The sequence below is a fragment of the Polyodon spathula genome, chromosome 1 (genome assembly GCF_017654505.1).
Source record: "Polyodon spathula isolate WHYD16114869_AA chromosome 1, ASM1765450v1, whole genome shotgun sequence".
NCBI classification, from domain to species: Eukaryota; Metazoa; Chordata; class Actinopteri; order Acipenseriformes; family Polyodontidae; genus Polyodon; species Polyodon spathula.
Genome location: NC_054534.1, coordinates 76,340,436 through 76,462,716, shown reverse-complemented (window position 1 = coordinate 76,462,716; position 122,281 = coordinate 76,340,436). Strand labels below are relative to the sequence as shown.

Genomic DNA, 122,281 nt, shown 5'->3' with positions numbered 1-122,281 from the left:
ATTCTATATAGTCTAGAAAATATTAGTTTCCATTCTACATGACTTATGTCTGAAAATACACGAACCAGGCAATACAAGGAAAACATCTATTTTGAATGGTCTTGGAAAATTATCTTTATGTAATAAGCCTTCATATAAGAGACCGAAACTATAAGTTTAAATGACCTACCGCCCCATGTTCTATCTATACGTGTAACATTCCCATTTATGTACACGTTTGATAATCACAAAATTGTGTTACATAGACTAATAAAGCAATTATTTAATAAAGGCTAATTTAATATTTAACTTAATAATTCTTAGATAATAATTCTCCTAGAACACATGCGCCACATTTCAAAACAAATTATAAATGAGCTTACGAGGATGGGATGAGACGTAAAACCTATTTGTAGTGACTGACGAAGCAGTTGCCGATGCATATTCATCCCCTAGTCTCTGTAAGTCTCTTTGGATAAAAGCGTCTTCTATGATTTATTAATCAGCCCAAACAACAACAAAAAGAAAGCATTACAACACGGCTAGTTTACAGATAATGCTAGAAGAAGTAAAAATTAATAAGAACATTTTAGATTTGCAAAATTCACAACCTTGTAACGTTTTCTTCAAACAAGATATAAGGGAATGAAATTACAAATAAAACAATTGGACAGGCTATGCCAGCTTGATTAAGTAGGGTAAGAAACGTTATATAGAATCCATACTTCTATCGCATATTCTGCTCCTGATGTCGTACTAGCGTGATACAATATATCGGTTTATAAAACGTGTTGTTATATAATAACGGGACCCAGATCTCCTAAATCTTCATTGCTACAAATCATCATGCCTAACTTAAGTTAAAAGGACTTGAACTTTGGTGAATTTTAGGTTGCTGACAGTTCATATATGTGTGTTACGTGAAAGAAAACAGAAAAAGACATAAATATTTCAATCAAAACAGGTAAGGACCAAATGTAGAGGGGACCTTGAACAACTAACTACAAAGATTGCATTGATTTGACTGATACAGACCAGCATCTGAAAACAAGCCAGTGCTCTTAGTTGAAGTGTTTGGGTCTATTGTGTTATCACGGCTTCTGTTAGGACCTTTCCTCTGGTTCTCTTTCTAACAGCTACCCCAGTTTTTCTCTTCTTTTTCTCACTCAAGTTGTCCCTTCGCCCCTCCCTCAGCTCTCATCTAATGAAGCGTAAAGCAAGCAGGCTCCCGTGCGCGTGGCTAGTGGGGTTCGTAGCGCACCGGTCACTTTCATTGGCTGGCGGCGCCTCGCGACCCCATTCATTAATAAATTAGCGGCACGCTCCAACAGAGCGCGAGCTACCAATCACAAAACAAAACGGATTTGGGCTTTAAAACTTTTTATACTGATAACATAGGGGGGAGGGGGAGAAAAGTTAAAGAAAAGAAATGAGTGAAGAATAGCCATGGGGACAAGCCTCTGTGGTAGATTTGATTGTTTTAAGGAGGGTATATAAGGGGAGTTAAGAGAGTCGTGTGCCAGACACACAGCCACCGAGCTGTAAGCAGCGCAAGCAGCTCGCTTCACAGGAGTATTGGGGCGCGTGCCAATAGTACTGCTAAAAAAAAAAAAAAAAAAAAAGCATCTTTCTGACAACATACTGTCACCTGGACTACAAGCTCTCTGGAACCACGTTTTCTTTAGACACGTTCTGCAAGTTTATCGACATCACGTCTTTACTTTCTGCAAAAGCTATCAAGCTCAACTGCAAAGTAAGTTTAGATATTTCAACATTTTACCAAGCTCTTAACTAACAGTTTGAAATTCACAATGCCATTCCAAACGTGGAATGTTTTACATGCTGTAAATATTCTATATATTCTCTAAAATAGACCCTTAGCAATAGAAATCTAACGAGTTTCTTCTCTCTTTTTGTTAGTATGTTTCCTAAAGCCGACAGCTTCGAGTATGAGGAGCAGGGTATGATGCTCGAATCTCCGGCCCCATCATCGCCGGATAGAGACTCCCTCGGTCAGTCAGAAGAGGACATGGAGATGTCTCCGACGCAAAAGCCAAGCAGCCCTGACTGCAAACGCAGGTCCAGGGGCAGAAGCACCAAGACCATCAAGAATCCAGAGGTCTTGCAGAAGGTTAAGAAAGGCAGAAGACAAAAGGCGAACAACAGAGAGAAGAACAGGATGCACAACCTCAACTCTGCACTGGACACCCTGAGACAGATCCTGCCTTGCTTCCCCGATGATGCCAAGCTTACCAAAATCGAAACCCTGCGTGTCGCCCACAACTACATCTGGGCCCTCACAGAGACCCTCCGGCTGGGCGACTCCTTCAGCGGGGTGGCTGACTGCATCTTCATGGGGAAGGGCTTGCAAGATCCAAGTCTGACGACCCCCAGCTCGGGGATATCCTCCGATATCCCATCCCCGTGGAGCTGCAGCAGCTCACCTTCTTCCTCATACACCTCTGCTTTATCCCCCGCCAGCTCAGACATTGGCAGCAGCTGCAGTTGGCGATCCAAAAACCAGAGCTACGCTGGAACCCAATTACAAAACGAATTTAGTTAAAAATAGATACTTTATACACCAGAAGTACAGTTTTTTTTTTTTTTTTTTTTTTTTTTTTTTTTTATATATATAATAATAATAATAATAATAATAATAATAATAATAATATATCGTGCAAGAGCATTTAAGAGTACTTGACGAACGTGATATTTGACCGAAATACTGTTATTGTTTTTATACGATTCTCTATGACGGACTAGATAACGTTAATATTTTTAAATTACACCGATTTGTGTTTGGTTCTCTGAAAAACGTATTGTGTTATCTGTGGGGTCGGAAGGTTTACTATAACGTGTATTTTTCTGGGTAAAAATATATATTTTTACTTTGAATGCTGTATACTTTAATGCTTGACATCCCTTGCCTTTTCCATGTGTTAGCTACAGCAGTAGGCTGTGGGATTTTGAACTGTCAAATCAAACTTTTTTTTTTTTTTTTAGTGATGTGCACTTTGTTCGGTTTCCCAGCACCCCACAATGCCCTTTATTCCATCACTTTCAGTTTCACTTACTATTTTTCATTTCACCATCTGTCTTACATGATTTATAAGAAAAAAAAGGTATTCTGCTAGATAGGCCTATCCAGGTTAGGAGTCATTGTATAATCTGTGGACTTAATACAAGCGTGGAAATGTAGTCTAAACGCTCTATCAAAGGCAAAACGCTGAAGGAAAATAGAAAAAAAATCGGGCAGGAGGATTGCTTCATGAATCATGCATTATTTATCTTGACCCTCAGGGTGATGTGAAATTACTGTTCTTTATTGGGACTAAAAATGAATCTCAAAATGCAACATAGAGCATTAAAGCAACCAGCAACACCCGAGTTCACTTTTATTTATTATAATGGAAATGTTTCGTGGGAAAAATATATATCTATATTTTGTATATTTCACAGAGTTTTATTCTAGTATGTAATTTACATTTTTTTAAATAAAACGAAAACTGTCCTTGAAAGGCTTTTTCGAATTTATTAATAAAAAGATATACTTTTCATAAAATGTTGTTGCCTCGCTTCCTTAAAAGAACAACACTTGTGTGTTATCTCTGACACTTGGTCCCACACACCTAAAATATCAACACAGTCCAACACCTTCGAATGTGGTGCATTTTCTGAATATTTGAACAGCCAGCCTATGAAAGATACCCCCCTCGCCACGTGAAAAAATGCACGATTGACGCTTCTGCAATATTTATGACATGCAAATAGGTTTAGGCAGTGTATTATAAATATTTGGTATTTGTTACCATTTCTGTGATTGACATCAGCAAAACAATCCCAAAAAAATAGATTTAGGACAACTTGATTTGTTGCAGGTTACTGTTGATAAGTTTTACCCACTTTAATTTCAAGATGTCACATGAATAGAAACGTTTGTAGCTTTTAAAAAAAAATTCTATAAAAATAAGGTGCATAATAAACACTATAATTGCGTGATAATATATAATAAAATTAGGGGGACTCTTGTCTGCTTGTCTGTGAGTTTGAGTGAGTGAGCGTGAAAGAGCATTACATCGGCTTGTCACGAGACCTATCTGGTATTAACAAGTGCAAAGTTTTCCGAGCATGACAAATCCCGAGCCAGAACCAGTGCAGAAGCACGCGAATACTAAAAGAAAAACAGAAAAACTATAAACAGTTGTTACAACCGAACCATAATTACGTTTAGTAAATTGGTTGTGCTTCAAAACTGTTGAGATTATTTAGTGTTTTTTGACCAATAGGCTATGAAAATGCTAAAGGCACGAGAGTGATTTAGTAATTTTGTCACCCACATGCCCACAATAGATTTAAGCATTGTAATGTGTTCTTTGTTATCGGCATAGAAATACTTTCTCCGAGAAACCACTTTCTTGAACTGCATTAAGCAATAACCCTACCCTTTTTTTATTTCCCCCAAGAAGAATTGGATTTGGAAGTTTAATTTAAATAATTAAATCAAGCTATAGTACCATGCATCTTCCAAATAGGATCCGATCCACGGAGCGTGAAAGCAAACTCCAAATCCTTAGTAATAAAATAAAATGTGTGAAAATGGAATTAATGAAATTAGGTTAGCCCAGTAAAATGTACAGGGATCCCAGCCTCGGGCAAGCTCTACTTGCTAGAGAGCTATTGTTTTGCAACCAAGCAGAGGGGTTATTATGTGTTAAATAATTCTTTTAAAAAAGAGGTATTTGCATAATCACTTCTTTGATGTGTCCAACAATCTAATGCTGTGTCAAAAATCAGCCATTGGTTGGAAGCCGTATACCAAGTGCTTTAACCCATGCCACTCCAATACCCTTTTTAATGATTAAACACATTATCAGAATAACAAAGGGATTACGTTGCTGTCCTTTTTTAAACGTATACTTTAACAACGCACGTGTGTACATTAATATAAAAATAATCTGCCAAAAGACACTGACTAATAAATCTTAATTATCAGTCAGTGACAGATTCAATTATTCTTAACTCTCATTTTGTTGTGATAGAAAAGAGCTGTTTACGTTTATGCTGGTCCCTACCATTGTTAAAACTGGACTTTACATTCTACAGTATTGCACTTCTGGTGTCATTTGGTTTATTCATTCAACTCATTGCACTTCTGGTGTAATTTGGTCAACTCGTTCTTCAAATCTAAAGGACCATATTCAAAACATGACATCCTATAAGTATAACCTTTTGGTATAGGAAGCTGTTCAAGTCCCTCCATGGAAATCCACGTTTGTGGAGAGTATTTTGTTCTCATAAGGCTCTTGTAATTTAGTTATAAACATATGCTTTGTCTTAAGAAATTATCATACTAGATTGTTTTTGCCTGCTGGTCTTATTATTAAATTAAAGTAAGCAAGCATAATTTACATTGACTTACCTAATACAACCATCTGACAAATATAAGGGACTGTGGCAAAGTGGTTGCTGATAGTGAACAGGTGCAAGGGTGTTACAGTGCAGGAATAATCACAGGCTGACCATTATAATAGTTATAGAAAAAGGGATGCTTTATTTTGTAATTCCCGGTCTGATGACCTCAAACAATAATCCCAGGCAATACACAGCAATATGTATTGCAGTGTTTAATAATAATGGGTTGCAGTCCCAAATAATAAACACAGTTAGCACTGTATAAAATATAATACAGTATATTACGTATATATACGATCACCAGATCTGGGTACGTGCTGTAGTGCTCGTGGTGCATGATTACAGGGTATCTTTAGTGACTGTAGTGCAGTGTTGATCTGGGTTTTTGTGCTGGCCCAAGGCGATAGCTCCAGTTTAGGGTTTCACCGTCTAGTGATAACAAACACGGACAGTTATTAGACTGACACGAACAAACAAACAAAACACTCACAAATATTTTTCAGTACGCGTTCCCTGCGTCTCACATAGTCCTTCCAGTTTCTAACATAAGCCAAGTGAAGGAAAAGATTTACTATTCTCCGTCCCCTTTATGCTATCACGCATGATCCCTTGGTAAACGATTGCAGCTGTCTCTATTGTCTGCAGCTGCTACATCGTTTACCTTACGGGTCAACATGTTCCTGCACTGGAGTCTCGCCTTCCAGGCTCACCGACTTCTGGACCCCGGAAATGAACTGTCAGACCAGCCCGTCCAAAGACTTCCCCTCTTGATACTTTGCGCCCTCACAGGTCGGGAGGGAGATTTTCAACCAGAACTCATTATATTTCTGTTACAGTGACAGAACATTATTATTATGATACCTGCATATACCCATTTAATTGTTTTAATGACTTGGAAACACCATATTGCGCTGGTTTACAATCTAGGGAAATTATGCCAGTTACCGGCATCGGTGTGAAAACAGCCTCAGAAATTACTAGTTTTAAACCCTTTGACAGCTGTTGCACAGCCAGCCCGGAAGATTCCACTGCGCATGGCTCTCCTCAGTCTGGCAAAAGGCTCTCTTTTGCACCTGGAACTGCGCAGGTTCTGGCTATGGGTCTGGCTCCTAAAAGGGACAGCTGGCTAGCCCTAGTGCTATCAGATGTGGTTGTAGGTACGTTGCAGAGTGCTAGGGCAGACTGTATGTCCTTGTATACCTATAAATGGAGGTATTTCCAGGCTGGGTGTCTGGCTAGAAGCCATGAGCCCATATCTTGCCCTATGCCAGTAATCTTACAGTTTCTACAAGAATTGCTTGATGCTGGTAGGTCACCTTCCACTTTGAAGGTGTATTTAGCAGCTATCTCTGCTTGCCATGCCCACGTAGATTCAATGTCTCCGGGCGTGCATTTTTTGGCTACCCGTTTTCTTAAAGATGCTCGACAATTACTCCCTCCCAGGAGGACTGTTCTCCCTGAATGGAGCTTTAATATTGTACCAGAGGCTCTCACGAAGGCCCCGTTTGAGGCCATACACTCCATAGAGCTGAAGTACCTCTTCATGAAGACAGACTTCCACGTGGCTTTCACCTCCGCTAAGCAGGTCAGTGAGCTGCAGGCGCTGTCTGTGCACAGTTCTCTGGGGCTTGTCCTTCATGTCACATGACACAAAAAATCCTTTTCTCTTGAGAATTAACTACTACTATACTCAGCAGTGATGTTAGCAGACCTTTCTAATGTTCAGATACTACTGTATTTTAGATTTATTCACAAAAAAAAGACTCATATAGAAGAAATGTACTTTGTCCTGGTGTACTCCACTGTTTCCTCTGCTCCACGATTGTTCCAAGGCTCCAACAGACTCTTCCTGACTGTGCAGTGTCTGGCTCGCGGCTCAACGCAAAGCTGTCCATTTAAATAGTCGAAAATATACATGGCATATTGCAAACGGCAAGGACAAAAGTAATGCAAACACAGAATCACTGGAAAGAAACAAGAAACTTAAATGTAATGATCCAATTTCCATAGCAGCATTCACAATAAAACTTAAATTCTTAGTTGCCAAAAGGTCATTTGTCCTTTTTAACATATTTATGTTAATGCATTGTGCATTGTATTCTGATATATAAAGCCTCATTTACCTTTAAGCCTCCAGGGCTCTCAGGGTTTTACTGCTTTGGCTGTGCATGGATATTTTCTGCATTTGCCATTTAAAATTAAAACATGTAAGCATACCATATGATACCCATAATCCTTATTAAAAAGTACATGCACCGAAATGCTAATACTTTATGAATACAACCAACTGTGTCCAAAATACACTCCATACAGTACAATAACACACAATAGAAGTGTATTTTGGACACAGTTGGTGTATTTAAGAACAGGCAGTGCTCTAACATTTCTAAAGAAAACAAGGGTTCCTGTGCTCTGGTAATGATATGGGACAATACAGCTACTGGTATAAAATACAATTTTCAGTGATACAAACATTAGATTACTATCATGAATTGCGATCATGCCGTAAAAGGGAGGGGGGGCCCCATCGAAACTGCAGAGAGTAAGTGGCCCTGGTAGTGTTAATAACCGAGGTGTCCGTGGTGCACGATCGCCAATAACCAAGTGGGCCTGATAGAATGGGCCTTGGACCTGTGGCAGCAAATCCTTAATACTTCTGACTGGTAGAGCTGCTTGTGAGCAGGGTGCTGATAATTGTGCCGACCTCCGCATTGTGCACCATGAAAACGGTTCTGCACATTAGTTCTATCAATGGCTGCAGTAGCCTGAATCTGCTTTTGGGGCTGAGGATGGCTATTTTGCCAGTGCTTTGCTGGCTTATGGGCTAGGAGCTTCTACTTGGGGAGAAGGCATGCCAGCTCCTTGGAAGACTCATGTGCTTGGTGAGAGCACTTTAGCATCTTATCCACTGTCGGCCCAAACACATGTCCTAGTGTTACAGGTGCTTCCAGTAACAACACCTTGTCCCTGTCAGGTACTCGAGCCTGAGCAAGCCAGAGCTGCCTTCTTGCTGCCACCAATGTCAGGCATTGTGCAGGAGCATGGCTGCCATTGTACTCAGACAACTAGAGCATGTGGTTGTTGACCAGGCTCATCAACAGTCCAAAGCACCTTTGACCATTGTTCCATAGTCCAATTTCTGTGTTATTGTAACCTTTAACCTTTTAGTGTAGTTCCCCTTTCTTAACAGAGGTATTCCGAGTGACATTGGTACTGATGATATGATGGACAATAACACCTATGCCTTCTGCCAGTTCTGTTGTCAATTCAACGCTTGTCTTCGTTCTATTCCTTATGGATATTATCTTCAAGTATTGCTCATTCTTGTTAGACAGCTTTTTGGGTCTTCAGGTGCAGGGTTGGTCAATTACAGATGATGTTTCACTGTACTTGTTGATTATGCTTTGGATACCACACCTTGAAAATTGCGTGATGAAAGTGTATATATTTATTTATTTATTTTTTTATTTGGCATTTATTATACCACCTTTAACCAAGGCACTTTACAAGTTTTAAGAATTTTGTACAAACTGAAAAAATGGGTGAAGAAAGAGGGTAAGAATATTGGGGTAGGGCAAGGAGATTAATAGCTATATGAAAGCAAAGGCCAGAGGCTAGGTCAGGGTCGGGCAGGCAAGGTCATAGCAGGAGGTCGGGGGCCAGCAGTAAGGGTAGGATGGGCTAGGGAAGAAAGATGAGTTTTAAGGGAGGAGCGGAAACTGCGTAAAATGGGTGACTGTTTTATGTTTTGTGGGAGTTTATTCCAATGAAAGGGAGCAAGAAGAGAGAAGGAATGAACATGAGATTTATATTATACATGATCTTTATATATATATTTACCCCCCATAAATAGGGGGGGAATGAAATGGTGGGGCGGGGTGGTGGAGATGAGGGGGAGGGGAAAAAAAGGATTTCAGTTTTTGATGGGTTGATGAGGAGGTAGCGTCACGCCATCCAGGATTGGGGGATTCACTGGAGCTGTCCGAATATATACGCCAGAGCCAGTACCTAGGGTCCCCCTGTACTTTAAAAAAAGGGGGATGAAATCTGGATGTCATCACAAAGTAATGGTGAGGGAAGTTCAATGTGGAAATGAAGGGACCATTTGTTGCCTTAATTAGCCTGGAATAATAGGCATATATATATATACTATATATATCTATATATCTATATAATAATATATAAATAATATATATATATTTAAATTTCATTTATCTACACATCCTACCCCACTACTTATAAGTGAAAAAAAATTCCAGAAATTAGGAGAAAATTAAAAACTGAAAGTTTGGTTGGATAAGTGTCCACCCCCCTTGTAATAGCAATCCTAAATTAGATCAGGTGTAACCAATCGCCTTCAAAATCACACACCTGAGTTAAATTGTAGCGATTCATGTGATTTTAGGATAAATTCAGCAGTTCATGTAGATTCCTTCTGCTGGGTAGTGCATTTCAAAGCAAAGACTCAACCATGCGCACCAAGGTGCTTTCAAAAGAACTCCTGGACAAAGTTGTTTAAAGGTACAGATCAGGGGATGGGTATAAAAAAATATCAAAGGCCTTGAATATCCCTTGGAGCACGGTCAAGACGATTATTAAGAAGGGGAAGGTGTATGGCACCACCAAGACCCTGCCTAAATCAGGCTGTCCCTCCAAACTGGATGATCGAGCAAGAAGGAGACTGATCAGAGAGGCTACCAAGAGGCCAATGGCTACTTTGCAAGAGCTACAGGCTTTTATGGCCAAGACTGGTCAAAGTGTGCATGTGATAACAATATCCCAAGCACGCCACAAACCTGGCCTGTATGGTAGGGTGGCAAGAAGGAAGCCATTACTTAAGAAAACCCACCTTGAATCCAGTTTAAAGTACTGTATTCAAAAAAACACTCAGGAGATTCTGTAGCCATGTGGCAAAACATTTTGTGGTCTGATGAAACTAAAATGGGAATTTTTGGCATAAATGCAAAGCGTTATGTTTGGCGCAAACACAATACAGCACATCACCCAAAGAACACCATCCCTACTGTGAAGCATGGCGGTGGGAGCATTATGTTATGGGGATATTTCTGTCGGGACTGAGGCACTTGTCAAGATAGAAGGGAAAATGAATGGAGCAAAGTGCAGAGAAGTCCTTGAGGAAAACCTGCTTCCCTCTGCAAGAAAGCTGAAACTGGGACGGAAGTTCATCTTTCAGCATGACAACGACCCAAAGCACACAGCCAAAGCTACACTGGAGTGGCTAAGGAACAAAAAGGTAAATGTCCTTGAGTGGCCCAGTCAGAGCCCCAACTTAAATCCAACTGGAAATATGTGGCATGACTTGAAGATTGCTGTTCATCAATGCTCCCCACGGTACTCGATAGAGCTTGAACAGTTTTGTAAAGAAGAATGGTCAAATATTGCCAAATCTAGGTGTGCAAAGTTGGTAGAAACCTACCCCAACAGACTGACAGCTGTAACTGCTGGCAAAGGTGCTTCCACCAAGTATTAACTCAGGGGGGTGGAGACTTATCCAATAAGTGGAAAAAAATCCTCATTTAAATGCATGAAACTATGAAACAATATAGACACAACAAAATATGAAAAAAGTTCAAGGTGGTTTATACTTTCTATAGGCACTGTATATATTCTTTTTTTTAAACACTTTGTTAAAACAAACAATAAACGAAAACGCAAACGCCTATACTTCCTCTGTACCAAAGCAAATGCAACAGAAATTTGGACGATTGGCTACGATGTGGGCTTTTATGGAGGAAGTTATGTCAGCTTTGGTGCTGAAAAGGACTACATCAAAGAGATCAGTTTGTTTTCTCCTGACCAAGAAACTTGGAGAACTGGAGTTCACTCTGTGTGGAGTTAATCAGACGAGGTAAGAAAGTTAATTATTGCTTGCAGTAAGTAACCATGGCTATACTGGGCTCCCTTTTTAATAGCCCCCTGCATACTGCGAGCTCCTTCATTAATTTTACTCACTGAATTTACTGCTAATAGCCATCAAGCTTAAAGTGACATCTGTGCTATTGAGGAAGCAAGGCAAGAGCCAGAAAAGGAGGACTCTGTTTACAGTCAAAACTAATTAAAATGATGGCTTAGCCCTACAACATATATCGTTATGTTAACTGTGTTGGAATACAAATCAGTGGATTATGACTATTTATTAAAATGCAGACATCAAAATATATTCAGCAATTGTTTTACTAAATAGGAAATAAATCCCATTTCATTATAATTTATTATAACCCGCCCAAAATAGTACTAATTTTATATCATGAGAGTAGGTTACCAATTTGTACATGTTTGATTGGATTTTAGAAACTAAAAACACCACCACTTTTTAAAAAAACGTTTTGATTTCCCTCTGGGTTCACCATAATAAAGACAGTGTATTCTTTTAAAAAGTTTTTAAATGAAGCATAGTTTATCTCTTATAGGAACAACACAAAATGTGTTTAGGAAGGACCGGATTATTAACTGAGAAGAACTTCAACCCACAACTGTAAACAACGCAATCTATCATCTTTAAAATGGAAACCGTGTTTACATGGTGGATGCTGTATCTATGAAAACTGTACTTTTCAGTATGAAGAATCCAATGTGCCTATGTGTGCTAATAGTTATTGTTCCTGGTCACTTTGAGATATAGATGAACAAAGCTGCAGTGACAGCTGAAAGTTTGTATTGGTGTCTAAACTTGGCCTTTGCTCGCCTTGCAGATGGACTCTAGGATGTAGTGCAGGATTTTACTGAACAATATCTGTTTGAGTGCCTCACTGGCGTCTCACTCATCAGTCTTAACAATGCACCCGCGGCAGAAGGAGAAAAAACAAATCACAATCTGCCTTGCTTACTCTTTAGGAGAAAAAAAAAAGTAGTGTTTTCTTTTGTTAACCATACAGATAGCTTGTGCTTTGCTCCATTGTGATTATTGATGTTATTTGGCATGTGCTTCATGTTTCTATTTTGTGAACTAGGTAAATTGTGCCTTATAGATATAGGCACCATTTAGCATGCAGGTCTAAATTGGTAATATTTGTATATCTTTATATCTTTGCTAATCTTCATGTTAAAAGACCTATTTCTTTCAGTAACAGAGGTGTAGAAAAACACAGTCTGCTATATAACCATATGTACAATGTAGATACCACTATTCAAATCAATTAAGTAGATCTGTCTCGCATAATAATAATAATAATAATAATAATAATAATAATAATAACAATAATAATAACACTATGCAACACAATTTTTGTTCCTGGGTAGTAAGTGTTATTTCCTAATTGCTTATGCCTCAAAAGTATAGAAAATGGCTATTATTCCCCACAAACTTTGCTTTTGTGACCAGGACAGTGATATTTTGAAATTTACCTATTTCCAATGAGAAAAAGGGCGAATTTGTGTCTTTTCATTCACATAAAGTCAGAAAAAAACAACATATGAATCCAAATTAACATGTATTTATACTAAAGTAATACAAAAATGACTACAAAAGATTTAGAAGTGAGTAGTTTTTCGAGATTTATGATTATACTGTAAATCACTTTCACAAATCAGCCCCCAAATGTAGTCTCCCATCATGTTCTCGTTGTACTGTCCTTGGTAGCGGCGTTCAAAGTCCAGTATATCCTGGTGGAAGCGCTCGCCTTGCTCCTCCGAGTACGCTCCCATGTTCTCCTTGAATTTATCAAGATGAGCATCAAGGATATGGACTTTGAGGGACATCCTACAGCCCATTGTGCCGTAGTTCTTCACCAGAGTCTCAACCAGCTCCACATAGTTTTCGGCCTTGTGATTGCCCAGGAAGCCCCGAACCACTGCGACAAAGCTGTTCCAAGCTGCTTTCTCCTTACTAGTGAGCTTCTTGGGGAATTCATTGCACTCCAGGATCTTCTTTATCTGTGGTCCGACGAAGACACCGGCTTTGACCTTTGCCTCAGACAGCTTAGGGAAGAAGTCTTGAAGGTACTTGAAGGTTGCCGACTCCTTATCTAGAGCTCTGACAAATTGTTTCATAAGGCCCAATTTGATGTGCAGTGGTGGCATCAGCACCTTCCGGGGGTCCACCAGTGGCTCCCACTTGACGTTGTTCCTCCCCACAAAGAACTCGGTCCGCTGTGGCCAGTCCCGCCTGTGGTAGTGCACCTTGGTGTCCCTGCTGTCCCAAAGGCAAAGATAGCAGGCAAACTTGGTAAAACCGCTTTGGAGACCCATCAGGAATGCCACCATTGTAGCCTCTTGATGCCATCTCAGAAAAATGCAGATATGTATCCACTTAGGCAGCTGGAACTAAACTGAACTGGTGAGCTTAAGGCCCCTGTATTTATACTACTACTTATATTACTGGAAAGTTCTAGAAGTTACTCCAAGTTTACTCAGCACTGAATCTATCTGGAATGTTCTGGAAAATAGGTAAATTTCAAAATATCACTGTCCTGGTCACAAAAGCAAAGTTTGTGGGGAATAATAGCCATTTTCTATACTTTTGAGGCATAAGCAATTAGGAAATAACACTTACTACCCAGGAACCAAAAAAAAAAAAAAAAATGTTACACAGTGTAATAATTCACGATAGTTGCTATTTCAAGGCCTTTTCGTCTAACCCTGCTGAAATATCATCAACTCTTGCATTAACCTTAAGTTTGAGAATGTAGTGCTGGTTTTTGAAATATGAACAAATTACACAACTTGCAAGAAATAAACAACATAAAATATTATCAATACCAATACACAACTTCAAGTGCTTGATTCAGTAAAAAGGTATAACAAAGTGTTCTTATTTTAAATGAAAAGTGTGTTATATACAAACCACTTTCCAGTTCTGGATACTCAGTTTTGGTGTAATTTTATGCCATGCTAATCATTAGGAATTTAAAGTCTCTATTTTCAATATTACCTGGAAGTTAAACAAGATGGCCAGTGCTTACAGCTTTTAGACATCAGCGTTCTAAATTGTTAATATGGTAGCCACCAGCGGATTCATCTCTTTCTCCACCCACTAAAGCAACTTGTTTCCATGAGGGCAACTATGACACATTGAACAGTGCACGAATAGCAAAATACACTATACATCTTGCATTATGTGGTAAGAAATCAAAGGCATTTCCAATTCTATTAGGTAAATGCTATGTGGCCAGTGGCTAGGTTCAAAACACAGACTTCACAGATTGCAGACAACACATTTTCAAGTGAGATGAAGAGTTGATGTAGCTTATTTATTGTACAGAGACCTCTTTAGGATGCCAGTCATTACAGTCATCTTACATTAGGAAAAATGTGTCAAAGTGTACGATAATCAGTCAATAATTACATACTTTATATACAACATTTGGAAAAGAGGACAGTGTATAGGAGAAGCATGTTTTATTTGTTTTATTTTAATAGTGTGTTTATGAACAGGAAAAGCTCACAAGATGTCAGTATTACTTGAAAGGAAGACAATAATATACATCAATTCTGGGAAAGCATGCAGATTACCATTTTCTGTAAACTTATATTATGTAATATGGATCAGTATGTCTCAGTACAGCAGCCACATACTGTATTCTACCTGCTCTTATGATAAAGAACAATCTGGATGAGGGTGTCTATGCATTAAACACCTGTAGCCTTGCGTTCTAGTTTTTATTCATCCCAGTACTGCTGTCCTAAAATGATCTATTCAGTTGTAAGTGGACTTACACTGACCTCTTCAGTTACATAACAAACACCATATCAATCTGTCAGTTTATAAAAGCTCACTGACCTTAAGTATACAACGTTGATTACAACCCTTCTGAAATGTGGACTCCAGTCTCCTGTGGCTCACTGAAACCTAAGGCCTTTCAGGAAAGATATTTATGACACCACAATAGAATTAAAGAGAGATATTCCAAAAACACTGAAAAAAGGTGAAAAGGAAGGAATTGTTGTCTTCATCAATGCAACTTAAATAATTAGCTCTTTACAAACAATATGTTTTTTTTTTTTTTTAAGAAATTAAGTCAAACTGACTCTATGCTTTGAACATCGAAACTTGTAGAGTTTACATAACATTTATCATGATGTCTTTATTTGGACTTTTTTACTTTGACGAAATTTCATGAATGTATATAATATATATATATATATATATATATATATCTATATAATATATATATATATATATATATATATATATAGACACAGACACACACATGCACAATATATGGGTCACAGTAATCTAGGGGCTGGGATTTGTAATGCACGCATGGCCCAAAACCAAGTTGATACATATAACAAAAAAAAATAAAAAAAATAATAGGCATTATAAATATTGGTATAGTTTTTAGTTATTTTTCAAAAATTACTGGAGTGGTCCTCAGTTTTGAATGGAGATATATTTCCAAGGTCTGCATTGTTGAATGCGTTAACCAAATGTTAAAGTATGGTAGACAATAAAAAGAACAGTCCAAGACAGATGGCAAAATAAACTGAAATTATATTGCTAGTTGCACTAGAAGGCGGCTGGGAGTTTGCTTACAAAGAGTTGCATTTGGATGTGCCTCAGTCCCAACTGGCAATGACAGGTCTATGAAGGATCTGCCTACTGACAACCTCCCTCTGCAGGGTCACTGACAGTGAACAACCACCAAGAGGGTTTCATGGGAAAACAGGACCAGCTGACAGAAGTGACTATAGTCAGCTACTAGAGACTATTCTCATCTGGGGCTACTGTGACATCAACCTCTCCCTGTAGGAGAGGCTGCAGGCAACAACACACAACACCTAACCCGGGGCTGTAAAGCAAGCCAGAAAAACAAAAACTTCAAAATATACAAAAAAAAAAACAAAAAAAAACAACCAAAAAAAAAACTGCAGACTCACTTTGGAGTCTAGATCGCTTCCCGATCAGTACGACAACAGACGTTCTAGAAAAGGAGAGTTGGTTGAAATGTAGATGAAAAATTTGCTATTTGACAAAAAATTGTAAAAAATACAATAAAACAAATACTAAAACATATGATTTTGCTTAAATATTTGTGCGGGAGTTGCATTTACAAATTGTTTGGCGTGAATAGTCTGTTACACCATTCATCTGTCAAGTTTCAAGGGTGAGCAAAGGCCAGTACAATAAAGTGCATTAGTAAGAGAACAAAAGGTAGTAAAACTTAATGATGCTTCCTAAGTTACGAATAATTTACCTACATATTATTTAGCATAGCCACGGTTTGAATTGGAATTAGTTGTGCAAATGATGGCATTAAGTGCTTACAGACAATATTACGTAATTTTCTTTAAGGGGCAAATAGAAATGGTCACGTCTGAGTAGAACACAAAGACATAACAGCAGATTGTCTTATTATTTGCAAAAGAGCTGCCCAAGAAACCATGTTAGCAACAACGAGAGAAAGGATTTTCACTGCACTGTTTGTATTTGAAAGCCAAAACCGAGGTAGTGTCACGTGCATGCTTCACTAGGGTGCAAATTGTTAAGATTGTAAATATACACTGGGATGATAGACAGAGTGTGCAATGGGATTGAGCCTGAAACTGATGGTTCATTTCAGTTCACCTGGCAGAAATGGAACAGTCAAGTCGCTGCAAGCAACTCTCTGGAATGGATTATTCACACTAATCATAGATTTCTGAATACGTGTCATTCCATGCAGCTGCAGAGTATAGTATTGCTATAGTTATACACTTCATGAGGAGCAATGGGGTGTTTTAGTGGCTTTGCTTAAGGGCTACTTTATTGTCCTTTTTTAAAGTATGGAGTCTGGATCTTCTGAACAATTCATAATAAGAATAATCACACAAAGAGTTTAAAATCCCTATGACCATTAAACCCTTTAATTCCAAAAAAGTATTCTGCATGACATTCTGCATCTTTTTATTTGAAGGTTAGTGATAAATAGGCTTTTGCTATGAATGGTAGCCAAGACAGCTTTTCTGAGGTAAGGATATTAATTCAAGCCCATTGTGGTTAAAATACAAAATACATATGTGATAAATTCAACAATTGTGGCTACTTATTATGGAAAAGAGAATCCATGTTCACTGTGATAAGCACTAAAATAAGTTGAGAAGGATTCATGTGGCTGCTTTTTGGTTTTCTGCGACTCATCCCTAAAAACATTATTTACTTTCTGTGGAATAAAAAAAAAATGTTACTCATTTAAAAAATATCTACTTAAATCTGCCATTTCTCCCAAACAATTTAATACAATTAAGTAAATCCAAATTGCTTACGTGAGTCCTACAGTGATAACAATATTTACTAATTTAGTACAATTTAAATGAAATAGCAAAGCATATGCAATAGCATAACAAATACTATTCCAATATAGCAGCGTGTGTGGCTAACCTACTTTGACAACAGTACATTTACTAACAACCAAACGAGCAAGATGAGCCGAATGCCCTCCTCTCGTTTGTAAACTTTCTTATGTTCTTATTTATCGGTGACAGATACCGAGAGCCTATTAGGTGGGAGTTTGAAAGTCAGGGGAGTACTGTACCAGCGAATCAGGAGTGTGTATTGGTTGTTAAGGGACGGGACAATGCTGGTGTGGCAGTTAAATCCAAGATTGACGTAGATATTTTTCTGCACCAAAAATTACTTAAGAATGTCAGTTTTTTATTTCTGTTAAAATGACAATATATCATACTCTGTTATTTTTTTCTTGCTTGTTTGTAATTTCTCTACAAGAGAACCCGAAACCAAATCTTCTCATAGATAGTAAGCACATTGTTTTTATTTGTACCATATCGATTACAATTGAACTAAAAACAAAACAAAACCACCTATAATAAGAACTTAAGGAGGACTGCTGTTCAGTACGTAGTTTATCTTGTATTTTCTTTTAGAACTGTGCTACCATAAAATAAAATGTGCTTACTATGTGCTTACTATGTGCGTGTATATTAGTTTGTAATTTACGTGCTAGATTGAGGCTCCTGTCTCTTCGAGGTTGTTACATGTACATAGTCAGTGTTATGCGTTTATTTGTTTTTGTTGCGCGTGTTTTGTTTTGTTTGTTTTTTTTAGTAGGGGGAGAAAAATACCTTAATGTTTCTTTATTGGTAGCAGCGTTTATTTGAGGACGGCCTCTATTGTAAAGCTGATATATGACTGGCGTCAATACGAGGGCGTCTTTAATTCGAGGACAGCACAAAAAGTAATACGGTATTCATCAGTTAAAATCCTTGCACTTAAAAAAAAAAAAAAAAAAAAACACCTGTCATTAATTTCAAAGTAAATTCATACTGAAAAGGAATCTTACGAGTGCCCAAGACCATAATTGTAATCTGCGTATGACCTATTCTGTTTAAAATATTATACATGTTTCAGTGCTAAATAAATAAATGTAATTTCAGAAATATCAACAGTATAAAAATCCAGAGTCCCCTTCCTTTATGATTTCAATTATGATGGTATTTTGATCTGCCACTGTTTATATCAGCTGAATACACCTCAAGAACTCATCTAAGTAAGTTAGTATGAAACCTTCAGTAAATATATTAAACTATAATTCCAATTTAAATACAATAATAACATATACTTAAATGACATATACAGAAAACTTAAAACCTTGGATTCTACTGAAATAATACACTAGACTAGGAGACATTATCTGTAATTGATGTAAAACAATTTTATTTATTTCTCATTAAGGAACTCATTTTTAAAATAGTGCAAAGAACCTAATTGCCCCCTAACTGTACTTAGATGCTCTTATAATAGCTTGATTCTGACCGTCTGCCTACTTAAGAGCTTTAAAGTACTCTTCACCCTGGAAGCCTTGCCAGCGAGAGTTTGTTACAGATATCATTACATTTTGCCCCATGCTGATATTTTAGAAAGTAGTCAATGCCTTGCTGGCCAAAATTTGATGAGTCTGTTTGACTGAGGGAATGAATCTGTGGGTCTGTGAGATAGATGAGTCCTTTCCCATTTCCAGTTATCCAGCCTAAGGAGAAAACAAACAAGTTCCAAACTATCAAAACATATAATTTTACATGCATAGAAACCAAACTACACTACTGATGAACTAATGTCCTACCTTGCAGATCAACCACAACCTCTTTGTGACCGGAAAACTCATAAGTAAAATGCCCAAAGGCCAGCCCATACTCTGTTGCTTTGTAGTTTCTCATCACTCTTTTTGTGTTGTTTGTTAGTTTCACAAACTCTCCAAGCATATATGGTTCCACGCTTATACAACCCTTAATGACACTGTCTTCCATGATCTAGGGAAAAGCAGAAAATTGTGGCGGTCAACAAGTACCATTTTGTAAAATCTTGAATGAAAACGACCCAAATGTGGTGAAATTAGTCCCTCCAGTTCGGTTCCCTTTATTTTACATATTGCCTTTTATATAACGTATGCATGAAGTAAAATAATTAAACTGTATCTGTTGACAAAAAACACTCCAAATGTGCATGCAACTTTTTTTTTTTTTAATTTATCTTTTGTATGGCTCTAGAAATAAATGTTAATTTGTGTTTAAAGTTACTTGTTTTTCTGAAGTCCAGCCTATTGTCACTTTTTTGACACCACGTCTCAGGGAGATTAGATGACAGTATAAGTAAGCAAGCGTATACACATTTTTTTTTTTTTTTGGTTGGTCCAATTAAGCAACAATGAATGATCTATTGTTCTGTAACTTTACATGGAGTAACAAACTGCACACCCAAATTAACAGGGGGGGTGGGGGTACTCATGCTTATTCATTTCAGTGCAGTGGTCAGTGCAAAAGTAAACAGATAAGACTATCAAGCATGGTAAACAGGTATGCCTGAGTTAAAGGAATGACAGTAATTTAACTTTAAAGATCATGGTCTGGCTGCTAACAGAAGCTTGTCCAGTGTTGTGCCATAAAATAATCACGAAAGTTTAATAAGCAATCCAGGTCATATTATAATTGTGTTCACCCTGTGTGCACTTAGATATACAGAATTCCTGCCATGTATCGGATTGCTGTTACCTAATGTTTTCAAGCAGACGTCTATATTTTATTCAGTTAAAATCCCGCAAACAGATAATAGCATGTATAACAACATCCATCTTTGATTTTACATACTTTATATTAACTGTTAAAGGCTTGTCTGTGCACAGTTTATTTCTAGGTCCTGCTGGGCAAGCCAGTGCATAATTATTGAATGCAGTGAGCACTAGATGTAAAATTCATATTTTTGTAACTTTGCTTGGTTCTTGCTTGTATACCACGCACACCCCCTATGCTTATTATACCAGATTAAGGACAAACATTTAGTAAACTTTAACCACTTTATAATAAAACAAAAAGTAAAATACACATTTTCAAGTAATTTGCCCTACCAGCAGAACTTCTGATGGGACAAAGTAGATCTGTGTTGAAATCTGCTTCTCATACAGCCGCTTGTTGAACTCTGTCACATAGTACTGTGCCGTCATTTGCCTCTCTACATCATTTAGGTGGTAAAACAGCTCCTTGGCAGATTGGTACTCTTTACCAACATATCTAAAAAGAAAAAAAGCATGCCGCCCTTATGAAAACTAGTAAATCTGAATGTGTATTACCAATTTTGACATTTCACATTACAATTCTACAAAATGTGAACCACTTTCACATCAGAAGTCATACTACTAATTCTAACCCACAGAGGGGGTTCTTTTACATTTATTCAACATATGTTATGTCTTTCTTTGTTAAGTAATGATGTACAAAATGTTTTTATTTTTTCATTTTGAACAATCTTTGAAAATATTTCTGTCATATTTCTTCATACCATGTTTTGTTTATTTATCAGATGAATGGCCTTTATAAGCCAACATTAATGACCACTTTTTAAGCTGTGTGAAAAAAATCCATACCTGCCCAGTGTTTCCTCTTGATGTAAAAAATGTACCCAAAAAACACTCCTCTGTTTTCCTTTCTGTCCTAGAGAGGCACCAATGTACACTTCTGTTTCCTGGGCTGTCCACAATCCTGATATCTTTGAGTATTTTAAAAGAATTGAAGCTGAAAACAAGAGAAAAATACCTATAAACCATGTGGTAGCAGGATCCAAATAACAATGCAGGGCTATCATACTATAGTCAATGGACACAGACTGAGTGGCTGCAATTAAATCTAGTGGCACTGTGTGAAAACGAATTGCAAAATCAGGTAAAACCAATATTACATTTTCATACGCAAATTAAAGAGAGCACTATCAAGATTTAAGGGTAGATTTACATTTTAACACTGCCATAAAGCTCATCAAACCGCTATATCTTTATCTTCTTGTCACCATTTTTGTACTAAGTGGTGCTAATAAGGGGGTCAATAAATAACTCCCGGTTGAAAAAACCAGCAGGATTATTGTAGGGCAAAATGTTGATCTACCAAAGCATATATCACTAAAGTAGTCAATAGTGCCAATAAGCTTAATCACGGTTATTGAATTTTAATGTTATGCAACATTATCAAAACATATCCAATTGCTTTATTGTATACATACAGAATGTATTTACTGAGAATACACAGTACCAGTAGTTTAAGCAAATTGCATGTCACTATGAAATGCGTTCATGTGAAATTATACCAGCATTATACATATGCTGATTTTATATGGATTCACATTAAGGTAGGGCTAAGGAAAGGTCACATGTGAGTGATGAATCATTACCTTTTTGCTGATTTGCATACGGTTTGCGTCATGTTTTGTATCATTTACGGCACTTCTGACAGCACTTGTGAGAAAAGGTCAGCGCCCAGAGTGAAAGAAAAGTTTGCTTCCAAATACATATGATTTAGGGCCACATTAACTTATTTGGACAGCATTTGATTTTTTGTGTACCAATGACAGTGCACCTGTGTTGAAAACTGGAAGAAAGTGGACAGCAAAGAAAGCCATGGAAAATGCAAAGGCTGTCCTTTGAATTGGTGATTGGGCAAGTTCAGAGGGGGTCTTGGTCTCAGTTCAGCTTCTCCTACATGACACAGCGCAACCCCAGCTCAAAGGAGGAAGCTGACAGTCAACGAGATGCAAAAGCAGGAGGAGAGGATGAGGTGTGTAAAGGCCATTTCCCAGGCCAAGAGGGAGGATGGATGAGATGGGAGAGTGTGGAACAACGCAAAACTGGCTGGCAAGACCTGTGGACAATGGAACAGAGCAGGATCAGTTTCCTCATCAAACAACATATGATGTTCTCCCATCACCACAGAACCTAAACCTCTGGGTGGGTGAGGATCCCTCATGTCCTTTGTGTTCATCACCTGCAAGACTAAGGCACATTTTGACAGGATGTAAGATGGGTCTTAGCCAAGGATGGCTTACTTGACGCCATGACCAGGTGCTGCGATGTTTGGCCTTAGCATTGGAAGACAAGCGTAACATGACCAATAAGCTGCAACCAGTTCCATCAAAGCATTACACACAAAAGACAATATTCCTCCATCCAGGAGAGCAACCGCCAAGAAAAGGTGTTAAAACCAAGCCTCGCCCAGGAAGCTGCTAGGGACTGGAAAATGCTGGCGGATGTTGGTCAACAGCTTATTTTTCCAACTGAGATTGCCACCACTAACCTTCGACCAGACATTGTCTTAACAGTGCCATGGGAAGATGCTGTGGATAAGGCGTATGAGAGGAAGAAACTTCGGTATGCTCAACTACCTGCTGAAGCGAAACAACGAGGTCCGTGTTTACCCAGTGGAGGTGGGTTGTCCAGAATTTGTGGCACAATCTACAACCCGGTTTCTCAGAGATGTCGGGTTCAGTGGCAAAGTGTTGGTCACACAGTGAAGAACTTATCTGAAGCAGCAGAAAGGAGCAGCAACTGTCTGTGGTTGAGACGGAAAGATTTTGACTGGGGACCTCAAGCACAATAGAAAGAAAGCAACGCTGATGTATGGGTAAGTAAGCTGGGCTAAGCTGAATGGGGGACGGTGGAGGGTGATGCTGGGATGCCACAATCACTGTCGAGCCCTCTTGAGGTGTCGTGGGCTAGTCGACGAAACACAGAGAATGGAAGGTGCCCACTTGAAGACCCGAGAGATGTACCCCACTTAGCTCAATCCAGACAGTTGTCATGTTGACGCACTGGGGAGACCGCACCGTGGTTGACCCTCGGAGCCAGCATTGCAGCCGTTGTGTGTGATGATGCACTGGGGAGGCAAAATAAGATGATCCTTGGAGCCAGCATTACACTTCAGCCATCAACACCAGGGAGAAGGATATCTGCATCATCAGATGGAAAGAAATGCAAATGGATGGAACGCAGATTGATTACATTATTTTACTGTAAAGGTACGTCTTAGTTGGTGCTTATCTTGGCGAGAGAGTTCAAATCAAGTTTTAACATCAACTCTAATGTAAAGGAAATCATTTTTAAACTTCATTCCGTTTAGAAAAACGTCCACGATCACACATGTACCAGCAGAGGAAGTTGACGTGAACATAACGAGTGGTCACATACCACATATGCAAAAAAACCCAAAAACAAACGAACTGGAAAAAACAGCACTCTACAGCAGGCAGCTCTCAGAAAAGCTGCTACGATGTCAACACGAAATGTCCCTGCTTGTAAGTGTAATAAGTGGTCAAAAACGTGGACTGAATGGGCTAACAATCCTTCCGAAACACAGAGTAACTACGGAGGCACACAGACATTTTAATTCCTAAAAAAAAAAACCAATTAATTCCTAAAAACTGATTTCTTGTAGGAAATCTGTGAGCTGACTGACCCTTACTCTAGTGCTTTTTACAGCATCATAATTCATTATCTCTTCATATTTTGCCAGAAAACATGCTATTTTTTGGTTTTGTTTCAAATAGAAATGCTTTAAAGCTACAAAATAGAAAGATCACCACATTCGTTTTTTGTCTGTATGTCATAACTTTGACAATTATTTGTGTTTTTCTTGTAAGTGTATGCAAAAACAAATGGGGTACATTTTTCCAAAACTCCAATGTACAGTCATATTTCTTTAGACCACAAGCACTGGTTAACACCACATTTTAATATTTATTGTTTTTCTTAAAATGCATTACCATGAATTTTGATCTTTGACTTATTTTGGTTTCAGAAAAAAAGGCTGTGTGGTCCAGTGGTTAAATAAATGGGCTTATAACCAGGAGGTCCCCGGTTCAAATCCCAGCTCAGCCACTGACTCACTGTGTGACTCTGAGCAAGTCCCTTAACCTCCTTTTGCTCCTCCTTTCAGGTGAGACATTGTTTTTAGTGACTCTGCAGCTGATGCATAGTTCACACACCCTAGTCTCATAACTTGTAAAACGCTCTGTGATGGTGGTCCACTATGAAAGGTGCTATTATTATTATTATTATTATTATTATTATTATTATTATAAAATGACCCAGTCTTAATTAATTCTTGGTAATTTACTTTAGACATTTAAAATAATGATTAGTGAAGAAAATTGAACAAATCTATCTGTTAATTATTTTTAAAGCCTTTCCTTAACCCTACCTTAACCAATCATTAATCTAAACTTACAGTAGACATCTTGGAAATGTTTAGCCTCAAAAACTCCGGTATTCTTCAGTCGTTCAAGCAGCCAGCTGTGGTTTACTCCAGACAAAAGTTTTTCATAATCTTCTGCCTTTAAAGTACGTTTTTCAATAATCCAGGAGTCCCCACTAGAATTAAGAAAGGAAGGACTCTCATCTTCTGGTAAACTACTGGAAAAGACGGATATCCGGGACCATGACCTCATTGAAGAATTTGAGCTGTGACTGCTGTTAAGGATGTGGGCGACGAGATCTACTTCACCCTCCTCTGTATCTTCATCAAAAAAGCCCTGTTTTTCAGCAATCTTTCCACTCCCTTTTCTGTCTTCGTCATGCTTATCTACAACTTCCATTGACCCACTTTTATGTAATGGACTGTCTTTCATGGAATTATTGGGAATGCTGGACAGCTTATTTGGATAAGAATGTTGTGACTTTTCCTGAGCAAAACTGACATCTTCATCTTCATCAACTTCTGTCTCCAGAAATTCAAAAGAGTTACTTTCATCTGTTGAAAGTGAAGTTTCTAATCGAACTTCTGTGCTGCTGGGCCCAGTCCTAGCTTTTAATGAATTAAGGTATTTAGAATCAGTAGCTTGGAAATCCCTTTTGACAACAGTGGGTCTGCCAGCTGAGATAATAGCAGCTGTTCCTACTTCTGTGTCAACATCATCTACTTCTGGTGCTGGTTTTTCAAATGCAAAGGAAGCTGAAGGTGGATTCAACCCTGTGCTTGAGGTTTTATTTTCTACCATCACATCATTGGTTGTCTCGTTCTCAAAGCCCTCAACCAGTTCAAAGGACCCACTTTCTTCTGATAAAAATGGTACATTTCTCTTGTGAGGTTTGCCAGAGTTACTGGAAGCTTTATGTGAAGTGGTGCATTTATGTGCCTTGCCAGTGTACTCCTCATCATCTGTGCTTTCAGCTGTTTCCATGAGAGGGTCCACCTCTGGTCCTTTCAATGGATTAGCATTATCTGAAGACTGTCTGGAACAAGTAACATGAGGGGCTGAAGCACTAGCTTCCCCCGATGTAGGCTGAATATCAACAATATGGTCAACCTGTAAAGACATCTTCTGAATTCCCAGAGAATCGGAATCTGAGATATTGTCTCTATTGGCCTCATCACCAAAGTCAGTGGAACATTGTGTATCAAGGTCTCTTCTTTCTATATGAACAGTAAGATCCACATTGCTGCCTAGGTCATCCCAACCACTAGAAGAATCTGTCTCTGAAAACCTGTACCAGGATTTTGATGATCCTGAACTCTGGCTGTCACTGAGTGACTTTCTCTTGTCATTTAGTTCACCTGATTGGGTTGAACGTGCTTTTCTGGCAAATTCTTTCCGTTTCTTTCCTGCTTCATCTGTAACAGCCTGACTGTTTGAGGGACTGCCTGTTTCTGTATCACACTCTGTGTCTAGGTTTTTAGTTTCTGTCTTCATGGCAGTAATGCAGGCTCCTGTTACCATCTCGTTCCCATTTTTGGGATGTCCACATGATGTTTCGAACGCCTCACAGACGGCGGTGTGGTACTGCGAGTACCTTTTTAGGACGTCCTCAAAGCTGACCTTAAAATACAACACTGACCTTTCTGCAGACCTTTTATAGCTGTCTGGGACATATGACTTTTCATCTGAATTAACAAAGTCTTTCACCTGCAAAATGGATTTGACATCCCTGACAACCTGCATGATCTCCTGGGCCAGCCTTTCCTTTCCTTTGCTGTCTGCTGAGGCGTACAAGTACAGTTTTTCCATGGCTTTCTTACACAATGCTTTAGCCTCCTTCACTGTCTCTTCTTTTTCACCAAGCCACCTATGTGTCACTGTCAGAGAGAAAGCTGCCTTGACTAATAAGTGGAGCTCCTGCTTGCTAGTGACAATCATGTCATCTTTTTTGCTCAGAAGACCAATTTCAAAAGCCTCCTTGGCTTCAGTGAGAAATAACGTTTTCTTTTCTGGAGGACACTCAGCTGAGAAGTTGTAAGACAGTAAACAAGTTCCACGTATGATCTGTGAAAAAAACACAACATTTGTTTGGAAGTTAATCCTGCAGACTTAAATGTTTTACTATTACCATGTAACAAAGTTATAAGCCTTATTATCTGCATTATTTGTGGAAACATACTGTACATTATAGTTAAACATAGATATTCCTGTATTTTTTAAAATATAACTTTAGAGTACTCAATTAGCATGTCTCAGGGATCCAGCTTCTTTGACATCCTTTTACCTCATAATTATCGCCCTTTTGCTTCTTTTTTAACTGGAGCTCTGTACACTACCAATGTTGGCACTTCATTTATTTTGATAACTTATTTTGTTAATAATATAATTATTCTCAATGTGTCTGTAATACTAAATGCACTACCATACTGTATGAAGAAACTGTAGTGGTCCTTTCATTGCTTTTAGAAATAAGGAGGAAGTACCCAGACTCAAACCCAGTTCCTCTGGAAAGCAGCAGGACCCCTAACCTTAGACAACATTGTAACAGCACATAATGTGTTGACATCAGCAGATGTCTAAGTTTTATCTGAATTGAAATAGCAGCAACACACCCACTATGGTCCAGTGGTTAAAAGGTGACAACAACACTGGAGTTATGGGTTTTTAAAGACAGGAAATCCCATAATGTTTTCCCCCTTACAAGTTGGTGTTGCTGTATAGATATGTGCTGAATGAAAGGCTATTCATCTTAGTGCTGCTTCTGGGATGCAGGGAGTACAAGAAAACACTTAAAAAAGAAAAAAAATGCCCTTGTATAACAGGGGTACAGTACATTTGGCCACCATCACTATCATTATAGACAAGCCAAAAGTCATATATGTAAGTCTTTGTAATTTAGCATTTAAGAATTTAAAGAATCTGAGGCAAAGAATTGGTATACCACATCATAACTGAATGATGTAGGTAAAAAGAAATGTATAATATAAATACAGTAATTGTACCATGGCCTACATTCTGTTTTTAATAGTCAAGTAATCAGTTTGTAAAATGCAGAACAGTCATTATCCCAACCATTCACAAGCCAGAAATGACTAGAACTTTCTACCACTCAGAAGTAGTGCCACTGAATGCCCATTTCTTCTTGTACTGTATAATTGGTTCTCTAGATATAAAAATGTTGGGATGATACACAATTACAGTATGTAAAGACTTATAAACAAAAACCTCAAACCATAAACTTGTCGTCATGTATATTAATCCACCAAAGAGGAATAGAAAATGAATTCAGATAAGCCACAAACATAAGTCTACTGCACCAACCGCCAAGTGCAAACTTTACAAAAACATGTTTTGAGCACGTTTGAGCTTCAACACTCACCACGCTGCTGAGCACAAACAGTGGAGTGAACTGACTGAACACTAAAGCCAGTTTGGCAGCCTCTGCAGCAGACAGCAGACGATGACTGCACTCTTCAAGAAAACCCTGTAAAAGGAAAGGGTGACAGCACCATGAAATTGGTTAATTTCCCTATTTCTTTCTTTGCACATAACCCATAATATAACCCTCGAAGTGGATGTTAAATAAAGAGCTCGGTTAAACTAGCAAAACATGCTTTTGTGAACAAAAAACAAGCCTCCTCTGTGTCAAAGCATACTGCAGTGCAATAACCAATTGCTCTGCCTAATATCCGACTGTATATATGTATACAATTCATCCTTATAATTGGCTTTATTGTTGCAAACCAAATTTTCTAATTATAATATTAGTATCCCTATTCCAGTCTGGGATCATTTCTTTTAGTTGTGTACCAAACAACAGCAAAATGAAAATTGGGATGAATACACTTTAGCAGCTTTGGCAGAACAGATTTACAATTATCTTTAACACAGTTGTTGTTATTTGATACTTTTTCCTAGTTCTACATTTGTCATTGGGATCCCTGTTGGTGTGCCAAACAGTGAAGTCTACTGAAATCAAGGTATGTACTGCAAGTAACAAACATAAAGAATCCTGTAACAAATGTCAATTGAAAGTTAAATCTAAATCCAGAGGAGTGGTTCCCAAGACAGCACCCACCCATATCAGAGCATGGATGTGATGAACTGAGTCCAGCATCCAGTCATTTCGTTTTATTATTGGGTGGTCCATTTAGCATATTTTTGAACAGGAAACGTGTTTATAATAAGATGTGTTGGATACTCTAACTTGAAAATGACCCTCATGTGACTTCAATCCATGGAGTTTGTAGTCAAGGGGTTAAGTATGAGTGGAAATAAAGAATAGAGTAACAACTTACCAGGTCAATGTGTGGGCTTCCTTTAAACTTTCTGTACTCTTCATCCATCATTGACACCAGAATACCAGCCAACAGACCCAAAGATGTCCCTAAGCCCTGCGATAAAAACACAAGATCAAAGGGTCAATAAAATGTGTGCCTTTCTGTCAGAGTATCAAGTTGTGCTTTCCTGAACTTTCTAAGATTTGTTCTACTCATCAGCACAGCCCCACATGGCGACTGGTGTGTACATCATGCCACACACAAAAACAACCCTGGGGGTATGAAAAAAATCTTCTTTACACACAGGAAACAGATAATGTTTGAATGTCACTTTGTATTTCCTGCCCTTTCATATACTTTTACCCTGCAATTTAAAATAAAAAGAACGGGTCTTTGATGGGCCATAATAATCAAGATAAAGGAATTTCCAGACCTTTTTATCTGGCTGAGAGAGCGCATTAAATCCAACAAGGGAAGCCCAAATAAGTTCTGCTGCCTCATACCACATTCCTGAAACATAAAATACACACACAACACACATATTTAAAAGCTTTACTTCATTAATACTCAGTACACAGATGTTTATAAGATTTAAACTGATGTTAATATCTGAATATCTTGCCATTCATGTTACATTTTCTGAATATAGGACTGCTTCATTTAACTAGCTGACTGCAACACCACTTAACAAATCATATTGATAAGAGTTATAGAACAAGTAGTACAAAAAAGAAACTTGAGTAAAACTGATACCAAGTATGACGACATCCAGATACAAAAAAAGCGATTCTGTAGCAGTTCTTACCCAGCTTCTGCAAAATCTGCCCCCTGATCTGGATGCTGACAGCCTGCACCAGTATCCTGTCACTCTCTTGATGGTACACCCAACAGCCTGCATTTCAAGATAACAATTTAATTCTTTGCAACTGAAGAATCAAATTGGTACACTGTTGAAAAGTGTGAACTTATAAAGCAGGTATAAAAAATACAAAGCTCCAGCGATCATACACACTTCAACTTGTTTGTTTTTGATCTTGCTGTTCCTGACATCTTCTAGTTTTGCAATATTTTCATCAGGTGTATGCTTCTATTTCATGTGGAATCCTTCCTGATTTGCCCCAGGAAGTGTCCATATAAGTGCCTGATCTTGTGAAGATGTTAAATTAGATTGCATGTCTCAATGAACATATTTAATTATTCTTATTATGTTCTTACCTGTTGCACCACTGTTGTTTATCAGGCTGCTCAATATATATTCAGCCTTCTGCAGTTTACCTGTGAAAGGATACAGAAAGATAACAATTGTGTCACATTGTCCACATCTAGTCAGTGAAATCCATCATTCAGTCTTTGCACTCATCTACACCATACAAAATAGTAGGCCGGCCAAAACCTTAAATATATTTTAAAGCATTTTTTGTTACAAGAAATGCCCATGCCGAATCACGGCACAATAAAGGAGTTCTTTAAGATAGGGGTGAGTTTACCATTTTTGATCATTATAATGAGCCAAAATGGCCAAATTACTATAGTCTATTAAGGTCACAGTCACACAAATAATATCGACAATAACAGTACATTGAAATGTATAGCAATTCTTACAAGAATTTTTTTTTTTTTTTTTTTTTTCGGAAAAGAAGCAAAACATGTTTATTTTCCATGTACTGTATTTCCCAACTAAATATTTATTTGTGCACACAGTGACACAGATGCACATTAAGTATCTGCAAAGGCTCTACAAATTAAACTCAGACAACCCTCACAGGATACCCACCAGGATATAACCCTGAAACTCTGTTTTCAGGGCTGACCTGGGGGTGTCAGACAGGCCATTCACAATCCATCACATCTAGTCAATTACAACTGTGCATGTAGACTGTAACCGCTCTATTTAAATGGCAGCGTTGAGATCTGTCTTAATCCATTAGAGATACGGCAGGATGGAAACCAGCTGGATTTAACTTTTTACGCCTACGTTTTTGCAAGCAGATTCAGGCAGCACAATCTTAAATTGTACAAATTATTATAATTATTTATTTTATGGAAAAAAAAAATTAAACCTTAAAATACATAATTGACTGATTTTTCTTTTTTCATTACGAAGTAAATTGCTTTTTTTTAAACATACATTTACCTCAACTTAGCAATGCTGTGAAAGCTTAAAAAGGGCTTCTAAAGAACATTTTCTTCAATATAAGACCCAGCAAGATGCACAGACAAGGTGCAAAGCACAATTTGGTTCTTGTACTGTAAATGTCTTTATTATTATAAATATCATAAGATTTCACAAAAGTCCGATATCAGGTTTTCCTTCCCATTTATATACATTTATATATATTTTTATACCTTTTTTTTAAATGTACAGTACATGCATTTTCTTTACTAACATTCTCACAAATGAGATCACTAGAAAGTGGCCTTACTTCAGGTAGGCTCTGAATGTTATAAAATGTATCGGGTTACATCAATGGCTTGACAGCTGCATTGTTTGTATAGTCAAGTGTTTCCTGATGATGGAGACATGAAAATGCAAGGATTCTAATCTGCTTAATAAAAGCTCTCAACCAGAACTAGAGCAATTCAGATATCCCTGTTTGAAATCGGCAGGGCATATTTATTAGGGAACAAAAACTCCAATTAGTATTTTCCACACCCTTTCACAATTTTCTCTTCCCCTTTGGGCACTAAATCTCTTTCTTCCCAGGCTTTTGTACTTGGAAAGGGGGTCGGCAGCAGGTTTGAAAGGATGGCACTAGGTTCAGTGGAATGTCACCCTCCAATGGGACAAAGTGTCCTCTTGACAAGTCAAGTAGTTCTTAATTGGAATTTAGCTGCAGAAACAGCGAAAGATCAACAGGGGAGTTATGTCACCTGAATTTACTGAGATCCGGGCTTGCCGAATAACCACCTGTGGCGCGATCGGTGTTGCAGGGGAGTGTTTGTGCAGGGCTTTGGCAATCTGCAGGAGCTTTCTGGAGGCATCAACCCAGTACAGAAAGCGGTCAATCAAAAACACAATTGACGATGCCGTTGCCGAGTCCCCAACTAAGATGGAGGCTTTCAAGTAAACCTGCGTGTGGAAACAAAACAAAACAAACAAACAAAAAAAGAAACAAACAAATTAGTTAAATGTTGGCTTTAGTTATAAATGCGTCAGTACATCATATTAAGTTTCTATTTTCTTGTATGTTTTTAAGAAGCAGTCTTTTAAAAACCAAAAACTACATTTAGCCAAGCAGTTTTCCCTACTTATTAAATGTTTTTTTTTTTTAAATAACTCATTAGGGCCCAATATTTTAAAAGTTCATATAAACTGCATTGACTATATTTACAGAGACCGTGACAAAACCTTAGTTCTACATGATGTACTTACAGACAGACATGACCTTTTTATCTCTTAATTTTGCTTACTTGTGCTCAAGAACGTAGCAACAAAGATTCATCTCAGTTCATATTTTTTTAATCGTGTGGTACAACTAGACTTTGCTTATTGATTTATTGCCCCATCCCGAGAGGTTTGTCTTGGTTTGGAAGCACTTTAATGTATTAAAAAAAAAGAAAACATATAATAATTATTTTGAATCTGTACACTATAGTGGCAGAGTAATTGCATGGCATAGTTTGTAATACATTTTGTATTGTTTGGTGCCAAATGTTATTTTTTTTGTTTTTTCCCCTTTTTGTCAGCTATTATTATAATCTCCTCTTCAGAAAAGTTGCCTCTCTATGCCTTTGAACTCTCTGAGCCATTTACTGCATTTACTCTGATGTTCCGAAATCGTTTTGAAATGATTCCGAAACATTCTCTTCCTGAACGGTGCGTTTACATTTGTATGAAACAGGAGGGGATAGTTTTCTCAGAAGAGAATGAGCATGCGCACTTTGTAAGGTGAAGACATCAGACACTATGATGTAATGATGACATCATCGAGTGCCATCATTGGAAAATACAACCATCTTCAGTGCTTGCGGTGGATGTTGAAGAAGAGGATGAGGTAAGCAACATTTTTTTTTTTTTTACTTATTTTAGTTTTACTATGTTAATGTGATGTATAACACATTTAATCACTGCATTTAATGCTACTGCCTAGTTAGTCATGGGAAGGCAGCACGGTGATGACGTAGATTTCTTGTGTGCAGTGCCTGGCTGGAATTTTCTTGACTCGTTCCAGAACCTGTCTTCAGAGCAGTTACAATACTCCGGCTATGCCGGAATGGAACTCAAACTTTTGAGAGAATAAGAGAACGCATCTAGAATGCATTCAGTAGTGTTTACACTAGCTAAATGTTATGGAATACATACTCTTGGCTACCAGTTCTGTAACGTTGTACAACTGTAAACACACCTATTGTCTCACCCTGTACAGAAATACATCTGCATCAGTTGGGTATAGTCTGAGTTGCGATTCATTTCCTGTTTAGATTCATTTAAATGTATTCATTTCTGCAGTCTTGTGATATTAGCAATCTATCGGCAACTCTTTTTAGTTTCACAGGCTTGCAAATATATGCGATACAAGAAGAGTTGCATAAAAGTTGCATGCATTTGCTAAATCTTTGAATATCTGACCCTATACTTTTAGGATGGTTTGCAAACTTCCCGCTAACTGAACTTCCCCCCAATCGATCCATTCAACTTTGTGAAGATTTCCGGTAACTTCCCAAAATGTACAGAGAAGGGACGTTGTGCAGATAAATTAAGGATGGTACGTCCCCAGTTTGTCGAACAAACAAACTGGCCAAACTTCATGTTATAAAACTTCCCCAAATATAAGTAGGGAAAGGTGATAGCAGGAAGTTGGAAAATAGAGCAAGACTTCTACTAAGTAGGGATGGCCATTTCTGTATATTTTAATAATTGAATACACGTAATTTAATAAACAATTACACTATTATACTTTACATTAACATGCCACTGGCTGAAAATAATGCTTGCATGATACCATAATTGAAGTAATACATACAAATGCATACATACAGCATTAGCAATTGCTATACATTTCCACCAACTCGATGCTCTACGATACCAGATGGATGTGCGCTTGGCAAACACAATAGTTTAGGTTGTTTGAATTATATATTTTACATATACATTAAAAAAAAAAAAACTTCCAGAACACTGAATGCCAGCTTTAGAGCAGAATCACAAAATAAACACAATGAATTTTTAAATTTGTTTATTTCATAAGTAGGCTAATGTTCGTGGATGGGGCGTGAGCAGTGCTTTGAAATTGAGCTTTGACTGACAGGCAGGTCAGTAACTTGCAGCCAATGCAGTCATTAGAAGACACAGTGCAGCAGACAGGACAGCAAGAAAAAAATTAAGCATGTGCTGTTATTTTAGCCATTTATATGAAAAAATGAGGATCTACATTAAATCACGTGAATGTTCTTGGGAAATATTAAAAGAGCAGATTCTGCCGTTCTGCTAACATTTACCATCCCTGAATAATGGGTAGGTGTTCATTACAGCAGGTGATAAAGGAATGATTTGTGTACGTCTTGCCAAACATTGTTTTTAGGTGTATAAAGGCTGCAGGAAACAAAGGGTTAAAAGGTGGAGCTGCCCCTGGCATATAATTGCAATGGTAAATCAGCAATAGACCTAAAGGGTATGTGCCGGTGGGGAGTACTTGGTAGAAGAAGAGAGGGGCTTAAGAAGGGCTATTGAAAGGACTATGGGAAGGAGAAAATGGGTAGGTTCTGACTCAGTAGTTTAGAAAGGACAGGCAGTTGCCCGGATAACACATCCAAGAGCTGTTTTAGTCTATTTACATGTTTAAGTAATGGTTGCCTTTTGTGTTTCTGGTGTTTTTGTTTTTTAATTATATGCTTTTTGTGGTGAATAAGCTATTTTAAATAAAATCCCAGCAGGCTTCACAAAACAGCTTAATTACAAATTGTAGTTATTCCACCAGCTCGCTGTTTACCAGGAATAATCAAGAGAGTCCCTGCATAACTTTAAAACATTTAAATAGAATTTCTGGGGTAAAGTTAACTAATCAAAAATGCCAACACATTTTGAAATGTCTTCATTAGTTTGGTTGAAGACATTGAAAACTGAGTTACTGTTTTTTTCTTTTTTTTTTTTTTTTTTTTTTATAGTTTTACCTCAAAACAATTAAGTAAAGTATGCTGCAGATTGCAGGGATAGTATCATTCCTTTACTTTGTGTTAGGAAACTGTACTTTGGTTTTGTGCTACACATCTTTTTTAAAGAGTTTCTCAGCATAGAGAACAATTCAATTACAGCAGAACCTGTCATACCGATCTTGTAAGATACGATACCTCACTAACTGATGGACCTCTGGCATGTGTCAGTTACACATGATGTTACCAACTGAATGGAAATTCAACAGTGTAGGGATACCAGATGTCCCAGGAAAACTGGGATTGGCCCAGTTTTTAGCCTTAATTTTTTGCTAAATCGGTTTTGCTATTTTGTATAAGTACAAAACTGTACCAGTGTGCTCAGCAAGTTCACAGCACAGTAATTTATTATAAAAAAATAAATAAAATAAAGAGACTCATGGATTACTTGTTTAAAAATTCTGATTATGTGTTTTAACAATTTTGTGTGCACGCTTTTTTTTTGTTGTTTTTTAATGCCATTTCTGTCTCGAGTTAACAATCCCCCCCCCCCCCCACCCCCCACCCCCCAACCCCCCCCCCCACCCCCCCCCCCCCCCCCCCCGCCCCCCACCCCCCCCCCCCCCCCCCCTACCCCCCACACCCCCTCCCCCCCCCCCCCCCCCCCCACCCCCCCCCACCCTTATGGTGCCCCCCCCCCCCCCAAAAAAAAATACTTGGGTATGGACCGAGAAAGCACAGTGAGAGCTCTTTTTGGAATGCTGTTTTGTAATTTGCCAAATACTACTCTAAGAGTGCCTTTGCCCGATGCGCCACTCAGGAGAACCTTGAGCAGTCTTTAATTTGCAGCAGCTCTGTACTTTCCTACCGTTACCAGTGTTAATGAATGGGCTACAGGCTGTTCAGTTAAATCAGATACAGGCAGATCGCTAGCTGACATTTCTTCGCTAAACTCAAGGAAAATCGGAGTTCATATCAAAACAATAATAGAAATTTGAAATTATTTCAGCCATTTTCAAGTATAGTATAGGTGGCAGTATTGTCTGAACAACTGAAGCACAGCTCCATCCCAAATTTCAGAAGTACGCTACTGAATAGGAACGTAAGCAAAGACACATCCGAAAACTAGACCCAGTAAGCATGTTATTCCCCTTATGTTATTCCACTGTTATCCCACTGAAGTGGAATAACTAAAATGTATCCCACGCTAGTACTATAAATTCTGACAATCATGAGATCCCCCATATAATTCTTTAAAAAAAAAAGGTTATTTTTCTTTCTACACAGCTGAAGGAGGGCTTTTTCTCTGAAACTTTATTCCTTGAATAAATAATGTTTTAATCATTTATACATTTTGTGCAAATCCAAAATAAATCTTATGATGAATTTATATATACGTATTTAGGGGGGAAATTATATCTCTTTTTGCTATGGGGAGACGGATTTCCCCGCCACTATTTGGATCTGTAAATAAATAAATAAAACCAAGGATAAGCACTTAAATCTTGAACAATGTACCACATATCCAGTAAACATATAAAGCGGCTCAAAAGAGGAATATAATTTATTCTCTCTTGAAGCCTCTATCAATCCAAGTACAAAGGCCTAAAAGAGGGTGATTCGTCAGACAAAAGGGCCTTTGAGCAGTTAGGAAAAGAAGACCTCAAGAAGGGTGGAAGGAATCCAAGTGGCCCTATTATCCCACTTGCGCTAATTAGACATTTTTCTGTCAGCCGTCGAGCACTGCTGGGAGGCCAAACTTACTCAATTCATTTCAAGAGTGTTTACAGAAGTGTGCATCTGTTTGTGTCTCCTCAGGAGGAAAATAAGCACTTCAATAGCATTGTCAAAAATCTAAATGAAGCATCCTATTTTCTAAGTGCTTAGAACCTTGCAGCTGCAAAACTTTACACTACACATTCCTCAGAAAAGAAAGCAAGCACAAAAAAAAAAGTTCAGAGGGAGAAGTGCGACTGCAGAGAATCCTGAATCAAAGGGTTATATTTTCATGCCAGTGTACATAGTGCACTGCTTTTCAATAAAACTCACTGCGTACTTTCAATCCCATTTTAATTCAGATTTTTATTTATTTATTTATAGCTAGAAACAAGTTTGTTTTTTTAAATATTAACAGAAAAGACTTTTGTTCTTTTTTTTTTCTTGTGCAGAACTATCCTCACTTTTTGCTAGTTGTTCATGTGCCAAGTAAGAAGAAAGTTTATGGCCAATAGTGGACAATATTTGGCCTTTAAATGAACTGAAATACTTCACAAGGAAGACAAGTGCAATTACATGGGATAGTAAAGCTTACCTACAATGTAGTTTTTAACAATATACATATATGCAACTACTGGAGGTAAGAAATACTAAAGTCAATTGTTAATTTTCACACACACACACACACACACACACACACACACACACACACACACACGCACATGCACAAGGCGCAATCGGCACCCTAATTTCTTATTCAATTATAGTAAAGGCATTTACCAATGATAATGGATGCATTGATGTTTTATTTTTCAAAATAAGATCCAATAACTAAAAACACAGTTGTGCATAACAGTTATACAAAAAGGCACAACTTGCATTCAAATTAGAACACTTCTGATTAGAAAAAACAAAAAAAGAAATACAAATGACTGAAATGAATATGCATGCGTCTGCATCAGATTAACATTGTAATAATAATAAAAAAAATACTATATTTTAACAAAAGTAATTTCTGAACTACGGTTCTTCAATACTGTTTACAGTTTATGTCCAAAAGCAAAGCATTTGAATTAATCTCAGAAACCCTGACTAATGTGACCATTTCAGCTTCTTTTTCTATAATATTGCCATATAATCCAAACACAACAAAAGGTAATTGGTAGATTTAATTAAAAAAAATGTAAAAAAAAACTGTTGCCTTAATTTAAAAAAAAAAAAAAAAGGGAATACTCGGTCTACTTCTGATTTGTCTAATCCAACACGTAATGTAGGCTTGATGTGTGTATCCTAGCAATGGGCTAATCCACCGTACTAGCAATAGAAGCAGCGCACTGACACTCAAGGTTTTAATGCAAACTGGCAACATTAGACTTAAAACTGGGTACTAGTTCGATGCAACAGTTCACCAAAATGTAATTGAAGCTCGGTAAAATGTAAGAACAGATGATCAATAACTAATGCATCAATTAGTTGTTGCACCCCAAATATACATACATATATACAGTGCTGTGGCAGTGCGATTGCCCTGCACAGTGGTAAATTAGTGTTGGTGTGGTTTATATGTGGGAATGGGTTTATTTTGTGACGTTTTGGTACTTAATTAGTTTATTGTCTGTTTTTGTGTTAATTGTTACAATTGATTTAATTGTTTAGCTGCTGTGGCGCTCCGCTGGGGACGATTACCGGTCTGCGTGGAGCAGCAGCTGAAAGCAATCAGCTGTTCCAGCAGGCAGGTGGGCGTGTCTCAACAGAGCGTCAAGATAAAAGCATGGTGATCGCTGTGATCGGGGCTGCTGCAAGGCCTGCCGTTTTCACGGCACCTTTTGAGTTATAGTTTGGGGTATTGTGTCTTATTTTGCACTTTTTGTACGGTTTTCTGTATTTGTCCTCTGTGCGTTACCATCGCTGGTAACGTCACATGACCGCCTTTATTTTACTTTCACTTTCTTTTTGTTGTTAATAAATCCTGCGCGCCTGTGCCGGCGTTTCAACACAACCTCAGTCTCTCTGTATGCTTGAACAGCGGCTACCCACACGTGTGACCCGAGGAAGACCCTGTCACATATGGTGTCGGAAGTGGATTCCGCTGCATCCTGCCGAAGCAAGGCTAGATGGCTACAGAGAGACAGGAGGAGCAAACCCCTGAAATTTTTTGGGGGGGACAAGGGCAGACCGCAGGTAACCCTGAGGGGCTGCTGAAGGAGAGGGATGGAGCCGCTGTCCTTAAAGGCACTGTGAAGGAGCCGAGACATCCCGCCCGAACGCCAGAGAGGCCGAGGAGGGTCCGTCCCCGAGAGCTGCAGAAGGAGGAGTTCCGGTCCTGGAAGCTGGCGAGGGAGGAGGAGAGACTGCCTGCCCGGACGCCAGCGGGAGGAACTGCCTGCCGAGCGTCAGCGAAGGAGGACCTGTCGTTTGTGGGGGATCGTCTCAGAAGGAGGCGGGTCAATCCTCTGGAGAGGAGCCCCGTGAAGGGACACTGGGTTTAGGGGGTAAGCGGGGTTGAATGGGCGCCCCCTTATAGAAGCCCTGGGGGTTAATAATTGTTGGTGTGTTAATTGTTGCATGTTAGTAGATTGTTAGTAGATTATTGTATAAATGATGGTGATGGGAAATAGTAATGGTGATGGTAATGATAAATTATCGAGATAATGGTGATAAATTGTATTGATGATACTGTGGTGATAGCATTGGAGCCAGTTAGCTGTTTGGTGGCTGGTTGAGGCTGGCTGGGCTCGAATGTTCCCTCCCACCCACCCATATGTAGTGTGTTAATAAAAATAAATAAATAAAATTAAATAAGTGAATGGTGTTGTCGGATGAACCCTTGGGGCTCATCCTAAGGAGGGAGGTATGTGGCAGTGCGATTGCCCTGCACAGTGGTAAATTAGTGTTGGTGTGGTTTATATGTGGGAATGGGTTTATTTTGTGACGTTTTGGTACTTAATTAGTTTATTGTCTGTTTTTGTGTTAATTGTTACAATTGATTTAATTGTTTAGCTGCTGTGGCGCTCCGCTGGGGACGATTACCGGTCTGCGTGGAGCAGCAGCTGAAAGCAATCAGCTGTTCCAGCAGGCAGGTGGGCGTGTCTCAACAGAGCGTCAAGATAAAAGCATGGCGATCGCTGTGATCGGGGCTGCTGCAAGGCCTGCCGTTTTCACGGCACCTTTTGAGTTATAGTTTGGGGTATTGTGTTTTATTTTGCACTTTTTGTACGGTTTTCTGTATCTGTCCTCTGTGCGTTACCATCGCTGGTAACGTCACATGACCGCCTTTATTTTACTTTCACTTTCTTTTTGTTGTTAATAAATCCTGCGCGCCTGTGCCGGCGTTTCAACACCACCTCTGTCTCTCTGTATGCTTGAACAGCGGCTACCCACGCGTGTGACCCGAGGAAGACCCTGTCACAAGTGCCTATAGTAAGTATTCACCACCCTTGGACGTTTTCACAGTTTGTTGTGTTACAACCTGAAATCTTGATGCATTTAATGGGATTTCTTTCCCTTTGATTTACACAACCTACTCAACACTTTCAATGTGTGAAAAAATAGGGGGGACGGGACGGGACGACAAATCAATTAAAAATAAAAACCTGAAAAGTCTTCATTAGATAAGTATTCACCCCCTTTGCTATGACACTCCTAAACAAGCGCACGTGTAACCAATTGCCCTCAGAATTCACATTTTAAGTTAAATGGAGTCCATCTGTGTGCAATAAATGTGGTTCACATGATTGCAGATTAAATACACCTGTCTCTGTAAGGTCCCACAGGTGGGTAGTACATTCAAAGCAAAGATACTACCATGAAGACCAAGAAGCTTTCAAAACAACTCCGGGATAAAGTTGTTGAAAGGCACAGATCAGGGGATGGGTATAAAAAGATTTCAAAGGCACTGAATATCCCTTGGAGCAAAGTCAAGTCAATCATTAAGAAGTGGAAAGTATACGGCACCACCCAGAATCTGCTTAGAGCAGGCCGTCCTCCCAAACTGTGCAGCCATGTAAGAAGGTTGTTGGTCAGAGAAGCCACCAAGAGGCCAATGACAACTGGGAAGGACCTACAATGTTTCATGGCTTAAATGGGAGAAACTGTCCATGTGTCAACAATAGCTGAGGTACTCCACAAATCAGGCCTGCATGGAGGAGTGGCAAAAAGGAAGCCATTTCTGAAAAAAGCCCATGTAAATCCTGCTTGGCATTTGCAACAAGGCACGTGGGAGATGTGGCAAAAGATTCTGTGGTCCGATGAAGCAAAAATTGAACTATCTGGCCTAAATGCAAAGCATTATATATGGCATAAACCCAACACAGCACATCACCCAGTTAACACCATCCCTACTGTGAAGCATGGTAGTGGCAGCATCGTGCTATGGGGATGCTTTTCATTGGCTGCGACTGGGGAGCTTGTCAGGGTAGAGGGCAAAATGGATGGAGCTAAATTCAGGCAAATCATTCAGGAAAACCTGCTTCAGTCTGAAAAAGACCTAAGACTGGGACGGAGAGTCACTTTTCAGCAGGACAATGACCCCAAGCACACAGCCAAAGCGACACTGGAGTGGCTTAAAAACAAGAAAGTGAATATCCTAGAGTGGCCCAGTCAAAGCCCGGACTTGAATCCGATCGTGAATCTGTGGCAAGACTTACTTGGAAGACTACTCTCCACCAACGATCCCCATCCAACTTGACAAAGCTTGAACAATTTTGTCAAGAAGAATGGGCAAATATTGCATGATCCTGATGTGCAAACCTGGTAGAGACTTACCCCAAAGGACCCACAGCTATAATTGTTGCCAAAGGTGGTTCTACCAAGTATTGACTCAGGGGGTGAATACTTATCTAACCAAGATATTTCAGTTTTTTTATTTTTCATTAACTGTTGTTTTACAATAAAAATGATCTTGCCTCTTCAGAGTGTTGAGTAGGTTGTGTAAATCAAAGGAAAAAAAAATCCCATTTAAATGCAACAAGATTTCAGGTTGTAACACAACAAACTGAAAACGCCCAAGGGTGGTCAATACTTATTATAGGCACTGTATATTGGGGTCTACCTAAATCATGATTTCGCGGAAATCGTGAAATTGAGGGGTCACCACGAAAGTCACTTCTTTTAGGGGTCATTGCATACCGAACAAGTATGGAGAGAGAAAAAAAGGAACCTCATTTAAATGAACTACTGCACAACGCAATTGACGCAAACTACGTATCTTCCTTCTGTAGATAGGCTTTTTTTATTCCTTCGCCATCCTATGTCCATTGCAAAAAAACAAAAACATCCTTAGACTACTGTTCAAATGACAACAATGTTTTACTCAGCCTATCAGTTCATCTGTACTGGCTTTTCTGTGACCTGTACTTTACAGTAGGGGGTGGGATAAAGTCAGTGCTGCCTTGTTTTGATTTAAGTTGCTAAAATCTAGTTTTCAGCTTTGGAGGTAAAAGACCAGAAATAGACGACAAAGCAAAAAACGTGAAGTACATTTCGGCTGAGGATATTTCCCAAAGAAGCTGTACATGCAGATGGAGGTAATTGTTTTGCACATCTTGTAATGTGTCTTTGAAGAAGATATGATCGATTGATATATATCTTCAGAATCACAAATTAAAAACGAAAGGCTACTACAGAGGTTGCTAAACAGAATGTAAAATAAACAGCTTTCAGAAAACAAACTGGAAAGTCAGCGCAGACAAAAAGTGTTCCTGTTGCTTGTAGCCACGTTAAATCAGTACTATAGGTACGGTCTAGTACAGCCACCTTGCTTCCAACAACCTGCTGCTTACTTTTTAAACGCAATTAGAATTTTAGACCCAAATAGGCGCGTTTTCTTTGCTTTGACTCGGTAGATACTAATAAAATAAATTATTGGATTGGACAAATTACATGACAATGAACTTGCTGCATACATTGCCTTTATTAAAGTATTAAATGCCAGATGCCCTTGGGTAACCGAGTATTGGGACTGTTTTTAATCGATGTCCACATCTGTATAACTTGACAAAGCTTTGCTTTACACTTCCAACCAATTCAGTGGATGCAGACGTGCAGTCTCAATGTATGGGCAAGTCCACACCAGACAGAGAACGTCGGCAGCAACTGCTGGTAGATGCTGCATGCTTGTCTTTAACAAACGACAGCACACTGTTTTAGTAAGGAAGTAAGTACCACTATTGTTAGGCTTTTATAGTGTTTTGAAATATTGTCTACTTAAGTTTGCTTAATGTTTAAACAGGTCCACGAAATGCCAGTCAAATCCTAATTTAATTCCATAATCTACCTCCTAAAAACACAAAAATTTACCGCGATTTAAGTAGACCTAGACCTATATATATATATATATATATATATATATATATATATATATATATATATATATAATATATATATATATATATATATATATACAGTTGTAGTCAAAAGTTTACATACCCCAAAGGAAATGTATAATTTCTATAAATTTCCCAAACAAATAATTATAGGAAAAATTTTGCAAATGTTTTGCTTTTGTGGATGAGGAAAAAAAGTTACAAGAAATAGATGTCTACAATTATTTATTTCAGCAATTTCTCAACTCCAAAAATTCTAATTCAAAAGTATTCATACCCTGACAAGGACAATTAGGACAATTAATAGTTAACCTCTTTTATATGATTAGGATATTTGATAATGAGCTTTTGGCATGATTCTTTAGTGATTTATGACCATTCTTCAAAGCAAAATTGTTCCAGTTCATTCAAATTCCGAGAAATTCTCTTGTACACAGCAGTCTTCAACTAATACCAAAGATTCACAATCGGATTTAGATCGAGACTTTGACTAGGTGTGACAGAAATAGAATGATTCTTGATGGTAAATCTCCCTCTCAGCCTGTGCAGGAGCTAACTAATGAGAAGAGAGTACCCTAGACTGGTTGGCTTGACAAGTCGGTCATATAGAAAGGGGGCAGAACTCCGGTGCACTAACTCATCGACCCGGAAAGGAAATGTGGCAGCTGTGGATTGGAGGAGCGACTGCACTCGTTTACCAAGGGGTCATTTGTGACGGTACAAATAGGGGACGGAGAGACGTGATCTGTTCCTGGTTAAGAAACAACCTGGAAGGACCTGTGTTTGTGAAATCGTACCGTGAGTGGTTGTTTGTTTTGTCTCCAATTGTTTCTTGTTATTATTAGTAGATGGCGAACATGTTCCGGAGCTGTCGCCAAGGGCCAGCACCAACCCGGACAAAACTGCACCTGTATCACGATTTACTGTACATGCACCACAAGCACTGCAGCATGCACCCAGGACTGGTGTTTGTACTTTGTGTGTGTAAATTGACTGTTCATTATTTGGGACTGCAAATCCTTTAGTTAGAACAGTGCAATGCACATTGCTGTGTATTGCCTGGGATTTATTATTTACGGTCACCAGACCTGGATTATAATTAAACCTCCTTGCAGTTGGATTCTTGTTGTCTGACTTTTCACTGATCACCACATTATTCCTGCACCTGAACACAGCAAGCCACTTTACCACACTAGGCCATTCCAGAACCTTGATTTTATTATTCTTTAGCCATTCTGAAGTCGATTTTGATGTGTGCTTTGGATCGTTGGAACATCCAGTTGTGCTTTAAACCAAGTTTTGTCGCTGAGGGTTTCAGATGATTGGCCAATATCTTTTGGTATGCTATGGAATCCATTTTACCATGTACTGGAACAAAATTTCCTGTGCTATTAGAGGATAAACAACCCCACAGAAGGATATTACCACCTCCATGTTTGACAGTAAGTGTGGTGTTTTTTTCTTTTCTTTGTACGCCTCACCAGACATTATCCAAATGTAACAACTATCAGCATGACTAAATTGCTCGATTTTTTTCATCACTCAACAAAACCATTGACCTGAAATCATACCCATCATTCAAATGTCGTTCTGCAAACTTTAAGCCTGTCCTTGTGACGTCTTCCTAAGAGTGGCTTTTCCCTTGGCCTGCGACCATTGAGAGCTTCACCATGAAATACTCAGCCTGTGATTGAAATGGAAACCCCAGTCCCACCTGCAGCCAATTCACTTTGAATATCAGTGGCAGCCAATCTCAGATTGTTATTAACCTTCCTCACAATTCTTCTACTTGTTCTTGGTGAAAGAACCTTCTTTTTTATTCCAGACCAAGGGAGCGTTCTGACAGTACCATGACTCTTGCACTTCTTGATAATAGAAACAACAGTTGAAATTAGGCTACTCAAATGCTTGGAAATCTACTTGTATCCTTCACCAGATTTATAACAATAAACCATTTTCTGCCTAAGGTCTTTAGATAGTTCTTTACTTTTTTCCATATTGATTTATTTGGTAAAGACAGCAATCACCCTATGCCTAATCCTTTTATACTCTCTAAGAATGTTCACCTACAATCCGGCATTACTTTTGAATTTGCAAAACAAAATTGCTGAAATAAATAATTGTAGACATCTATTTCTTACTTTGTTCCTCATCCACAAAAGCAAAACTTTTGCTACAAAAGATCTTCCCTAAAATTCGTTGTTTTCGAGAAATTTCTATAAATTATGGAAATTTCCACTGGGGTATGTAAACTTTTGACTACAACAGTATATCTTAAAGGAAGTATAACTGGAATGTACATAAATGCTAAGTTGTTTTTTTTGGTCAGAAATGTCCTGATTTTTTATTTTTTTTTTAAACCTTTAAATCTTTTATGTGTATCCAAAAAAAAAATTACATTTTTTAAATTTATATATATGCGCATGCATGCACATTCACTCCAAGCAAAGTAACATAACACTAAAATATACACCATTATTTTCCTGATCTATGGTACCATTCTATGAAATTTTCCAATGATACTGTAAGTATTTACACAAATAACAATCATGAGGCATCCCAAAGCTAGTAGCTTAACAGGATAATAACTCAAATCGCCAGGACAACGTCAATCATTGTCCAGCACGTGTTCTGACAACATGTCACCACCAATGTAGGACAACACCATCCCTTCTTATGAGGACTAGATGTCTAGTGCCAAAACACATTAACCTCTCAGACAAGTCTCAGAAATCACTGTACACTTGATGTGGCATAGGCAACATATCTCAAAAATCCTTTAGACAACAAGATAACAGCTCTCTTGTTCTTTCTCTGGGGTATTAGTCTACTACCCGTGTAGGACACGTTACTGAAAAAAGTGATCTATTACTCGTTTCTTCAGAAAAACTAATATAATGTCCTTACTTATTACTTAAGTAAGGACATTATATAGCACGTTATATTTCTTTCTCTTGTCTTGTCCTGCAAAACAGTTGTTGACTATTGTTTACTATTTAACTGTGTGTCTGGTAATTCATTTATTAAATGAGTCAAACAGTTTTTTTAATTTTGTGTAGTATAACAAACAAACAACTGTTAATAATTTACTGGATATAGCAAATACTGAATTGTAATCAATACATTACATGGGACTTTACGCAAGTCATAAGCAGTGAAAGCTAAAAAAATAAAAAATAAATAGAAACACTTTACTATGACGGGGTGCCCTTGTGTATATTTTATGTGGGACTATGTTTTCATTGGTATTATTATTGTATTGTGTTTAATGCGGGCGGATGAAAACCCTCTGTCATTATTAATTATTATTATGTGGCTGGTGCAAAGCCGGAATTATTGTTATTATTTGTCAAGGATGGGGTTACTTCCCTGTTAGAATGTAGCTGGAGCCTTAATAAGGTAACTGTTTGATCAATGGGTTGGCAGGGCTCCATCCACAGGATACAAAAGAGACCACCTTGGCTCATTAAAGTGGTGAGAGCTAAGAGGACAGTTGGTAAGAGAAAGACAAACCGATTGCTACCAACTGTGAGACCTTGTAGCTACTTGTTCTGTTTAACTGTTTGTGTTTATTTTGTTTTGGCCAATGTGCCTGTTTCTTTGTGTTTTGTATTACTGTTTTGTTTTGTTATTTAATAAAGACATGGCTGTGACCGTTTTATGTAAAAAAAAAAAATTAAAAAAGGATTAATGGTATCACATCAAAAATAAAATAAACTATAAAATAATGTATAAACATATCATACATAGTATTCCAGCACAATCAGCATTGTACCTTTTTCTTTATAAAAATAGCCCAATAAAACTGATTTTCACACTGTCACTAAAATTATTTAGATAGGGCTATACCTTGTGGTTAATATACTTTTTGACAGAAATATACAAAAACACACTTACATGCACTGATAGACCTTCTACAAAGAAGCCCCCTATATTATAATTTGAAACCACAATGCCATTTAAACCAACTGAAGTGTCTCCAAGGCTTTGATGTTTGATGTCCTTCAATATTGCCTTTAATCTGACTGTTCTTACTGCAGGGTCAAGGTCGATTTCGACTTTCTTATGATAAATAGACCCCATTCAGACTTGCGATTTAAGGAGGCCCAGAGCCGCCTTTTCTCAAATGTGAACGCTCCAAAAAAGAAAAGGCAGCCCAGGACCGGCCTAGATTTAAGCCGCCGTTTCGATGGGATGTCAATCCCTGAACACAAAGCAGACTTAAACCGCCTTTTTGTATCACATTACCAATTAGATTTTCTATGATAACATGGAAAAACACAGATTATTTTTTTGTTTTACATGCAAGGCTTTTTGTGCTTGATAAAAACCAAATCAGTACACGTACCATATATAAACAGTAACACAGGCAACTCTGCTTAAAATTACGTAAACATAGGGTTATCACCTTTGATTACCCTATATGCCCCGCCTATAAAAAATATATAATAATAACAAAAAATAATAACAATAATATACTACAACACACATTTATAGTAGCGCATTCTACACATATAAAGACAGATAGGCACAGTATCTTATGTTGGTTGTGTTTTCAGCTCCAAAGCTGCGTTTGCGTGTCCCTCGTCTTCATTTTTTACTATATACTTGGATGTGAACTTCTGGAACTTTATACATAAAAAATGTCCATTTAGTCTATTTCTTGAATTTGTATTTTCCATTTGATTTTGCCATTTCCAACAATTTCTTATTTTTAACAGCATGATCATAGAATTCCAGACACGAAAAGCTGAGGTTGCATCTGATGCAAAGCTCACTTTTGACCACTTCAACACCTAGGCGATTCCTCTCGTCAATCCAAAGGTTTCCCATTAAACTGAAAACTCACTCCACAAATGCATTACTGCATGGAGGAGAAAACACATGCTGAACAATTTTCAAGATGTGTTGGGCTTCTACCTTCCTGAAAAATGCACGCCACTTATCAGCAGGTCCAGTGAGAGTGTCATCTTCCATTATAGCAGTCTGTGGTTGTAAATCACCCGTACATGCTGTCTGAAAAGGTTTAGCTAATGTGGTATTTGGCACTCACTATGGGAGTTAAGCTTATAAATGTTCTGTTTTGAGATTTGCATGCTGCTTTTAGGAAGGAAAATGTGCACATTTCTTTGATGCATTATTTTTGTGAGATATTCACTTGGTTTGGCGTGTACTAATTACTTGGTTGTAATATTATGTTTTATTGTTTAGTGTAATAGTTCTTGTTAGCACTATTGAGCTGCCTGTTTAATTGTACAATATCGGTATGAAATTCAATCTTTAACTACTTAATTGATGTTAATTGTACCTGCACTGAATTCAATTTCTAATTACCCAACTAATGTTAATTGTAGCTTATCTGTATGGAAATTGATATTAATTGTAATCTACTCGTGTTGCTTGCTATTGTGAGTTCTGTATTTTAATCATGTATGTGATCTTTTAACAGACGCCGTGTTTCATAAATAGTGTCATGCTTTTATCTTTTGGTTGTCGCTTCTTGTATTTGTCCAGTATAATGTTTTAATTGCCCTATATAACTATATTGTGTAATACCTTCAGTGGAGTAGTCTGGCTTCAGGGTTAAATGGTATACATAGTTTCCAACTGTCACTCTCTAAAGACCCCCACACACACACAAAAAAAAAACATGTAAGTTTGCTTTATTGATTAATGGCACCAGTAAGCTTGTAACGTGCTTAGAATTTGAAAGTGTAACAATTTGTATTTTCACTGTAATATTTCAATGCGTGTTGTGATTGTCAATGTTACTCTACTGGCAATACAGCAGTAGTTTATTATGTATCATGCATGTTGTTTAGCAAAGTGTATTTGATATATGATGTGTATTGCTGTATTTAGATTAAGGTGCGTCCCTTAATGAAGGTTTTAGATTAATGAGGGTTTTGTTATAGCCATGTGTTTGGTAATTTTCCAAAATAAGGGGTAATGCTAATGTTCAGAATTTACTGGTAATGGTTAGGGACTAGAGAATAATGATAACAATGATAATAAAAACAAGTAAACAATAGAATAGTTTAATGATCGTGTTTGTAAATAAATACGGTATTCATGCAGGTTAAACAAATACGTATAAATGAGAACATGTGTAATGTAAAATATATGAATGTTTATTGTAAATAGAATAAATGTTAAGTTTTATTTTTGTATAAAAAAAGCAACCGGTTATTGAACAACTAATTACTTATTTAATGCTGTGTCTTTCCTTAGGAGGGAGCAGTAGGCTAGTGTTAGGTAGTCAGTCATTGTATGTACAACCTGTTTATCATTTGCAATCTGAGAAGCACTGTCACAGATGGTTCTGGCACGCCCCTTTTGTGCTATAAGTCATTAGATAATTTTGCATGGAAGGCCTCAGTTACAAGGGTGTGCAGTTCTTTGATGGACCCAGATTCAGTTAAAATGTGTTTGCCCACTGACAATGGGAATGAGAATGTAGAGACGGGAGCCCGGCTAACAAGATTTAAGTTTTTGCAGGTACTGTTCTTTTATAGACTATCACAGCTACTGGAAGGAGGAGGATCTTTGGGATACAAATTTAAATTTGTGAAACTGCAATAAATATCATAATGACTGTAATGTGTTTTAAAGAATATAAAACCAGTAGCAAATATTATTTGCAGATATGTGTAAGGACTGTGAGAAGGAGTTCATTGCATTGAAGGTCAGACTGATTTGCTGAAAGATCCAAACCTCCCTTATCAGGCAAAAGCATCTTTTTTAATTAGACTCAGAGCCTCAAAACATTCTGATCCAGTGAGGGCAGACTGGCAAACTCTATGGAACAGAGTTAAGTCCAGTATAACAGTAAAAGTAAGTATTACAGAGTCTGTGTAATTCTGTGTAAAGAGAGCACACTGGCTTGAGGTCACGCTGACCAAAACACACCTGTGAAATGAGCTAAGCCTTCCCTTATTTATGAGCAGCGCTGGAAAGCTGAAGTGAGACTTGCCGTAATCAGCAGTTTTGAATCCAAGGCCTTTCTGTAATGAGCAAAATTAACTACTGAAATATCTTTTGGTACCAGAATAAGGGATTCTATGGATTATTGTCTATTCTCTTCATTTAGAGAATAAGAGTGTGCTCAGAGCATATACTGTATATACATAAAAATAAAAAGAGTATGTGAAAAATTGACAGTATCTATTTCTAAAACTAAATATTTCTGCCGGTGAACACTAGCAATTTGCTGTTTCCTGCGTTCTAAATACCTCCGTGTTCTTGAGAGATTGTGCTTGTGGGTGGGGGTAACCTTGGACCATCACCCCGTTACACACCATAACATTAAGTCAAAATTGTCAACAATATGTTTGTTTTGTTTTTTTTGTTTTTTTTTTAAATACCATATTGCTTCAATTTGGCGCCGCCCTCGAATTAAAGATGCCCTTGTATTGATGCTGCAGTCATATATCAGCGTTACATAATAATAATAATAATAATAATAATAATAATAATAATAATATTTATAATTATGTGTTGATGTTCACATCAGGTATGTATGTTTTTTAAATTGTTAAACATCAAGTCAAGCCCCTGGTGTAAACTGTGTATGCTCTTAGGGGTCTGTGTTTAACGTAAACAGATAATCCGATAATAAGACAGCCTCTAGGACTTCATGGGCATTGGAACTACAGTGGCTTACACAGCACATTTAAAAACAAACACATGTACAAAGTTCAGGTTTAAATGAGCAAATCCTAAATCAATTCAGCCTACACTAAAAGTATGCATTTGCCTATCTCAGTGATTATTAAGGTATGATTATTAACTTTATTGAAGGAAGAAGTTCAATTCTGTTGTTTATTGGTAGTTTTATAAAGTCAAAATGATGTTACTCCTCTCTGAAATGTTACCTCTGCCTTACTAAATAAACTCTAGAAAATAAAAAGACAACCAGTTAAAGTTTCAATGTTCATTTAAAACATGTTCATGAAGTAATGTCTCCATAAATTCACTGCTTCATTAAAAGTGAAGCATTGGTGCACATCTAATGTCAGCCTTCAGTGCCTGCTCTATCAAAATAGCGTTCCTTATTCTGAATAATACAATAGGTCAGGAATATAAATTACCAACAGAGGTTAAATAATAGTTCAAAGCCGATCTGAAGGTCTGCAGCAGAGTTGACAAAGTAATTTTGCCAGCATGATGGAACATTTCAGAAGACGGTAACCTATAGACTGAGAGTATCAGTGAATGGCCTAAACTAGCATGAGGCAGGATTTTGGGTTCCTATAGAGTGTGACCCCATGATATGCTTTGTTTCACAGGGGCAGCTGCAGTTATCAACAGATGTTTCAGCAATAAATAATTGGTATCATCTCGGAAAAGGGCCGTCTACCTGGGGAGAAGGCATAATACCAAAAACACGTCTCTGCTATTACAGCCACATTAATCTCTCATCTACACAGGTTTCTGGGGGAGTTTACTGCAGGTGTTTCTTCTGGGAGAAAGCCGACCAACTCTGTAAAGTTATAAAGCTTTGTGTCGCTTTGTTAGGGAGGTCGGCCTCTATCATAAATTCCTGTCTGGGCCAACAAATACTCTGCTTCCTTTCACAAGGAAGAAAAAGGTAAAGTCATTTTTTTTTTTTTTTTTTTGGCTTGTTTTTATTTTCACCCATTGTAAATTGAAACTATGAAATCTGTTTATTTTTTTTTTTTTTTTTTTACAATAACCAGAATGGGGATGTTTACTTTTATAGTAGAATTCTGCTTTTGCAGTCCTTTGTTATGGAATATCTTCATGCATTCTGTATAATCTTTTATGCACCATGAATACAGATATGCTACTGTGAAATGACAAATTTATATGCTGTCTAAGTGAGCACATTAATCAGGATAATAAATTATTTACTATAAAAATATTTTCATGTTCCTCATACACTACACTTATTTTTATGTTTAAGTAGTGTTAGCATGTTTTAGAACCTTTATTTTAAACAAAGGTAAAATCTTGATACATGTACATTTTAACACTGCACAAGGAAATATCTAAATATCTAAAGCTGCAGAGAAATATGTGTGTCATTTAAATAAAATACAAAAGCCCTTAAATCTGAGTTTTTTATTTTTCAGTAGTTATATACATTTAAATAAATTAAGTTTTAATTAATTGATTGATTAATTAATAAGACAGAGAAGTCTGTCAAAAACACTAAAAAGCAACTGTGTTTTGATCTAGCCTTAGTAATATGGCATTGTTTATCTCTAGCATGTTATATATATATATATTATAGATAGATATATATAATATATATATATATATATATATATATATATATATATATATATGGACAAGAAAAACATAATCAACATCCACTCTGAAATGCAGGAACCATGTTCAGCTATAATAAGACTATTTATTTTCTGTGATAAAACAACTATTTGTGATAATCTGAAGCTAATTAGTAAAAAAAAAAGGGGGGGGTAAAAATGACAGAGCAAAGAATGAATAAAAGAAACAAAGGTGAAAAGTAAAAAAAAAGAATGGAAAGAAATGCTTTAGTGCTATTTAGGCAGAAACATATTTAATAGTCTAATAGTCTAATATGCGTAGACTAATATGCATCCTCTAGTTATAGTTTTATGGTCCTGGTTTTAATGAAGTGTCAGTAAGTGCTATATTTGCAATGAGTTCATTTGACTCAAAATATATATCTTTCAACACTATTTTGTATTGTATTTAGTGATGATAATAAGGGAGTCAATACATAACCCCTAGATGAGTACCAGCAACATTTACATAGAGTTATATCTAGATGCTGTCTAGATGACTAAATAGAGCCAAATAACTTTCATATATTTGACAGTGTGTACTGTTAATCTTATGTGTTAATATTTTTTTTACCTAAAGAGACTTTGTGTTTTGTTTGCACACTGCAGTTTGTGTTGCTTAAAATGTGCATGTCAAGTTTTTAAAGGGGTAGCGCACAAATCTGTTTGAGCATTTACTTGTAACAGAATCACATTTCTAATTGTAAAAATCTAAGAACCCAATAATCAGTGTTCCATGAATAGTTTTGAGAAACTGCTAATGCTTCAGGAATGGGATCTAATGAAATTAAACTTGAGGTGTTTTCAGATTATCAGATCGTTTGGGGGGTTTTAAGTAACAAGTGCATTTGCTCATACCAGTAGCTCGTGTAGCCTTCCACTGATTATATCTTTCAGGTTTGTTTTGTCTTCTGGGCATACATCTTGTTTGTACTGCCACCTCTCCGGTACAAAGGGCCACTTCATTTCCTTTGCCTCTTCAAGCAGGGTCCTCAAATCAGCCGACAGTGAAGCTGCAGAGGGCAAAGTTCATATTAGCTCTGAGCAGAATAAAGCCACCTTGCAGACTGCTGTTAGGATGTGCCACCTAACCTGTGAAACCTGCGTCCTTCTCTTGGATCACTCCAAGCTGTTCGCTCCTGCCAAAAGAGTAAGAATGATAGTTCTTCTGTCATCTGAGGCCATGCGGGTCTATGCCCTGCAGGTAAGCTGGAGCGATCAGCTATTCTAAAAGGAAGTGAAACTTCTCAAATGACTATCTGTGCATGAACAAGTGAAGCATGAATGGAATGAAGGAAATGGTTGCAGAAAAAAGGGTTTGAAGTATAACAGCATGTCAAAGAACACAAAATAATGTGATTCACACAATAGATTGCTGCATGACAGATAGTGTGTTCATGGGTTCCATTCTCTTGCAACTTAATGTGTGAAATTGTCTGATGGCCACTGGAAAGGATTTACATAAATCTAACAGATATTTTTATTTTTCATTGGTTACATAAAAAAGATAAACATTCAAACATACAGGTAGTGGATAAAAAAAATGGAAACACCAATGTAAAGTCACTTAATAGGGCGCTGTGCCACCACAGTTTGTATGCACCGTGGCAGAGTCTACCAGCCTCTGGAATTCTGAAGGAGGGATCGGGCACCATTCTTCCACGAGAAAGTCAATCAACTCACGTCTGGTTGATGGAGGTGGAAAATGCTGTCTTAGGCGTCGTTCCAGAATATCCCATAAATACTTGATTGGGTTCAGATCTGGTGACTGAGAAGGCTATGACACATGGATAACATCAGTGTCATGCTCATCAAACCACTGGGTGACCACACGTGCTCTCTGGATGGGAGCACTGTCATCCTGGAAGACACCCCCAGCAGGAAAGAAATGCTGCAACTTTGGGAGAAGATGATCACTCAGTACCATTAAGTAGTGATTCACATTGACCTTGCCTTCTAAGGGAATGAGTGCACCCAAACCATGCCAGGAAAATGTGCCCCACAACATTACAGAACTACCAGAACCCTTCAATGTTGGAACCAAGCACTCAGGGCTGTAGAGGTCTTTAGTTTGGTGCCACATGTGCACTTGTCCATTTATCGAGAACAAGGATGATTCATCTGACCATATCACATTTCCCCACTACTCGTTAGTCCATTGCCTGTGCTCTTTGCACCACTGGACTTGCAAACATGCACTGCCAGGTGTGATGAGTGGTTTGTGTATTGCCACCCAACTATGGTATCCCTCTCTATGGAGGTCTCAGAGGACTGTTTTTGATGGAATGGCTTGGATGGAAGCTCGCGCCCCAGGTTGAAATTTGCAGTCAATTGATCTGCAGTTGCTCGCCTGTTTTGAATTGCACTTCGAATTAATGCATGGATATCACGATCCTGTAGTATGCGCTTCCGCCCACTGTTGCCCTTTGCTGATGACGGCTTTCCCTCAGAGTTCCATGCCGACATCACCTTTCACACCGTTGCTCGTGAAACATCAGTAAGTTCAGCTGTCTTGGTCACTGAAGTTCCTGCCAAATGCGCCCCAACATTCACCCCTCTTTCAAAGTCACCGAGGTCTCCTCTTGCAGCCATGCTAGCCATAATTATAGGCAACCAGGCCTGTCCAGCATTTTTATACATGACTCTGAGCATGCTGGGATGTTATTTGCTTAATTAACGTATGAGCCACACCTATGTGGAAGTCCTTTACTTGTACTAATATCTTTTGATAAAACATGGTAGGCTGTAAATATATGCTCACAGCTGTAACAGTTTTAAAACCTTCAAAACTAAAGCACAAGCTAAGAGCATGCACAGCACACCTGAATTAGCAAGAGTTACAGCATGCAATAATAACATCCCTTAACAATGCAATCTGTGCCCTCCAGTGGAACACAAAAGCATGGCAATCACACATTTGTCTCTTTCTTTCTACTCAAGTTCACTGGGTCACTTCAGTGGGCCTGGGGGAATGCAGCCGGAGAAATGTCTATCTCCCTTTTCAATCTGATCAGCCATTTCCTGAAGAGCATTACCTGAAGATCCGTGCCTAATTTAGTGATTGCTGGGGCTGCCGATTTGCCTTATCTGGAACGAAATTGATTATGAGCGGGGGGGGGGGGGGGGGGGGGGGCATGTCACTTCAGAGGCAGAGGCAGAAGAAAGTGCTACTTGATTTAATGGGTTCAAGAGCCCGCTGTCTAGGGCCATAACAGGACTGTCAGGGCATTAATGATTTTCTGTTATCGAGAAGTTTCACCTTCTTAGGCTGAAACAAAGAGTGCTTAATAACTGTAAATGAGACCTCCGTGCTACCACCAAAACATTTCAAACTCTCTTTAAGTCTCTCCTTCTCTCGGTGTTCTCTTTCTGCTTTCTGTCTAGTGAGCAGCTTTGCACGATTACTTTGTTTTTTATTGGCTTTTTCCAGTCCAGAAGAAATGATGGGACCAATGCTCCTATTTATCAAACCTTTTACATCCTTTGTAAGAGAGGAAAACAAAACTGGCGAGAAGACAAAAATAGTGAATCGAGGTTAATTTAAGGACTATGAAGCCCACCTATGTTGCTTCTTGTTTTTCTCACATTACTGGTATGCTTTCTCAGATGTGTCTACACAAGTCAACAACAAGTATTGGGCAGTAGTGGGACTGAAGTGTGTAAGTGTGTGTGTGTGTGTGTGTATGTGTGTGTGTGTGTGTGTGTGTGTGTGTGTGTATAGCAATATGGATTTAAAACAACAAAAATAATGTTCATGTGTACTCGTAATACATTTGCTACAATTCTGGAAAAAAAATATTTGGGGATTATCAAATTATCAGTCTTGTTTAAAAAGTATGAAAGAAAATATACAAATCTGTTGGTAATCTTTCCTCTTAATATGTGCTAAGAGAAAATGAAGACAGATCATTTAGAAAGTCAGACATTTATTCTGATTTAATCAAATCTGCAAGTTATTATGTACCAGTGTGTGTTATAATCTACAGTAAGAATATATGGAACTGTTTCTAAAAAGGTTACATAACAAACTACTAAAGGTTTATGGTAGCTCAACCAAATTCAGGGGATGTGTTTTTACATATGCCCCACACGGTGATGACTACCACTGATCTGTATTTTTCTTACACAAGTAACATTAGCATGATTTTAAAGCATGTTTTGAGGTCTTTACAACTAAAAAAATATTAACTGGTAAGTTTTCAATTGCTCAGTCTATAATACTGTAAAAACAAGGGACGTTCTTATAGAGAAAAATAATAATCTGTCCTGATTCATGTGTTTAATAATCCCTTCATGGAAAGAAAATGGGCCAAAGGACAGTAGGTTAATTCAGGACCTGTTGCATGCTACATGCCCACTTTTGCATAAGTGTTCCCCTTTAAAAAAGCACTGTTTGCTGGCCCTTGGGTTTATTGGAGCTTGTAATTAAAACTGACAGCAATTCACTTTAACAAAGTACGCTTCCTCCCCCCCATGTCCACTAAATCAAACAGGTCCCTATTCATGCTCTATAAATCCAAGGCTCCCTCCTCTACTCCTTGTCTGCAAAAAAAAGAAAAATAGGGCATGCAAGAAGACAGATGATGCAGGAGGGGGGTTCAGAGCAGCAGAGCGAGAGAGTGTGTGTGTACAGGTGCTGCTGTGTTACGATGTGGCAGAAGAAAGCTAGTGCCACAGGAGGCACTACACTGACTCTTCTGTTGTAGTTGTGCCTCTCACCTCGGCATCTTTCGTGCTCTTTTTTCTCTTCCTCCAAAGGCTCTGTAGGTCCGGCAGCCGCAGCCTGTCTGCATTTCTCCAGCATGGCCAGCACCCCCTGATTATTCATGTCTGATGTCTCCTCCTCATCTGCTGGAACTTCCCTCTTGACGTCGTCAAGCCAATCGCCAACTCACCAACGATGGTGATCAATTATCTAGGGTAAGACGTGCGCTTGGGGCCCTGGCGGATAGGATGATCCTTCAAGGAAGCTGTGCTATCTGGTGAACAAAAGGGCAGGAATGATTAACTAAGAACCTCGTCCATTATCTGCAAGGCTCAAGTAGGGTGAGGTAATGGTCCAGTTACATGAAAATGCATGGCAGCCTCTCTGAGAACTTCATCTGGAGAGGGTACGGGGGGGGGGGGGGGGGGGGGCTGCCCATACACGCAAAGATTTTCTAAACAACCAAAGAAAACTGGTTTTTTTTTCAACAAAAAGTTTTGTTAACATACAATGGACCTATACATGTGTGCACAGTATGTTTATGGTATTATATTAAGTATATATGAATATCAAAAAAAATAAAAAACAGAAGGTTAGTGTATTTAAAATGGACTTTGTTTATTCACAGTAGTGTCGGTCCCATTAAGAACAATATATATTTTGTATTTATCTTAATATAAAAAAAGAAATATTACTACTTATCATACACAAGAAACAACACTGTAATGAGACAACACCTTGCTAAACAAGGCGAGTTATATCCTCTGTGATAGTCAGGGGTTCATTTCTAAACAAAAAGGTACCAGATCTTATCATTAAGGAAGCAAGGTAGCATTTTTGGTTATAGACCTAATGTACCGGCCTTGAATTACAGTAGCTCCCATCTCATCTGCTTGTAGATGAGGGTTTAATGCCTTATTGGCAGTGTTGGTAGCCTCATGCTAACCTTTGCCTAGCCATGTTGTAACATAATATTAGGTTTGAACAACATCACAGTGGTATTTCGCTGCTTAGATTGTAAAAAAAAAACTAACAAAAAAAAATGTTGCATCCTAAAATATATCGCTAAAGTGCACTTTCGTCATTCAATTCATAAAAGAGGAAAGCATTTTTTATTGAGTTTTTTCAATTTTTTTGTTTTCATATGGTTCATCATTTGCATTCCTGCCTATCAGACAAAAACGTACCTGATCTTGGATCCAGGGTGAGCCGGCACAAATTAACCCGATGACAGTAATGAATAACAGCATAGAAGCAGGTGTTTGCACCCTGTATGTACAATATCACTTTGCACGTTGTATGATGCAATAACTACACTACAGTATTAATTAAATTGAATTTGTACTTATATTTCACATTAGAAAAAGGTTGACAGATGTGCTGTCTCGAATGTAATGTTGGGGTAGGGATTAGCAAATCCAGATTGATAAATGGCTTGATGCCCTTTCTTAATGAGGCAGTAATGCTGGCTGTACAGAGGTAGGGTAATTTAAGTAAGTGTGATCTCAGGAGAAACATGATCAGTACTTTAAAAATAACTTAAAAACTAAAAATGTCAATTGGGGTGTGAAAATTCAAAGAATGCAGTTGTGTCCTGCTCACTGTGTACTGTATATATTATTTAACTACAATTTTTAATCTCCATCAAAACCCTATTATATAGGTGAAAAACAATCAACAAGCAAAGCATTCAACATCAAATGGCTTTGTCTTGATTAGTTAACTAGCAGGGACAACTGAATTAGTAGAAGTGCACTGCACTTTTCACCCTTCTGAATGAACTGATGAGCAGCAGAAAGGATACCTGCAGGACATCTGCTCAAGGAGACTCTTGAGCTGTACTGAGAACTGGAAGCAACATAACCACTCTACCTGTTAGAGGCACCCTCTGCTGGTGTCTATGAGCCACTTTCATGCCCAGTCTCACACCACACTGCCTGATTAGCACAGCTTAAATGTACTTATTGTAGCTTGTGTTTTTTTATATCTTGCTTTTACAGCTCCAAAGCCAGGTTTTACAAACATACACTCGTGAAAAGAGATAAAAGTCTTTAACACCGTAATACTGTGTTTGAGGGATCAAAAAATGAAACATGCAATGCTCTGAGTGTCTGCTGGCCTGCGTCTGTTTATCCAAAGCACCCTGTACATCGGTGACAGTCCAGTAATCATCATGATTGTTCAATTAGCAGTTGAGATAGCGTTAGGGGTCAGTAAATACTTATCTGACAATAGCTGTCAAACTCATGTCCCTAAGCTATTGCGAAAACTACTGCTACAGTTTTAATGGCCCCCCAACCTCTTCATCAGCACGTGACACCTGGTGACTGAAAATTTGATTAAAACAAGTGCTTCTGTGGCGACCGGATGTGGAGAAGAGCCTCCTGGGACAGTTCAGAGTGCACTGCAGGTCAAGGTGAGGCATTACTGCCATCTGCCCCTAGCCTCAATCATGTGTGAAATTGTGTATGCTGAAAGCAATATAACATTTAGACCACCATATGCACAGTATAGTCAAAAAAACACAGGTTCAATATGGGTTACTACGTGGCACTGATGCAATGAGATTGCAATTTTTATTTGTCTGTGCATCAACTTTCTACATAAAGTACTGTCAGTTATAAGTCTCACTTCCCAACAGGTCAGGAAGTTCAAGTTGAAATCTAGATCTCCCATCTGCTGTCTTTAAAAGTTTTAGATCACTGAAGTGTCTAATACATGTGCTTGATGAGAAAAGGCTCGGCCAGTTAACATGTCAAAAAGTTGCAGCAAATTGTGTATATCCAAGCCTCAGTTTAATCTTAAATGTCAACATCTCCAATTGGTAAATATATTACCCCTGGAGGTCCACCGAGGTTGCATAGATAGTCCCCAGAGAACTCATGTTTTTGAAAACACATATATTTAATGTATGGAAACCTTTACAGCAGTAGTTAAATACAGACCTGGTGGTACTTACAGTCTGAATACAATCAACTTACTGCAGTGCAGTTTTCTTGTCTGTGATTAGAAACTAAAATAATGAAGCCTTAATATTTAAAACGGTGCATATGTGCAAACACCTTACTGTACTATTCAGTACAGTATTCATTTTCCGGACGCAGAACCCACATGTATTTAAAAAACAATGATGCTGAAGATGGCTTCTTATTCGCATACCACTAATGTAACACAAATTGAATAAGTAATTGGGGTTTTTCAGGGTAAAATCGCTTTTGGCCACTTATTTCAAAGTTGATTCTCAACGAGTTGGAACCCCTCTACTACCCAATGTGTATGTGTCCCAGCCCAAAACGGATTTTGATATGAAAACAGCAGGCAAACATGGCACAGACAGCAAGTTGACCAATAATGCAAATTGAGTAAGTAACTGGCTTAAGCGCTGCCTTCCTGCCCTTCTGTAACACCCTCTCGGTCAGAGGGGCTACAAAACACGGTTATATTTTTAATATGTAACGCGACTATGTCAGTTCAGAGCGATAAAGCACAGAATATTAGACACATGATGAGGTTCTTTTTAATCGGGTACAGAATTAAAATAGGGAAACAATGTCACCAAGAAAAAAAAAAAAAACTGTAGAAATACATATATAAAAGCAATGAGAATTTTTTTATTGGACAGCACGGTTAAAAGTAGCAACAACATATTGTTAAAATATACAAGTGGTCAATTAGACTTTGCATCATAATTAAGATTTAGCAAAACGCCACAGTGCAAACTGCAATATTACACTTTTAAAAAGTGCTGAGTTCATTTAGGAAAGGTACTGTTCGTTAACCAGACTTAAAATACAGGATAAAACAAACCATTGTAAAAAAACACAAACATTTGACACGCTGTCTGTCAGGGCAGGAGCGAGGGAGAATATCTGTGTAACAAAACATCTCTTTACTTCCCATACCATAGGCTCCAATCAGCTACCGACAAGCTAAACTCTTAATCCACTCACACTCATTCTTTAAACCAGCATGCTGTACGCCAACCGAATACATCATCAAAAAAGTCCAGGCTCCTTTCACTTCTCTCTGTTACTCTCCATTCCAAACACTGCATGTGTTCCCACTCCTGCACGGACACAAGGGCACAAACCCCAAGGATGCTTATCCAGTTTGCAAGAGACATGCTATTTATATTCAGGGGTGTAAAACTATCGATTATCCAAAGAGTCAATACCCAATAAGGCATAAAAGGTGATCGGGGTGGAGAAGCTACTAAAAGTGATAAATCAATTACAAAGTGTTAAAGCAATAATATACAAAACATGCACAAACCAAATCTAAATGTACAACTATAAAATAAAACATACAAGTGACAAATAAATATGTGAAAGATAAAAGGGGCATTATTGACACTGTTACTTATGCCTCAAAAGTGCCTTGTTTCTGAGTCATAAAAAAACATTGTGATGCTTGAAAAGTGACATTTTTTCTCAATGAGCGCTTGCCCTTTAATGTCCTCTGCATGTTACTGCTGTGTTACAAAGTACTACTATGATGCGAGTTCTCATGCATAAAACTGAGGATTTGTCGATCAGTCTCAGTAAGTTTTCACTGCTTTAAACAGCTCTCTCTAAAAGCCACAATCAATATTAGAGCTGAGGGTGATTAAGATTCTCTTGATCAAGATAGTATTTTTTAAGGTTGGGTTTGCGAAATCCCATAATCAAGTTATTTTCTGCCTGTCCGTGAAAACACACTGAGCCGTTTCTGTGTGTACCAGTTTACTACGTGCTGTCCTTTGTTAGCGAGGATCACCTCTCTTTTAAACAGTAGGTTGGATGACTGACTGATTGGAAACTGATTTGCAGCCACATTCCTCCCAGTCAATCAACTACTGTCATTCTGCAAATGAGCCGATGCAGACAAAAAAGCCACAGTCCCTGGGTGCACCGAGGGGGACTAATACAGGGATTTAACCCCTGAACTACCCCAGTTACTTATACAATTTGTGTTACATTTGCGGTATGCAAATAAGCAGCCATCTTCAGCATCGTTGTTTTTTAAGTACATGTGGGTTCTGTGTCCGGAAAACGAATACTGTACTGAATAGTACAGTAAGTGTTTCCACATGCGCACTGTTTTAAATATTTAAATAATAAACGATAATTAAAATAACACTTGAAATAATAATAATAATAATAATAATAATAATAATAATAATAAAAAAACTAAAAAAAAAACATTTATTTTCATGTTTCATTTTCCATTTTTTTTAACTTTTAACAAAGAAAGCGGTGTAATTTCAAACCACAGAATTTTTTTTTTTTTTTTTTAAATTGTGGACGAAAAAACAAGACCATATTAGATTTTATTTAATTTTCAGGAAACATTTTAAAAATTGAACTGATAAGCGTTACTCGGACCGAAATGCACATGCAATCTAAATGATTAATCATTGACTGGTTTTAGCCCTTGTTAAATATAGTTGATTTGTTTGAGCTTGTACCATTGACTTTATTTGGTAGTTTTCATATGCTTTGTATGGTTTCGTAATTGTTTGAAACTGACCACCAAAACTGCTTTATATCGGAAAAGGGCGGTGCACAGATCTGACCCTTCCACCTTCACCTCAGGAGGCCCAAGTTTAAAACTTGCTTGCATCACAGAAACCAAAAAAGGAAAAAAAAGAAAAGGCTACATTTTAACTGCAGAGCAAGAACATTCAATAAGGATGAACTTCAACATGTTGTTAGACGGCAGTATAACTTTACAATCACTGCATTCAACTCATCACAATGTACATTATGTTTTAACACCACATGAACTGCACTGCAATGGTAATTGTTGTGGATTTGTATTGGCAAAACTCAATATGCTGTCATTTTTTTCCCCTAAAGTGTTGTAACATATGTGCTTAACAGACTGTAAAATAATATTACTACAGCTGTAAGTTTATATTTTTAAGGAAATATGGTTGCAAATTAACATATTCAAAATACAAATGAAATATGCAAATTCATTTTTTAGAAGCCAAATAGAAGAACATACATTTCAGTGTTTTGGGTATAGAACTTGGCTTTTACTGTGGAATTGTATAGGACTTGCATGTCTTCATTGAAAATGTTGCCACACTTTACATTAAGTTAAATACTATTTCAAATATTAAAAAGCAAAAATGTATTCATTGTCAAATTTCCCAACATAATACAAATAAATCTGGGATATGAAACTGTGCATGGTGTTTTTTAGAAATGTTGTCTTAAATCAGAAAATAATGACAGTTCAGTTTTTGTGGTATTCTAAACTGGTTTAATAAACTCAATTTAACCAAACTGAATCAAAGGGATCTACCAAGGCAGGCACCGCTGTTAATATGCACTGACATGAAAGCCTTTCTTTTTTTTGTCCTATACAACTACAGTGTGTAAACTGCAGGGGGGCTCATTGGCATAAATCTCGCCTGTGACCTTGGAAGTAAACTGGATTTACATTAGTTTCTGACAAGAATTAAATGAAGGCCTTGTGGATACAAGAGCAGCCTTCTAGACTGCAACAGATGGGCATGAATGTGTTCCCTAGGCAAACTATCAGGGACATCTGTGTCCTCCAAATTCTGGTGGTCTCAACCAATTAACAAGCAAAGAAAAGAGACCTCACACCCCCATCCAACCCAAGCAGGAGTGCCTGTATTAGTCCATCGAAAATGGGATTGGTTTAAACAAGGATTCTTTTTTAAGAAAAAAAAAAAGTGCTGCTGAGATGTGTGATTAGTTTTTCTTCTCTTTTTTAAGCTTTTGGTTTCACTTGAAGCCCACAGTGTTAACCCTTTCATAACCTCCCAACTTTCTGGGAGCCCTTTTACAAAGAACTACAGATTTTTATTTATTTTTTTGTAATGAAATTAAAATATTCAGATATAGGATCTCAATTTGAAGTTGGTCACATTCAATACCCCCTTAAATGAATATAAGACTGTTATATGTTTTATTTTCCCTGGCACACCATTAACCAGGATTCTCCAGTTCAATTTACGACATAACTAGGGAAACCTTTGAATGTGTATTAATACAAGTCTGCATTGTTAAAATCCTAAAATATGTCAGATTGTTTGTTCAATCAAATTAGAAAGGGATCCACTAAATCTAAATGATTGTGGATTCAAATACTTTTTTGCTTCTGTTTACAATAAGTTGTCTTTTTACTTAACTCCATGTGGACACCTACTGCAATAATATAATTCTCTTCATAGAAACTGTGACTCCGAGTTTATGAAGGTTTCTTTCTGCACAAAACAGTTTGACGAAGACAAGAAATCAAGGGTATTTAATGTGTCAATCTATAAACATATCCCAAAGGAGAAATCTTAATATATGCAGCTAACAATCAATTAGTGATTTGTTCTGCCCTGGAGATAAGCAGACTCATTGATCCTTAATCCTGAAGATGTGGCTTCGAATTTGGAAAGACAACACTAACATTCACATAGGTAGGTCTGGATTTTGTAGTTCAAGGACACTCTGTAAATTAGAGGCTTATCACACACAGTTTACCTGAGCCTTTTCTATTTGCAACATTTGATGTCAAACACTGTCAAAGTGGAAACAGAGAAAATCACCTTTATCTCCCAATTCCCTTCATCTGCTAATTATTGTTTTAAAGAAGCCATTACCTAATAGCCCCTTTGCCTGTAATTGGTAATTGGAGGGGTTCGTTAGGAAAAAGGCGAGGCCCAACGACCAACAGAAAACAGGCTCAGTCCTCCCACTAATCTGGTCATGCACCCCCCACAATTCAGCCGGCTAGCTGTGTATTTCAGCTAACACCCGCGACCCTTTGTCAATGTTAATGAGGACTGTAAAGGCTCCCTGTGTCATGCATATGCATGACCCCACTGAGTCTGCTCCTATATAACACAAAACTGTATAAAAAACCGCAATACACGCCCCACACCACAAATACTATTAACCAATGAAAGCTCACACATTTCTAAGTTCAGCTCAGAACCTTTAAGCAAAAGATGATCTTCAACAAACACAATTACCAGCCACTGTATTAACCTTCCCATATAGGGTTAAGTTAAAGATATTAAATGCTGATTTAGTTTATAATCCGTGTGGAAGACGTTATTACACAGAGGGCCTACCTGTGTTCTGTATTGATCTTTACAGGAATTTACTGTCTCTGTAGAAATAAAGCATATTGCGATGCCTAAAATACTAGAAAAATGACTAATATGTATATATATATATATATATATATATATATATATATATTACTTTATAAATGTGCACTCGTCAATAACCCTGGGCCCATGAATTGGATTATGGTCAAACACAATGGGGACTGCACACCATAGCGTAAGTTAGACATATATTTTTACTATCAAATGTATTTATTTTAATTAATTTTATATTCTTTTTGATGGATGTTGATTGCATCGGTGCTTAGACTTAGACTGCGTGATGCCTCTAGCTAAATGCAGGCCCAAGCCCCCAAAAACTACTGTGGATTACTAATAATAACAAAAAACAACCTCCACTCAGACCGAGGTAGATAATACAGTGTATTACTAGTGGATGGCGGCACCCACAGAGGCTGGCAGAGCGATCAGCTGATCCTGCTTTACTCCAGCTATCAACAAGATGTCAAGTGTTAGCCTGGTTAGTGGAATAAGGCTGTCCCCCATCTGCCGGTTAGAAAAATATGTCCAGTACTGAATCTTTTCTAATGTTATAACAATACTGAGGCAAAGCATTGATTGTTGTGAGAGTGAAAACACTTTTGATTATACTTCTACATTAGTTAAAAAGAGAAGTTTGCGACACTGTCAGCGCTTGGTATTATTTTTGTAGCACTTTTGGAGAGTGCATATTTTAAATGTCCATTGGCACACAATTGGATTGTAAGATACCTGTGCTAAACAAGGCTCATTAATTATGAAACCGCCCAAGAATACCAAACACTCTTAAAATGTGCATCTAAATTGATTTTTATTTTTTAAATCATTCGGTAATTCAGATTGTGCTTCATATCTTACAAACACAACTCGGACATTGCTATTGCTCACATAATTTCCATGACGTTCATATTAAATACAAAAGCAAATTAAAATTACATAATTAAAGTAAAACTATCAGTTTCTGTAGTTATTCTCTCTGCCTGAGAACAAATACAGTAGGATGAGATACTAACATTATCCACCTTTCTATCTTAGATTGGGTTTGTAATGTTTTCAATACACAGATTTGCTCAAGGTGCTCTGATCTATGGGTTATCTCAATTATGTTAAAACAATGGGATAGTGTCTTGAAGCTCTTTAATCCAAATCATCATTAGCACTTTTTTTTTTTTTTTTCAGAAAGGAAGAAAAAGCACACAAAGTTACCAAGTCAGGGCTTGCTAGTAGTCTTCTGTTGTATTTTATTTGGAATTGTACAGTAATTAATTGGTGTTTTTATTCCTCAAAAATAATGTTTTTGATTTAAATAGTAAACAGCATTTGAGACTCTACCTGTCCCAACGTGTTTTAATAAATGTGTTTGTGTTAGTGTTAGTTCCAATCACATATATATATATATATATATATATATATATATATATATATATATATATATATATATATATATATATATATATACACACACACACATATACATATACACACACAACATTTTTAAACCAGGTAATGGATTTCTTGCATACTCTAAAAGTCTGGCTATAAAAGCGGCACATTTAAAAAAAAAATATATATACATTAGCTATTACATGTGCTATTATAATCCCTAAGCCCTTCTAATGTATGTTTGTGCAAAAATCGATTGAAGGAAAAAACTTTTTTCAAATCACTGGTACTGTAGATGTAAAACAAACCCTAAAAACAAAACAATAAAATGTGATTGACTGGCTTCAAATTATAGAAATATAACACTTTTGTGAAGAACTACTGCCACCTACTGGTAAATTGATATAAACATGTTGCTTTACAGTCTACTGTTCCTTTCACTGGCTATATGTTAATAACAAACAATAATTTCCTCAGTGGTTGGAACATATGTTTAGATATCAATATAGTACCACTACTGATTTTTCTTTTTTTTTTTTGTGTCTTTTTTTAGGAATGTTTATTATATAAAGCATACATCATATCTTGAAGTCTTAAATGTCAGAGTTGTTTTGTGATAATGTTTGCCTTATTTTGTCATGGAGTCCTAAAGAACAACAGAACAATTCCCCATAACTATAAGGAATGTGTAATGTAAGCTCAAAATCACTGCAATACACAATTCACATTTCTATAGCACCTTTCATCCCAACGCGCGCATTAGTATTTCAGCATCAGGTACAGAAAGAATAGGTCTAAGTTTAGCTTTATGTCTAAAATGATAAAAATCACACTTTAGTCACTTTCCTAATATGAGTCTCGAATGATAAATCGGGGTCAAAGATGACTAACAAATTTCTAGTAATAGTTCAGATAAAAACTGATAACATTGGCTTAGCTGTACAAAGAGCCAATGTTAAGGGTGGGCATATCAGGAGGAGGACTTACTCATTTATCTAGGGAATCTTATTTTAACTGACGGCTTTTCCATGCAAAGTAATGAACATGCAGTTTAGATTCAGTTTAGGTTTACAACCGTCACATTTCAATTTACGAGTCATATCATTAAACCATGGCAAGCTTCTATTAAAAGACGCTCTTAGAATTGTAACTGGTGCTACTGTATCTAAGACTGAGTAAGTTGTGATCAACTCAATGCCTCAGAAAACTTTACAGCAGTAGTTTTAATTGTACGATCTAGACTCTTTGTAGTTAAAGGCAAAATAACCTTGAAAAGAATAACAAGATGATCAGAAATAGTGAGAACAATAGTTACGAAATTTTGAAAAACTAAACCACGAGAAATTAGAAAATCTAAAGTATGGCCACGATTATGAGCAGGACCTTTAACATGATGGACATAACCTAGAGAATCTAGTATCCTCAAAAATTCTACAGTTAGAATCAGATTCAATGTCAACATGCATGTTAAAATCACCCAAGAACAATATACAGTAGAAAGTCAATCTTTCACCAAATGTACTAATCAACTGAATGCACCTGTAATGACGTGATGAATTACATGTGGTTTATTATGCACAGAGTGCCTGCTGCTAAAACTGCTACAAGATTTAGCTGCCAAAAAAGTGACCAGCAGACTGAGGCAAATGAAAGTTACAGAATTATTCAGACTATCAAAACCTTAGATGGAGCATTGTGTGCTTTAAATTGTTTTAATTAGCTTCACTGCAACAGTCACCTTTTCTTGATTTTTCTTGGCTTTGTAATTGTGTATGCTTAATGTGATAGGTTACTGGCTATATATATATATATATATATATATATATATATATATATATATATATATATATATATATATATATATATATATATATATATATATATACACACACACACACTGAACAAAAATATAACGCAACATGGAAAATGTTGGTCCCATGTTTCATGAGCTGAAATAAAAGATCCCAGAAATTTTCCATATGCACAAAAAGCCTATTTCTCTCAAATTTTGTGCACAAATTAGTATACATCCCTGTTAGTGAGCATTTCTCCTTTGCCAATATAATCCATCCACATGACAGGTGTGGCATATCAAGAAGCTGATTAGATAACAGCATGATCATTACACAGGTGCACCTTGTGCTGGGGACAATAAAAGGCCACTCTAAAATGTGCAGTTTTGTCACACAACACAATGCCAAGGATTGTCTCAAGTTTTGAGACAATGGCATGCCGACTGCAGGAATGTCCAACAGAGCTTTTGCCAGAGAATTGAATGTTCATTTCTCTACCATTAAGCCGCCTCCAACGTCGTTTTAGAGAATTTGACAGTACGTCCAACCGGCCTCACAACCACAGACCACAGACCACGTGTAACAATGCAGGCCCAATACCTCCATATCCGGCTTCTTCACCTGCGGGATCATCTGAGACCAGCCACTCGGACAGCTGATGAAACCGTGGGTTTGCACAACCGAAGAATTTGTGCACAAACTGTCAGAAACCATCTCACAGAAGCTCATCTACGTGCTCGTCGTCCTCACCAGGGTCTTGACCCAAGTGCAGTCTGGCGTCGTAACCGACTTCAGTGAGTAAATGCTCACCTTCGATGGCCACTGGCACGCTGGAGAAGTGTGCTCTTCAAGGATGAATCTCGGTTTCAACTGTACTGAGTAGATGGCAGACAGCGTGTATGGCGTTGCGTGGGCAAGCGGTTTGCTGATGTCAACGTTGTGAACAGAGTGCCCCATGGTGGCAGTGGGGTTATGGTATGGGCAGGCATAAGCTATGGACAACGAACACAATTGCATTTTATTGATGGCAGTTTGAATGCACAGAGATACCGTAACGAGATCCTGAGGCCCACTGTAGTGCCATTCATCCGTTGCTATCACCTCACGTTTCAGCATGATAATGCACGGCCCCATGTCACAAGGATCTGTACTGGAAGCTGAAAATGTCCCAGTTCTTCCATGGCCTGCATACTCACCAGACATGTCACCCATTGAGCATATTTGGGATGCTCTGGATCGACATTCATGACAACGCATTCCAGTTCCTGACAATGTCCAGCAACTTCACACAGCCATTGAAGGGGAGTGGGACAACATTCCACAGGCCACAATCAACAGCCTGATCAACTCTACGCAAAGGAGATGTGTTGCGCTGCATGAGGCAAAGGGTGGTCACACCAGATACTGACTGGTTTTCTGATCCACGCCCCTACCTTTTTTTTTTTTTTTTTTTTTAAGGTATCTGTGACCAACAGATGCATATCTGTATTCCCAGTCATGTGAAATCCATAGATTAGGGCCTAATGAATTTATTTCAATTGACTGTTTTCCTTATATGAACTGTAACTCAGTAAAATCTTTGAAATTGTTGCATGTTGCGTTTATATTTTTGTTCAGTGTATATATATGAATGATGTTTTTAAACCATTTAATTGATTCCTTACAGACTCAACAAAGTCTGTCTTTAAAAGTGCCACATTTTTCTAAAAATATACACTAGCCATTATGTGCCACATTTGACTCACGATCACCAAATTCGGTCAAAAATAGAGCGTTTCACTTAGGCTGACGATATGTGATTGCAATACGAATAGGTAAGCCCACGTACCCACCCAACAGTGTGCCTTCTGGGAAAAAAAAAAACACAATTTGGAAGAGACGCTTCAATTAAGGAAACATTGTCATCAGCTCAATGCCAAGTTTCAGTTAAAGAGAAGATATCGATGTTATAATAAAATAAAAATCACTGATAAGAAGAGCTTTATTAAGCAAAGATCTACAAACATCAAATAAGGCCAGGTGTGGATTGGTACAATCAAGTGCATGTGATTGAGGAGAATAGGGAAATGAAGAAGATTACTGTAACACACTCTGGGATTGGGGGTGGGGGTAAGATACTTTAACTTGTTTTCCCCTCTTTCAGCTCAGTACACACCTCTTTAGATGCACTCCTCTCCCCAGTTCCTAGTTTAAATAATTTGCTAAGTGGATTTAAATATTTGCAGCTAGCCTACCTGCCCCTGTCCTATTTTGGTACAGTCCATCTTTCTTGTAGTATCTAGTTCTTCCCCAAAAACAGTCCCAGTTATTTATGAATTCCAATCCTTGTTTCACACACCAGCCAGCCAAATATTTATAGCCCTAATTGTACTGAACTGCTAATCCCCTCTGCCAATAACAGGTAATACACCTGATAAAATTTAGCACACTGAAACATGCAGAAAGCTTGACAGAATCTCAAATATTGTCTTTCAGTTCTACGCTGGTAGTGCTCAGCTTCTTTTGCATTAAACATGTTGTATATAGCACACTGGAGTCCTAAAGAGGAATTACTATCTCAATGTGACTGAAATGATGAAACCAAAAAAAAACATGCTGTTCCCTGATATTGCTTTCAATTTAACACTGAAACAGTAAATCAAGTTTTACCATTGAATACATTAGCTTTCTTTTTCCTGTATCTCACAGATGGGTTACTTTTACCAGAACCTTATATTACTGATAATAAATAAAACATTAAAACATTGGCTTACCAATATATATAAGATACCATTTTGCTTGCACATTTGTAACTCCATTGTGCCTCCCCCCCCCCCCCCCCCCCCAGGTGTAACAAAGCCTTACCAATGTCCTTTCCTTGTCATGTGTCCATTGTATTAAGGTCTCCCTGTAAATAAAATATAAATAGCCATGTGAATATGTGGATTATTTCAAATATATGTCTGACTGGACGACGCATTAGTTACTTTTCACAATATACACACAGGTATGGCTGCTCAACACACCATGGCATGCTTGAGACCAAACTTGTAATTTCTGCTGTGTTTTTTTGCAAGCGCTGCTATTTCAGAAACACTCAGGAAACTGCCAATGCATCGAGGGATGAACCAGCTGCTTGAGCACTGGCTGTCATGCCCCTTGTGAAATCACTGAGATTCTTCTATTTTTGCATAATTGTGGCTAAACAGTTGCACACAACTCAAATCTAGTGGACCGCATGATGTGTCACATGACCACCTGTACTTGCAAACATTCTTACTTACTGGCCAGTCGGTGTCTGCCTTATAAGTGCAGTTTTGAAAAATAAACTTTTTTTTTTTAAGGCATGTGGTACTACAAGGATAAAAAAAAGGTATATTTGAAAGCCTTAATTACAAGTGTTCTTAAACTTTATTTGTCATTTGAAATTTTTCCTCTGCTTCAACCCCAAACCAACAACCTGCTTACCATAATCACTGACACGCTTCAACCCAATGACACTGCTGAGGTGAAGGACCTTGCAAGGGAAACAGTAACAAACTATATTAAAGTAAGACAATCAAATTGAGAATATTCTTAACCTAGTATTACACAAGATACCATTTTAAAAAAGAAATGCATGCCTGTTTAAACGTTTCTTTCAGATCTGCATAGTGAATGCAGGTCCCCGCCCCCCACTGTAACGTTTATGGCATTCCATGACTGTAGCATAACCTTAATATGCCCTATAACAAATTATCAAAACCCTATGGATATGATTCAACCGATATCACCACACAATGCACAGCCATTCTAAAACATGAAAAAGAAAGTTGAGCCTCCTATTCCAACAATAACAGCTGTTGCTAGGATTCCATAATTGGTGACTGCTGTGCCTGTGGTGAATCACAAACTATATCCAGTAACTTGAGAACTAGGGAAATTCCAGAAGATGATCCGACCATGTTCATATCATCTGTGCTTTAAAAGCTGGAACGTTTTGGAGAAATTGTTGCTGGAAAAAAAGGCAGGATGTACCTGCTGACCCATACAGCAATCAGTTTTTTTTGTTTTGTTTTGTTTTTCTGTCCAAGCAATAATGCAGTGAAGGAAATCCAAGCATACACACGTTCCCAGGATGACTCTTCTTTGAGTTATTTCTGACTTCATCTTACAATGATTTAACAGGGTGAGAACCCATTTTCTTTCTGAATTGCCTTTTTTAATATACTGTATTGTTGTCTTACATTAAAATTCTGTAATTCGATTTGCTTTGACATAACAGTTGACGAAAAACTGATTTAGTCAAAAATTAAATACTTAACGTGCAAATTGACTCAATAGATTGTTGGACATATCAATAGATGTTGTACTTTAATAGAATGCAAGGTGTGTTTGTTTCTTTATATATATATATAACTATATATATAGCAGCAATTATAGATATTATATATATATATCCAACAACGTATCAAAAAACCTAGGTTAAACTGCCTTGTTGCATAGTTTTTTGGATTCCAATTTGCACGTTTTTGACAAACTTGAACAATAAATAAATAAGAAAATGAAAACGAGTCAGTGTTATTGATGAATTGAACGCCCGTGTAATTTGGATAAAAAAAAGAAAAATAATAGTAAATGTCATATTTCCGGTTGAACACTTACTTGTGTCACTGTAAATGACTTCCCATTGTATTTGCACTAAGGTAGTTACACGCCTCCTACAAGTTCAGCTCCCCCCCAGAAAAGAAACGCATAGCTTACCTTAAACTTTTGCCAAACATTACTATAAACATAAATCAGGATTTATTAACTAAACTAAGAACATATAACAACAATCTCCGCTGAATGACATAATTACAGTATCACCTAAATGTGTGAAACTTCACACACGACTACAGTATTTCACAATTTTGGAATGTCCCGTAAACACATGAAAACAACACCAGCCCAACAGCGCTTGCGACCCGACTGAACTCTGGGAATTATAGGAAACGCAGATATAAAAAAAAAAAAAAACCCGCAGTCAAAAAGCAGCTACATTTTTGTTTGTTTGTCATTTGGAAATCCCTTGGAGGATACTTTCATTTGCTTGTAGAAAAACAGAATACAACATAGTGTATCACTTTAGGAAACGTCATTTGTTTCTGTATGAGCGGGTATAAACCCGATTCAGTATTTCAAGTTTGTAGTTTCACGTGTTTTAAAAAGTTTACGACAAGGGCTGGCATTACGTTAGGTCATGTGGTTCAGTGTTCCTGAACAGATTGAAGCCTTCGCCGAACCCTACTGCAAAAATACACCGCAGTGTTGATTATTAGCAGTGCATGTAATTTACGTATTGCGTTTAAATGCTTTAATGCACCATCGTCTTTGGAAGAGTGGCACCTATAATTTAGACAACGGTTTTGTTTTTTTGTTTATTTTTTAATTAATTAATTTATTTTTGCATATTATCATTTGAAAAAGAGACCTGAAGAACAAGGTAAGATAAGCAAACTTTTCGGCATACAACTTGCAAAAAAATAAAGAAAAAGACAATTATCAAGAAGAAACTAACAAGTGTTGTGTTACTGTTATTATTAACATACAAAATTATCATACAAAAAAGCGCTGCTTAATGTAGATGATAAAAAGTAGCATTTAAAAAAGTTGTATTCAATAAAGCATTGTTCACATGTTTTGAGTAAAAGAAAACCTCAAGATTAAAATGCTGTTTATAGACCATAACCTTGTGGTTTACCAGAGAATTTAGCTGTAAATTATAACGAATCAGTTAATATAATACGACTGAATCACTGTGAATATTATTTATATTTCTACCTGTGTTTATTTGATAACATAATAATGTTTTTTTTGTTTTTTTTTTGTTTTTTTTTTTAAACACAAAAAGCTGCAGAGATGCACAACATTGACGACGTTGAAACAGAGGAGACGTTAACCTGCCTCCGAATAACAGTTCATCATCCACTGTACGAAATCAAAAACGTGTTTCAGCTGATCAGCTTCAACAAGAAAGAGAAATATGTGGCAGAAGATCCCCTAAAAATCGGCCGCGACACAAAGTCATGCCACGTTTCTTTGTATGATCTGCGAGTTTCCCGGGTCCAGTTTAGTATTCAGGCATTCCGACACTTCAACAGCTCAAAGTTGTTCTTTGAAATAAAAAACCTGAGCAAAAGAGGAAAGCTGATAGTAAATAACACAGAGCTTGAGCACCTCAATAAAGTTGAATTGCCAAAAAAAGCCCTTGTGAGATTTGCAGAATTCCAATTATTGGTGGAAAAGGAAGATGGGGAGTCAACAGAAAGTTTTGAGACATTATTCGAGTTGGCAAGAACACCACTATGGCAAGAGATTCTCTATGCACCTTCAATGAGCCCAGTCCCTGAAACTGGACTGACCAATGCAAGCTCCATTCCTCCACACTGCAGCCTTCAAACACCAGTGGAGATGGAAGAGTGTGAACTAAACTAGTTGAGTAATTAAGTACAAATGTAATTAAGTAATTATGGACTAAATGTTTGCAGCTAATACAATTATTTCATAAATCTGACCTGTTGTGCATTTTCATTCACATTATAGGTGTTAAGTATGCAGTTTTGAAATAGCAAATGTGTTTTTATTTTTAAACATGACTACCAGCGGTTTGGTAACTCCCAAAAAGAGGACTGTGAAGGGATGGGATAAATGTGACCCTCCAGGTGAAATAACCAAGGAAGTGCAAGACAGTCTGAAAGCAAGGCTTTCAAACAGAGATTTCCTAAACCCAGGTTAGTACCAGATATTATGGTTTAAGTGAAATTACATGTTTCTTTCCAAACTGCACATCTGAGACCTATATAGAGTTAGCAGCATATTTTTTGTTTATTTTTTTTTTTTTGGGGGGGGGGGGCAGTCATCATTTTGTTAGCTATATATAATTACTTTAATATAAACAATGCAAAATCCTAATGTGTCTGGAAGACTATGTAACATATACCTACTATATTATAGACAGCGTTTATCCTTTTGTGTAAGGGTCTGGCATGTCTACCGAATACTGTATTATTAATAATTATTTGTAGAAGTATTGTGTGAACTGTAATATAACTTTTTTTCCTATCATTTTATTGCTCCAATAAGCTTTAAATATAAACTGTCCCACAAAATGTGCAGGTAATGTATTACCATACATTTACTGTAAGATTTACTCTTTAAAAAAAGTTTTATATTTTGAAGTGTTTTTTTTCTTTCTTCTGTATTAAGTGTGAGGGACAGCAATATACATTAGGGTCAGACACAATGTAGGCAGTGCTCTGCTCTGCAAGCACACCTCAGACTTGACCTGAACTCCCAGCTACTCAGTCTGTTTCCTTCCTTGGGTGGAGCCTGCCAGCATTGCTGAGTTATATGCTGTGTACTAGTAGCTATAAGAAACCTGAGTCAGATTGATTAGTGAAATGCAGAACTCAGTCCCCCATTTCAGGGCTTGTGCTGCATATAAATAGCTTGCTTGGTGTTTAGCATTTAGCAATAAGATCTCCTTCCTGGCTGTCCTTGGTTTCAATGTTGTCAGAATATCTGTTTGCGTGTATTTCTATGCTTTGTATTTTTATTTAAAAAGCATGCATGCTGGATTGTTTCTCTACCGGCACCAGCATGTAAATAAATACATAAATAATGTACATTGTTGTGTGTTTATTTTTAAGCAATATGACAATGTGGGGTTGCATTGAAAAATACCAGAAGGGTTTGTAATTACAAAGAATTTCAAGATTTAATCATCCTGGGGAATTGATAAACATGCATACTTGAATCTTATGGAATTTGCTATTGTGTGAATTAAAACCCCAAATATAATGGTACTACCAGATAGATAGTGCAGTCATTTTTCGAAATGTTTTTTATTTTCTTGGGATACAGAACAAACAAGGGGTGTGACGTTGGAACTGCCCCTCTTTAAAAATAGGCAACATATTTATATTTTAATAAGGAATATAACAGTGTCAGAGTTTTGTATCAGATTATGATCAAACATTCAATTGCTAATTCTTATGTTTTACTGTTCTTTTCATATTATTGATTTTTTTTCATCATACTGTTATGCATTTACCGTTGTGATGGGGGGGGGGGGGGTGTTTTTCTTTTTACTCCTCAATTATATGTATTTTGTATGTCCCTAACACTGGGGTATTTAACTTAAACACAGACATTTTGAACACGGCTTTATTAGGGGAAATGGAACATCCACCCCTGTTCCAATAAAAAACATGTTTATGGTACTTGCTATAAATAATTATGCTTTATTGTAAGAAACCGCATATACAGACAAGGGAGGTGATGTAACGAAATGCAACCTGGTGTTTCCTTCCTGGCTTTGCAAAACTTGTTCTGCTTTTTGAGTCAACATGGTCATACATACTGAATAATCTCTGAGCAAAAAAGGTTATGGATGAACTCCTCCTTAAGACTGTATATACAGCACTGTGTTTCTGTTAAAAGCTAACCACAATAAGCAGTCCTCTTTATTGTTTGCTTTTGTTTTTACTTCGTTTGCTTGTCACAGTTCCTGTAATCTCTTGCAGCATCAAGTATCAAGGTCAGGTTTTCTGGCATAAACAAAACGATATTGAAGATAATAATTAGTCAACAATCGCCTAGGAATCCAAGTGTAAACGGAACATAGTTCCGAAGCCTTATATGCCAAAATACCATACATCTTCACACGCCACAGGAATGTCTTTGCTAAAAGTATCATGAAAAAGTAGATAAATGTAAATGTAACAATAAGTCCATACAGTACATAACACGTACATACCTTCAGAATACCTATGATACCTGTTGGCTTGCATTTTTGTTTTGCTTCCCTGAACTACAGCACGGTTTGCAGGTTGTACAACCTTGTGCATTTGCAGGCAGTAGTTGCGGTCTGTCGGTTTAGTTCAACTTGAGTGGCACAAATGTTTCCAGGAAAGATTTTGTGTAGTTACAATTGGGGGGGAAAAAAAAAAAACACACACACACTACAGAATTAGAGCTATTAGAATGATGATATAAAGTTGACCATGATACATATCAACAGTAGGTACAGGACAGTATAACAAAGGAATTAGCAATAGCATGCTTAATCAAAGTGATCTGCAAACAAAAGGGTAAACAAAAAGGGTATAGAACTTAGAATGTAATAAACAGTCACCCAGGAACTAAAGTTTGATGAGTACCGTACATATTCTCACTCCACAGCTGTAAATACTGTATTTCCTATGTAATGAAAAAGTGAATCGCCACAAGCTGTAGTAGTAAACATGTAAGTATGACAGAAGTACATACATCAATACTTACATGCCTCGATATATCCCAGGATACTGATGAACTCAATAACTCGTGCTAATGAATGACCTTTGTCACAACTACCAGCAGGCAAGTGGGTTTCCATGATATAACTAAAAACAAATGTGACATACATACAGTAGGGGCAGATGCACACCTACAGCTATGATCAAAAGATAACACCCGATAATTAACTCATCTTGCTAAATAAAGTGGAATGAAACCTGCTGAATATTTTTATGTTAACATATTGAATTAAAAATTCTGCTGTGTAGTTTTCCATATACTTGACGAAAAATGTGACATTTTGGAAATCAAACATGAAATACTGCACTGCTATTAAGGCTTCATGTAGAGACTTTTGCAATATAATTTTGTAGTTTCTTCGATTAAATGATGTTAAATAAAATATCTATTATGTTCATATATATATATATATATATATATATATATATATATATATATATATATATATATATATATATATATTTTTTTTTTTTTTTTTTTTAAATGTCTCAATCCTAAAATTCTAGGTGATGCTAAACTTTTAGACATAGCTGTACACTAAACCTCCATCAAGAATATGTATGTATCCATAGCAGGGGAAAATGGAGGATTCTGCAAATAAAAGTACACTTTCTTAACAACACAGAAATTCTGAAGAATGAGGAAGTGAAACTGCATGTCGGGTATAATCAGAATGCGGTTTGATGGGTGAGCGGGGAAAGGGGGCAGGGGGATTTACTTTGCTCTGCTTTTTCTATCCCTGGCTCTGCACTTTCAGTTGTCAACAAAGATTTTGAATTAACAATGATTTCTTCAGGAAATTTTAAACATATTTAAAATGATAAATGCATGCTGCATTATTTTTACGCAAACTGACTTAAAAAAAAAATCTGTCTTAGCAGTTCAGACTGTAAGATCAGTAGCACATTGTATTAACAATATTTAAAAAAAAAAAAAAGAATGGAGTTTGGTTTCAGTGGAGCCGGATCATAAAGTTCAGCTGTATAAGTGGATCAGGCTCAGATTCCACTCACCTGTTATTGTCATCCAACTCAACAGTAGTGCTGTATGCACCATAGCAGGCAAATTGAAAAATGAAAATCAACTACGTCAACGTCATTCTGTTGCTGTATTTCAAACCATTATTTTTTATTATCGTCAGAAGTGCATAATATAACAAAGAAAAAAGAAATGAAGACTGGACACTGAAAATCCATAGTAGCTTCTTTCAAAGACTGGAACTTTTAGCCGCTGAGTCACCTGCTGTTCTGCTACTTCAGGAGGGGCTTGGGTCCCACCCCCCAGCTGTGCTGACAGGCTCTCCCGGGATGCAACTGCTATGTTGTGGGGGGTTGAACCCTTTCCCCCTGGCTGTGCTGTCTTGTCCTCCATGCTGTGACCGTCTGTCAGGGTGAGAGGTGCAGTACTCTGTCATCTCCCCTTGGCTGGACAAGCCCTGTCATTCAGCGTCGGCGTGCCACGCTCCCTCCGGCTCCGCCGTCCTTTTCGGATGGGTCCTGCCATTCCAAGTTGACGTGCCGTGCTCCCTCCGGTTCCGCTACTCGGCCTGGACGAGCCCTGTCATTCTACCTAGGGCGCAGCGCTCCCTCTGACTCCCATTCTCCATCCACTGAGCTGATACCACTCTCTGGAGACGCTCTGTTCCTTTGCTTGTATGCACTCGACCCCCGGACACTTTTCAGCACCCGCTGGAATCCACTACTCTCTCTGGTTGCTTGCCGACTTCGGTAGGTCTCCCTTTGGCTCCCTCTGTTAGTCCCCAGCTGGGCTGCCACGTGGCAGAAGCGGGCGTACGACGTCTGGAGTCGGGGATGGGACTTTGAGCCAGAGGAGCTTGTGTCGGTGCACTGCCCTAAGAGGAAGAAAGGGAGGAGACCCAAACTGGATAGCCACTGGGAGAGACCATGTAACGTGTTCACACGGTTCTCTGACGTGGTGTACCAGGTTCAGATGCGACACAGAGGGCGGTAGGCTGAGCTTCATCGGGACCGGCTGGCGCCCCATCAACCAGGGGTAAACGCAGGTCCAAAAGAGAGGGGAGGGGCCAGGGGAGCCCCACGAAGGAGAGTCTGGTGGACACACTGAGCCATCTAGAGACATTGAGAAGATACAGACACAGAGCCCCACCTTTGGCGGACCACGTGAAAAATGGGGCCAGGAGGGGTGGACAGTTCAGGTGGAGGGGGCAGTCCGTCCCCTGGGCAGCTGCCGTTCACAGCGGATCCGGAGAAGGAGCCCCAGAGGGGTAAGAAGGCACGCCAACCTCCTTGGAGGTTCTGGGAGTAAGTGTGACAGTGACCAGGATGGTTCACTGTTTAGAGGGGGCAGTGTAATGACCTCTAGAGGTGGCGGGAATCTTGGAGGACCTCTGTAATGGACAGGTGGAGAGCATGCCGATTGGGCGGAGGGCAAAGGCTGCCAAGAGGTCTCCTCCAACCAGATCTGAGAAGCGAGAGGGGGCAGGCCAGCATATAAGAGCTGCAAGAATGACGCGAGGGGGAGAGAAAGACGACAGATGAACTGATAGGAGTGAGGAGATAGTAAGAGAGCAAGAGAATCACCCACCATTATTACTGTGAGCTGTGAGACGGGCCCCGACTACAGCTGTGCCATTAACCTCTCAAAGCACTGTCCTATTAAATAAATTACTGGGAGAAAAGAGGTGCAAATTAAGCAAAAAAAAGGGTCACAATTCCTACACTATGAATTGGATGGATTTTCATTTTACCTGTTGCGTAAACTAGATTATAGGTTTCAACTGTAATCCTAGTAATGTATGTTCTTATTCAGTACAGTAAATCAATACACATGCATGCACAGAATTGTGTGAATAATCTTTTGTTTTAATTTGATTTCAGTAGTGTACATATTTTGATAAACTGTTCAGTAAAAAAAGAACACTAAAGGCCACCGCACACAAGACCGACCCGATAAGACAACGACGTGATTTTGTTGTGTTGGTGTCGCGTCGGTTTTGTGCGCGGCTGAAACCAACATTACCGTGACACGATACCGATAGATTTTGCTCGTTGGCGGGTTCTATTTGAAAATCGTGTCGCTGTCTTATTGGCTGCGTGGCTTTAAGAGTGAAAGAGAAGCAGCACAGCTAAAAACTAGTTGATTTCTGTCTCGCAGCATGCCAATTGCACACAGCAACACTTTGATTAGCTAAAACAAACACATTTTTTTGGTTACATCTTTAACTTAAAAATAATTATACCAAAGCATGTTAATGAACACTTTACATTTTTTTTTTGCTTCAATGATGGGGCTGCAGAAATATTTACAGAAACCATCTTGACAAACCCAGTGTTTTCACATCAATGTCAAAAGTCAATGATTTAAGGTAAGTTTACCATATAGAGCATTGGAATTAATATAAAGTTAGAAAAATCAAGGTTTCTGTAATCATAAATACATTGTTTTCCCTAATTTTACAGTAATTTCTCACTGACCAAAATGAAACCAGTACTTGCAAGATACAGGTTGGTGTGCTCTCTGGGTATCACTAGAAAATGTAGACTGTTGAAACCCCAAATTGCACTTAGTTCAGAGCGCTTTTGTGCAACAGACGCAGTCTGTCAGCCTGCATATTGCAGACCCGGTACTTACCCGGCCAAATTAAGACAGGCTTGAGAAAAAGAAAAAACCCTAACCAATAGGACAGCAGTTTAACAGTTTGGTCACACCTCAAACAACTCCTGTCTGTTTACAAGATCTATCTTGCTGGTCACTGTCAGGCTTTTGCAAGTCGCTGGAGGAGGAGAGTTCTAAAACTGGGTTAACAAACCCTGCATATTCAGAATTGCCGTTATCGTCAATCTGGGTGCCAACAAAATCGTTTTCCCACTCCAGTCCATTGGAATCGTCGGAGGTTGATGTGGGATTGCTGCCTGTTCTCCTACTGCTGGGTCTCAGTGCTGCTCTGAGTATGTCCTCCTCGGTTTTAGATCGTTCCCTCACTGGAATCATTCTGTTCATCCCTTCAAACATTAAGGAATCCAAGTTAAAAACCTGACCACAGCAGACATGGACCGTCACTACACTTACTGTACATATGCAATATGTAATCAGTGTTCAGTATTACTATTCAACTTGTGTATACTTCACAAAAACTAGAAATGGGAGTTTTGGTGAACAAAAACAAAGCATCCCCAGTAATAGGGGTATGTCATATTATTTGTAAGCAAGTACATAAAGCTGGGACTCAAAACTAATAATACTGTTTAATACAGATTTATATACTGGTTTATTTCATACTATCAAAATGACAAATAAAGTGTAAAGTTGCTAACGAATATGTGACACTATTCTAGCTTTTCATTTCCAAAGATTATATTTTGAATAACAGATTGAATAAACCTGCTGAGAAATAGTTTTATTTTTACTGTTGCTAAATTAGGTTTATATATCCTGATTCATGGTTTTAGAACTCACAATTAGTTTTAGTTGCCTTGTGACTGGTACACACACACACACACACACACACACACACACATCAAATGCTCAGTTTACCTTCTTCATCCTCCCACTCCAGGTCCAGCGATGTGTCATCATTGGTGGATCTGGTTTTGTTTGTGAAGTCGCAGCTACTTTCTGTGTTTGGAGTCATAATTGTCTCAGAGGTGACTCCTGAGAAGAACAATAATATGATTTGATTATATATTTTATGAAGTTACTGCATGACATACTTTTAGGGTTAAAAACAGAAACCAACATTACAAGTTAATAAGTTGTGTTGGGTGTCTATTATTGTACAAGAGGGGCCATCTCATACAGTTTGGGTGGTTCTGGCTGCTCAAACTGTGCAAAATGACACCCTATACACACCATATTAACTTATTATAAACCACAGAAACACATACTGTACTCAGGAACTACCACAGGATCTGTACACAGGATAAGATGTACTGGAACTGGGACAAAACTGTAATGGTAATTGGTTGATTACTTTATTCAAGTAATTATCAAGTACCGGCACAGTATTTAAAACATACATAAATGCAGTACTTGTAATTTTAAACTCAACAGTATTAGTTCTCTTGTCACCCAGGGCCATAACCTCTTACACTACTCTTCCTAGAAACAGATACATAAGATGAATGACTTACTACTGTTCCTGAAGGCTTCTGACTGAGCCTTTACATTCTGCAGATAGGTTTCAAAGTCCTCCCCTGCTGCTAAACTGTACAAAAAAAAACTACATTTTAAAATGCTGCTTCATACACAGAAAGAAACCTGAGTTCAGGATATATAGTCAATTCTAAAACAAACTCAGAGTAAACAAATGTCCTGATGCTACGAATTTTGTACACAGTCCCGGACAAATTTAGCAGTCGCTTATTGTAAATTACTTTTTATAAAACAAATTCACTAAACACAAAACTCCTGTTAATGCAAATTATTTTGGAGCCCCTCTAGGTTAGAAAAAGTTGAATAAAACTAAATCGCCCTAGTTCGAACAGCAAAGGATATTGGGGAATGTATTCACTTGCATCTAGATTAGCGCCTCTGTTCTATATTTTAGTGCTGTTTTGGAACTACTGATAATATGACGCGTTTCGAGTTGCCATAGTTCTCATGCATCAATGCCATTTTCATGCAGCAGTGCCAAAAACGTGCACTGTCCTTTAGACAAAAGTGGAGGCGTTGAAAGCAGTGGATGATGCACCACCCTACAAGATGTTGCTGCAGATTTCAACATTCCCGCAAACACTTTGTCAATCAATTTGAAAAACCGGGATACAAGAACACAGGTCATTGAACAACAAAATGCGGATGCAAGTCGCCAGCATGTCCAATTTGCTCAATACCCTGATACTCTGATGTTGGGGACGCTGTGACAAGAATGGGACATGCAGATTTCAAGTGTAGTTCATTTGCATTGTATACTTTTTAAAAGTTGACTTACAAGAACTGTATTTTTAATAAAATGCACAGAACTTTTACATTTGTAATACTTTTCACTGTTCTGTAACTGAAATTTGTAACGTCAAAAAAAAAAAAAACTGACTATGCATTTGGCTTGGACTGTAGATAATATGAATTACTGATAAAAGATTTGTTTTGCTGGTCCCTTGAAATTCATATTAATGAGAATTCACTGTACATGTAAAAATGTCATGTTAAATATTTATTTAAACCTGTGATCAACTAAAGCTTAGTGTTTTACAGATTACATTTTTAACATAACGCTTTGTGTTCTAAACTTTTGCTGGCAGTTTAGCTACAGGATAGTTTCTTGAATGTCAAACTTCCTTAAAACAGACTGAAAAAATGAAATACCTCACAACTGAATGTGTTTTGAATTGGGCCTAGTGTCTCATAAGTACGGTATAAGGAATGTACTTTGGCCAACTAAGGAGCAACAGTGGCGCCCAGTGGCCAAAAAGACAACACGAATGATTCACTTTACCCCTCAACCTAAAGCAGTGGTGAACAACTAGGAACTTGCTACAACCATACCCTCAATTACTTAATTCCACCAATTACACTTCAATTTAGGTATTAATCCATTAGTTACTTAACCGCTAAAACCTGACAAAATTGTAGCTAACAATTCCGTAACTCTTTGCCAATTTAGCTACATGTCTTGCGCAGTTTTAAAATAAACAGATGTTACAGCACACATGTACTTTAAAAACATGCTTTGGTTCTACTTTAAGTTAAAGGAAGCACTCAGTTTCTATGCGTTATTCTTTGGCTGTCTGTTTGCACTTGCATTCCCTGGGTCATTTCACCTCAGCAGTGTCAAAGCATATTACTGGCTGAAAGCATGTCAGTCAAAACAGCAGCTTCCCATCCCAAGCCCTCCTGTGATTTTTATCAAAGTCAGTTTACCTTTTTTGGTAATCCCCACTCCCAGCAAGTTGTGGCCTCTGTTTCATCTTGTGGAACCTATGCTGCTTCCAAACAAAAATAGCACTTACACACTGACATGCATACGTGTGCAGAACTGGGGACATCTACATTGTTCTGGTCCTCCACTTCAGACAAGTATTTCATTTATAGCTTTACCTCACAACCACAGAAAAATAAACACACATTCACAAACTAGTTAAAGCAAGGTATTAAAGGTCCAACTAAAATTAGGTCTAACTAAAGGTCATAATGTGGCAATCGAGCACAAATTAAAATAATTGAATGCGGTTTTAAAATAGTAAACAAATTGTAAAACCAAATTAAAGAGGAAATGAAGGTGTGAATGACAGCAACAGCTCTAGATATGTAAAAAAAAAAAAAAAACTAATTGTGTTTCTGTATGCGTTCATTTTATTTACTGTTGCATCTGATGGAATAAGACACTTGGACTTAAACACAATTACATCAAGCATGATACAGCTTGAGATGCACTGTTGTCAACACAAGATTCCAAATTAAAAGGTAAAAGGCACTGGCAGACTGGAGTGTGAAGCAGTGATAGGAAATGGGGCGTTCTGAATCCCCTCACCTCCAGGAGCTTTCTTTGTATTGCTGCCCTGGCAGCTTCGCGCTGGGCAGCGTAAAAAGCCTCCTCTTCTATCCTTAACTTCTCCTCCTGTGCAGCTAACTGTGCATAAACAAAACAATAAGGGGGTTAACAAAATCAGAATCCTCTCTAGCTGAAAAAGCCAAAATGAAGACAAAGCAACTGAAATGTAGAAATACGGTTATGTAAAAATAAAAACAGAAAAGCCCGCCAGACAGGTTTGATGTTTGATGTTAAATCGGCTGGCATTCAGCGGTCCAAGCGTCAGTTTTGATCTGAAATGTTAATGTTCTATCAAAATAAAATAATATTTGTTTGACAAAACAATCATTTTAAGAAAAAACGTCAGTGGTGTAATTTATTGTGGAATATAACAGAGTTTACATAGTAAGTGATAATATATTTGAGAGAAGCTGTATCTCTTTTCACCAAAAAATTACCTCAGAGTGAAGCTTTTCGTCTGCTGTCTTCTGATTTTCTGTGATTGCATTATACCGTTTTTCTTTAAGATGCCCAATTTCTTCTTCACTTAGCGGTCTATAAAAAGAGAATAATCAGTGGGCTTTAAAAGCTTAAAGAGAACATGTTCCTTCCCATTTTATTACATTTTGGCTACCATTAACATAACCCCAGTAGACTGATATCTGTGAATCTACAGACTAACCAACACATTCAGGAAAAAAATAAAAAAAGGAAATTGGAAACGAGACTAACTGTGTGCAACTATTCAGCAAAAATTATAGGAAAGCAGAAGGAACTCCATAAAACATTGGGCATTACAGAGGATGCTCATGCAACGACCTCCCTCAATGCAGTGGCTGCATTACTAATCAACATTTCCATCAAGACAATTTGTCTGGTGTTCCTGGCATGGCAAAGTTTGTTACAGTGCTGTACCAACAGAAACTGGAAAAGACACAACTGCTTACCCTCGAACAATTTCGAAAACACCTTTCCTACAAAAAGTGATTTATATCTGAATTATAGCCTTTGACATTCCAGGAAATTTCTAATAACCGTTCATATAACTACTGCATGCATCTTCTGTCAGGGCTTCAGATAATGGAACACTGAATCATGACAGTACGCCTCTAGGTGGTGTCTGGTCAACAGCCAGAAAAACCTGGTGTTGAGGGACTCTTGCTGTGCTTTAGCCAGGCACTGTGTTTAAGTTTGATGTAGGTGCATTTGTACACAGAGCCCCTTCACCAGCTCTCAGCTAACAGATTCCCGAGTAACAAATATTTAAAAGGGTAAATAGCTTTAAATTACATTTTCAAAGTGTTCTTTTAGAATCCCTTTATAAATGTGTGATGTTTACAATCATTTAAATATTGTGTTGTATTCACTTTGATATAGTGATGCAAAAAAATATACTGAACAAGTAGATTTAAAAAAAGAAAAAAAAAAAGAAAACAGTATTCTAATAACTAAAGGAGTTGTTTATTTTAAGTTTTGGAATGCTTATCTCTTGGTATTACACATTATTTTAACAGGAGTGTTTTTCTTAGACCTAGTTTGAGGTGTGCAGCATTGCTTTGACTGCAAAGTTCAGGAACCGATCTTCAGTTCTGACTTTTACCATAGGAACGTGTTACACAGACTAGATCAGTTAATGTAGAAGTGGCCAGAGCCATGTCATGAACTGTGAATGTACTTTCCTGGCACAGAGTAATTACATACATTACACAAATTAAGTATATTCATCTTTACAATACAAGCAGGCACATATTAAAAACATATAATGTTGTATCTCAGTTGGTCTTTTGGGGTTTCTTTACATTCAATCCAATTGTATCATTCATATACAAACCTTAGGCTGCTTCCTGGACTCTCGCCCTGTCAAAAAAAAAAAGAAAAAGATTAAAAAAATTAATTTAGTGTGACAGACTGTTTAAGAGTTTCTACATGAACTGTCTAAGCCTGTATCAGCTGGCAGAGAGGATGTGAAAGCCATTGTGAGTTACTCCATCCAGCTATGAGAGAAGCCTAGTGCTTATAGTACACTACCATTGGTGTGGAAACCCAGAGAACTATTGACAATCACTAAATCAGGGATCATATCCTGTGCCTAACAAACACCCAAACAAGAAAACTTACAGAAACACCATGTGCCCTGCTCTGAAGCACGTGCACATTACAATGTCACTTGATGCTGCATAATTCCCCTTGAGTGTAAATCAAAGACCCTCTTCTTCACTGTTTTGTTATTTACAGTAAATCTCTGACGATACACTATACAGCCAAGTAATCTATTTAAGTGCCTTTAGACTTGAAACACTAAACTACTTATTCAATCCCTAGAGAAACAACTTACCTCATCGCTCTCTACAAGATTCTCAAACTGCAAAGAGAAGGAGAACAATATTTAATTAGCATGACATCGATAGACAAAAGGCAAAAGCAAGTTCAAAGACACATTAAACTATTAAGATAGAGGCGGCCATGGCCAGCTATAAAAATGACAAAGTATGGCACGTTATGCTCCACAACATAATTTTGGTCAATATGACATGCAGTTTGGTTAACCTGTCTATAATGTTATGCCAGTTAATATAATGCACTAGTAATAATTTTGTTAAAAAATAAATGCTCCAAAACAGCAACCTATTTCTAATTGAAATGTTCTCATTGGTTTGAAAGAGCAATTATTTCAGCTTTTGTCCAGATCTTTTTCATTCCATCACTTTTTCAATTTAATTTGAAACTAAACACCGAAGTGAGAACAGATGCTGCACAGCCAGCAGTCGTTGCATCACTAGGAAATCATACAGGCAGTTTGAAATGATATTAAGTGGGGTGCAAACCGTTAAATAACTTATAAATGTGATTCATATTAATTGGAGTGTGATAATAACCGAAGTGATATTATCAGGAACGTTTTTTCCCCCCATTGTCTCCCATGATACTCTGGCTGGGACATTATTTCAATTAGTGTGACATTAAGCGTCCTTCACTTTATAATAATAATAATAATAATAATAATAATAATAATAATAATAATAATAATTAGTATTATTATTATATGTACACTAAGATACATTGCTTTCACATTGTATCTTAAAGTACAGTCATTGCTTTCTATGGTGTTGGATAGATCAGTGCGGGACGATACAGCTTGTCCCGCAGCGATGCTGATCGGTATCGCTCAGATCAAATATATTGCAGCACTGATGATACGATATGACATATAATATGTCATTAACTGGGACAGTTTGTATTATTACTTTAAAATAATACATCGTTTTCAATAGATTTTGTACACCGTTTCTCTTTTCCTTGAATGGATACACATTTTATTTTTGTTACCTGTAACAGCTTTTCTTTTATTGTCACTGTTAATCTGTGCTGACAACACCATTTGTCTGAGACCTTCACCATTCAATACTTGTTCTATGGTTGATTATATATATATGTGTGTTAAGATACTGTACCTCTATGGTAAAGTGCTCTCCAGTAGAACTGGTTCTAAAGTATTTGGAACTGCAAGATAAAAAAAAAATAGATTACTGGACATTGCCAATATTTACATTACATTCTGCCATATTGTATGTTGGGATTTCAAACACTTTTTGAATAAATAAATCCTGCTCAATGAAGATGTACTTTCCAAATGTGCTGCGACACATGTCTGAAGAGCATATCTAATCAGCAGTCAGTTTCTTTGTTAAAGTTATCGTGAAGGCTTTAGCTAGCTCTTTTGCACTGAACGCCACATTAATTGTAGTAGTCAAGACAAGCCAAGTGCTGACAACACGTGCTTGGCAGGACAAATCATGGATGAAACTGTTGTCTACGGAGGTGTCCAAGCACCTTGAAGTGTTTGATCCCTCCCATATTTCATACAAGGACAGGCAAGTCAGTATTTTACACAGCGCCCCTGATAAGCATCCTTCCTGCCTTTTTTAAAATGTATTATTATTTCTGTAGTTCACTACTAATTTTACTAAATAACTGTCTGTAAAATTATATATTTTCGAACACTTTAGTAGTAGGATACTTGCTGTCAGCAACGTATGTTTCTTTGCTAAGCTCAGATCGCTCATTTCATACACCTGCTTATTGATGACAGCAAAACAATGTTAAAAAACAAACCAGTGTTTTTATTTAAGAGATTATATGGGGGGGGGGGGGGGGGGGGGGGGGCATTACAGCTATGGCCAAAAGTTTTGCATCACGTTGACATATTGAAATTATACATCGTTTTGTAGTTTGCCACAAATTGAAAAATGTGTCATTTCAAAATTTAACATTAAATACTGTACTACTATTGTAGTTTCCAGTAGACTTTTGAGACACTATTTTGTAGTTTCTAGATTACATGATGTTAAATAAAATATTGAAATTAGGTTTACATAGGTTTTCTGCATCCTAATATTATACATGGTGATGCAAAACTTTTGGCCATATATGTAAATTATATTTGAGTACATACCCTACGGTGTGGTACTGCCAACTACTGTACCACGCAGTGTATACCGCTCCTGTGTGTCCTGGTACAACTAGAGGTATTGCACCGTGAAAATGCCCAGCGGTGCCACACCGCGCCTGTCTGTCTGTCTCGGGCTTTAGTCATACAGTATATGTAGATGGGCTAATGTACTTGTTTATTATGCAGTCCCTCTAGCTTCCAATAAAATGACCAATCAGTTGTCCTCACCACGACCTGTATCCAAAGTGTTGCAAAGTATAGTAAATGCTCATGTGTAACATTGTCTCCAGGGGTGTGCAATTTAAAAAAAAAAAAAAAAAAAAAAAAAAAAAAAAATACTGTTGTCCAAGGGACAAAATGCGAGAAAAATCGACCTGCCCCCTCCCACATTTGCTTGTCAATTTAAATAACATACGAAGAGTACTAGTATAATAAGCAATACTTGGGAGTTATTCAAATACAAAAATAGCTTCTGTCGGTTTTCCCCCCTACTCTTTCTCTATAAGCTGAATTCAACCCCTAATGTACAGGTGTTTCAGTTTGTTTCATCACAGATATGAAATAATTGCTAACTATTACTGCTGCTTTGTGGAATTCTGATTTTTCTTGACTTTTTAGTTTTGTAACTGGTGAACCCCAGATTTATGAAGGATGTGCATAACCTGTCAGGTTTCTCTGCTTTTTGTATTGTTTTTCTACCAAAATGTTCACTCTGTTTTATATGGATTGTGGTTGGGCAATAAATAACGTTTAAATAAAAAAAAAAAAAAAAAAAAAAGTGCATATGGTAAACAGCAAACTAGGTTAGACTAGGTTGTCTTGAAATGCTTCTAAACAGTAAACTTCAAGTTTTTTTTTTTTTAACATCCAAATTCAAATTACACAATGATTTTTTTCTAATCAGCTAATACCTTAGCAACTATGGTGTTTATTTTATTTTATTTTTTTTGTAACTTGCTGCACTTGCAGTGGCTCTCAAAAGCATTTAATTAGGAGTTGCTGCCACTGATCAACACAAAAAAAGTCCATAATGTCAAAGTGAAAAATAAAATCTACAAATTGTTTTAAATGAATTATAAATACAAAACAGAAAATAACTGATTGCGTAAGTATTCACCCCCTTTGCTATGACACACCTAAATAAGCTCTGGTGCAACCAATTGTCTTTAGAAGTCACATAATTAGATGAATGGAGTCCACCTGTGTGCAATTAAGATGTTTCACTTGATTTCAGGTTAAATACACCTGTCTCTGGGAGGCCCCACAGTTGGTTAGTACATTTCCTAACAGAAACTACATCATGAAGACAAAGGAACATTCAAAGCAAATCCGGAATAAGGTTCTTCAAAAACACCAATCAGGGGTAGGATATAAGAACATTTCCAAGGCATTGAATATCCCCCGGAGCACAGTAAAGTCCATTATTAAGAAATGGAGAGAATATGGCACATCTGTGAATCTGTCTAGATCAGGCCGTCCACAAAATCTGAGTATCCGGGCAAGAAGGGCACTAGTCAGGGAGGCCACCAAGAGGCCTATGGCAACTCTAAAGGAGTTACAGTCTTCCATGGCTTCACAAAACTGGCCTTTATGGGACAGTGGCAAAAAGAAAGCCATTGTTGAAATAAACTCACATCAAATCTCAGCTAGAGTTTACCAGAAGGAATATGGGAGACTCTGAGACCAAGTGGAAGAAGATTCTATTGTCTGATGAGACCAAAATAGAGCTTTTTGGCCTCAACACTAAGCTCTATGTTTGGCGTAAGCCTAACACCATCCCTACCGTGAAGCATGGTGGTGGCAGAATCACGCTATGGGGATGCTTCTCTGCATCAGGGCCTGGAAAGCTTGCGAAGATAGAGGGCAAAATGGATGCCGCAAAGTACAGAGAAATCCTAGAGGAAAACCTGTTGAAGTCTGCAAGAGACCTGGGACTTGGGAGAAGATTCATCTTCCAGCAGGACAATGACCCCAAACATACGGCCAAAGCCACACTGGAGTGGCTTAAAAACAAAAAGGTCAATGTCCTGGAGTGGCCCAGTCAAAGCTTGGACCTCAATCCAATTGAGAATATGTGGAAAGAGTTGAAAACTGCTGTTCACCAAAGGTCCCCAGCCACCTTGACACAATTTTGCTAAGAAGAATGGGCAAAAATTGCAGTGTCCAGATGTGCAAAGCTGGTAGAGACTTATCCAAATATACTCATGGCTATAATTGCTGCCAAAGGTGTCTCTACCAAATATTGACTCAAGGGGGTGAATACTTATGCAATCTTTTATTTTCTGTAAATACCTGTGATGCCTTAAATTTTAAAGATTAGTCTGTGCATTGCCAGAAGCTCTCAGGCAGCCATTTCTGGGTTTCTTTGTAACCAATAGAAGATCGGCTTGTTGCACAGCTAGTCAATCAGAAGTGATAAGGGTGGGATGTAAACACTTTTCAGTTTTCAGAAACTTGCGTGGCTCTCTATAACTATACCCAAAGTGTCTTTCTAGCAACAGAATGAACATAGGAAAAATAAATATAAATAAAAAAAGTACTTGTCTGACAAGCAAAGTATAACGGCAAAACTTGCTGTACCAGGTGTCAGGCGAAATGAGTAGCACACCCGTGTCTCATTAAAATGATATTCCAGAAAGACATAGCTTTCATTTTTCCAAGCAATCACATGACTCTGACAAATATAGAACACCACCATTACATATATTATGATTTCATCTCACTTAAAACAGCATTTCAAGAGCCACAATATATGAAAAGTTTAACTTTTATACTCATTTGTATCATAGCACTGTGTTACTGTACATTATTAAAGCCATCAGTGTAGCAACCTCTACCTAGCTGTCTTTAACCTAATTTAGGTATCAGCTCAAGCACAACCAAAAAATAAATTGATGAGGTAATGACTTGGGAGTTTAAATTCCCATGCAGTTTGGAAACAGTCCTGTGTCATTTCTATGCTGCATAGTGCTGAATGCTTGGTTTATTTTAATTGACCACTCTGCCACCCACTGACAATTAACATCATTCTAGCTAAAATACAATTTTACGTGGATAAATGATCATGCATTTGAGCTTGCTTATTTATTTATTTATTTATTTATTTATCTATCATCTCATGGAATAAACAGACTTCACTATGGTTAATTTTGTTTTAAACTTTGTCTGGTTAAGGGGCAACATTGAAATGCAAAGGGACTTTTATTTCCATCCCTAAAAACAGCATACGATCTTACAATATTTGTTCAGAGACTTTATTACAGAAAATAGGACAGAAAGGCACACAAAGTGCTCAAAATCCCAAATACTAATACCACTACTATTAGTCTTTCATTCCCTAGATTTCCATTACAAATATTTCTCAAGCCAAGCCATTTCTCACCAATGCAGTCTCACATTTTTTAAAACCAAATGATAGTACTATACAGCTATTCTGTGGATTACACCTAATGTAAACATAAGTTAATTATAATTCAGTATTAGAGCAAGAGAACTCTAAACCATTAACGCAGATTGCAAAACATCAATAGGTAGGGTAAAAAAAAAAAAAAAAAAGCATTTTTTATATTTTTAAATAAATAAGTAAACTGAGAATTGTGCATTAACCAAGCTGTGCCAAATGGCAGGAATAAATAAAGTAAAAAAAATGTATACAATAATTTAAATAGACTAGCAAGCAGAATGTACTCTATGATACACCTGCATCACTTATACAGTACCTACTATTCTGGTCATTTGCTGGGAGAGATAAACTCAATGTCCAGCTCATAGTACTGAGATGATTTAAATCATCAATTTTGCAGATCTGTTGACAGCCCAGAACATAAGTGTGATATTTAATGGGAAATGCTAGCCTTAGCAGAACACATTATTAACTGACAAACTATTGTTTCTAGATAGTTAAGCTTCAAAACAAATGTATCAAGAGCAACGCTCCACAATGCCATAATTCCTGTACTGGTGGTGTTATCACTGTCTGCACAATACTGTAAGAATGGCGCTAGTGCGGAGGAGTTACCAAAAGGAGTTTTCCAGTCTTAGAAATAAAAAAATAAAAAAAACTTTAACTACGAAACATTATAAAGTATAATTTAATGCATATCTTTTAAGGGATTGTGTGAACAAAAATACCTGTGGTAATTAAAACAGTGTTGTGAAATGCACTGTATTTAAAGTACAGTAGCTCAATATTCCTTTTCAAATTTGCTTTGAATGGGCTCCCTAGTAGCACATCCAGTAAAAGCACAGTAAAAGACAAAGTGCCCTATTGTCTGGACATCGCCGGTTCGAGTCCAGGATATTCCTTTGCCGACCGAGGACAGGAGCTCCCAGGGTGCGGTGCTCAATTGGCCGAGCACAGCCCCGGGGGGAGAGAGGGTTAGGTCGGCCAGGGTGTCCTCGGCTCACCATTCACCAGCCAATATCTGGCTGGGCGCCTGCGGGCTTGCCTAAAAGTTGCGCTGTCCTCCAATGCTGTAGCTCTGGGTCGCTGCATGTTGGGTCTGCAGTGTGTAAAAAAACGGAGGACAGCATGTGTCAGCCCCTCCAGAGTCAGCGCAGGGGTGGTAGCGGTGAGCTGACCTAAACAAAATAATTGGACACTACTAAATTGGGGCGAAAACAACAAAAAAAACTAATTGGCGACTACTAAATTAAAACAAATAAAAATTCCATTGAAACTGTTCACTGGCAAATCTATTAATCCAAACTTAAAACTCAAGGGAGGAGACTACAGGGAAAATCGCAAAAATAAAAACATTTGCAATCAGCGGCCTTTACATTATTGCACTGGTTTACTCTAACCTTGATACGATCCACCGCACAACGTGTTTCTTGCATTGAAAGGTTTTCTTGTTTAAAGCATAAAATGGCATTTGCTCAGATAAGGTTAGAAGCTCACACAAAGCATATTATTTGAAGAATCAAGTCCCCGTAAAATAAACTTTTCTCCCCTATAGCTGCATTAATAACTCCTAATAGTTAACCAACATACCCTGTAGTAAGCTTACTGTATCCATGCTGCGTAATACTGTATCATTCACAGCTTGGGCAGTTTTTTTCCCCCCGAACTTCTACTACCATGGGTTTCTTTAAAACACAGCAAAATACATTCCCACAATCCCCCAGTGACCTGATGATGCAGGACAAGAACATCTGAATTTGGTCACATTAGTAAAAAAACTCAGACACGTGTTTCTGTTGGGCTGGGCAGGTCAGGCATTAGACATTGATCTCTTACTTTAGGTAATGCATTATTTAGTTGGAGGATTTTTATTAACTCTATTTTAAACCTAATGACAAAAAAATCTGAGAGGCATTGTTATTTCTGGACACCAAGGATACCCGTTTATTGGGAATAATTGACTAAAATGACTGGAACAAAATAAGCTTTCTTCCATACTGAGAAAAATGAAAGGCATTCAGTATGTCTCTCTAATGATGCCGTTATCTATTAGGCTTAATCTTTAAAACAATAAATTACACCATTTGTTAAAAAAACACACCAAGGATAAAAAACTAATAAATACATACTGTACATAACTTTTTTTAATGAGCAGCAAATGTGCTGTATCTGTTCAGTGCTAAGCCTTGACCTCTTATAGGGTAACGTTCCGTACTAGAAGACGCTGTACAAATTCTGTACCCCAAGGTTCCGTAATTCATGAAGCTGACATGAAGAGCTATACTGTACAAGATGGATTATGAGCTTGTAACCCTGCAATTTGTTGAGAGTGTTTTCCTACTCATCTTCTCTCAAGAATTTGTTTTAATAAAAAAAAAAGAATACCTACAGTACATTAAATAATAAACTGACACTTGAGAGATTCAAGTAATCAAACATTTAGGCTAGTGCCTTCTTCAGCACACAAACATTTTATGAGGATCTTGCTTTTAATGTAAACATGTAAAAGCATGAAAGTTTATATTTGTTATGCGTATCTTTATTTTGTGCATGTTTCACCTTTTCTCTGATGTAATGTTTAGTCTCTTACATGCTGTTTGAACATTAGAATCATGATACAGCTCACTTGCACTCAAACACACCAGTTTTCTTTACGAAATTTGCAGTGAAGTGCATTTTTTTTGTTCTTGTGACGTAATTTTCTGGTGCACCAAAAAAGATCCCCTGAAGAATCAGAGCTGAGCACATTCTGTCCAGAGTGACATGCAGAGCTCTGCAAGAGCACATCCAGTCTGACAGGAACAAGCACTATCGTAGTCTCATCCGTTTCAAGTTTAATCACTCTGATTTTGCGAAAGTTTAATCAGTTAGATATGTATAGATTTAATTTTAATTTGATCTGATTGTAGCGTTTTTTTGTTCCTTGCATACAAGCTAAAAAAAGTGTTTCAATTTATTTGTAAACTACATTGTGGTCTATGGTTTTATGTAGCCTACTCCTTACTTTACGATTGAAAAATATTATCCCGTTTCTTCAACTGGTTTATTTTGTGAACATTTTCTTTTAAAATAAATCATATTTGCAGTTTACAAAACCATATGCACACACAAATCATACAGGCTATTGAGATGGAGTAATTCCACTCCAGTTGTTTTGCATTGTTGTAGTTTGGTTTTGGTCTGGCTTTCACCTACTCTCTCTAGTAAATTAGCATGTCCAGCTGCTATCCTCAATTAATTAAAGTTGCTTGTGGCCACTTACTAACCAGTAGGTCCTCATAAATCGCAAAAATAAGAACGTGAAAGAGTGCACACTGGTTAAAATATTTGCATAAATGTATCGGATTCTAGCCAAATCAATTGAAAACAGCTAGTATAAGAGGGTAGGAGTGTATGACAAAAATGCAAGATTACTAAATACTAAAACCAAGTAGACTGCATATGTCTGAATGGAGAACCAAGACGATATTTTGTCAGGTTGTACATTGTGACAAACTGCAGCTACTGTAATGCAAGGCCCACTGAAGATTCAACCACAGTTTTACAAACACATTAACTATCAATTGAAAGAAACCCCCTTTCACACTAGCGTGAGACCAAACGCATGATGGGCGTTCGTAAGCGGATGAAGTAACAAACAGCCACGCCTGCGTGAACTTCACTTCCACAAGGAACATTTCTGTTCAGCCATATTTTTGTTGATTGAGACACACCATGAGTCAGACTGCAGCAAGGATTATTAAACATTTTCTCTGATCAACTTTTGGGCTGATGATTCAATCCAGAGACGCTTAGATGGAAGCATCTGTAACAAGCTGCTTCTGGGGCACTCCATATGTGCTTCTGTCACCCAGATTGACCCTGCTTCTTCAAAAAGCAGTGTGAAATCGTGTAGCCGACCACATGACACCGGGTCGGCAACCCGGGTAGAGCATGCCAGTGTGAAAGGGGCTTAAGTGGCAACTTTCATTCCTCATTTAAAACTAAAAGCATGTTGAAAAACTGGGACAATGTTCTGCTCCATTTATTTAGTCTTTTGCACTTAGGCAGCACTAATTTGAAAGGTATTTTAGGATCCTTGAAGCTACATCTGTACATACCATACTGTGTTTGTGCTGTGCCAATTATAAGTGGCTGCCAGAATAATAGTAGCTCGCAACTGGGTTTGTGGAAACAAAATGTTATTTACTGTACAGGCAGTAATATTTGAGAATGCTCTAATGCCATACAAGATATTGATCTACCTCTTATAAATCAGGAAAAACCCAAACCAATCACCCTTTAGAAAACCACTATACAGTATATTAACGGAGTTAAACTTAATAGGCAAAACACTGCAGTGCTAATTGATAATGAACGCTTATGCCCAGGGTGCTGCAATTCATACCCCATCTCATTAGTAACAAACATTAGTAACAGTAAATTCCTCTAGCTTTACAGTACTGTCCTGTACAGCTGGTCACTCTTTACACTGTGATACGGATGTAATTACTCCCTGACACCATTAGTGTCCAAGTATTTCATAATGAACAGTAAACATGCACATTTCTGAAACCGCACTGATCAGTTTAAAAGATGTGGTGCCACTGGCTTGCTAGCCTGAGTATCCTGCACTCCATCCAGCAATGTAAGCATTATGGCTAATTTTCATAGAGTTTTGCTTACTCCCCTTGTGAAATTGTGAATATTTCCCTGAAGCCATTGTATGGGTGCAATTAGCCTCTACACATACTGTACAGTAAGAATGTTGTCACAGCAACCAAATGGAACATTGCACCCGTCTCGTTTACCCATATCTTCCAAATTTATTAGTACACAGTAGGGTATAGTATTGCCATGGACCTCCCATGTCCTTTACAGTATGTATCCTTTTTTGGGAGTGGGCAAATCTCCATGGAAACGTACCGTGGTTCTATACATTTTTTTGTACATGGCTCTCTAATGTCAGACCTGAAATAAACAGGGGTCCCTCTGGACTACTGTACTCTGTACCAGGTGTGTGTAGCTTGCTGCAGAATACACAACTGTTAGACAATAAATGGTTAGCAAGTACCAATTTTTTTATTTTTATTTAGGCAGCCTAAATTAGATATATTTTTTTTAGATATTGTAACTGTATGGCAATACAAGATAAGATAGAAGGACAAGACAGAAATACCCTTATTTGCAAAACTGTGTTCTATTCACTACCGTGCAGACTACAGATCAATTACTGTACTGTGGTTCAGTGGTGGAGCGAACACGAATATATATGAACTGAATGTCAGACACTTGTGACAATTCTTTAACACAAATACCACGTATGCCCTATCTGAAACCAGAAGACAGACAAGTGTAACCAGCGCTCCAGATAAGATTTAAGTCTCGGAGTAACTTACCGTCTAATTTTAACACAGAGTATCTATTTTCAGGGGGTAAAATGCAACATTACCTTGAAATCAAGAGAAATCTCGATAAACACTGTACAATCTTTAATGGTAATGGGGTAGGCATTAAAAAAACGAACACAGGATTTTCATGTACTACTCGCTCATGAAATAAATATTCGTTCAGATACTCGTTCGTTTTTCAGAAAGTAATAAAAAGCTGTTATATTGCTCAGAACGCAGGCAGCAGGGGCAGAGGGGCACGGCCCCTGTGTGTGTGCCTTTATTTTGCAGCAAGACATTACAATATGTAACACTTTAAAATTTGAAAAATATCCCAAGAGTAAAGAATACGTTGTATAGGCCTTACTTTACCCCAGTGAATAAACTACAAAACAAAGGATGCCAAATAGCTGTTCAAGTTAACAATTCAACTGTTCAGCTGTTCATGTTCAACAATTTTCTAGGCATATTTGCTGAGCCCTTAAAAGGTGGGAGCGACTAATTCACTGGTGTGATGTATGCGCTGGTGTGTCTAATATTACACTACTGCACCAGTGCCACAATGGGATTACTACAGCCACTGTTATGGCTCACACAAACCCGACCTATTTGTTATATCAGTGTACAGTACATGGAGGGGAATAAAGTACTGATGACTTGGCAAAGTTCCCTGCTCAAAATAAAAAGCATCAAGTTTATGAACAATATGCCTTAGGAAGGCTTGCCTCGTCCTTTCTAAATACTCTAACTACAAAGTATGCCCCATGGGTATTCTGAACTGATGAAGTCTTTGTCGTTTTTCATCAAATTCAAGTCAATGTCTCATGCAAACCTTGCAGGGTGCATATAGGAAAATTTAATGTGTGTCCAATTAAATGTTTTACCAACAGAAAAATGATAGTAAAGTAAAAATGCTACGAATTTACACATAGTTACTGTAGGCCAACCAACATGTCTCAGTGACCAAGATGATGCATCACAGTTTCTGTCTGTATAATAGTGAATAAAAAAAAAGAATACAGCACACTACACAAGATTATGTACTGTAAATGTAATATGATTCTATACAGTTACAGGTACCACAGTATCAAAATGAACCATTCTGAAAGAGTTTGTGTGACAAATTTATGACCAAACGATTACTGGTCATTCTGACTTCAAAAGTGTATACAAAACAAAAAATACAACAGTTCAAATAATAGAAGATCTTTACTAAAACCGTGGCCAATGGCTGCATTGCTGGAATCAATATTCCTGCTGCAATATTTCAATGCTATGCATTGGTAAATTAACTTTACACTGAAAGGCTAGTCTACAAAAAATAAGCATATGGTATTCACTGAAACAGAAGGGCAAATCAACAAACAAATACTGTAAATGATTTGATAAACAAGACAGATCTGTACTGTACAGAATGAATGGAAACCAACTGTAACTACAGGAGGTGCTGCATTTCAACAAAGTCACCATTGGAGGGTGGCACACAATACAACAACCAAAAAAAATATATTGTTTTTATGTATGCACAATACTGAACGGTGTGGATACCGTGGGTGAATGTAATTAACATTGCCCACTTTAAAACATAATTTAAAAAGCATGATAAATCTGTAGCCCATATACAAAACTGGTCGATTCTCTATTGCTTAATATAAAAACAATGACCAGTATATAAATGTGTCACTTCAAATAAGATAAACATACTGCTGTGTTTAAATCATATAGGAATAAAGGGAGTTCTCCCATCTGTGCCATATGCATGACGACATCTGTACACCACTGCAATACGATAATACGTTGATACAGTACATTATGACAAAGCATGTACATATTAATATGCTAAAGAGATTCAAAGCTAGTTTAAAGAAGAAGAAAAAAAAAATAGCAACTTGAATATTAAAAAGTCTTGCTGATACCGACTCAGACCCCAAAGACAATGACCAATGTACTGACATGTCATTTGTCACGCTATGGAAAGCCTGCAGTATTATTTCCCAAACGCTTGCACATTACAGCAACAGCAAATTGCAAATGTAATTATTTTCTCACCCTCCTCCTCTCTGGAGCCTGCTGGTTTCCCTTTTGAAGAACCCACAACATAGAGCCCAACAATTCCCCATCGCATACAGGCTTAGCCCCAACAACAACAGCGTACTACACCTTGTGGCAACGACACGCCGTATACCATGTATGAGGAACGGGTTTATTTATTGTATTAACCGCCTTCTCTTCATATTGATGGTGTTGCCATGTTTCTACAACTAGTCTACAACACCATCTGACATATAGAACTCCACATTGCAGATGTTCTGCTCTTCTCTGCTTTGTCAAAGAACAGAACCGGAGGAACCTCATTGTCCTTTACGTCACTTCCTACATGCACCCACTTTACCCAATTAAAGTAAGCGCATATGTAAAGAAACATCCTTCACAAGATATATTTATTTTATTTATTTAATTTTCAAAGATTGTCGCGTACGATAGGGTGCTTTATTGTTGTTTTATTTAAATGTGTTTTGTTTCAATCTGTCTGATGCCTTGTTTGGACCAGAAGCGCACCCACGAATATTTGTTGTTGGGCTTATATTCGAAATATTACGGTATGTACAATACTGCAGCACACACAACAGGTGATTGATAAAGTCCAACAGAAGCCAGCGGTTTATTGTTAGGAAACTGTTCGAAACGCGTGTTACGCTGCAGTGGTTTGGGAACACAAACATCTCATTGTGTATACAGTAATGTTAACTTATAGCTTATTTGTTAGAAAAAGATATCTGATTCTGCCCTGAAGTTTAGCACAACCCAGGCATATCGTTATGTACTTGGTTCCTGGTTCTTTAAAAAAATAATAAAATAAATCATGTGATATGTTGCCTTTCAACTCTGCTGGCTCCACTGGCTTTTATACTATACCACAAAACAGGTGGACCCAATAGAATTAAAAGGTCACAATATCACATGAACCAGGAAATAAAAACAGATGGCAAAACAACATGGACCTGTACGCAGGATTACAGGGCAATAAAACATGATTACAACCTCAAAAATTTAACCTTTCCAAATGCTTTGTTTTTATGGTGCTCTGTGGCAGGGCAAAAGCTCTGCACGTGTAAATAATGTATTGTTGTGTATATGTATAGTTTTAAAAAAAATATTGACTGTAAGTGTGCACTAGATATGGTAGGTCTTTGCAGTTGTACATGAAGCTGGAAAGTTTTGAATTTAAGTTTGGCAGGGATGGGGTTAAATCCAACTCTGTCAAATCCATGTGTGGAATGTGGCTGGGGCTTAATTGATTAATTGATGATCAATTCAACCCAGCCACATGGTATAAAAAAGGAGCTGGAAAGCCAGTTCTTTTGTTCTAGTTCCAGCAAGTGTGCAGCCTCACTACAGTTGGTGAGTCGGTTTTGATCCCACGATAGTTTATTTCAGTGTCACAGAGCAGGTTCCAGAGCGGGACCTCCCTTTTAGTGGGAGCAGCGCTAAGCCACTGTTCGGCAAACTTTTGTTTTTAGCTGTTTTCTCATTGTTTTGTTTTGGAGTTATTATTTTGATTACACTGTGTCTGTGTATGTCCTCCTGAACTAGGGCTATCATTGCTGGTACCCTAGTGGTGGCCACCTGTCACTGCAACTTTTTGTTTATTTGAATAAAACCTGGGTGCCTGAGTGGCGCTGTCAACTACATCCATTTGTTTCTCTCTCATCATTCAGCACACACCCACAACAAAAGTAGCAGGTACTAATACCTCCTGTTACATGCTCCAATGTTTAATTATTATCATATGTCTCTCTAGATCTTCCTTTACCTGGCTAAGTGTTTGTCTGGAGCAGTGCTGGTGCTCAGCATCCTTTCTCATTCCATTCAATTCATGTGATAGTGTGACTTTCAACTCTGCCAGCCCCACATGCTTTCACTATATAGCAAGACAGTAGGTGGATCGTTTTGTCACGTTATTTGAATGGAATGAGGCTGTTCGGTGAGAGCACTTACTGTAGGGTTCCTCAGAAAATCTCAAAGCCAGATAGACACATTTAGAGACCCACATTTCAAATATCACAAGTTATTGAAATTAAAATGACAACCAAGACTCCCCCAGGATGAATAATCTCAGAGTGAGTTATTAGTCATATACATATGTCTTTAGCATTGAACCTATTTAACAATGTACTATACAGTATACTGTAACCTTTTCACAGCAATAAGGCTTTTAAAGTCTTATTGCTCTTTTTCAAGCCCATTCAATTTATATTTATACCGATATTTTATACAATTTACCATTAATTTGTCTAATAAATTGCCATATCCAAATCTATTTACAAAATGAAAAGTGAGGGTGCTGCATTTTTTGTATCTACTTTGGTACCCTTTTGTTTTATTTGCAAATTTAAAGTGGCTTACAATACTACATGTATATAGTATATCAGTATTAAACTAAAACCCCTTTCAACCTAGCGCTCCTACCCGGGTCCACCTCAGGATGTGGGTTGACACGTTCTGACTTGGGTCGACAGAGACAAAATGCATGCTGGGCGTTCGGAAAAGGACAAAGTAACAAACAGCCACACCTGCATGAAGGTTTCACTTTTGAAAGGAACATTTCTGTTTATTCTGCTTAGCCATATTTTTGTTGATTGAGACCATGAGCCAGACTGCAGCAGGGATGAAGAAACATGCTCTAATCAACATTTGGGCCAACAACTCAATCCAGAGAAGCTTTGCGCACTGTGTACTTGCTTCTGTCACCCAGGTCGACCCTGATGCTTTAAAAAGCAGTGTGAAATTACATAGCTGACCCGTATGAAACCGGGTCGCGACCCAGGTAGAGCATGTCAGTCAGTGCGAAAAGAGCTTCAGTTTACTAATTCACATTTAAATAGTATTCCTATTTATAACCAGCAGGTGGCGACAAACTAAAGCTAAAATAGATTTGTTCAGGCCTGTTCAGCACAAACCTGACATGCCCCCTCACTTTTTGACAAAAGAAACATTTGCACAGTGGAAAAAAAGTCGCTTATTTAGCACACAGAATATAGTTGCGGTCATAGGCACTGGAACAGCCGGTGTTACAGGCGCTACCACACCTGTAGTGACAATCCTGGTGGTACTATCACAGCCAACAAAGACCACCAAAATAATGTTTCTTCAGGTTAATATGTGTCAAATCATGACTCCAGGAGAAGCAGACGTCACCCAATTCAGTGGCAGATTTTCTATGAAATATCCAGAGAACTAGGATAATTAAAGAAGGGAAAAATGAATGCTTCAGAAGCCGATAGTGTTGTGAACGAGGCACTGAAATTTCTCGGTCACCAAAGAAGAAAAACAAACAAGGCAACATATAAAATTATTTCTCCAGGAGCCACTCTCTACAGCAAAGCAAAACACTAACAACTTTAAAAGCAGTGGCTTTGAAAAGCTCACACAAAGATAGAACTGACACTGTGAATGCTGGAAAAAGGACATTATTATAGAAAAGAATGAGCAACTGTTTCTGCATTCAGCATCTTGTAACACTATAGAAGATTGTTGAAACATGTTGGAACATTGTTATTGTTTCATGGAATTTGTGTCACATGCAGTAAATAACTGTAGAATGTAAAATATAGCTAGCCTTTAGGCAAGCTATTACAGCTAAGCAAATGCTCTGTAGACAGCTGTTTAATAGTCCTTACCAATAAATTATTTATCAATGTAAATGCTGTACATGGATCTTTTCTTATTTTTGTGTGTTTTACAAAACAAATATTTCATTTGTTTTGAAGTAATTTGGGATACAACTCACTACCCAACATTCAGATACAAGCTTATTATTATTATTATTATTATTATTATTATTATTATTATTATTATTAGTAGTAGTAGTCCTATTTAAATGCCTAATAGGCAATCATCACCTCCAGCCGTCATTTGCGATGACTGGAGAAAAAAATTCAAATTAGCATCCTCATAAAAGAGGATGCTAAATAAATAGGCATTTAACTAAATTAAATGAAAAACCAGAAAAAGGACTGCAAATTATATAAGAACCGTAAAAGGGGAGGTGGTACAGAACATGCCCCCTAGAGTCCACTGGTCGACAAAGGCGGGCATGTCACCAGCAGACTCCACGTGGGCGTGCTCCAACTGAATCCGGGATCGCATGAGGGCCCTGAACATGGCCCCGCAGTCAAAGAGACTCTCCCTGCTCATCTTGCGCTTCCTGGTCTTGTAAATTGCTAGTTTAGCAAGAGCCATGAGCAGATTCACGAGGAGGTCTCTCTTCTTGCTGGAGCCACGAACAGGGTGCCAGAATATGAGGAGGGTGGGGGAGAAATGCAGCCAGAACTGCAGCAGGAGGTTCTTAAGCAGCAGGAAGAATGGATGCAGCCTGGCGCAAAGTAAATAAATATGAAACACTGACTTGGACTGACTGCAGGGCAAGCGCTGTCGGAGTCAGTAAAGTGACGCAGGATCTATCCTGACGCGAGCGCTCTATGCAGCTCCCTTCATCCCAAGTCCCCAGCTCCTCTTGGGACCAGCGGTGAGCACAGGGCCTCCCACTGGGGACTCCCGCCCTCCGGGGGTGGGAGGGGCTCCTGTCAAGCGGTGTCTCCGGGGGAGAAGAGGGCGAGGAAGTGGAGGATGTGGAGCGTCATCGTGTACAGGGTCCTCCTCGATGCTGATTGGAGGGGGGGGTCGAGGACAACTGCGAGTTCCTGCTCAGGTTATTCTCGAGAGGAGGCAGAGGGGGGGTCTCATGCCTTTGGTTCAATCAGCAGGACCGGAGAGCTGGGGGTAGGGACGGAAGCCTCGTGATCCACCTGGTCGAATGCCTTCTCCAACTGCAACCGACTGACTGGTCCTCCTGCAGTAGTCCAGCAGGTCCTGAACCAGGAAGGTGTTGTAAAAAAAATGAAAATATACCATTTTGAGGAAATGCTGCTTACTGAACTTAAGCACAGATCTTTTGATACTTCATATGATGTGCACAGTCATCAGATGGGAGGTGTTATTGGTGCCCTGGAGATTGGGTGTGCTTAACTTTATTTTAAAGGTAGGCAGTGTGCAATACCCATACTGTATCACCAGACTTGTTTTTTCTTTTTTTTTTTTTTACTGACATAGGCCGATATGAAAGAAAGTTAAATTATACATGTTTTTTCATTGTAATGTTGTGTGTCAGCCTGAGAACAAGGTCTGAAAGGGCAAAAGTGAAAAGCCTATTCCCAGCTTCAGAGAGACAGTGGAACACTAAGTTATGTGTATACTTTCTAGGACAGAATCTTGAAAAAAATGCTTCATAAAAAGCCACCTATGTTGCTTAGAAGGGGTACACTAGGCAAGGAGGACAAGTTTGGTTTAACTCTACAGTGTTTGGACGTGATCCACTGTGCATTTTTCATTGATACACTGCAAAGGGTAGTTAATTTTTCCCTTACTTCACAGGTGTTCCCTTGGATGGGTAATCCTTTCAATGAAGGTGTGGCAGGGCAGAAGAAAAGTCCTGCAAATAATTACAGGGGGTGGGGCAAAGCCCTGCTTGTAGATAAATGCATTGTTTGGGTTAAGCATGGGTGATGTAATGTATTAGTGTTTAGTTAAAAACGGGAGAAAAGGGGCAGGGCAAGAGCCCTGCCTGTGTAATTACTGTGCTGTCATGGAGTGACCCTAAAACCTGTCTTCCCTTGTACGAGGTGCAAGCATCTTTTCTGCATCTTTTCTGAGTGAAAGGTGTATGTGGCAGACATAGGTAGCTCTTTGATAGGAACAGCTTCATTTATTTGAAGTCTTTCCACTGACAATGGGAATGAGAAAGTAGAGACGGGAGCCCAGCTTACAAGATTTAAGTTTTTGCAGGTACTGTTCTTTTATAGACTAACACAGCTACTGGAAGGAGGACGATCTTTGGGATACAAATTGAACATTTGTGAAACTGCAACAAATATTGTAATGACTGTAATGTGTTTTAAAGAACAGAAAAACAAGTAAACAATATTATGCTAAAATATGTGGTTCAATTATAGTAAGAAAAAACAAAAGTATTTAAATAAGTAAGAAACCTAATATAATAACATAAAGTAAATGTATGAGCCGTCCTAAGTTTTAACATTCAAGGTTGCATTTGCTGCTAATTAAAAATTAACCTCTTGCCTTCTGTGTATATCAATGAAGTAAAATAAAATTGCAGTTTATAAGAGATTGCTATACTGCCATATCTGAATTAGACATACAATACATGTATAAAATCATTTAAAGTTAAACTGTTGAAAGAATATATTAAAAGTTTATTTTAACCAAAGAGTTGATCTGCTTAACAGATTGAATGTCGTAAGCAAATTGTTAAGACACATTTGAGATAATATTAAATATACTTTGTATTGGTTTAAAGGAATTGTAGCAGGGCGGTAGGAAAGCCTGCTTAAAAATATTATTTGTTTATTTGAGAATGGGATTTACCCCTCTCATCCTGTGTTATTTTGTGTTTGTGTTGTTTTATGAGTTAGTGTATATATGACGGTGAAGCGTCATGTGTTTTGTTATTGTTTTGTATATATTTAGCAGCGTAGATGGGAAGCCCCATCCACATTCAAAACCTATGTAGAAGATGGCTATCTTCCGAATTAATTAAGTGGTTAATTTGTTGCTAAAATCGGGAAATGGTCACCTGCAATATTTTTTTTACTTTTGTATTTGAAATAAAACGGCACACACTGCGTCCTTTGAACTGCAGTTACCAACCTTTGTGTTTTTGTTCCTCCTTCTGGTCTGATATCACTGCAATGCCATTTCCTGCCACACGTGGTGTTAGAGTGGGATCGACCACAGCCTCTGATTCAGGCTAGAGAGAAAAAGGGTACCGTAGGTTTTTCAGGTTTTTTTTAATTTTTTATTACGTGTGGAGTAAGATAGGATGGGAGGAAAAAGGAGCTGGAAGAAGCAGCAACAGCAGCTGCAGAGGAACATTGGCTGGGTATATGTCCTAGACGAGTGGTGCACTGGTTGTGGGGAGTTTCGGCACAGTGGCCATCTGTCCCTCCCAATATCTGGGAGATGTGTTGGCTGCCCAAGTGAGCCTGGACCAGGCACCCTGGAGAACCCAGAAAAGCTGCCGTCCTCACACAAAAGCAGAGGTGAGGAGGCAGAAAGGAAGGAAGGAGCGGGAAAGAGGAAGCACAGACCTGGAGTGGGAGAAGTCAGTGCATCCACAGCCCAAGAGGGAGGAGCCCGAATGTCCTGCGCCTGAGTGGGAGGAGCCCGAATGTCCTGCGCCTGAGTGGGAGGAGCCCGACATCCACGGCCCAAGAGGGCACAGACCAAGAGGGGGAAGCACAAACTTCCACATTCCAGGTACCCACCAGCAGAGGGAGAATGCCTGCTGGTTCCACCTCCATCGCCGTGGGAGGACTGCTTGTCACTCCCACCTCCACAAGCAGAGGGAGCATGCCTGCTGGTTTTCCCACTGCTGCCAGAAGGGGAGGAGTCCCCGCCGCCTTCGCCACCAGAAGGGGTGGAGCCCCTGCCACCTTCGCTGCCAGAAGGGGAGGAGTCCCTGCCGCCTTCGCCAGGAGCAGAGCAGCAGGAGCTGCCTCTGTCTCCACCACCATCACCACCTAGAGAAGAGGAGCAGGAGAGAAAAATGCCTGGTGTTGCTGAAGGTCCCGCTTCGCTTGGGGTTGCCAAGGGTCCCGCTACGCTTGGTGTTGCCTGTCTCTCCTCTGTTTCTCTGAGGATTGCTGCTGGTCCTGCTTCACCTGGGGTCACTGAGGGCTCTGCTTCACCTGGGGTCACTGAGGGCTCTGCTTCGCCTGGGGATCGCTGAGGGCTCTGCTTCGCCTGGGGATCGCTGAGGGCTTTGCTTTGCCTGGGGTCGCTGCCGGCTCTGCTTTGCCTGGGGTCGCTGGGGGCTCTGCTTTGCCTGGGGTCGCTGCGGGCTCTGCTTCGCCTGGGGTCGCTGCCGGCTCTGCTTCGCCTGGGGTCGCTGCCGGCTCTGCTTCGCCTGGGGTCGCTGACGGCTCTGCTTTGCCTGAGGCCGCTGCCTGGTTTGCACCGCCTGGGGCCGCTACTAGTCCTGCAGGATTGCAGGAAGTCCAGTATAACAGTAAAAATAAGTATTATAGAGTCTGTGTAATTCTGTGTAAAGAGAGAGCACTGGCTTGAGGCCATATATGAAATAAGCCAGGCTTTCCCTTATTTAAGAGCTGATGCTGCAGAAGCCTGTAACCATGGCAGAAGCAGGCATCTCAATTAATTAGCTTGAACATGAAGCCATAATTTAAAAAAAAAACTAAATACAGAGGCTAGGTATTGCAAAATAGCAAAAACAAAAAGTAACTGTTTTTAGACAGAATAATATTTGAAACTAAAAAGACTTATTTAATTTTATTTAATTGTGTTGTTACTAAACATAGATGTTTTAAATAAAAAAGTATTTAGATCTAATAATAGAGTGACAAAACTCTCTGAAGAGAAATAATATGTTTTAAGTAAATGGAAACAGAATATTTAAACTAACAAGTGTTTTTGTTTTTGACAGCTGAAGCGAGACTTGCTGGTAATCAACAGTTTTGAATCCAACACCTTTCTATAATGAGCGATATTTTTAAAATTCGCTACTGAAATACCATTTGGTACAAGAATAAGGGAGTATACAGGGTAAGGTCTGTTATCTTCATTATATTATAGAAATTAATGAAAACTTGGCAGCTGAAGTGAGCATTTCATTTAAATTAGAAAGGTTGTCTACAGTATCAGTTCTTATCAGAAAGGTAGTGACTTTAATTGGGATGATGTTTGTGAACCAAAAATGACTTCATGCCGTGAGTTTGGAAAAGCACTTACAGTAGAGTTTCATATGAATTTCAAAAAATAGCCTGAAAAGGTAAACAGTGTGACAACATGTTTATTATAGTCCGACTTTACATGAAAATAACAGGACTGGCCACTGTATGCTTAGTGGTTTTATTCGAAGGCTTATGATAAATCTCTACAGCCTTTGTCCAATACTTTGTTAACACACATTTGTATATGAAGTTAATCTGATCCATTAACAACACACTGAAAAGGTAACATAATATGCTGATAAGGGGGACATATATTGTAGACCCAGGTTAATATAATCACACAAAAATACAAGTTTATATGTATAAGTCCCTGTGACTGTCAACGGGAACCATTATGTCTTCGTAATTCTTGATTATTTTTCCAAGTGGGCTGAGGCCTTTCCCCTTCCTAACCAGGAAGCTATTACTATGGCAAGGATCATGGTCGAACAGTTTATCTGTCATTTTGGCACACCTAGAACAATACATATTGATCAAGGTAGGACAGTCGACTCTCTTTTAATTAAGAAGATCTGTAGGTTATTAGAGGTTAACAAGACCAGAACTTCCCCTTACCACTCGCGGTCAGATGGTTCAGTGGAAAGATTTAATAGAACCTTGACCACTATACTACTATGCTTTGTAAATGGAAATCAAACCAATTAGGATGTTTTGTTACCATTTTGTTGGATGGCATATCATAGCAGTGTCATGAGCACTACTCAGTTTACACCTTATGAGGTAATGTTTGGTCAGGAGATTACCCTCCCGATCAATACGTTAATGGATGTAAAACCAGAATCAATTTGCCAATGATTATGTCTCAGATCTGGCAGAAACTTTAACAACTGTGCATGAAGCTGTTAAAAGACATCAGAGTGCATCTACGTGTGGACAAAAATGTTTTTTATGATTTAAAGGCCAGTCCCCAGATGTATAGAGAAGGAGAGTATAGATGAGGAATACAACCTAGAGGAAAGGACACTCCTCAAAATTTCAGAAATGTTTTAAAGGACATTTCAGAATTGTGGAGAAAGTGTCTGATGTCTTTTATAGAGCAGAAGTAGGAGATGAGAGGACTTCTGTATTGCAATATAACAAACTAAAATCTTGTACAAGTGACTATGTTGCAGGAACATCAGCAGTATATGCTTCGGAACCGGACCCTTCTAGTACTCGTTAAAATCTGGCCCCAAGTGAGGACTGTAATAATTCCAACCCAGACCCCTCTTCTTCAGGAACATGGCAAAGGGGAAATGGACTGGGACTGTGTGGACAATCAGACCAACCAGGGGGAGGGGTTACTAATCCATGTGCAAGTTTTTCTTTTGCGGCATTACAAAAGAAGGATGTGTTGCCTACGCTCAAGCCTCCTACACAGCTGGTTGACAAGGTCAAAACCCTAAGATTGTCGCCAACTGGTGGGTGCATGCATGGCGACTGACAAAACCTCTGGATGGACAGCCACTGATACCCCCAGTTACCAGTTGTCCCTGCTGACCCTACTAATGTGGCTCCAATGAGACTGAGGGAGAAAACTGTTGTACCTCAAAGGAGAGAACGACATCCACCTTGTTGGCACCATTGATACATATTGAGATGGACTTAAGGTCGCATCCTTTTTCAAAGGGGTGGATAGTGTGATGGTCTCTTAATATACATAGAAACTTGTATTGTACTTGGTAGCAAGGAATCCTGTGAACTTTAGTTCACCTGACATTTTAGAGAAATGAGGGGTTGAAAATGAGAACCATGAGATCATGTTCCAATATTTTGATTTTGAATGTTTTTATATAACTCCAATTAGTTATAAAAAAGAGTTGACCGGATCCTTCTAGAATGTATCATTAATTATCTAAAAGATCGCACTGCAATCATAATTAGGTTCGTACTGTGTTCGTTCAAACCAGATTGATTGAGAGGTCAGCAGGGAATAAAAATCACCTGTAATAGATCGATGAGAGAGACCCAGACTGAAACGAGACTAGCCGTATGTGAATACAGGAAGAGCAGTGTTGAGAAGACTGACCAAAGTTAAGCAGTGGAGCTGTTGTTGAGCGGAGCTGACACGTGTGCAACTGGACAGTGGCTGCCAGCAAGGAAAGTGCTTTTTTGCTAATCCAGGTCACTGATTTCGGCTGGAGAAACGGGAGGCGGTGCGCCCTCTGTAGCTTTTTACTGGAACTGACAAACTGCCGGTTTAGGGCAGAATACCAAACAGTAGGCTTAACTCCTAAAACTTTTAATGACATGTCTTTGGATGCACAAAATTAAAAGATAGTATTTGGAAATCTCTTGGGAAACACTCATATTCCATTTCTATTCAGCATTATAAATAATAAAATGTAGTACACTGTAAATGTTTTTCGTTATCATTTACTTCCCATCTCAGCATAATTATATGCCATTTGAAATGTTTAAATATCAAAAACATTAACCTCAAGATAAAACTATAATAACTAACATTGATAAACTTTTTTTTTTTTTTAAAGCCAACATAAAAATTATCGAAAGGGATTTGGTATAACTTTCTGTACTACTGTGTTGTCTTCCTTCGTTTTTCTTTTGTAAGTAAGAAATGTATCAATTTCAACCAGCTGCTATTTTTCTTGCTAAAAATGTAGCCACACCTAGTAAATAAAACAAAAATCATAAAATAAGGAGTATTGTGATTATTATTTATGTTTACTGAAGCATTTCTACTTAAAGAAATTTTGTGCTCCACTGATTAATATTCAATTATACGACACGTTGAAAACAGCAAAGTTAATGAGTAGCACAGAACGCTCTCCATAGTCAGGATCAACAGACTCCTGCTCAGAGCTGCCAGATTTTTTTTTTTTTTGCAATACCCCGTCAAACTTTGGAAGTAACCAGTCAAAAAATAGCCAAATTGTGTTTTTTAAACCAGCCAAAAACAACCAAAAAGGTTTTTGGACTGAATGTAAATGCTTATAGATATATATATATATATATATATATATATATATATATATATATATATATATATATATATATATATATATATGATGAAACACATGTCTAATACCAGCAGTGGTAGAGGGTGTGCTTTAATTACAGGAATACAGTCCAAAGCAACAAAACAATACAAATCATAAGTTCCAGTAGAGCGAGTCCCTCTCAGCTCTATTGTGCACTTGCAGGGTGGTGGAAAGTGCAGGTGCTCAAGTGTCCAGTTCAGTTGTGCGGGGTGTGTGGTGTCCAAGGTGAAAGTGCTGGCAGTAGTGCTGCAGTTCCTTATAGTGACGACTCACTCCGACCCCGGTCTTGACAGTAAACAAATCAAAAACACGTAGCAAACAAAACAAACAAACGGCTCAGCAACCCAGGTTCCGTATTACCTCGAAAAGCCCTGCACTTGCAAAATGACAGCCCTTATATACCAAGAGACTCCACCCCATGATCAGCGCAACTCAGCACACCTGCCAGTTGTCTAATGCAGCACAGCTGATCACAGTAATCTTGTCCCCTAATATGGTCATTCCGCCCTGCACCAAGATGGCCGACTTCCTTTTCCGCCCCTCTCTCCAAGTCAGCCCGTCTCAGTACAGGCGTGCAAGTACCTCTGCTTAGTGCCCTCTTGGGTTGGGAGGAAGATTTATAGCTCAGATCCTCTCGCTCTCTGTCACAATATATAACAAAAGCATACATAAGTGCTACATATTTATTTAAAATAAAAAATAACACAGATAAGTAATATTATAAACTATTTATTTATTTACATATGGGTTTTTCTTGTTCTTTTCTCACAGCTAACAGTGCAAGCACTGCTACTTCTTATGTTATGAGATCAAATGCGATCCACGATTTAATTTTATTTTATTCAGAGTAAAATTACATTGTCCTGAACTGTTGGCCTATAGTCTATAAAACAATAAATAAAATAATACTGTGGAGGTGTCAAGAAGGACGCAAGACAAGCTTTCAAGGCTGCATTTATTTTTTCCTTAATAATCGCTTTTACAAAGCTGCTGTCAGTCACTACTTGTCCATCTATAAGTCGGCTTTCTCTTCTCTTTAGCTCTTTCTCTCTCTAGTTACTTCTCTCTCTATCACTTTCTCTCTACAGCTCTTTTTCTCTTCACTAAGTTCTCATTTTCTCAGTCTGACCCCGGGATCCAGCTCTCAGCTCCTTTTATAAGAGAGCTGGAGGGAGGCGGTGCCCTTTCCAGTCAATCCAGAATGGACACCTCACCATGCTGGAAGGTTCCAAAATGACAGCTGTATGGAAATCCCCCAGCCCAGGTGCCTCAGTCTGGTGATTAGAACACTCTACATGAAAGGGGGCAGGGCCTCAGCCTGACTGTGGGTAACCTCGCTGGATGGAAAAGTACAGGCTGAGTTCTCCCGTTCACTTCAGCACGCTGGCCACTCCCCTGATCCGTGGGGTGCACTCTTCCGGGTTGATAAAAAGCAGTCAGTCCATCAGCCACACCCATCTCACCAGCACTCCTCGGGCATTTGTGTGATTTGTTATTTTATTGGATTCTAGCTTCAGAACAAAGTCATGTCCCTGGGGGAGGGCGTGGTAGAGTATGCAGGGCATTGTGGGGATTTAAGTCCTGCGCTGATGACGACCTCATAATCAAAAGGGGGAAAAAAAAAACATACATATTAAAAATAGTCAAACTGCCAACGACAATATTTACCTGCTAGATGTTTTTTTAAAAAAAGCCAAATTTGGCAGCCATGCTCCTGCTTCACACATCCATATATCCATGGAAATCCACGCAATCGAAAAAATGCATGCGTACAGGTGGAAAGTATGGACGTGGTATGTATATACAGTGCCTATAGAAAGTCTACACCACCTTGAACTTTTTTTACATTTTGTTGTGTCAGTGCCTCATGCATTTAAATGAGGATTTTTTTCCACTTATCTACACACCATACTCCACACCGATAAGGGGAAAAAAGTTTTTATTGAGAAAAAAAAAAAAAATATATTATATATAAAACTGAAAGATCATAATTGGATAAGTCTCCACCCCCCTGAGTTAATACTTGGTGGAAGCACCTTTGGTAGCAATTACAGCTGTGAGAATGTTAGGATAGGTCTCTACCAACTTTGCACAACTAGATTTGACAATATTTGACCATTCGTCTTTACATAGCTGTTCAAGCTCTGTCAAGTTCCTTGGGGAGCGTTGATGGACAGCTTTGACTGGGCTACTCAACGACATTTACCTTTTTGTTCCTTAGCCATTCCAGTGTAGCTTTGGTTGTGTGCTTTGGGTCGTTGCCATGCTGAAAGGTGAACTTCCGTCCCAGTTTCAGCTTTCTTGCAGAGGGCAGCAGGTTTTCCTCAAGGACTTCTCTGTACTTTGCTCCAGTCATTTTCCCTTATATTCTGACAAGTGCTCCAGTCCCTGCCGATGAGAAACATCCTCATAACATGATGCTGCCACTACCATACTTCACAGTAGGGGTAAAATTATTTGGGTGATGAACTGTGCACAAAACATAACGCTTTGAATTTAGGCCAAAATGTTAAATTTTGGTTTTGTCAGACCTCAAAACTTTTTGTCACATGGCTACAGAATCTCCTGAATGTTTTTGTATACTTCAAAGGGGATTCAAGGTGGGCCTTCTTAAGTAATGGCTTCCTTCTTGCCCCCCTACCATACAGGCCAGATTTGTGGAGTGCTTGGGATATTGTTGTCATATGCACACTTTTTTTTTTATACCCATCCCCTGATCTGTGCCTTTCAACAACTTTGTCCCGGAATTCTTTTGAAAGCACCTTGGTGCTCATGGTTGAGTCTTTGCTTTGAAATGCACCACACAGCAGAGGGAACCTACAGGAACTGCTGAATTTATCCTTAAATCACATGAATCATTAAAATTCAACACAGGTGGAGGCCACTTAACTTGGTGTGTGATTTTGAAGGCGATTGGTTACACCTGACCTAATTTAGGATTGCTATTACAAGAGGGGTGGACATTTATCCAACCAAGCTATTTCAGTTTTTATTTTTAATTAATTTTCTGCAAGTTTCTAGAATATTATTTTCACTTGGAAGTTTTGGGGTAGGATGTGTAAATAAATGAAAAAAAAAAGAATGCATTTTAATTCCAGGTTATAAGGTAACAAAAGGTGAAAAATTTGAAAGGGGGTGTAGACTTTATATATATATATATATATATATATATATATATATATTATATATATATATATATATATATATACAGTGCCTTGCAAAAGTATTCAGACCCCTGACCAATTCTCTCATATTACTGAATTACAAATGGTACATTGAAATTTCGTTCTGTTTGATATTTTATTTTTAAACACTGAAACTCTGAATCAATTATTGTAAGGTGACATTGGTTTTATGTTGGGAAATATTTTTTTGAAAAATAAAAAAATACTGAAATATCTTGGTTGCATAAGTATTCAACCCCTGTGCTGTGTTAGCTCCCAGTTTGCACCGATGAAAGAAATTGCCCTAACGAGGACACAATTACCTTGCCATTGGCCTCCACCTGTGAACCATTAAAGTTGCTGTCACATTTTCTGGATAAAAACCCCACTGTTGAAGGGTCATTGGTAAGGCTGTGAATCTGAAGGAAAATGAAGACCAAAGAGCATTCTACAGAAGTTAGAGATAAAGTAATACAAAAGCATAGATGAAGGAAAGGGTACAAAATAATATCCAAGTGTTTGGATATCCCAATGAGCACAGTTGGATCAATAATCAGGAAGTGGAAGCTACATCACACCACCCAGGCACTGCCAAGAAAACGCCATCCCTCAAAACTCTCAAACAAGAAGGAGACTTGTGAGAGAAGCCACAGAGAGGCCAACAATCACTTTGAAGGAGCTACAGAGTTCAGTGGCTGCGAGTGGAGTAATGGTGCACCAGTCAACCATATCAAGAGCTCTGCATAACACTGGCCTGTATGGGAGGGTGGCAAGAAAGAAGCTGTTACTCAAAAAGTACCATCTGAAAGCATGTCTGGAGTTTACCAGAAAGCATGAGAGTGACCCAGCTGCGATGTGGGAAAAGGTTTTGTGGTCAGATGAGACCAAGATAGAGCTTTTTGGCCAAAACTCAAAGCGCTATGTGTGGTGCAAACCTAACACTGCCCATGCCTCAAGACACACCATCCCTACAGTGAAGTATGGTGGTGGCAGCATCATGCTGTGGGGATGCTTCTCATCAGCAGGGACTGGGCATCTTGTTACAACTGAAGGAAGAATGGATGGAGCAAAATACAGGAAAATACTGCAAGAGAATCTGCTTCAGTCCGCTAAAAAACTGAAGCTAGGGAGGAAATTCACCTTTCAGCAGAACAATGATCCCAAGCACAAGGCCAAAGCAACATTGGAATGACTCAAGAACAAAAAGGTGAATGTCCTACAGTGGCCCAGTCAAAGTCCTGATCTCAATCCCATTGAGAATAGGTGGCACTATTTGAAAATTGCAGTCCACAAGCGTCGTCCAACCAACCTGAACAACCTTGGGCAAATCTGCCAAGAAGAATGGGCCAAAATCACTCTGACAATGTGTGCAAAGCTGGTACATATTTACCCCAAAAGACTTAAAGCTGTTATTGCAGCGAAAGGTGGCTCTACCAAATATTAATGTGTGGGGGTTGAATACTTATGCAAGCAAGATATTTCAGTTTTTTTTTTATTTTTCTTAAAAATATTTCCCAACTTAAAACCACTGTCACCTTACAATAATTGATTTTGAGTTTAAGTGTTTATAAAAAAAATATCGAACAAAACGAAATTTCAATGTACCATTTGTAATTCAATAATATGAGAGAATTGGTCAGGGGTCTGAATACTTTTGCAAGGCACTGTGTATATATATATATATATATATATATATATATATATATTATATATATATATATATATATTGTGGGCGGGTAGGTGCACACGAAGAAAACAGGCAGTAGTTTCCAAAACAAAGCAAGTCTTTATTCCAGTATTCTATACAGCTGGCTCTTATATTGCAATGTCCAAAAGAAAATAAACAGTTCAAACAAGGTTTCAAAAAAAAAACCAAATCACCAAAGCAAAATTGCTGATGTAAACCAACCGGACCAATAACCCCATCCAGTTGGTGAATAGGTAATTCCACCTGGGTTTTAGGTTTCTTCTTTAGGAACCCTTCTCCTACCCTTATTCCGCAGTCCAGTCCCTTTGCGAATCTCAGCAGCGGACAGGCCGTTCCTCATAGCCCCTGCAGAGAACAGGGAATTGCAGATGCAAAGGACCACCACGTTATCCCGTTCCGATCTTATTGTAGATAGTCCTCAGAAGTTCTCAGGCAGGCAAACAAAACAAACAACCCAACAGACTAGCGGCACATGCTCCCTTTTACCAGCCAGGCATTTGGCCGTTACAGGCTACAGGTGTGGGCCAATTAAGGCCAATGATAGTCTAACAATAGTCAAACCCTAATTGCCTACCTAACCACACCTGCAGCCTGTCGGTCCGTTAACTCCTTGACATCATGGCAGGCATGTATGCTGCCCACAGGTCCATCTGATCATTTCTGGCAACCTCTGTGGGCTCATACCAAACCTGCCATGAATGACTCCTGGTGGTAAACTTGTGAGCTGGCTCACATATATATATATATATATATATATATATATATATATATATATATATATATATATATATATATATATATATATATATATATATTCATCTGCCGTTCACTTTGAGCTGCTAAACAAAAGTGAAATATATAATACCTTGAAAATATCAATTCAAGATCATAATGTTGTTTTACTTTCATTTTTATTTGCATTTCTGAGATGTTCTGCATACTGAATGAGTGACCGTAAAACATAGAAAATACAGCAGTAAAAAGGGAACACAATCTATGTATGCCAGGACATAAAAACATTATGCTAAATACTCTAGACAGATTTAAAGTACACATTCTTTTAAAGGTAAAAAGAAAACATTATGGTTTGAAAATACTGGAATTAACCTGGGGAATTTAAAGAACACATTTTCACTATACAGCAGTTTCCTAAATCATGTGATGTTTATTTCAACATTCTATGCTGTATGACAAACAAAAGGGGAAACTATATGCTTAATAAAGTTAACAAAAGACCATTCCAAAGGCTAAATATTTTGTATCATTCTTCAGACTAATGTATTTATGTGATTCCAATAGGTTTAACATATTACCTTGATTGTAGAAACTTTACAATGACAACTACTGCACCACAGCAAAAGGCTAGGCCAACTGATATCTAGAGGTTATCAGCTACCAGAGGCACATCCTCAGTGTGTTTTAAGATTTATAAATAATAATAATAATACATCTTTCCAAGGGGCTTTTTTTATAAAAAAAGAGGGCCATGTAAATTTTTAAATGAAATTAATTTCCTCCACCTAAAGCTGTAAAAGAAATAGAATACAGCATTTACTCTATATTTTACAACTACGTTTTTAAATTAATCATGGAATGACATCTTTACTGTAATAATAAAATGTTACTATAACAGAAATGTATTTTGCCTAACAGTTTCAAAAGATTAAACTTGTCCCTAAAGCTATGACTACCTTTGAGGAATGTAAACAAACTAAACATGTTGGTGAACTAGGTCTGTTTTCAGATTGAGGGCCCTTTTTTCAAATGTTGGCTACTTCATAAGCCATGGGACCCAAAGGAAATGAAACAAAAACAGGAAGTGGGAAAGGAAGGATGCAAACTCACCCATCAGTCCAGGAAAGTAACTTTCTGGCAATTACAAAAACAAACTTGTATGGAGGAACGTGCATAACATTGGCCTAGGACGCAAATGATACTTGCTATCATCATCATCTTGTCAACTGGCAAAGACGGAGAGAAAGATGAACCATTCAAAGTGCTGAATCAACCCATACAGTACAATATATGAGCAAGGTTTTGCCAGCTTAATGGTCTACATCACAGGAAGTTATTCAATATTTAAATTGAGCCTTGGACATCCCTCCTTAAATGTGACCTGTTACTAAACTCCGGAAGGTTCATTATATTTGAAGTTTTTAGTAAAAACAAAAAAACAAACAAACAAAAAAAAAACCAGTATGTTGAGTTAACATTTTTTATTGCTTTGTAAAATATATTCTTAAAAACACTTTTAAGTATGCTGTTTATTTTTCATCATATATAAACATCTTGCAGCTTTAAACTCTGTTCAGTCACATTTTTGTTTAATTCATGTACTTAAATTAACCTTCCAAAAATCATAGATGTGTATTTGGCACAGTGTAATACTACTACAGTGAAGAGAAGAACTGACCACCATAGTCAAACCCAATACGTCTTCATTAGAGATCAAATATCGGGGTTTTGTAACCAAATCCAATAAAAGAGGGTGAAGCAATCACATGTTTTTTGTGAATACAGTTTTTTAGAAGTGAAGCACAATTAATTTTGCCCCCCAATCCCTTACAGATCTTCCTGTGAACTGTGAAGTTGATCTGCTGGGTTAAGTAGCAGATGCATTTTTACCGTATTTTACAGTACTACTACCAGGAAATCCACCTAGATTGCATCCAACATTTCTTTTTAGAGGTAATAACCATAGATCGGTGCTTCAGGAAAACCAGGGCAATTCACTACTGCTATAACACACTCTAAAAAGAGATTCACTTTTAGTTTCTTTTACAGAAATAAGACAATAGATCGGGACAACCCAAGAGGTACATTTTGAGTTATTTTTTCCTAGACCTCTTTACAGGTCTGCAGTGTTGACAATGTTTAACAGAACTTCTGAATAAAAATTTTATTTAGATTCATCCCTGAATCGCATGCAGTACAGTACATCAAAGATGTAGCCTACATTTTCAGCAATCACGCAAGTAGCAAACATTATACAGTAGGTCACTACAAACATGCTGCAAGAGTTCATTAAAAGATGTTTTGTTAAAATTAGATGGGGAAAGGGTACATGTATGGAAAGAAGGAAAAGAAATATTGTAGATTTTATTTAATTTTTTTTACCAGTTCTTTTTGTTAATGAAGAAGCATACCTTCATATGTTTACATACCAGATTCTGCTGAGTCAATGCCCCGGTTTGAACAATCAACCCCCCCCCCCCCCCAACTTTTAGCTGAAAGTAAAATTTTCAACATTAATTTCTGGTTTTTAATAACCATGCACAAATAATGCCTGAGAGGAAATATTGCAGCTCACATGCACAGAAAGAAACTGCCTAGAAGTATTTGCTCTGTGCATTAATGATTCAGAAAATTGCTTGCATCATCAATGATGAAGGTTCAGATGGCGAAGACGTGGAGTTCGATGGTTTTGGATCAGATGATACAGACTCAGCAGTCTGAATGATTACTCTTTCCTGTTGCTTTTCTACAATCCATAATTTGAATTATTATTTTTTTTTTTAGACACTGCAAGAGCTTGTAACTCAGGCATTTTTTTTTCAAACATTTTAATGCTATAGTGCTACTTTGGATGCTACGATAATGTATTATATCTTGTGTTTTCACATTGGACACTCCAATTTCTCACTTACAGAGATTATGTAAAGCCATTTATTTTAGTGGACTGAAAATGTCACGTGCTTATATATTTTTTAAATATAGTGACTTGAATTCTAGTGTTTTGCACCTACAATGTGGTTTTGCATCATGTGCTTTTGCACTGCACACATTAAAGTTTAATGTTTGTTTCGTGAAAATATTTGAAAGGACAAAAAAGTGGACAAACTGCAGGAACAATGAATTACATTTCACCAGTCAAAAAATATGTTAACTGCACTTCTTGATTCTTTAGCGTGACTGTGTGCTGTGCTCTACTACTGAATTTTAAGCATGCCTAATTGCAAACATAATCTATCTACCGAATGTTAATAATTCCTGTCATTTCGTCCTTGCCTTAACGACAACTTTACGCCCCCTGGGCACTGACTCGGCAGAATCCAGTAGTATACAAATACACACCCCAAACATTAGAATTATAATTCTGCAGTATTACCTCTTGGTCTCCACCCACACAAATAAAAAGTATTTAACACAGTACCAGTACAAATGCATGGCATAGATAAAAGAACAGTCTTTAACACAGCACCAGTACAGATGTGTGGCACAGATAAAAGAACAGCCTTTATTTTATAGGCAGATATTATTTTTGAATGAAAATGATGACAAGGCTTAAAGCAGCCACCAGGGCCAGAGCATGTATGCCCAGGAACCACAACATCACCCAGAAGAAAATGATCACGACAGGCTCTACAGTCTTCTCCGCAAAGTACATCTGTGTAAAGCCAAGGTTTCTCAGGCACTTGTTGAGCTCTCCAAAAAGAGTCCCCAGCTTTTCACAGTCGTCTACTGGAGGCAGTGCTGTTCTGTGCTCAGTGCTGTGATTCCTCTGATGTTGCATAATCTGTTTTTGAACAAAAAGGCAAATATCAGTTTTCATCACCATCACCGTCCACAACAGTAACAGCAGTAAAGGTCAGGAAATCCTTTGTGATGTTTCAGAAGATTAAGCCTTGAAGAAAACGTGATAAGAAAATGCTCATGCTGCTCAGACCACACAGACAAATTACATTTTGGCACTGTTCCATCGTGTACCTCTGCAAAAACCAAATATAAAAAACCCCACATACTTTGTGGTAACACTTACAGATAGCTGTAAAGGACTCCAGGAAACCTATTTTGAGTTCTAGCAAAGAGACATTTTGTTTTGATATTTTGGTAGTTTGCCCATCCCTCATCAAACAGTTCAAACCTAACCCCCTTAAATTTGTTTATACACCTACAAAGCCTCACATTATGCTTTGCATGCAAGCCAAAAACCAGGGGAGGTTACAAAAAGACAAAAACATCAACAGGAGCACAAACTGTTTCATTTGAGGTTTTTAAAGCTAAAACACTGGGAACATTTCAAAACAAATTTGAAACTGCCTGTGAGTAAGACATAAGCCAATGGGTCAAATTCCTCTCGTTCACAGAATAATTCATTATTTTATTCTACTTTAATGGAGTTCCCAGGTTGA

At 38.0% G+C, this 122,281-nt stretch overlaps 4 protein-coding genes across 6 annotated transcripts; 2 read left to right on the top strand and 2 right to left on the bottom strand.

Moving 5' to 3' along the window:
* Positions 1-1,900: 1,900 nt before the first annotated feature.
* LOC121324372 (neurogenin-2-like) lies at positions 1,901-2,542 on the top strand. The gene has a single exon (XM_041266166.1). The coding sequence runs from the start codon at positions 1,901-1,903 to the stop codon at positions 2,540-2,542; it is 642 nt and encodes a 213-aa protein (XP_041122100.1).
* A 15,812-nt stretch (positions 2,543-18,354) lies between these two features.
* On the bottom strand, positions 18,355-73,415 carry alpk1 (alpha-kinase 1). Its single transcript, XM_041262563.1, has 16 exons — positions 73,221-73,415; positions 71,946-71,994; positions 71,343-71,385; positions 57,218-57,477; positions 53,357-53,511; positions 31,948-32,146; positions 30,292-30,351; positions 29,882-29,968; positions 29,510-29,586; positions 29,095-29,190; positions 28,176-28,280; positions 24,829-26,860; positions 21,204-21,351; positions 20,688-20,850; positions 19,410-19,596; positions 18,355-19,316 (listed from the first exon to the last, which is right to left on the bottom strand). Exons 4-16 carry the CDS (start codon positions 57,324-57,326, stop codon positions 19,135-19,137), a joined length of 3,600 nt encoding a protein of 1,199 aa, XP_041118497.1. The 5' UTR covers positions 57,327-57,477; positions 71,343-71,385; positions 71,946-71,994; positions 73,221-73,415; the 3' UTR covers positions 18,355-19,134.
* Positions 72,019-76,123, top strand: LOC121322494 (TRAF-interacting protein with FHA domain-containing protein A-like). Of its 2 annotated transcripts, none has more exons than XM_041262588.1 (2): positions 72,019-72,645; positions 74,350-76,123. In XM_041262588.1, the coding sequence occupies exon 2, from the start codon at positions 74,358-74,360 to the stop codon at positions 74,931-74,933; it is 576 nt and encodes a 191-aa protein (XP_041118522.1). In that variant the 5' UTR covers positions 72,019-72,645; positions 74,350-74,357; the 3' UTR covers positions 74,934-76,123. The 2 variants fall into 2 exon arrangements, with proteins under 2 accessions (XP_041118522.1, XP_041118513.1); XM_041262579.1 differs by lacking the exon at positions 72,019-72,645 and adding an exon at positions 73,558-73,941.
* A 4,890-nt stretch (positions 76,124-81,013) lies between these two features.
* On the bottom strand, positions 81,014-100,814 carry LOC121322479 (AP-1 complex-associated regulatory protein-like). Of its 2 annotated transcripts, XM_041262541.1 has the most exons (10): positions 100,517-100,814; positions 88,698-88,746; positions 87,581-87,607; positions 87,077-87,102; positions 85,704-85,800; positions 85,246-85,344; positions 84,636-84,697; positions 82,907-82,980; positions 82,311-82,427; positions 81,014-81,778 (listed from the first exon to the last, which is right to left on the bottom strand). In XM_041262541.1, the coding sequence occupies exons 1-10, from the start codon at positions 100,585-100,587 to the stop codon at positions 81,486-81,488; spliced, it is 915 nt and encodes a 304-aa protein (XP_041118475.1). In that variant the 5' UTR covers positions 100,588-100,814; the 3' UTR covers positions 81,014-81,485. The 2 variants fall into 2 exon arrangements, with proteins under 2 accessions (XP_041118475.1, XP_041118483.1); XM_041262549.1 differs by lacking the exon at positions 85,246-85,344.
* Between the last annotated feature and the right edge of the window lie 21,467 nt (positions 100,815-122,281).

What these genes read in the sequence shown, in the direction of transcription:
- LOC121324372 (XM_041266166.1), top strand. Translation starts at nt 1,901, where the DNA reads ATGTTTCCTAAAGCCGACAGCTTCGAGTATGAGGAGCAGGGTATGATG.
- alpk1 (XM_041262563.1), bottom strand. Translation starts at nt 57,326, where the DNA reads ATGAATAATCAGGGGGTGCTGGCCATGCTGGAGAAATGCAGACAGGCT. An exon ending in AAACAACAGTGGTGCAACAG is followed by an intron (nt 29,969 to 30,291) that starts GTAAGAACATAA and finishes CTTGAAATGCAG; the next exon opens with GCTGTTGGGTGTACCATCAA. An exon ending in GGTTGTGGTTGATCTGCAAG is followed by an intron (nt 19,317 to 19,409) that starts GTAGGACATTAG and finishes TTTTCTCCTTAG; the next exon opens with GCTGGATAACTGGAAATGGG.
- LOC121322494 (XM_041262588.1), top strand. Translation starts at nt 74,358, where the DNA reads ATGCACAACATTGACGACGTTGAAACAGAGGAGACGTTAACCTGCCTC.
- LOC121322479 (XM_041262541.1), bottom strand. Translation starts at nt 100,587, where the DNA reads ATGGGGAATTGTTGGGCTCTATGTTGTGGGTTCTTCAAAAGGGAAACC. An exon ending in AGGCTCCAGAGAGGAGGAGG is followed by an intron (nt 88,747 to 100,516) that starts GTGAGAAAATAA and finishes TTTATCTTGCAG; the next exon opens with TTCCAAATACTTTAGAACCA. An exon ending in ATCTTGTAGAGAGCGATGAG is followed by an intron (nt 87,103 to 87,580) that starts GTAAGTTGTTTC and finishes TTTTTTTGACAG; the next exon opens with GGCGAGAGTCCAGGAAGCAG.